The following is a 139,403-nucleotide window of genomic DNA, read 5'->3' as shown; positions in this document are numbered from 1 at the left end:
GATTCTCGAATAGACAGTCCATTCAATATTCGCCTTTGATGGAAGCAATCTGGTATTGCGATGATTCAGCAGCTGCATCAGGCATTATAAAGATTCTTCACGAGCACGGTGCAAATATTGATGGTCCCAGAGATTACAAGGGACGCGCCGGCTTTGTTGTAGCATCTTCAGTACACCTTGCTATCATCAAATGCAGCGTTAAAGTCTTGCAGACTTTACTTGAGTGCAATGCCGACGTGAATCTTCATGGGGAGAACTATGGAATCCCGCTCAAGGAAGCAACTATGAATGGGCAAGTTCACCTTCTGAAACTTCTCGTGTCATACGGAGCAGACGTCAACGCCGTAGTTGAAGGTATCCCAATATTGCACCAAGCCATATTCAATCGAAAACTGGAGGCAGTGGCTGTCTTGCTTGATCTCGGTGCCTACATAAACATTTTAGAATGTGTCCGAGGCACACCATTACAGCTTGCGAAGGATATGCATTATGTAGAAATGGTATTGCTATTACAGAGTCGGGGAGCGTTAGAAGTCTGCAACCTAAAACCACTGGGAACTTCGTATTTTTACCATCAATCTCGTGGTCATACGTCAACAAATTCCTTAGCCTTCTTCAGAAAAGATATTGAAATGCCTGCCCCAGAGGTATCCTCACGGCGCCGAAGTCTTAATCTCCAAACTTGGGGTACGTACACTTTCGATCACCATGGTACGGTGGCTTCTGGCCCTTTCCATGAAGAAGTGAGGAATTATGTGCTATCTGACTTGAGTTTAAGATTCGAGAAAAGGAAAGAAGTAGACAGCGGCAGTGATGATGAAGATAACGATACCTTGAGTGCTATACTGACATAGCTACTCAAGCATAAGTCCTGAGTATAGCTCTTCTGACTTGGGTGTGGGTTCCGGAGCGTCCGCAGAACGGAACAGCATTACTACTAATCAGGGGCCCAATTCTTCTCACGGAGCAGAAATGGAGTGTAGCCCTTGATTGATTTGGAATTCGGACCAAAGCTCTAGGTCTTACTCGTCATCGTCAAGCGGCCCTTTCCCTTTCGTTCGGTCAGAGCGCGATCGTTGTCTACCTCCGAACTCCTTGAAATTTCAATCATATGACCAATTCGGAGCATGAAAGCTTTTGATGAATGTGAGAATGTACATTGATGTTCACTTTGAGCTGTATATCGACGTCATCTTGTCCATATAAGCAAGATCAATTCATTGGCAATAATGGTAAATATTGCTATTTTATTACACGCGTGACTAACACCGTAGTGGGTTCTGTACCCTGTGAGTCATAGCATTCAGATCGTGTGTTCAGAGGGGACACAAGATTTGCTTCGAAAACATCTTTAAATCTTCCTCTTATGAAGTCCGACTCTACTCTTTGGTAGTGATGATTTTGAAATGAAGCATGATACCATTTCCTCTTTGTGTTTCGAAAAGACCAAAGCTATTTTCATATTCAAAAACAACTTCCTCCACACCCACTTTCATGTGTACTTTATCTCTCGGCTCCTTGACAGTCGAGCTAACTTTCATATCCTCTACTAACATTGATTTTTCCTCGCTCTTCGAACTTGACTTCCTGCCCCAGAATCTGCCAAAATTTACTCCTGGACTGGAAACGACCTTCTTGGAATCCTGTTTCGTAACTAGTGGTCTGGATGGTAGCTCCTTTTCGGGTTTCAAAGCCTCAGCTAGTCGTTTTGCCATGTCTTCATCCTCCCAGAACCATGATCCGCCATTGAGGCTCTCCATATCTCCTATCTCCACAAATACGTCATATCCAGGATTCTCTCTATCGAAATCAAGCGGCTGTGCCTTTTCATTTTGAAGACAGTGTGCTGGGATCAACATCAGTGTTCCCTTTATCAAACCCGTGTTCGCAAACTCGGATAGATAGATTTGGATTTGGGCTGTGAGGAGAGAAAGGATTTTCTCTTCTTGTGCGTGCTCTAAAAGAGACTTTTGGGTTTGGATGGAGCTGAATTGGGTTCTGAGGTGGTTTAGCTGGGATTGGATTTGGGTACCATAGGAGGTGGACGTAGATGGGGAAAGGGAAGAGCCCGAAGTCTTCGATACTGCAGGAGACACAGACGACGATGAGACGGATTCCATATATGATGGAGGAGCCGGCTCATCGTCGTGATCGTGTATTGGAATTTTTAAATCCATGCTGACAGCTAGGTACAAAAATGTGATATTTTTGGACGCCGCTGAAATGATCAAGGTTTGGTTATGGAAAGAACGTATAGGTTCCCTCTCTACCGAGGATATGTGAGCGAGCCTTCTGGTACGTCCGATGATGTAAATCCGATTATCGCACTCTCTCTTGCTTTTGCAGCAATTCGCAATCTTGGTAGACTTAAAAGTAGTGTTACTAAGTGCTAGTAGATTTTAGTGGTTCAGTAGTCACGAGACCGGATTCGCTTGGGAGAAAGCCTATCAGCAATCGATGATGTATGTGACTTCTCCATTGATATGACTCAAATTGCCTCGGAATTTCGAAATCCTCATTCGGACTCAAATAAATTGCGATTTCACGGATTGCTTAGGTCGGACAACTCACTCGGCTGTGCTACACCCCGTACCAAGAAACATGTGTTATTTCGCTGCCTAATATGCACCGAAAGGCTTTAAAATATGCGAAAATAAGGTAGCCATTTAAAGTTATCTGCCTCATCGGCCTTGGTCAAGGAATAGCCACTGAAGTGCAATTTGATAGGTAAGAAATGACAATGGCTGTGTGGGGCTGTCGAGATCAGGTGAGACTTTCTAGAAGCTCGCTAGAACTCCTCAGTGGATCCGGGGAAGATCACCCAATTTAGGGGCTCGGCATCCCAGGCTGGAATTCCCAGCAAGCCTTGCCAAGGTGGCAGAATTGCATCTAAATTTGCCGTTTGCCAATTTCGCAGAATTATTCCTGGTTGCGGTAAACAGCTGATAAGCTTATAGTGTTATAGTGTTATCTATCTAAGTATTTGATGGTCTAAATATTAAAGTTTTATGATATCGTGGGGATTGGACTTCTTTAAACACGCTCCTCCCTTCCGATGATTCCCACCACAGCATTCCCAATCCGTAAGCGAGGAGATAGTCAATGTGTAGGTTTACGATAGGTCATAAAGGGCCAAGCTCTTACTCTACACGGTCGAAATGGCGGCAGTGTAACTATTCATTTTCAGTCGACAGGATTGCGCCCTTAACGCTATTGGTTAGACGAGGGCTCCCTTGTTAATCCAATGGGTTTGACATCAAATTGCTCCTCAATTGTTGATGCATCCCATCCCGCTATCGCCCTGCCTTTTGACGAAGTATTCACCACAATACTCATAAAAAATGACTCAGTAAGGTTGTTCTAAATGCCTTGAACATGTCTTGCTTATTGATGGCGCCCTCAGCTTGGCGAGTCGATGTGAATGTATATAAAGTTACTTTAGATCTTCTGTTCGACGTTTCCCGCTCGCTACTTATTTCCGTCATCACTTATCAATTGCCATTTCTATATTGTTCTCGCGTCTCATTACTAGTGTCTTCGCCGTTACAACTTCATTTATTCCCAAGAGAGATCAATTGATCAGCTGATCTACACAATCGTAATTTAGTGTTGGGCAAATAAGAGTCGGACCAGTTTAGAAGGAGCCATCTTAGGTACTGATATATCAGCCCCTCCCTTTCTTCCAATCAAACCACAACATTTCATCGCCTATATCTGCCGATACCTATTAGAGCTCTACAATTTTATCAGTACATTTACCAATATCTACATCATTTCGGCAGGTTATCACGAGCTCACCAATAATTGAGAGTTCACTATCAGCGCATTTGGCAACCTTGGAGAACTTTTAGGAATATTCAGAAGCGTTAAGTACCCCGGACTCAAGTCAGTATTCACGTTTATCGACTGATCCGGTATAGTTCAGTAAAATCAATGTGCTAGTACAGCCACTAATTGTATGACAGGACACATCTCCCCCCCTTCAAAAGTCTATAAAGTCTTTCGATTTCCCCCCGTGATAAGATTTCAATAGTTCAAGGAAAAATCACATATCAATCATCATGTATCAAATTGCTTCCCCCAATGAGGTTTGAACATGCTCCTAATTCGCTTAAAGACGACCTATCTAACTTCTCTTAGTACCTCGCCATCACTGGCGCAAAGATTGCGACTGTCAAAATATGCAAGAGTGCTTTTGTTTGGCCCTTCCAAAAGGCGGGTTCATATCCATTCTCTCGTATTGCACTGCTAATGCTTTCCAGGTCCGAAGATTCAACATTCAACCTCGCGACTATGAGCTGTCACTTCAGGCGATGACAAAGGAGAAACTTCAGTTGGCAATTCCTGTAGTATTCACCATCGGTCCCGATGTCAACCGCAGAGGCGATAATTCTCGTACTGCTGATTCTAACCATGAGAGCGCCGCAGAGGATGGCGACGACGCCCTTTTGAAGTTCGCAATGCTGTTGGCTGAAGGCGAAAGCAATGACGGTGATGCAGGCGCACATCTTAGAAAGATTGTCGTCGGTATCATCGAAGGTGAAACCCGTGTTCTCGTCAGCTCCATGTCGATGGAGAAGATTTTCACAGAGAGAGAAGCATTCAAGAAGGACATCTTCAAGAACATTCAATCTGAGTTGGGACAATTTGGCCTTAGAATCTATAACGCCAACGTGAAAGAACTCAAAGATGCTCCAGGCTCCAACTACTTTGCCTCTCTCAGCAAGAAAGCCCACGAGGGTGCTATTAATCAAGCCCGTATCGATGTAGCAGAGGCTCAACGATTGGGTACTGTTGGAGAGGCTCAGCGTCGGGCAGAACAAGACCGAGAACTCGCCAAGGTTCAAGCCGAGACCGCAGTTCAAAAGACAGAACGTGATAGTGAGAAGGCTCGCGCTGAGGCCACACTTGCGACCCGCAAAACTGTTTACAGCCGTGATGTTAATGTTGCTCAAATCGGTCAGTAATATTTATTTTTATTTTCTGGAGGATCTGTCTCAACGTTTTCCTAATACATTTCTCTAAGAAATCTCCAATACCCTGAAAATTCTGAAGCTTGAAGACCCTGACGCTCGAGTTCTTCCTGAGGATCTCGAAAGAATGGTCATTAAAGTAGCAATTCTAGATATTGAATTACAGATTTTGCAAAGGGAAAAGGAGATCAAGAATCTTCGAGAGAGACTCAATTGGTTTAGGATGAAATAAACTGACGCATTGAACGTTTGAAGAGGCTACACGTGCTACCGAAGTCCGCGACGAGGAACTCCGCCGAGACGTCGAAGTCAAACGTGCTTTCACCGAGCTTGAACGTCTCCGTGCTAGTGATGTTGTCAAGGCGACGATTGCCCGTGAAGCTAAGCAACAAGCTGCTGATGCTAAGAACTACGAAGAGCAAGCCCGCTCAAATGCCGAATACTATAGCCAGCAGAAGATAGCCGAAGCAAAGGCAAACGCTGAACAAAGAGCTGCTGATGCTAAGATGTATAGTGAGAAACAAGCCGCACTTGCAAAGGCCAATACTGAGCAGAAGAGTGCCGATGCCAAAGTCTACAGTGAACAGAAGGCGGCTGATGCCAAGGCATATAAAGAGAAGGCCCGCGCAGAGTTTGAGCTTTACAGCGAGCAGAAAGCTGCCGAAGCAAAGGCCTACAGAATCAAATTGGAAGCTGAAGCTAATTTCATCGCCGAGTCCAGAGCAGCCGAAGCAGCCCTCTTGAGACAGCAAAAGGAGGCAGCTGGTATGAGTGCTATGGCCGTCGCATACGCAGATATGAGCAAGGCTATGGGTGGTCCACAAGGACTCATGCAATACCTCATGATCGAGCGTGGTACTTACCAAGACCTTGCCAAAGCCAACGCCGAGGCCGTTCGTGGTTTGAACCCCAAGATGACGATCTGGAATACAGGTGCACAGGCTGGTGGCAATGGTGAAGGCAGCTCTGCTGAAGCTCAGGGAATCGGTATGGGTGGTATGGATAGCATTCGTAATATGTATCAGATGCTTCCACCACTCATGTCCACTATTCATGAGCAGACTGGGATGACTTTGCCAGAGTGGCAATATGGACGTTTGGGTCCTGTACCTAGAGAGACTCAGGAGGTTGCCAAGGTTAATGGTAAGACCAATGGCGCTAATGGGCATTGATAAGGAAATCACAAGGAGCTTGATATGAGTACTGGGTGTTACAGCGTTGCGAGTAATAAGGCGCCGGTTTGCAGGGACAAGGAGTCATATTTTCATAGCATTGATCGGTAAATCTGTTAGAGATATGTCCATCCTTCAGCGTTTCATTATTCGGAGGTCTCGATCTCCAAGCGTTTTCGTCTATAGTTATAGATTCGGCGGGGTTATCACATGGAGGTACTTGGACAAGCAGTATCCCGGGGGTTCCTTGACACTTCTGGAGTTACCGTGTTTGGAGGATATTTCTGTTTTTGATTCTTGGTTATTCAATGGCCCGTCTTATTAAGATAGTCTTCCCTTAGTCTGTTAATATAATTCGTCACAGTTGGATTCTGAACATGGTTTTCACTCTCGGGTGGGGAGTTCCCATGCTTTTGAAAAGAATGTGAGAAGGAACGACATAATGGATGAAAGCAAGAAAGGGAAGAAGGAGATGGACCACTGTAAATTATTTCATGCAATGTAATGTTGAGTACTTTTATCTTCCTCGTGTCACCCTTCGTATTTGACTTTCTGTGAAAGTCTTGTGATTTGTACTTCGCTCTCAAACTTTATGCGAGAATTCGAAACACTTGGGATAAGTTCATATAACTTTGTGCATTTCCACTCTGAAGCAATCAAAATTCTCCCTACTGCTTAGAAGAATCTTTGATTGCTACCTGTCCCCGACTTCGTCATTGTACAGTGCGCTAGAATATGAAGTTTGCATTTTGCTTCTTGCATCTTTCAATAGAAATTCTCGTCATTCGATGGTACGATTTTTGCATTGTAAATGAACACAGGTGGGCAGAGCTAATTGGACCATCCCCACCTTTGCTGAAAGGGTTCAATTTTTTTTTAGCATCTATATCCATACTAACGCATTCGAAATCACGGGGAAAGGATTTTTCTGCTACTACCATGGGGAAGTTGCCAAGCGTACGGAGTATTGGGGGCTGCTTTCAGTATAGGTCACATCTGATTGGATAAGAGTGATTGGAAGAACCGTTCTTTTTGAGGGAGCTCGTCGTGATTTTCAACATAATCATGCGGTCAGAAAGTATGCAACAATCTACCTAAGTATGGACCACCAATAATCTTGTATCTATCGCCTTCCGGGACGTGCTTGTGAGTAGAGTGTGGCATGCGTTCTGGCCGCACGAGTATAGTTTTGTTTTCTAATGACACGCTGTGTTCCTAGGAGTCTTAAGATATTGTGGTAGCTTTCTTAGAAACCAGGGAATGGTATCGAAGCAGGTGTATCGCTGGTAAAGTGATGTTGTTTAGTGATTTTGGGAAGAGAAGGAGAAGTTCGCAGCATGATTTGCGAGCTTTAATGCAGTAATGTTTCCCCCCTCCAGATTATACCTTTTAGTCTTAGTGTTCTAAACCATGTCATGTTGCAAAAATAGAATTGAGATGAAACTCTTACAGCAGATGGAATCTAAATCAAGACAGGAAAAAGATGTTATAAAGAAAACATGCTTCATAGGCGTCGTTCCACTGGCACCTGCTCAAGAATGGCGTCAACAAAGCTTAATCTACCAGTAAATCATCGTTCTATGATCGCAATCTAACCGCAGTCTGAATCGAGACTGATGTAAGATCTTACAAGACTAGAGCGACTTTTAACCCTATCTTTAGTTGGAAGCAGTATTTCAGCCTCCTTTTACAGTTCGAAGGTTTCAAGTTACTTTTTATCTCGACTCAGTTCTTCAGCTCTTGAACTGTCAACAATGACAGGTAAATTGTTCCACCTGTATCGACATTCCAGAGTTACTCACTGCGTTGTATAATAACGAATCGTCTGTCTTCTCTCTCCGTTTGCTTTTACCCGAATGCACGAAGGGGGGTAAATTGGAAGGGGGTGACTAAGCATATTTTTTCAAATTTACATGGTAAAACTGAATACGAAGTGGAAATATGACGTTTGAAATAGCCGTGAAGCTTGTTGACAGAGCTAAGATGATACCAGCTTTCAATTGGATAACTAACCAACGTATATACCTCATTAGCACGTGATATTACAATGTCTCAAAGAGAAGAGGCTGATACGAGGTATGAGCTCTTATAGCTCCACTTATTAACTGGCTAATAATCCTATAGAAATAACCCCTTCAGTCTACTCTTTCCATCTTTCACCGCTGATTTTCACAGGCAGAACTTCCCCGTCAATGTCCATGCAAGGAAGCGGTGAATATTTAAATTTTAGAGATGTAAATAACTATCGCATACACAGCCCGCTTCGACAGAAATCATTATAGCTAGGAGTAATAAGTGTCCGTTAAAGTCGCAGTCTGTTTTATGAACATATACGAAGCATTGTTCATTAAATGATTTCACATTTAAGAGTCTCAATGCAATGCGGCAGCTTCCTTCATTACCAAAGCACAGTCTTATAGTGCTAAAGCTAAACTGGCTTCGCCACGGCCGGATGTGGATATTCGGTGTTCAGCTAATACTTGCCATGACCTAACCACCAGCGCCGGCAATCCCTTCCGCCCCATATGAATAAAGGTCCATTTTCAACCACATTCCTTCGTGTTCTTCGTATACCACATCACGATTTTTGGTAACAAATAGGCTTAATATTCCCACCTTTTATCCTGCCCAATTCTATGTCCAAACGACGAACTCATACCAAGTCATCAAATGGCTGCACACAATGCAAAAGGAGACGGGTAAAGGTCAGTTTGTCTTGTCTGTTTACTTGCTGAAAATGGTTTCGCTTTTCGCTTTCTGTTCTCCTAAAGCACAATCCCTTCTTGTGTCAGGGTTTCAGTAATCCAGATTGCAGTCCGATAACAAGATGTTTAAGATTTCAGTATTCAAGCAGCACATTCCAGTGGCATAAATTGTTTAAATCATTTGCATAATGAACTGCTTGTAAACATCAAAGTACTTTTGGACATCGAAAGCCGACGTCTAGCCTACCAGTCGGGACTACTGAATATCCTGTTCGGAATCTTCGGATGAAACATTTGACTTGTTGAATTGTTACACCGAGCTGTAGCTGATATACCAATCTCAGTGCGACGAAATACGGCCGACTTGTGCAATTTGTGCAAGACGAGGTGAACCATGCAGTTACCTTTCGCAGCCACCAAACCAGACACAAGGCAGTTTGTCTGCTAGGTTCTCATCTCAGTCTTCACCCACAGCTTCAGAGTTCGAAGATGACAACACTAGAGCTCTAGAGTTAAGATTGATGCATCAGTATTCAACCTCTACATCCATCATTCTTTCTAAAGATTCGAGAGATATAATGTTTTACTGCGATGTTATGGTCCACCACGCAATTGAAAATACTTTTCTGCTTCATGCCATTTTAGCCTCCGCCGCTATTCACATGTCGACTATTGAGACTGACAAATCACAATATTGGGTTGCTACTGCCTTGCAGTATCACAGTCGAGCAATACTTGGTCTCAATGAAGCCTTGCAGAATTATTCATCTGCTTCAGATGCAATATCTCTGTGTTCTCTGACCATGGTTATAAATTCTTTATCGTTGTCGAGAGAGAGGTTGAGGGGGGAAGAAATCGATCCTGTGGCTGAATTAGTCCAAACACGCAAATTACTTCAGGGGCTCTCAGTCTGTTTAGACCAAACAATAGGGGGTAATTTATGGACCGGTTCTTTCGAGGCTTGGAGGGACCAACTGATTCTGAAATCATCCAATCCGAGAAATACGATTCACAGGGATCTTCTCACACATATTGATAACACCAATTCCATTTTTGGACACATGGGCATATTTTTGAGCCAGCACGAGAAATTCCCAGAATATCTATCCAAAATTGAGGAATTCATCCAGTATGTATAGAGGCTATCTAGTCCCAAATATAGGACTTGACTAGGCTTTTTACTGACTTCGAACAACAGGACGATATTGCATAAGACGAACGAAATGACTACGTACATAGCTTCCATTGAAAGTGAACATAAAAATGAATACTTAAACGCTTGTACATCACTTTTCTCGTACATGGAAATTTTTCAGATGGAACAGGGCGCTACCATCATAGCATGGCCACTGGCAGCCAGCGAGTTTTTGGTAACCCTTTTGATAAACGGTGACGACATAGCAATGCTAATATTTATGCATTATGGGGTAGCGCTATATTTATGTAACTTACATAGTTTCTCCAAAGGCGCCGGAAAGCATCTGGTAGAAAAATTATCGCTAGCACTCGAGGCCAAACGTCCAGAATGGATCGAGGTGCTACTTTGGGCAAGGGCCTCTGTTTTACGGGATATGTAGGATTTTAAATCTGTTGCGGAGTCCCTATGTCGCAGGCCTTTCTTACCGTATTTTTGTATTATACCTTTACATTCTTTGGCCATAAGCAAGGCTTAAACTATTCAAAAAGAACTTTCTAGTAACTCGTCGGCCTTCTGCTAAGGTCGAAGATCATGAGCAACAAAGCAATAGAATTTGATGATCGACGTCATCCCTTATTCCCTCGTGCGAACAAACAGCTGCACCCATTTAGCCTCAAGTGTTAATTATGTGCGTTGAAAGTAATTTGATCTTCGTCTCTCAATTATCTCATGTCGATAGCATGTTCACCCCTCTGCCAATGTTAAATCGAGGGATGAAATTTCAATGACAAGTTCTCGTTGAAATCGAGATGATGTTTAGATTAACGGTTCCATAATATGAAATGTATCCTCACAAGTTTTATCCTGAGTCTCATAGCAATCCTTGCCTCTTATTGATGAAATATCCTATTTAATCTTCCAAGTTCAAAATTGCAGAATACGTTATGAGTCAGGACTCGGAACTATCAGCTTCAGGAATCAAAAAGTGAGCAGACGTGTAGATCAAAAAGTTTTTGGTGTACTTGGTTAAATATGATTCTACACTACAGGGTGCATCGTCAGTTTCGACAAGTGGAAAGTTCGCGGGTAGATCGCCAGGAGTGGAGATGATACTTTTTCCAAATTGGGTTTCCTTGTGTTTATATCTTGTAATTGCAAGTTGCATTTTCACACAAGATTAATGCTGTCCAAGTACAATTCAGTAACCAGATGGTTCGGGTTTTTAGATTTGCAAGGTACAAACAAGTGATCTGGTCCGGTTTATAATAAATTCACTCGTAGTCCTGGTTCGTGTCTCGTCGCGTGTCTGTCCTCGAAATTAAACATTGCTAATCTCGTAAAAATAAAAACGAGCCCGTCCCGACACGGTACCAACTCTTAGAATTGGCCATTCAAAGTCTCGAAGAAACTTCCGTTGCATATCTACATTCTCATCTCACAAGCTGTACCCCGACAAGTATGTTCCCGTAATCTAGACCGTCAGAAATGAAGAGTTTGGTTCATGAGCCGGCTCATGTTAAACTCATTGTCTCGAGCATATTTTCACCCGGCACCTAGGATTCAGCCACTCATGGGTTCTTAATGAGTCTGTTGCATATCTGAAAATCCGTGCCACAGATTACATCCTTACAAGTTCATGATTGACGAGGCAGTTCCGAACTCAAGGAATCTGGATTACCAGGAACAATCTAGTTCAAGGGCCAGCTCACATCCAACTCATTAGCTCGAGCACATATTTGACCGGCATCTAGGATTCGACCACTCACAGGTGCCCGAAAGGCTTTTGTTGCATACCTGATATTCCGTGCGTCAGACTATATCCTTACAAGTTTCATAATCGGTTTCCGAACTCAATGAATTTGGCTCATTAGCTAGCTTACTAGCCACAAGTTTGTAGTACAAGTACATCATCAGCCTCTTCGGTACGACCATTCACAGTCTTAGAATCATCATTGTTGTATATCTGATATTCCGTGCGACAGACTATATCCTTACAAGCTTATACTTAACAAGTTAATATTTGAATTTGAGGAATTTAGATTATTAGCTAGTTTGGTAATTTCGAGTATAGAAGTCATTGGTATATTCAATATAGTTACTCATAGTCTTGGACTCGTTATTGTTGTGCATCTTATATCCTATTTTACAAGCTTCATGCCTACAAATTACAGGTGATAGTGTGGAGAACGGGGTTGATGAAAGCGGCAAGCCAGTGATGGAGATCCATCAGTGAAGAGGCAGATTCGAGGTTCTGGTAGTAGAAGAAGGTGCTAGCCTGAACCAGGCATATAATGTATGATTAGATCGATGCCAGAACCTTAAGGGACATGTCTCGTCCAATGGTAACCGTGTTCATTATGATAAAATCCATTTGTCTGTAGTCGCATGTAAATAAGGCTTTCTGTCACATATTGACTACGATCCGGGCTAAGAGAGTGACGAGGAGCGATTTTAATAAGTTGCATTATCAATCCAAAAGCTAATCTTTTTCTATTCACAGAAACCAGATCGAGTAGTGAACAATTTATAAAATCCTGTTTTTGAAGTTTTATGGTCCAATTTCCTAGATCGATGGTAAGTGCAGTCGTCCATTCATAGTTAGGAAGTCACACAATCTCAAGTTTGTAAAGTTAAAATGCTTGCTGTGGTCTCCAGACACTAGAAATAAACTCCCATGCCAATCCCAATCAGAGTTTATTCAGAATTTGAGGTGACTAATTTCATTCCGATAAGATTGAGTATATATTACTAATTTTCCATCGAATAGTCGGGTAGATAGGGTAGAAGTTAAGTAATTAGTCTATTTTAGGGCTGGAATATAGATTACAGAAGAAGGTACTAGCCTGAATAGGCATATAATGTATTATAAGCTCGACGCCAGAGCCCTAAGGGGTATGGCTGGTCCAATGGTAACCATGTTCATTCTTTACAAATACATTTTTCTAGTACCTACGACTGGATTGTGGAATTTAGGGTTTGACTATGGCCTTGATTTTTAGGAAAAGAAACAAAGAATGTGTCAAATTATGAAATTTTAAGTTTCGAAAAAGGTACTTGACTCCTGTCAACTTATTATGACAGTGGCAGAAAGAATACACCAAAATTCGAAGCCAAGTATATTATCGAGCTTTACTATACAACTCATATTCCAGTATCATATATTCAACATAGTGAATTTTATCAATAATCATAGTCTTAAAATCGATGAAATGGAGATCAATTATTCACAATGTAATCTTACACAGAATTACGGTCATCATGAAGAACTTCAGACGATGGAAAATTGGTGACAGGTGGCTATTTTTTTTAATATACCTTACTTGATGTCATTAAATCACTAACGCTAGCGTGATGTGCCAAGTAACTATATCTGTGACATGCCATAGATTAAACGACTTTCGGCACCAGGGCTAAAATCACTTTACCGAGTGAGTTCACCTTACCAAAACGAGTTATATTCTTCCTAAGTATACCTACCTATGGTTGTCGAATCCGCTTGTCACTTATATTCAAAGACACTGATAACTGGCAAAACTTTCCCCAAAATCTCACTAGACTTCTTATCTCTTATCCAGAGATGCAACAATTCTCAAAGGAATTCCCTAGAACCAGACCAAGATTACGCTAATAAAGACGCTCATCATACTAACTCGCTTATCTCTTATCCAGACAAGCAGCAATTCCCAAAATAATCCCTTAGAACCACACCAAGACCATACTAATAGATACACTCATCATACTAGCCCCCTTATCTCTTATCCAGAGAGGCAACAAAATCCCTCTAGATTGAATGTAGAACCATACTAGTCTAACCCTCTGCTCCAATCATAACATCTGTCTCTAGATTCCCCCCTTTACCAATCAAAATTTCTCATTTAATCTTCTCACAGGACTAACTTGATAAGGTAGTATACAAAAATGCAACCAATCTTAAAAGATCCCTCTAGATTGAATCTAGAATCATACTAATCTAGCCCTCCACCTCAATTGTGACTTTTTTCTCTAATTTCCCCTCTCAACTAGTCAAAACCTCCCATTTCCATCTTCTCAGCAGACTAACTTTATGAGGTAGTATCCAGAGATGCAACATATTCACCAAATACTAAGATTCAAGAGTTTCAATATCTCTAGCTTTCTCCTTTTAAGTAATGAAAATCTCCCAAGCCATCTTCTCACGAAGCTAACTTCATGGAGTAATATGCAGAAAAGCAACAAATTCACCAAATATTAAGATTCAAGAGCTTCGATATTTCTAGCTTCCAGCTTCCACCCCTAGCTCATGAACCGGAAGTCCTTGCTCTTAGTCTATTGGATTGAGAGATACTAAGAAGTAATAGATTTATATGCTCTGTTCCTTATAGAGTATTATCCAGATGTGCAACAAAAGTTCGTGGAAATGAGATTCTATGGTGGTGATTTGTAGTCTATTGGTCGCTGAGTGTTCAGCCTATAAAATGTGAGTTCGATGAATAAAGACACGTAATTTTTGAGTTGGACATCATGGAGATACTGTTGGTTAGGAAACCGATTTTTCTACAGCTACTTTTTAGTGGGAAATGAAAAGAAGTAATAACGTAGGAAGACAGAAGGAAGTTTGAATTTCATTTTTTTTTTGGTTGGAGACTCGGGTCGTACTTACTCATCAAGTAATAGGGTTCCTGACATTGATTATCTTCTCCAAAACTCTACCCTCCTCTCCTACCTCATTCTCTCGTTTCCTCCCTTGCTTGATTCCAATTTCTCAGTATCTCCAGTCTATTAATCAATCACCAAGCTGACTAACTCAATCCATCCATCCAATCAATCAACCATACTTCTACATATCTTTCACCCAAAGGAGCAGGAACTCATCTCTCATCTCTCACCAGCCTAAGTGCTATCAGATATGAAAGTATATCTCCTTCTCCATCCCTTCTACCAAGAAACCTTAAACTTAAAAAGATTCCCCCTACTCTGCAGAACAAACTCTACAAACTCGATCTTCAAATAAGCAAGCCGACACGACCACACCAACAATCCCACCAATTCGAAACAGGTTAGGATGCCCCCATGAGATTCCATCCACAGATACGCAATAAAGCGATACTATTCCCTCCCAGATATAAGTTGATTATAACAAAAATACTACTCGCACTTACGCAAACTAGCGAGAGAGAAACCAGTACAGTCTTAGATACTTGGTTCCACACACCGATCACCCACTTATCAGGATACCCTCATAAAAACATAAATATAGATGTGCAACAGAACTTTTGCTCCCCATTTTCCTCCTTTAAGTGGATAAGTTCTGCGTCGTATCAAAGCCCTAAATCTCAAGTGCTGGATGCTGGAACTTAAAATTGAGCATTTTTCTTGAAAGACTCCGGACTCGGAAGTCGATCCCTTGAATTTTTCAGTAGAGGTGGGCTAGTCCAGAGAAACTCGAATTAGGACCGAGGTGATACCTCCATTATGGTTTTCTTGACACGCAGATAGGATAGTAATGATCATCTAAACTCATACCAAACAAATCCAACGTACTTTTCTCCTCTTCCCGTCACCACACTCATCAAGCAATCCCAATCACCATCACCATCCCCATCCAAAAAAATAATCAAATCCACCATCATCATTATCATCATCATACAAACCAACCCTACAATTACGCCATAAAAAGATTTGACAAGATGTAAAAATAATTTCATTCCCCGTACTAGCCACAGTCTCCCAACTAGCAATACCTACCTAGCTAGACACAATTGTATTTTAGCACTGACCCTCACCCATCGAAAATTTACGCTTCAGGATTTGTGGCTGAAATACAGTCATGCAACAGTGAAGAACTTTGATGACTATCAAGCCACACAAGATGAAACAAGCTTGGTTGCCTGCTTCTAGTGCACTAACCTTGGAAGCTCTAGAGGTCAGTGTTCGAACCATGGAGTGCTGGTACTACCTTGGCACCACGAAAGTTTGAAAAGTAAAAATTATAGATACATGGGTAATAAGTAAGCATAATCAAATTAAGAAATGGCATATAGGGGATAAAGAAAAAATATTGCATATTATTATCAACCTAACTTATTTTGTCATCTCAAGCCACTCCATCCTATCCACAATTTCTCCGCCCCCTTTTCGATTCATCTTTTATCCCTCCTTCACTCCACCCCCGGAACCTCCATAACCCCCCTACCAAAAAACTCCGCCACCATCCCAAACTTATCTCCACTTCTACCAAGCATATCCAAAAACAAATCATGCCTTTCAGCCGTCTCATCCTGACCTCTCCTGATCGCCTTAATCGTGTCATTTTCCTTTTTACATGTTGGACAGTCTCCTTCCACATTGCCCTCGTCATCATTTTTAAGACATCTTTGATGGAAACTATGTTTACAAAGAAAATGGACCGTGGGAAGATCTAGTTGTGTGCCACAGAAAGAACAGCGTGTGGCGTTGAAAGTTTGAGGCTTAGTCGAGAGTTCGTTGATTTCTTGACGTTTAGTTTCCGTATCTGTACGATAAGAGGTGATCGTACGACGATTGGTGGCTATTTCTTCGCGTTCACGTTCGATGGTTTGTTGAAGGTAGGATTTCACCATACCCATGGTCGCTACTGCGTTGGTACTCAATGTTTGTATCACTTGCAGAGGTGCCATAAGTCCATCAGTGTCAATCTTTTCCAACACTGCGTCCAGTTCATCTCCGGCTTCTTCGAGAATTCTTGGGTCTGATGTGAAATATGCAAGAGCTGCTGGATATAATTGAGGCTCTTCTGGGCCATACTTTCGTAAAGCTTTGATAGCACCGCGAGTGTCCTTTGCAGCAGCATATGATCGGAAGATATCAAAACGTAAACCAGCTTGCTCACGAACAAGCGTAGTACCATCTTTGAAATCAGAAAGATGGGAAAGCAAAAGTACGTTGGAAATATCAATGGGAATATCTTCACCCTCGATGAGTTTTTTCGCTTTACTTTCCCATTCTTCACGATCACGTCCATTCTTTTCGTTTGATTTATGTAGGTACATCTCAAACAGAGTTGTATACAGATCAATCTTATCACGTTCTTTCAAGCCCGGCTCTTTGAGACATGCTTCCAAGAATACTATAAATTCCTCAGGATGATCCACGAAAGAAGAGAACGCAGTCCTTGGTTGCGGCGGGTTATAAGCCGGCGGCGGTGGTTCCAGATCTTCAATTACTTGACCATCAGCCGGTGGAGCATTAACATTGCTTACAGTGGCAGGTGAGGAAATAGTCGAATTATTCATAAAAGGGAGTGGAATCAAATCCCTCATGTTTGCAACAGCATTGACAGCGGCACCCGCGGCACCAGCCGCATACCCAGCATGCTGCACAGGGGCTTCTGAAGTAATAACAACGTCTTTCATTGGCCTGTAGCTTCCTGTGTAGTAGTCAATAAAGACCTGAGTTGTGTCTTTCGGACAATGCCCCAAAAGAACTCTGGCATATTTCATAAGAATTGGATAAGCCTATCAATGGAGTCAGTATATCTTGTAGTCATGACATGGATGACTTACAGCATCAGGATCTAATCGCCAAATATATTGTAGAGCTTCCGGGTATCGTTTCGAGTCTTCTATCAGAATATCCACTACTAACTCATGTTCACCATGCTTTTTCGCAAGGTAGGCAGCTTGTTCATAGTAACCACCTTGTCTGCACATTGTAATGGCGGTTTCGAGGTCAAATTTCAGATCACCTGGAGATTTGATGAACTTCTCCAATTTATCAATATCTTTTAATTTGGCATAGCAATTCAGAAGTAAAGTAGTATGATCAGCTGTTGCTTTGTGATGTTCATGAAGCTCTTCGAGATATTCAATCAGATTATGGATGCGTTGAGTATCAAGATACTAAGTAAATTAGCCACAGCCTCACAAAAATTCCCAAGTGCGACATACTTTTCGGATAACTTGTGATGGTTCAGTGCTATCAATAGCTTTTAGATATTGTTGCATGGCGCCATCGTAGTCTCCTTTTTGATATAAGAAGTCCCCCGATTTTCTGAAAATCATGTTTTGCTGCTTAGAGTCCATACCAGCCTTTTGAGCCAGATTGATTGCGTGAACGTAGAGATTTCTTTGGTACAGAGTCTCAAGTCTCTGTTGTAACGGCTTCTCATGATAACGATGTATCTATTATATTGTTAGCTTCGATCAAGATATTGACCAATACTACCAACCTTCCCATCTTGTGTCAACGTAAATAAATCGCCCCAAATCATAAACAAGTCTTTGACTTGCGAAACTAATGACTCCGAGTGGGCCACAAATTTTAGATCTGTATCCAATAAGGTGAATGTCGACGTGTTGAATAAATCATCTGCATGAGCCCCACCAAATCGCCGAATGGCACTGGATTTCGTCGCACTTGATGTTGCGGGGGGAGAGACTATCGCAACATAATCCCCATAAACTGCTACCAAGCTTTTTGGGCCATCATAACCATAACACGAATTTCGACCGTCGACTCTATAGTAATAGATAGCATCATCTCGGACGACTAATATATCACTATTCTTTTTATCCACTGTCATGCATCCCACACCACACCCAGAATCTTCGACCGGCCTAGCTGATTGATTTTGCGCTCTTCCTGAAATGACGAGCTTCACAAGACGTGAAGTCGTGGCGATGTACAAATTAACGAGTCGTTCTTCTTCTCGAAATGAAAGTCCAGTAATCGGTTCCTCGGATTCGTGAACTGTTCTTTGCTTCGCTCCCCTATCATGGATCAAATCCCCTCTTATAACGGTCACTGCACCATTCCCGAATCCCACAGCCAATTGTGAAAGATCGTCCATTGCGGTAAATGCAGATATCTGGTTTGAATTAGCGATCGATCCACATCTGCGGAGATGCCACTGACAGGAAATTGTTTCCGGCCATTTTGGATACTCAAACTCGATTGACATGTCGGTAAGCCCGTCTTCTTCACAGGTTTGTCCAATGCCCATACTTTCAGAATCGGTTCGTTTGATAAATCTTCCTAAAATACATCAGTGCCTGATGTTGTATCACCATACGTTGACACGCACAGCTATTGTAACCAGCAACGATGTGCCTTCCACTTGTTTCATATGAGTTATCGACCCAACATCGTGTGCTTGGAATGTTCGCAAGATCTTAAAATTTGAGGATAAGATTCGCACAATGCCATCATAGCTCCCTATGAAGAGGTTCTCGGAACCGGAGCATACGCAGCTTATTTCGTTGTTCTCGAAGAAGGATTTACTCTCGTCATCCGGCGGTTTGACTTGGCTGACCTCGAAGAAATCGAACGTTTTCCACTGCACTTTGTTAGTGTTGTTTGTATCATATGGAAGAATTGAACCTACAGAAGTTAAAGCCATGTTAATATTTCATCGCGTTCATAGCGGATTGTAGCAGTTGAATGTACAGAATAGCTTCGGTGAACACAAGGCTGGCCAGGGTGAGCTCAAGGCTAGTGCAGGCCGCCATCGGTGCACGGACATTTAATGTATGCATGTTTGTTTACATGTGGAAGGGACAACACCTCAATTTGCGTCTCATACCAGCTTTCTTACCAATCACACGGATATTCTTGTCTGCACGATTAGCTAAAGTGAAAAGGGGGGATGATTCAAAAGTCACGTTCTATTAACTATTGGAAGACAAGCTTCCAATTTCTCTCCCCAAAAGGAGAGTCTTGATAGATTAGAAATACATCAAATATACACCGCTACGTCCAGCCTAATGGTCAAGGGGAACCGTACTAAGTCTTCCATTGATTTCGTCTCCTCTCCCTCTCCCACCTTTCTTGCAATTCTATCCTTGCCATATCTTCATCGTCCCTGCAATCTGCACATAGTTGATATCTGGAGGTAGAAGTATAGGTTTGTGGCATGCAGCCATATCTATGGACAAAACCGAGTCCGCCCTCAGAAGTCTCGTCATCAGGATAACCTGTAGCTGCGTTGGCTAGGTCCAACTCCTCTATCCAAAGATCCGCCTCTGCCTTTGCCATTGCTTCAAACTTCGCAATCCTTGCTTCATTTCTCCGAGTTCTCTCCTCTTCGTTCACTTCTCTTTCAGCCTCCTGCTCCAATTTCATATGCGCTTGAATTGTTTCCGAGGATCTACTTCCACGAAAGCATGTCGCAGACCTCAAATTTCTATTCCATTGCTTCTCATTCTCAACTTCTTGTGTCTTTTCAAGTTCTTCTCGAATCCAAGTTCGTATTGCCTCGTCGAAATCCTTTCTCTCCTTATCCCACGGCGTTCCTCGCTTCCTCTCAATCCTCCCACGAGCGCTCTCGCGACTTCGTACTCTGTTCTCCCTATGTCTATTCTCGTTCATTTCGTGTTCCCTCCATGATCTATCTCATTCAGCACTTTCACGATCTTCTTCTTTCTTCTCCAGTCTGTATCTCTCTTTATCCTCCGGTGTTCTACTTAATAACTATCTTTCTAAATTACGCTTCTTTTGAGAGCTTGTCAAAAGTACAATTCGTCGGGTGCATAATCGGGCTGGCTGCTACGTTCCTTCTAACTTGTATGGCATGACGAACTAATATTTGCTGATTCAAGCGTAATGGCACGTAGGACTGACTGTTTGAGTTGGCGTATTCTGTTATTTCTCAACGTGTGTTCGAAGTTTGTGTCTGTCTATTTATGTCGTGTTAACAAGCATATACAAATCGAAACGGCTGATCATTTTTGAATTGAACTATGACTCGCCAAGAAGAACCTAGCGTTCGCGAGGATACTAATTTCTAGAAATAGTTTAGGATCGTCTTGTAGAATCGAGTGGTGGTGGTGCTGTCTAGGGGATCGAACGAACGAATGGATTGGAATAGGATAACTCAAGACTTGTGAGTAAAGATTGCGAACTGCGAAATGCTTGTGGTGAGAACGTTTGATATGTATGTTATCGCTCCAGCTCCGGATATTTCCCCTGGACCAGTGATTGGAAAAAGAGAATTAAGAAGGGATGTGAAGGACTTGAGCAAAAGGTAGTGCGTCCGAATATGTGATTCGACAGGTATTCTCGGAATGAACAGACATCCATGCTATCCACGGGTTCGCTGGTGAATATTGTGCGATCAAGTCTTGTAGTAACATATGCCTCTGTGATTTAAAAAACATCAATGTCTTGTCATATTACTATAATCCCGGTATCTGGTGGTCTAGACTCTATGAACTTCGCTATCTTGCCTCTACACTGTTACATCATTATAGCCATAGGTGCACATCAGATATCTGGAGAGATAAGTGTAGATTGACTGAGGAGCCCCATGCATTCAAGAGACCGAGCGATCATATATTTGGAGTTAATGGAGTATAAGTGCAACCTTCTATCCTAATACTATCTGACTTCATCCAGTACCATACAAGACTAGAATGATCACCTGTGCAGACCTTACATCCTGCCACTGATTCACGATCCCATCACACACTATCTTTCACACCTAGCTCGTGAATTATTCACCCACAAACCTTTCTTATGATTTCGCCACCTAATTATGATCCATACATCACGACTATCATATCATTTTCGCCAATTTTGCTGCCCCTGCATCTGCCATTATAACATACACATGCTCTTCCAAGCTTCCAATCCACCGACCCGCTCATCCTTTCTTCAATAAAACAACCACCCTTTCCTCGTTTCCTTCCATTGCCTTCCCCAACTCATTTCCCCATCCCTCATCCTCAACACAAAACCCCAAGAACCACCATTATCCCTACCCTCCCAATCATACATTCCAGGATCTCACTTTCTATAAAACCAACCACACACCTCGAGCATCACAACTTTCCATCGTCAAAACGCGCGAAAAGAAGGTTCCTATTATATGATATCACGTACCGGAAGCTGTCACGAATCCAGCCTTGCTCCTCTCCTCTTGTGCCATGCACTAACATACCCTCCTCGAATACCACAAAATCCCCTCAACCAACCCCCTCTCCCTAACCTCAACCCCTCAACCTCCATCCAAAATCTCCTTTCCTCCCATAAATCCCCAATCCTCCAAAACTCCCCTCATCAAACCACATATCCCAGCACATCTCAAACCACCTTGGACCCCCAACCCACAAACTCTCTTCCTTCCCTTCTCCTCTCCCACTTCGTCTCTTCCCTCTCCCGCTTCCCCTGCTCCATCCTCCATCCTCCACCCATCTCCCCAAGATCTCAACACACACCACACAGCCTTAAAACTAAAACCAAAACCCCACACTCTCACACAAATCCAAATCCAAACTCAAATCCAAATCCAAACACCAACACCAACTCATCTCTTCAACTCCTACAAAAAACACGTCGAATCAAATTCCCGATTTCCGATCCAAAAATACACTACTTTAGTATAATACAACATCATCTCTTACTCTCAATCCCAGCATCTCTCACCCTTACCACCCTCATCATCTCTCGTCCCCTCTTCCTGTCAAGGCACAAAATCTCCACTTCAATCCCACACACGCCACACACCACAAAACCCATCCCCCTATTCATCGCATGAAATACCGACGTATACCACCTCCATACAGTCACACGTCCACATCAGAGAAGCACACACATACCAACACCTAGTACCTACAGATACGATACGTGAATTTCTTAACCCAGCGCCTCCTACCAAGAATGATCGTCACGGATGAACAATTGGGTGTGCTATAGTCGTATGTAAGATCTTACATACCAGGAACTTACATGTCCAAAACTTAATTTTGGAATTCATTCAAAGTGTTGCACAGTGTTGCAGAAAGGACATAGTCTACGATTCAAAGATATTGTAGTCATGTGTACAGCCAATGTATTGATTTCATCTAGGTAGTTTATAATCTGGATTACACACATTGAAAAAAAAAGCTCCCAAGGCAAGAATGCTGCAAGGAAAAACGTCCATCCTTGTGACGCTATTGCTCAAATACAATTTGAAAGGTGAGCGACCCATCCTCGCTCTCATCATAAAACCATTATTTGTAGAACTCGTTGGTCATCTCTCTACTTCACTCTTATGCCCCAACCACCCCACCCATCTGTAGAAAAGAAACCCCAGCTAGAAAATCGCAGAAAGAAAAGCATGAGGAAGTAGCAATAATACAATCGACGTAAGCGTAAAGAGGGAAGTTGGTGCAGGGTGTGGAAGTATTCTCAATATGGTGCTTCATTCTTGTAAATATCTCTACAGACCGTTGAGAACGTTTTTACTGCAATATGATTAGCATGCATGCTATGATTCAATTGAAGAGACAATGACACCTACCAAGATCTCGTCATCCATGTTTGCGTCTCCATTGGTAGTTGCCTCAACAGCAGCATTTGTAGCTTGAGCATCGGTGCCAGTCTCTGCAGTCGCGGCGTTTCCGCTCTCCCAGTAATCTGCCATCTCCAAATCAAGTTCTTCAGCGGTCTTCTTTTTAGCTGGGCGAGCAGTGGTGGCACCGGCACCACCGCGGGAGCCTCTCTTTCCTCCTCTCTTGCCAGCTTGATCCTTGCTGTTTGCCTTGTTTGGTACAGCAGACTTTGGTTGCGATTTTGGCATGCTAGTAATTCGATCCGTAAGTCTCTTAGCAAGCTTCTCCTCCATAATGCTGGCGGCCTGGGCATCAACGAGAAGTTGAACCTATTGATGGTAAGTGAATGAACTTAAGTGCGATAACGAGTAGTAGAATTTACCCTCAATGATCTGTTGTCAACCTTGACACCATTGAGCTTAGATACAGCAGCGGCAGCATCACCTGGGCGATGGAAGGTGATATTGGCTTCGCCACGGCTAGCTCCGTTTGGACCATAAACTAGTTGAACGATCTTGGTGTGCAATTTTGCTTCGTGAAAGTATTCCTAATCATTGAAAACACATGGTGTTAGTTACTGAGAAAGAGGCACGGCAGGAACTTTCTTCGAAGTCGGCAGTCCACATAGAAAAAGGGCATTCGCGATGTTCCAAAAGGATTTCCGTTCCGAAACCTCCATGGAAAACAGCCAGCGAGCGAGCGATCAGCGTTAGTGATACTATCAGTATGCTTATTTAAAGAACAAATTCAACCAACTCGCACTGATGAACAGTCAACATGCTCAATCGGTAATATTGATCGTCGTATCCAACCGATGCGTCTCTGTGTAAGAGGTGTTCAGGTGCAACACGTCGAAGAATCATAAATTCCATAACTCATAAACACAAGATAGGTGCGACTGCTTCTCCATGAAATGACGAACACGTTCTTGGAACAAAGGCCCAAAAAGATGAATGCTGTGCTGTGCTATGCTGTGTTTGCTCAACCACTCTGCTCGCTGGATCTTTCTGTCTTGGCTTAACCCCTCTGAACTCTCTCCATTATTCTTGCCATGCAATGGCATGCCAGTCATAAAATTTACACCATCGTTCGTCTGCGCCAAGTTCGAAATCAGGAGCTTGCCAGGCAACCTGAAGAATTATTGGTCTTATGCAATCTGACGAGCTTGACTTCAATCCTACCAATGCATCAAGCGATTTGCGAGCAAAGGTATGAAGAAAGACTTTGTGATGGGTAATAGGGATGGGTCCTCGTATAGTCAAGGCCTTAGCCACTTCGACGAATCAAGAAGAGGCGTATAAAAATATCGATAAAAGTTCCTTCAAGGCCATAGACCTCAACGGCAACATACCTTAATCTGTTGTTCTGTCACATCATATGGCTGACGTAAAAGTCGTTAGCAATCGACCCTCGAGTAAGATGTGTCGAGATAGACATACCAAGTTGCTAACCACAATACGAGATGGGGCATTTCCTCCCGAGGGGCCAGCTGGAGCAGGCTTTACTGCACCCTTGACTGGCTTCTTGCTCTTGGATACACCTCCGACTGGAGCTGCAGTGGCGTTGCGACCACCTGGAGCACGTCCACCACGACGACTGCCTCCACGTCCACCACGTCCAGTGCCTGATGCTCTTTGAGTAGCAAGGATCTCATCGAGAGATTGACCGAGTTTATCAGAAGACATTGTGAAGCTTTTTGGGTTGGGAAGTGAGAGATTGGCTGATTATGGTTCGTAACGTTAGGTTCAAGTAATAGAGAGAAAGTATTGACCGAGTATGAATTGATCAATAATTTTCGAAGATGGGAAAGAAGCTAGCTGACTTTGAATTCTGATGCGCTGAAATGCGTTCTACGAGGATCAGGCTTTGGCTGAAGACGCGCCTGAAGGTGTTGTTATTATGGCAAGGGTAATTTGCGATTATCCAAAGCTGGATAGAGTCGCAAATCAATGGAGTTGACTTCTTTGAAGAATTTGTAGATTTTGAAAGTTATGAATAGAAAGGTATTGAAGATCGAGTTGTTGATGGATTATGTCGAAAGTGTCTGAAGTATTTGTTTGTTCTTGAAAGGAGGTGGAAGGAGGGAGAGATGAGTTTACTTTGCGACACGATTTGACGCTAGTACGAGGTTGAGTCATCATTTCTTCCAACACATGACTTATTTAACCCATTTCAGCTTAGATCAAGTAGCGTAGCTTCCAATATGTGCCCAAAGTGAATTCTTTCTACCAGAACCTTTGGATGATTTTCTTGGATCACGATTACACGTATGACTTTGAAGTTTGATTCCATTCGATTCGATACGTCAGGATCACTCATGTACTGGTAGGGCTACTTGGTAATCAATAGACAGATACATTGTTACAGTATAGGTGGGTATGGTATGTGCATCGTAGGAAGTTCTTCATATCTTCATACATCGTACATCAAGATGAATATAGTACAGCGAAATTGGGACTGGTCAAAATGGATTTCGATGCTATTCTCTCAAATATTCTGTCCCTTGTTTATATCGCAATCTCCTCAAATTACTACTCGGCTTCCTACTTGATCGACCAATTCTCCAGTCCAGTCACCAGAACGATCCTTGATTCATAATTGAAATTCATATAATAAATACAGGGCGCAAGATTGCAGCTCAGCACAATCTTGTAATATGTTCGATACATTGACTCTATGAGTAGGAGGATCAAGGTATGAAAAGAAACGCCCAAGAGTTTTCCGCATGGTTTTCCACGTAGCTTTCTAGCAACATCTGTCCAGCGATCCGCCATCAGAACTCCAGAACCCAGAAAGTACAAATGCCCAGAGGATTGTCGAAATATGTCGTACAGTCACCTCTCTGTCCCAGCTTCCCTATGGCCACATATATCCTGCTTCATGGTAAAAGCAGTCATCCTCTCAACTCAAAACTATCCTTTCCAATCATCTTCCTGCCACGTTTGCTTTGCTGTCTTGAGATGTGGAAGTGGAGCTAACTTTGCTGTCTGATTTGGGCTCTTCTACAGAGTTGATTTCGAGAATGTGGTAAAGGACAATTAAAAGCATTGCGGCTGAGCCGAGGAATATGGCGAGGCGGTAAAGTTCATCGTCGGAAATCATCTTGAATAATTGTTATTCGAATTGCGATTTGAAGAGAGTATTGAAGGAGGCCACGTAAGGTCTTTGAGAGAGAGACGATGAGTAGACTAAATAACCATTAGAATTTCTCTCCTTCCAATCAACAAACAGAAGATTTCCAAGGAAACATACCACGAAGCCTCGATATCTATATCAATTGTACTTAATTGTGATTGACTTTGGGTTTGTTGAGTCAACCAAGTCAAATAGATTGTGTCGCAACAGCTTCGCGGCTCCCATGTAATAAGGCCAGCTTGATGGAGCCAAAGTCAAAGCTTCACTCCCCTACTAGCCCCATTCGCTAAAGTAGCCATTAAATTTTAACCCCACCAAGATCAATCAAGTCCTTGATTATGATGGTTTTGATTTGAATTTCATCACCAGTCTAAAAAATACTACTTATTTCTTTAGTCACACATCAGGGGAATACAAACACAGTCTTTTCCGCACATCGAAACCCTTTCATTGAACCTGGTGCGTACCTGACCATCGACTGAATCAGTCATTTATACAATACACAGAGTTTTGATCATCAACAATCCGACAAAATGCCACCAAAGAAGGGAAAAGGCCAACCGGATCAGCCTAAAAAGGCGCCGACCACAGTGGCAGACAAGACTTTTGGAATGAAAAACAAGAAGGGAGCCCAGGCGCAAAAACAAATCGAGCGAATGCAAACTTCGTATAAAGCTGGAGGCACTCCCGATGAAAAGAAACGGCAAGCCGAAAAAGAACAACGAGAACGAGAAAAGATAGCATCAGAAGCAGCGAAGAAAGAGGCAGCTGAATTATTCAAGCCTGTACAAGTTCAAAAAGTCCCCTTTGGCGTCGATCCCAAAACAGTTCTCTGTCAATTTTACAAGAAGGGCCATTGTGAGAAGGGTAGGAAGTGTAAATTCTCGCACGACCTTAACATTGAGCGCAAATCGACAAAAATTGATCTTGCGCAAGATCCCAGAGAGGCAGAAGCAGAGAAGAGAAAGGAAGAAACTTCAGACGATTGGGACGAAGAGAAATTGCGCTCCGTTGTATTATCGAAGAAAGGAAATCAAAAGACTACAACAGAGAAAGTTTGCAAATTCTTCATCGATGCTGTGGAGGAGGGAAAATATGGTTGGTTTTGGACATGTCCAAATGGAGGGGACAAGTGTATGTACCAACATAAATTACCACCAGGGTATGTCACATCACTTCATTCAACTACTTGTGCAGCTACTGACCCCTACACAGATTTGTCCTTAAAACCAAGGAACAACGTGCTGCAGAAAAGGCTCTTATGGATAAATCACCTCTAAAGACACTTACACTTGAGGATTTCCTTGAGTCTGAACGACACAAGCTTACTGGCACATTAACACCAGTTACGCCAGAGACATTTGCTAAATGGAAAGCCGAGCGTTTGGACAAGAAGGCTGGTGAAGAACAAGCTAGACTTGCCAAAGAAGCTACTGGTCGTGCTATGTTCGAGAAGGGAGATTGGGAAGCCAGTGGAGATGAGGATGAAGGCGATGATAATGAGGATGATGCATGGAATATGGAGAGAATGCGACGAGAGACTGAGGCATTGCGTGAGAAGAAGGAGCAAGAGCGATTAGCCAACATGTATGGCGGAGCAGTCCCAAGTAGTAACGAAGTCGCACCTCAGATCGTCGAACCTGTAGCAAACGAGGAGGGGGAAGCCTCCTAATCAATTCAAGATACACGACATAAAAAGTCATTACTTGAAATCAATCTTTGAATTTTAGCGTCATTCGAGATGGGAATGTGCAATTGGATCATGGGATTTACGTTGGGCATTTTGTTTTCGTCGAGAACAGTCTTCAAAATTGAGGTTCATGGGACACCACTGTACACACCGCATCTTACCACCACTACAAGAATCAATTCTTGCAAGGATTGGCATCTGCAGCCACATGAGAGTTCACTCTAAAAGAGAATCAATCATCACTGTTCTAGCTAGTCGTGATATTTCCAGCACCACGTGTGATGGGTAGGTGGAGTCGATACAGGGAGACATTAATTCATGTACACTCAGATTTGCACTCCTTATTCAAAAAAACTTCGCCTCCTGTTCGACTTCTTGCCGACTGTTTCCATTCATCGCCCAATTCCTCCGAGTCCCAATCTCACCAATCACTTCATCATTTCATATTTCCAAGTAACTTATCCAAAGCTTCTTCTTCCCGGCCTAACAACAACTCTCTCCTCTCCCGTCATTCTCACTATATCAATTGTTAATTACATTTCGAATACCCAACGAAGCTATTCATGTTCAAGGATATAAGCTTACCCCTTTTCTACTTGTGTAGCGCCAGAGCCTTCCAGCATATCACGCGTGAACATTCCGAATCCCATTATTGCACCTAGTAGGATGCAGATTATGATATATCCTTCTTCAATTAGTATGCGCTCTGCGAGTAAGGAGTTTCGGTAGAATGAGATTGGATGGATGGAATGGATGAGATAGTTAATAGTCTTACCGTTACTATACATCCACATCATCATCACCGTATAAGAAATCGCAAACTGCACTCCATGAATCCCCGCTCTTAAAACTTGCTCCCAGACCTCGACGGAAATCCGTGGAATGAGCATCAACTTCCACTCTAAGATTCCAGCTCTATCCGCTGGCTTGGAATTCCCATTGTGTCCGAGGAGAAGCTTGTCCTCTCCGTCTTCATCTGCTGTTTCAAGGGACTTCTGCTGTGCACGATGTGTGTTCTTGGAGCGCAGATACCGATCGTAGGTACGTTGATAACGACGGGTTGTTTCGAGAATTATGGGCAGAAGGAAGGAAAAGAGACAGACGAGGAGGAATTGGATGGATGTATGGACTTGGAGGGAAGGGTGCAGGTAACAGGTTGATGTGGTGTGGAAGTTGAGAAGCATCTAGGGTAGACTGGTTTAGTATGGGGGTTGGCCGTTTGGAGTTGGGGAATATATAAATGGTATGGAGATATTAAGGAGATAAGGGGGAACTCACGGACATTTTGCACGGGGCATGGGATAGAGAAGTGTTCGCTGCGCTGGATGACATGTCCATGTCCATACCCATACTCATGTCCATATCCTTATCCATATCCATATTCATATCCATTCCAATTTTCTCAATCGCCTTGATAACCTGACTTAAACCTCTACCTATTCTATTATATCAGAACGCAAAGTATATCAAAGAAATCAGGAGCAGATTTATGCAAGATATGGTATTATACTTCCCCTCTCATTTTCAACCCATCCCTTTCCATGATCGTCAGTCAAGATTTCCTCCATACCTTACTACTTACATACATACTGCTCAAATACGCTCAAACACAGCAAACCCATATATAACTATCAAATAAATCGAGGTCTAGTGTCTCAAATTTCTAGATTTCGATTAATCAGTGCGAGTTGTGTCATGTGGCAACATAGACTGAAATGAAAATCTCATATCCGCTCTAAAACTATCGATTAAGCATTTATTTATTAGTCCTACATACTTACATATCTATTCACAACATCTCAACCCTCAAATGGGAATTCCCCCAATCGATAATAATGCGCGCATATTCGCGCAGGGAAAGTTGCGCTAATGTGCTCACTTTTTGTGGTGTGCTTGGCGGCATATTGGGGTATGGGATGGGTAGCTAGGAGCTGGTAGATTATGTTGGGGGGACACTGGACTTGACTTGTTGGTATGAAGGTGATGGATGAGATGGTTTGGTGAGATGAGGGTAGTTGAGGGAGTTGAGAAGGTTTCTTACTAAGCATGCTGTGGTTTTGGAGAGCAGGTGAGGATGTAGGTATGTGTGTCTATGTTGCTTGGGCTATGTGTGGAATTTTGGATGAGTGTTGTATTTATAGGTTTTCTTATCGGAATTGGTGTTGGTTGAAGTATAGGGAATTGGTGATTGGAGATTTATTAACTGGATTGGCTGCACTTTGTTGTTCTTTCTAGTGACAAATGATACTTGAATCTATCTATTCTCCGCAAAAGATCTCATTTAGCTCACGAACATCGTCCATGACTATCATCACTATTAGCTCCCAATCTATACCTATTAAAACACAACTCCCTATCCTCGAACATTACCGCACCCAATCAACATGCCCATCATCGACTCCAAAAAATACTCCTGGTATCGTGTCCCCATTTCTTCTTTTGCTTCTCTCATTTTGCTCTCCCACCTCTGGCTCCTCTGAAATTATCTCCCTACTCATCCCCCATTTACCTTCCTTCAACTAACCCCAAGAACCCACAGCGAATCATGTATCCGCGGGCACAGAGCAACAACATGTACGCATGCCAATCGACTACTGGTTTTAGTACGGAAGCCAGGACGTCCTATGCAGAATTGTGCGCATGAATTTAGAGGATGTGTTTGTGGGAGATTAGGGGGAGTGGGGGATTGGGGCGTGGATAGTGAGTTATTATTTTTGTTATGGAGGGTGGGAGAAGGGTGGATTGATGAGGTTCTGGGACGGGATATGAAGCTAATGTGTAAGAGTAAGGACCCAGAGATATGTTGAAGTCGACTGGCTGTGATGTGAGAGGAAGTTTTAATGTTAATGGTATTATGGGATCGGAAATGTCTCGAGGAAATGTCTCCAAGACGGAGAGCAAAAAGAAGGGGAGGAAAGTGAAGAAAGGTGGAATAGGTGATGCACAGAAGAACAAAGTCAAGAAAAGAGCCAAATATCCCACAACACCATCACGAGAAGAACCTCATCTCTATCCCCGAAATTCCCAGTGTCGGATCAGCGAGTTGTGCTAGAGAACAGCAGCTAAACTGAACCGGAATTTATCCTCGACCCAACACACACAGAAATATTCATCTCCAGCTCTATATCCATACCCGCTGTATCGAACTTCCTCCCTCCTATCACAACACTGATTCCTCGAGTACAGGATCATGCATTGCTTGCTCCTCAGACGACGTATATCGATCGTTTACCGAGCTGTATCTTCTACAATCAACAACAAAATGATCAGACCAATGTTAAAACATATTTGTGAAGTCCATTCTCGCAACATCACCGAATAAGATTCCCAAGCAATGCTAACTGAACAACATCGATTCCTTTCAAGGATAGTATCACAAAAGAGGAAATGAGGATGAGATACGAAACTTATGTACCGAAGCTAGGAGTATCGTCTGACTGGAAGTTCTCAGGAAAAATGTGAAGGTGCTAGAGTGTTAGTCCATTCGTAGTTAAAGTTGAACTCTTGTCACGCCCCACGACACCACTAGCGAGTGTTTAGGGTTACAAATGTTCTCAGTCTTACAATCAACCTCTACGGTAGAATTTTTGTTGTCAGGGTCATCAGATACCTGATAAAGTTGAAATTACGTTTATATTTCGCTATCTAATTCCGCTGAGTATGCTGTTGGGGCAAAAAAGAATACACAAAACACCCACACGCTTATACAAGTCGATTGACATTCTGAAATGGAGTACCTGACATCTCTGAGTTCTCCTGTAATCTCCTCTCCCATCTAATATCAGCCCTACAATCCTCGCAGACCCATTTCCGTTCATAGGGACGGTAAGACCACGGCTCCCTGTCAACAGGACCAGCCATACACCATCTTTTATGCACATAAGAATTACCGATAGAGGTTTTCAAATATTCTCGCTCTTCTGGCGGGAGATCGATTTTTCTCAGAAGGGTTGGAATCTCCAGCTCCATTTCCCATCTAGTCGCTTCAGCTTCCCATAATCTCTTGGTTTCATAATCTATCTCCCTTTTGAACAAAAATTCTCTGTCTACCTCACACTCAGCATCTCTCGCTTGTAACCTGAGATTATCTTTCACAGCCTCGTAAGCGATTTTTTCTTGCTCTAGAGTCTTTTTAATCGAGTTGCGTCTCTTCTTTCTCGTGACTCTTTTGATCAGCCCCGAATGCTTCTTCAATTCTTCTTCGCAACGTTCCTCACTCTTTACTATTTTCTCATCTTGACGCTTAAGTTCCTCAATAACTTCAATTTCCGTCCTCGTCAGATTCTCTTTCTTCGCTCTGATTACCCTAAGCCTTACATCTTCTGTCGCTAACCGCTTTCTCGCGTATGCATTCAATTGCTCTCTTTCAGTATCCCAAGGTCCCCTTGTCGCTTTCATCGTTTCTCGTACTCTCATACGTCTTTGGCGTCGGCGTTCAAGTGGAATTCGGTTAATGGTACCTACCGTGGCAAGCCCGTCTTCCATTCTTCGGAAAACCTCAGAATTGGATACACTTTGAGATGGGCCATCCTCTGGTATCGATGGCATGCGCGGTGGCTCGTCGAAGTCTACCCCGGCGAATCTCACGCACTTCCTCTTCCTACGTGGAGGTTCCATAACGTAGTTGGCTGTAGTTTGGTGAGGATCTCGTGACTTTCTGGGGCGGCAATTGATCTGAAGGAGAGGTTACGGGTGAAGAATATCAGTCAGGACTCAGGAGAAATGCTTGAAAGCGTATGTAATGATTTGTATGAAATTCTGTGGTTTTGAATATCGTTCGACGGAGTAATGGGCTGTTTTGTGTTGACTGATCCAAGATTAGGAAATCAATGTCCAAGTTTGAAGAATAAGAACTGCGAAGGCGATGGTTAATATAAATGAAATGTCCCAAAATGAGGTCGAACAGTTGAAAATTGATATTATGATAATCTAATGTTGTATAGTTGATGTTCATGTATAAGAGTTTGGTCCGAAGAATATGTAGGAAATAGAGGAGAGTAAAGCAGGAGGAATCCGAAGGAGAAGGTGTGCTGGAGACGGAAAGGGAATTCACGATGAAGACTCGCAACTCGCACTTTCCTCTATCATTTTCTCCTTGAAGATAGATAGGAGATGAGTAGGTTCATCATACGCTTTTCGATTGGGAAAGTTCATCACTAATCTGGGTTTTGATCAACTCTGTTCAAATCTCTGATCCATGTTTCCAGACGGCAGGAAAGAGTACTGCGGGAACGCAGCTATTCCAGTCTGTCATCTGAACTTCTAACTTTCCATGATATCGACGACAACGTTTCTTTAGAACCAACAGGAAGCATGATGGAATATCTCTTTTTATATGCATGACAGTTCGTGCCTCTAAAATCTCTCTACGTCGAGACGCATAAGACAGCGATGGTCGACAAGTAACCTTAATGTATTTTATTTGTCTTGACAGAAACTGTGAATGTATGAATTGAGATTCAATGCGAATAGGGTTGCTTTTGGTAAATATAGACCGTCGATCCCTGGATACTGGAACAAAAGCTCAGGCATTGGGAAGCAATGCCAGCAGATTGGGCTAGAGGTCATGATTATTATCTCAAGCGAGTTCTTCGGATGAGAAATGAGTAGAAGATTGGACGGAGGAGTGTCATAATAGAGTTGATGGTAAGAATACTGAAAAGATTGATTGAGAATCACGTTACTTGCAATAAATATTCGTGTACCGTTCGAAAAGAATTTAATGAGAAGGGGAAATAAAGTCCGAACATGCAACTGGCAACTTTCCTGAGTATAAGAAAGTCCGAGCGATTCATTACACATCTTTCAAGGTAATCAATGGACATCAGGCATAGTTTTCTCAATAATTCACAGGCGACGATACACAGTCACACTTCACAAGACTTATCGATATCAACTATCAATCACAGTCACATCAAGATCATAGTCTTCCCATAGTCAAGAATAATGATAATATTCGTATTTCGTATTACAAAGCTCAAACGAACTCAAATTTTGCAATCCCATAGGTCCAGCCTACAGGAATCTTCATCAATACACCCACCTCTCTAATTTTCATCATACAAAGCCCTAAGTCTACGTTGCGCCTCCTCTTCCTCCAAGTAAGCAAGTATAGAATCATACTGACAGTCCTCGCAACAAGAGCCTCCTCGTTCCAGGAGACTTTCCGATGTCATAAATCACTCAATATGTATCTTGGCATTTGTTGCATTCTGATTCTCTCCTAGTTAGGCTGCGCAACGGGTACCTGCGGGGCGGATAATAGCCTCAACAGATAATCCGCGGATAATCCATCTGCGAAATGGATAATTCAAAAATCTAAATAAGTAATTTACAAAGTAAATACAAATTACTTGTAAATATCCATTTATTTATATATTGTATAATTATTCATAATCTTTTATAATATTAATATAATTTTATAATTAGTATAAAAATTAATATAAAATTACTTTTGAATTAAAATAATTTAAGAATAGCTTTATATTTTAAGCGAAAAAAACAAATATATTTATATAATTCACAAATTATTTATATAAAATAAATAATTTTAAAGCCTCAATAGATAATCCATAGAGTAAATAAAACCTTTGATAGATAACCTATAGAGCGGATTATTTGTAGATAATTTGTGTGCAGCCTATTCCTAATTCCTGCAGCCAACGCTCTTCTTCCGCTTTTCTAGCTATCTCAAAGTTCCTCTCTAAAAACAGGATCTGTTGTTCCGCTTCCGCTTCGATTCGCTCTTGTGTTGCTTTTGAATGGAGTTTAGATGCAATCTTATTTCCCCATTTGTGGAAATGATGGCCTAGCTGTCGTTGAGCTTTGATACAATCAAGTAGAGTCTCTGTGGCTTTATCTGTCGCCATTCGCTCGGCATCCCATCGTGTTCCTCTCTTCTTTTCAATGGCAGCACGATTCTGCATACGTCTAGCGTGTCTAGCAGCTTGTGCATCTTGTTCGTGCTTTTCCTTGGCTTTCTGGGAAGGCGACTTGTTTGCTTCCTCTCTTTGATGTTTTACTGATACCTCTTTCTCGATAGCGCTCCATGAGCGTAAGGGAGCTAGGAGAGGGCCCATATCTAAATTCGGATGGAGGGATTCGGAGGAACCGGAGAACACTTGGAGTCTGTTGGCCATAGTGTATTGTTATATGTAAGGAGGAATTTGATGTTTCGAGGGGCTTTGCAGACTGGAGTTAGTTTGTTAGGAGCGGGGGCTTGAAAGCTTAAGTATTGAATAGTCAAGCAAGTTATGATTGATTTTGAGGTATGAGTAGATCTAGATGTTGATGTGTACATTTATTATTTTGAGTTGGATGTATCGTGATCAGGTATATGAATCAATGTAGTACAATGAATATCTTTTGCATGGGCGACTCTTTTTTACAATGGATCATAATTTTACAAGGAACTTTTGAACATAGAGCTTTTGTTGTGTAAGTAGTTTTCGCACAAACGATCTTTGTTTTGAAGCATCTTTGAACAATCGATCTCTATTGTAGAAAAGTTGATCATACATTACCTAGGTTCTCTGCTGTAAAAATCTCTCTGGTAGGATAGATTCTCATTTTACTGTCCAATTCTATACAATAGAGATCTACCGTACCGACAAGTTCAGTACAACAAACTCTCTCTATGCAGCTTGTCCCCTCTCCTCTGCCAAAAACTAGTTTATCCTGTCATCATCCTCTAAGTTAGTCACTTTGGCGTCACATGTGGCATTATTAATTCTATCTCTTGAATTGAAAATCACGCTTTACTTATTTGGTTATCTACTTCCTCATGGAAGGATTGCTAACAGTACAATATTCCATGCCCTTAAAGTCCAAGCCTATGGACCTCATCCCAGAAAGGACCAACCTCATCTTCATCTTCGCAGTCTTTGCAGTGTGTACCTCTAGAGTCAGGCTTTTGAAGACTTGGCAAGCATTTTGTCAGATGGTCATCGCTAATCTCGTCGTTGATATCTACCAGCTGTTGACGGGTCCAAGTAACACCGTCTTCATCAGGTCCTGCGTATCGAGTGTCGTAGGAGTCTGCAACCGACAGCTCTTCCATCCAGCGACTGAACTCGCTTAACCATGCTTCCTCAAGTGCCTGATCTCTTTCTTTCTTTTTTGCATCATTCTCTGCCTTGAAGGCATTCCATTTTCTCTCCAACTTAGCCACAGCGAAACCTCTGCGTTCACTATCAAAATAGTGTTGACTAATGATCTTTAACTCTCGGGCCATGTCCCCTTCGTCAGAGTCACGTCGCTCTCTGTAATCTTCTTCTGCGATTTTCCAATGTCGAAGTAGTTTCTCCGACTCATCTATTTCAAACCAATATGGTGTACCCTTCTTCTCCTCAACCATTTCTCGAGCCATTTTGAGTCTTTCTTTTCTACTTCTACGCTGCTTCAACTCCTTGCTCAATTTCTCTGGGATTTCCTGGTCACGGCGTTGTTCTTCAGCTCTTGTCGAGTCATTATCGTTATCGTGACAATGGCCTGAATGCCCGTCATGGCGGTGATGTCTTGTCATCGTAAGTGACGCGAATTGGTCGTTTCAGCTGGGTCACCGGGTGTTAAAAGTCTATGGTTTCAGAGACGTAACTACTCTGATGTCTTTGTTAGTATATTCTGTATCAGTAAAGGCAACTAAAAGTATGGAGCATCCACATACCAATGGAGAATTTTGCGAGAGTAGAAAAATGTGTAGGCGTGGAGTGTAATAATTGTTGAGCTCGCTACCCCTGATGTTGTGATGTACTAAGTGATAGTGGATTTCGATGCAACTTGCAATTTAATGTGAAAAGTAAAGAGAACTGGAGGAGAAACGAAAGGTTATATGGTACTTTTTTTTTTCATGGATAGACTCATAAAGAGAAATGATCCCGACACTCATCATCACGAACGAATATATTCATATATATTACTCAGAACCCACCATATGAATATTCTTAAGATTCATTCCAAACCCTTTTCGCGCGGTTGAATCACCACAAACGCAATTCTCATCCGTCAAATTTTCTTCATGTAGTTCATATCCTAGCGTTAAATATTCATATTCGATCATACCTCAGCAGAACAGTCTTGGATTATGTAAATAACATAGTAAAGTTGAGTATTTCCGAACCAAATTGAAATCTGATCCCCATTTACACATCAAAACCCAAACCTTATGATATAAATAATTGTTGAACACCAAAGATACATAATTCAAACTATTAAACCGGTTTGTCAATTCGCTGTGATTCCGCAACTAGCTGCGCTCATTCTTGACCCCTGTGTATATTCATGAGATTGCAAAAAGATTAACATGATTCAGATCATAGAAAAACAAAAAATAGATAATTGAGTCGCGTTTTTCTTAATCCAAGAATCCTCGATCAGGATTTGTATCCTGGTGGCATCAAGTTGTTTGCCCACTTCATAATGATGTCCAAGTGCCATACCAGAGATAGAACAGCGTCTCCAACCCAAAAAGAAAAATCACTGTGACTATAGAAATCTGGATGAAGATATCTAAGCTATCAAAAGCTTCTCATGCCCTACACCAAAGTCTTTTCTTCCCAAATGGCTGTTCAAGCAGGTTCAGCAAACATCCTTAGGTACTAAGATTGTAGACCTTTGAGCCTACACGTTTATGACAGTAGCTGCCAGTCTTGCGAGCCAACTTCCTGTAGCCCTCATTACCGAAAGAGAACCTCCATTGAGAGTCAGAATCTCATCCCAATCATCCGCAGCGGCCAAATCATCTCCATCAAACAATATGGAGTATTCGGTACCGTATGCTATGTCTGTGTCCTCTTTGTTAGCTCGACAAATCACGCGAGAAAGTTGGATGTTTTCCAAAGCCGCCATTATATCAAGATCTGCTATCCATCTTTCACGATCAAATACCTGAGCTATAATTTCAACCAGTCTAACTGGTCGGTCCATGATATAACCGTCTCTGTTCATATCCAGGCTTTGTAGTGGCAATTCGTACCCACTAAATGACAAGTGTATAGAGGTGCCGAGTAGATTGTCTTCGAGAACCCCTCGGGATGGCTTGTAATCAAGATGCTGCCAATTTCCGAGCCCTGGTTTCAAGATCTTAGGATCAGGTGGCGGAATCAGAAGTGAGAGTCCAGGATAACCGATATTTCCAGGGACACGTTGTATCTCGACCCCAGTGGGTTTTTCATATGGATCACACGATAGCGGGCTCGCGACAAAGATTGAGTTTCCCGAAGAAATGGCGAATACTTCTTTTAAGCCTTCGGGATCTAGATTGAAAGTACCCGAATCAAACATAGCAATATAGGCAAAAACTTGTGGTCTCGAAAACGTAAGTCGCAGAGAGGATGTAGAGGTAGATCCTGTTGTTGCTATCCATCGCGCGTTGGTTAAGGATTGCTCAACGATCTTACTTTCGATGGTTGTATCAGGTAACCGTGTATATATCTCAGCAGCAGATGCACAAGCTTGCAAAGATGTAACATATTGTTTGTAACCCTTTGATTTCAAAGTCGAAGCAAGCCATTCCGTCAATTGAATATGATCAAAATCCGCACCTTTGAACATGGTATTCAGTGACCTGGCCGACAAAGACTCACCCATTTGCTTAGTTCCTTGTGTAGGTAGTCCGAGTCGTGTGTCTTCTCTGCCAATTCTCACAATTTCAGCAGTTGTGCGATCTCCAATCCAATACTGAAGATAGACCCTAGTTTTCGATTTTTTACAATCTTGAATTCTAGTTAGCCCAAAGGAAAAGGTGGTCTCGTATATTCTTCTGCAAGCTAGAACGCGTACCTTTGTCTCGGTATGGCTCAATCAATGAAGAGCGAAAATCTGTATCATTTCCAAAATCAAGCGAAGATTCTCTTGCATCGCTGGTATCAGTGGATTTATGGACAGGTCATCACTTCTCGCCTATTGATTGGAAGAATTTAATCCTTTTGGCTAAAAGATCACTATGTAAAGAGCCACAAGTTTCATAAGGCACCTTCTTCCAATCATGACATGCTATCGAGCAGCCTCCTACCTTCCAGCACGGACAGCCTGGCTTGACAGACTTGGCGGATGCAAGCGATGGTTACTCAGGCCGTAAGCATGTACCTCTACATTTTCAAGGTGGCTCACATCGATTGGCAATTGGTATCCGGCGAATGTTCTTTCCAAGACTAGTATTGCCTGATAGTCCGTGTCGACGAACATATCCGAGGCTCTCATCCCCGAGGTCCCTCTTCACAGTTTCAATTGTTGTGTATTCATCAACCGTTATCCCCTCTTCAGTGTGTCGATAGTGGATAACTCCATCAGCGTTAGATATTTGAGCTCTTCGGCAAAGTCCCTTAAATTCGCAATACGAGGCTCGGAAAAGCATAGGCATTTCCGACAGGCCAAAAACAGGCGAAGGGTGATCTGACGGATCACATACAAAATCACCGTGTCGTTGTCCCAATCCGACTAGTTTCCTTGCAATAGCTTGTTCGATATTATCCACAACTTCATATTGCTCAGCCGCGATAAGCATTTGTCTAATCTAGGAGGATCTATCTATTAGCTTTTGTATACATACGAGCGTTGATTGATCGGTCCCTGCATTGTGTTCTGGCAGTCGCAAAGTCTCTAATATCTTCAATATCCATTCCAGGCCTCTTATAACGTTAGGAGCAAATTGGTTCTAGGTCGAGAACACGGATCCAAGAAGAATGTAGCCAAATTGATCCATGGAAATCCTAGTACTTTCGACACCAATTTGCCGAGAGTTACGAACAGGTGTTCCATAATATTGCATGTACGCCAGAGGTAATGACCATGATACACTTCCTTGGGGCTCTCCCACGGTGTGCAAACCCACAGTCAGGATTCCCGTGTCTGCTACCAAATTGTCTCGTTGCTTGATAAGCTCTATACCTTTTTGCAGGACAATCAGATCCGGGTAAAGATGCCACGAGGTCATTCCTAACAATGCAGCTCCAGATTCCACTCGTTGCGGAATACCAGTAACGAGATTATTCATTGCGATCATTGCATCTTTCCATCCCTGCATAACACAGCGATATGTGTTAGACTCATTGTTGACTTCTAGCCCAGAGGCATCTGTCATAAGCATCGCTCTGCTGTGCTCTTTCACCTTGATCAAATCAGCACTCTGTATCCAGGAACGCGCACTGCTATCCCAATCAGCTATTTCTTCCCGTCTGACCTCTTGCTGAGCAGCGCAAGCCGCAGCAATAGCCTTCATTTGATCGGTGGTATTGGCAATTCCTTCTCCGATTTCTTCTTTGCGTTTTTCTATCAATGCCATCCACAGAGATATTGCCTGTGGTCCAGTAAACATCCTTGCGATCATGCAAGCAAGTAAGTGCACTGCTACAGCTCCATCACCAGAAGTCACTGCTGCCCATATACTGGTTGAATCTGCGCCGACATGCTTGGAGAAGAGGGCGTGTCGTGACTTTCCTGTAGGGTTCAACCGTTCGATTTCGCACAATTCCGAAACTCCTGTACCATAATCGCGGAACAGTTCTGGAGCCAGAGGAGCCTTGCCATCGAATAGCGCCCCTAACTTTCGCGCTGTCTTGTGAAGTCCGCCAGCTTCAGCATTGTGCTTACGTGCGCTGGAAATGCTTTCCTCGACGCTCTTATAATCTTTCGGTGCCTCCAATTTGATAATTGTAAAGTCTAGATTGAATTTCGAAAGAGCAAAAGTGGTCTCGTTCTGTAGCGTTGCAACACTGGCAACGACTTTCGAAATTGCGCTTCCGACAAAGGCCATCGCCTAGAAACTCGATGCTCTTATATATTATCTGATGTCTATCGGTTGCCAAATACGCGGTGTATTCTTCCCATCTATGCATGCTATTGCAGTTCGTAAAAGGATCAATCTTTCAGCTTGGTTAAACATTGTGATACGACGGAGTTTAATCCTCCTTCAATGTGACGTTACCCATACTTGACAGGGGAGACGTGGTTAGAATCAACATTGAGCCTCCCACATTAATGAATCTTCCTACGCATAGTGTAAGATTCAAAAAATTAATAACAAATTCAACAAATAATGAAGGAATGATTTCTCCTGAGTCGAAGTGTGTCTACTGGATGTGACTTTCAAATTGTGGCTTGAAACGTTCCTAGAATTCCATGCTATCATTTAACATATGAAGACAATAACTTCCTCCTGTTTGTGCATCTTACCTCGAATTGTTCCTGCACCAAAAGTGTTTGTGGATGGTCCTGGTTCGATTGGCTCCACAAGTGCTACCATCGTCGAATCCGGGAACTTCTTCCTCTCACATGGACCAAAGCCCTTAATTATCCAACCCTTGGTGTGACAGATCTCAGCCCATTGAATCATCTTAAACGTTCTTAATTCCATATTGTGTATATCGAATCCATTCTCGACCATCCTGCATAATTCAGCAAGTACATTGTCTGGCGCGAAGGACGCCTCTGCCTCATCGGGTATTATTTATCTCCTCTCGAGCTGGTATCGATAATCACCTTCTGCTTAACCATAGCTATGATTATACTGGCAGCTATCAAGAAAGACGGAGTAGAATTTCTGACTCTATCGATTCTCTCGCCGCAATCATCGATATCCGGGCATTGTAACTGGTGACAACCAGAATCTCTGCTCAAATAAGGACTAAATGCATCTTGCAATATGAAGCCAGAACTTGTGATTCGTGCAGAAAAAGATGCATTGATTGTGCCGTGTTACCCGCAATCTGCAGCGCAGCTATATGACACCTCAGGATGATGATATCAGTGGATATCGAGCGAATCCTGCAATAGCTTCCGTACTCAAGGCACTGATCCCTTGTCTACTTACCGTATCTTCTATTCTTCTGAGCAACTGTAAATGTTAGATGCAACTTATTATCGGAAGCTCGTACGCTTTCTAGCCTGTATATGATACAACATCAAAAAAGAGAGTGAAAAGTAGACTGCATAATCTATATCATAGAAGAATAACAGAAAGAACAGACCGTGTTAAAAGATCTGATGGTAGGTGTCAGATTCAGAAAACGTCCTGGGTTGAAATATCCGTATGAAGTGCCACATCTGGTATTCGAGCTCCATCATCTAGACTCCGCTTTTAGTTCTGATGCACAAACTTCTTATCCCTCGGAACAATATTCGCACATAAACACCATCCCGAACCCCAGGAATCATCATGAAACCCTACCTGTACAGCAACCTCACAGTACACCATCAAACAAACAACATCCATCTCTTGAGTAAGATGTCTCGAGCGAATCGAATATCAAAACAAATCACTGCGTACAACGAAGAATACATACAAAAATGTTGAAAGAGTCAGGACACAATACCATCCGCAGCATCAAAACCGAAGGTTTGATCGAGACAGACCCAAATCACGTGGAATATCTGTTTTCAAGCTAAGCCGATTGGTTGTAAGGTGAAAGATTAATCACATGATTAGAATAGATATCTACCAACCGAGGAGGAAATCACAAGACATATTCTAAGTAAACCAATCCCGATTCCCACAACACTCACCCCTCCCAAACTATTTTTAGCCCATCCTCTTCCCCTCCCGTCCAACGCACGTGACATCACCCCGAAATGACTCATAATCACTCACCCTAACTCATACCAACTCATCATGAATCTTTATTCCTCAGTACACCACAGCCAATGCCAACCAATCAAATCGGTGTATTTTCTCGAGGAATGTCATTGCAATATGCAGTCTGCTGGAAAAGGGGGGAATGAAGAGGATAGAGAGAGGGAAGATGAGGTGGGAGGATTGGGGGGAGTTTGGTGAGTTTAGGTGAGGGAAAAGAAAGATGGAATTTGAAAAGAGAGTTCATTTTGTTACAGCTTACAGTGTATGGTTTTCTGAGTACTGGCTGTATGGAGTACTGGAGGGTTCATGAATAGGGAATTATTATTGATTAAGGACGGTATGTATGATTAGTACTAGGTATACATACCTAGGTACACACTGCCTAGGTTCACACTGCCCAGGTGCACACTGCCCAGGTACATAGACAAGAAGAAGAATATCAGATCCGCGAGAGCCGTGATGAGTTGCAAATATTCATTTCGACTCATGGTGAGGGATAGTGATGGGATATTTCTCATGAGTGTTTTTCTAGTTGTAGATATGAGTTATTGTGTGGAAGATGATATATGTATGTGAGATGAATGTCGTATATAAGGAAGCGTAGAGAATATAATTGTGATCTAATACTCAGAAAATGCGAGTGTGAATATCCAAATAGATCGCATTGAAAAGCCATGAGAACTGATGAAAAAGAAGATGTAAGTACTCCTAAATTACTTCAACCCCCAATACATTTGAGACTGTGATTCAAATCCTTTTTGCCGATATGATTGATCAATCTGCTGGTCCATGAACTATCGAACCGACATCGTCTGAACGTCTCACTTCACATATCTTTCATCTATCACACTTTTCATCACGAATAGCAAACTAATAATGGTGTATGATAATTCAATTCAAGTCTCGATAATCGCGCCCATTGCAGCAAATAGCACGTCAGAAATCTATCCATCCTCTCCAAACCTGATCCTAATTCTTCTTACTCAACAAACTCTTCAAGATATCCGTCTCGCCCTCCAATTTCGCAACACGAACTTTCAAGGCGTCTCGTTCTCGTTCGACTTCTTTGAGTGCAGCCTCGAGACTACTCATTTGATCGACGCGTTTTTGTCGATATCGACGAGCGGCTAAAGTATTTAGCTTGCGTTTTTCAACTCGTGATATGGTGGACGAAGAACTGGTTGGAGTCTGAGTTTTGGGAGAGGGAGAGGGAGGTGAAGGTGGAGATGAGTGAGTTGGTGAGGAAGTTGATTTGGGGTTTGAAGAGGTAGGGGAGGATTGTTCGGTGGATATTGCTATTGAAGGTATGTTAGTAGTGTTATAGAATGTCAGAAGTAGGAATCCAAAGTTACCTCGATGAGTTTGATTATCAAGAAATGAATGGGATTGAGACATATTGTCAATGGATCCAACATCCGATTGACCCAGGAGATTATCATTACTAAGAGAGACACTAGCAGCGATGGGGAGAGAGGAACCAAGTGATAAATCCTCTCCTATTGACGGATCATTCCATGTAAGAAATTCGAAAGAATCGGTTTGTGGCAAGTACCAATCAGGGGAATTCTGGAAAGGTACTTGTTGAACTGGGGCAGTGAATGCATCAAGAGGAAACAATGAATCTGCTGCCGAAGAAACAGAACATTGAGCATGTACATCGAAACCGAAATCATATTCATGAAATGATGGAGTAGAGTTATGATCCCAAAGTGAAGAACTCTGGAGATCAAGGAGACTACTGGTAGAACTAGACTGAAAGCTGTGGTGCGTAGAACCTGATGGTGGATTGACGTCCGGCTCCTGCTGTTGTTGTAGCGGTGACCGGCATTGTTGTATAGTTTTCTAACGGGCCTTTTGACCCGTGGGTGAAATTCTTGATTATCGAAAGATAATAATGTCGTGGTTGAATTAAGAAAGAAGAATTCTAGGAATGGAGAGTGAAGTTGAGTGTTTTTGTAGTCAGTCAAGATAAGCGCCAATTTCGTTCTCCACTATTTTGATTGAAAAGAGCCATTTTGATTGGTCACAATGTGGTGTAACAATTTCTTTGATCTGATTCGACATTCACGACTTTTCATCCAAAGCATGTTCCTTGATGCAGCAACCTGCCGAGCCTGCCGAGCCTGCCCGCGTGCTGACTCTTTCTCCAACAAGACAAAAGAACCAAAAATATGTACTCTTTCGATACTTATTTGATATCAAGTTAAACAATCATCATTTAGATTTGAATATGAAATATGAATATGGACATTCCACAAGCTCTTGATTTCTGACCTCGATAATTCTCTATATTGAAAGGTACATTGACTATATTATCTAAAATCTATTTATCGATGTTGAAACGTGTGGTCTTTGTTGCAAGATAATGTTTTTCTACCTGGGAAAAACACTCACATCTCACAAACCTTTGACTCAACAAAACGGTAGCTGCATCCAACCATTCCATCACAAGTCTTGAAGAATGAACCTCGAGAGAATCAATCAAACCAGAATCTGATCTAAGCTTGTTTTGAAGCAATCACTGTTAAATCTACGTTTATGGAACTGATTGCAAAGAATCTTCAAACTCGGCCAAGATGACCATTCCACGTTTGCAGACAAAAAATCGTTTATCTCGGCCTACCTGTTTGATCAGTAGAATCGGTCCCTTCGCGAGAGAATATCGGCAAGAATCTAAATGTCTCATAGGGCCCGACTGATATTTGAATGCCGATTGAAAAGCAACTTGGCCGATCCAACAACACTATTCATGCGATAATCCGGGGAAGAAATAGGTCTAATGGATCTTGAGAGAGAAAAAAGATCTAAGAACCCCTTCTTGAACTCTAATTCATCACCTCTGTCCTCCATCTGCCTTGCTACTGGCCTCACGCCGGACCCAAATTGAATGGATGTAAGGAACTGGGGCCGGAAGATTGAAGTACGGCCTTGCAAACGATCAGGGAACAAAATTGCACCTAGACAAGCAGCTTTGCTTAGATCAAACAGATACCAACACACCAACTCCCACTACTCTGGAACCTTGTCCGAGATGGTACCTGTGGAGCAGGATTGTCTTTCAGCAGTAATCGTTATTTCGTTCTGACTATTGAATTTCCGGAATGTCCGAACGGCCAACAAGAAAAGAAAATCGGGTCTTATAGTTCATCTCGGCCATTGCTGAAAATTAACAGAGGCAACTTGCAAATACAGCTCATCTGGCGTAAGAAATCGAATCGGAATCCCCAAAAACAGTGAAATATCCAGATCTTATGAGACCCCTGATCTTATTCGCCTCGAAGAAAGATGGTTCCTACTAGTTTGAGACTACCGAAGAATTGACTCCCGCCACCAAGAAACCAATAATGAACTCGTACTGTTATCCACTCGCATCTTCAATTGACGCCCGCTACGTACCGGCATACCTATGTATGAACCTAGTCTCGGGAAGTCTTATGCATTTTACGGTGAAGATCCTTCTTGTTAAGGAATTATGCAATAAAGGAATAACCCCAGATGTGCTCGTACGTACACCGTTCGGAAAAAGTGTGAGATGCAATATTTTGTCCGAAAAACTAAGCAGATTCCGGCCAGAATCGATTCCTGGTCAGGGAGCCGAAGTAACGGGCAGATCACGAATCAGAAACTTGAAACTAAATTAGTCAGCAACCGAGGCAATCTTGCATTCATAACTTCGTAATCTGACCAACCAAATATCAAAGAATCTTACATCCCACTTCGTAACTTCGTAACTTGGTACACAATCAACGTGAAAGAATCACCTTGATGGCGCCAGCTTATGATCAATGCATGATGTCTCTCACTATTACGGATAGCAGATACGCAGATACGTCCGCCTCAATCAAGCCAACGTGGAGATGGGATTACTACCCGATAACCAAAATGGGATGAAACGAAATCTTAACGACACCAATGGGAAGAATGGGAAACATGTACGTGAGATCTAAGATGGTCGTACAATGCAGATACCGGTAAGCCAGCTAGGATAATAAATGAGATCTGATACACAAAATGAATGGTTGGGATTCTTCAATGCTACCCTGATCCCCTTCCAAGCGATTGAGGCAAATCACTCTTCCTCGATGCATCGTTTATGACATTCCATCAAAACAAGGATCCCTTCGACCCATGATCAGATCATGATTCACTCGTTATTGAACGAATGAGTGACCATGACATATGAAAGACAACGTCTTGTGGGTCGTCGAGCAAAATGAAAAGAAAAAAATCAAGCGTTGGTTGCGTAATCAATCCTTTCAATTCTTTCAATATCTTCAAATCTCAAATTTCAGTCTTCAGACTTGGACGCAAACGCTTGGGTGAATGGTCCGAATCCGTAAAATAAATTCCAATCACAATCAGCCCCCTCCACAATCTCAGCTGTTCTAGGAACTCAGCCTTTTCAATGCTTATGTTATTGTCCATTCAACAAGCCTTGACCTCTTCACTCTCTTCATCTAAATACCGAGAAATCTCTCCAAATATATCTTCTTGCTTCATCGTCTTAAGCCTCATCTCATCTTTTCAATCACCCCTTCGCTTCTTCCTTCAATGGCCTTCCATGGCCTCATCTTCGTTTTCGTCATTGCAGCTTTTCTTTTCAACAGAATCACAAAGTATATTTCTGCAAGACGATTTCAAAAATCACATGGCTGCAAGCCAGTTCACAGAGTACCTCAACGCGAACGTATTATAGGATGGGACATGTACAAGATTCAAGTCAATTCAGCCAAGCAGAAAATAAGGCTGAAAACCGGATTCGAAAGATACAGGGACAATGGAAATACTTTCGTGCTATCAATGATGGGATTCCATTTCTACAATACCATCGAACCGGAAAATATCAAGACACTACTTTCAATCAAGTTCAAGGACTATGACTTAGGAGGAAGACGGGTAGCTTTCGCACCCCTTCTTGGTGAAGGGATTTTTACCACAGGTTTGTCATGTGATGATCATAATTTCCGTATCATAACTAACCTCTCTATAGATGGGGCACAGTGGGAACATTCAAGGGTATAATATGGAAGTATTCATCCAGATAATCCAAATACTGATTTGCTATTAGACTTTAGTGCGACCGAATTTCAACAAGTCTCAAGTAGCAGATCTTAACATCTTTGAAAAACACGTTCAAATCCTCTTCTCGCAGATACCTCTAGATGGAGCAACATTCGATCTTCAGACATTGTTCTTCAAATTAACTCTTGATACAGCCACAGACTTCCTTTTCGGCCAATCAGTTCATTCACTCACCAGTATCAAAGGCTCCGAACAACAAAATTTTGGATCATCGTTTGACCTGTGTCAAATGAAAGTAGAGGGAAGATTTTCAATGGGAAAGCTGTCAAGTTTCATGCGAGATTCTGAATTTGACAAAGCATGCAAAACCGTACATTCATTTGTCGACAAAATCGTCCACGATGCTCTATCCAAGATTGATGCGAAAGAAGAAAAGGCCGTAGAGGGGGATGGGGCTGGTAGATACGTTTTTCTTACAGAAATGGTAAAGGTAACAAGAGATCCTAAACAATTGAGAGATGAATTACTTAATATACTTCTCGCTGGTCGAGACACAACTGCAAGTTTACTCAGCAATACTTTCCATGTTCTCGCGCGCAGACCGGATATTTGGGAGAGGCTACAGGCAGAGGTTGACCAACTGGGTGGCGAGAAACCGGATTACGAGACAATGAAGGGATTGAAGTATTTGAAATATATTTTAAACGAATGTAGGTTTCTATTTCCTAACTCTCTATACAAATGTATCTAATTCTCACTAATAGCCCTCCGTCTCTACCCCGTCGTCCCAGCCAACGCCCGTTTTGCTGCCCGCGACACCGTTCTCCCCGTCGGCGGCGGTCCAGACCGTAAATCCCCAATCTACATTCCCAAAGGATCAGCCGTCGCATGGTCAACCTACACTATGCATCGTCGAACCGATATCTATGGTCCCGACGCAGAGGAATTCCGACCAGAGCGTTGGGCCCCAGAAGAAGGATTACGACCCGGTTGGGGATATCTCCCATTCAATGGCGGACCGAGAATCTGTGTAGGACAACAATTTGCGCTGGCGGAAGCGAGTTATACGATTGTGAGACTGTTGCAGGAGTTTGGGGGCATAGAAGATAGAGATGGGACGGTGTGGGCGGAACAGCTTGCGTTGACGCTTTGTAGTGCGAAGGGAGTGCAGATTGGGTTGATTCCGAGGTAGGGTTGAGGTGGAATTGTGAAGGGAGAAGGTTGTATGTGATGGGTGAGCATATTAGGATACTGGATACTGGATGCATATACCGGTTGGTGGGACTTTTTGCATTATGGACTGGGTAAAATAAAGGGAGTGGCGCACGCCAAATAATGACTTGGGGGTTAATGAATGGAATGAACTTAAATTTCTTCTCGAGTACTTGAATCTTTTTTTGTTTGTTTTCTTGAATTGTCTTTTTGTCATGCATAGTAGACCGGCTGGCTATTCACCACTAGTATTTTTCAAGTGAGAAAGAATCGAATGGTAGATGATATCGATTCGCATCGAAGTGGGAAATATTACATAATCATAATTCACCTCATCACCCATCTACCTACCTACCAAACCTTTTTCCACCCTCTCACTCTTCATAGAGTATAAATACCACCCCAGCCCACCCATCTCTTTCTACCTTTCTCGATTACTCGCTCCTCACAAGGATACCGTTTGGCATTATCAAGAATTGGGACGATCGGGGATGTGCCCATTGATTGGGAGGCTGGCGAGTGTTTTGGTCTTTATGGTTTGGGTTTTCTGGGGGTTTGGGATTTAGATTTTTGGTTCCTCTTGGTTCTCTTGGTATCGAGTTTGTTTTCGGTGGTGGTACATTCGGTGGTAATGGTGGTGATGATGATAACGTTAAGGAGTGGGTTGATAATGAAAGAGATTTTATCATTATTATTGTCATTGCCATCTGATCTTACCCCAATTATCGTACTGCCATTTCTCCATTATCGTCATCACGCGACTCTAAACCATACCCTAGACTACAGTGTCTTTTCCTCTCTTCTTTTGCGAGAACGCACCAGTTGGGATATTTAGTTACGTATACTTGGATATGGCTGGGATAGTATAGCATAGTGAAGTGTGGTGTAGCGATCTTGCTTGTGGTGAAGCTTTCTGGAATTCTCCTTTCTGGAAAAAAGCTCTATTTTTTCCAATGATGGGATTTAGGAAGAGTATAGATAAATTTCTGGGCGGGGAGTACAAGGATGTTTTATAGCAAGATGAATACTCCAATCTGCTACATCAAACTCAATGAAGGCCCCATTTGCCATCCAACCCTCCATCATTTTTCAATCATCTATATACCCTTTTCCAGGTATGTATGTAAGATTACATACCCCCGGAAAAAATCCAGCTCCCCGACCTCTGCACTTCATATCCCGCTTCCGTCTACTTCTCACATCTATAACGAGATCCCTCTCGTGAGTTTCGAAGATTCTCTTCTATATGCATGCCTTTACCAACAGGAATGTATGCGGAAACAGGAATCTTCTCGACGACTGAGTTTTGAGGGTGAGATGTGAGTTGGATTCGTAGGTGATTTGGGATGGGATCGGATGTTGGCTGAGGTTAGGTTGGGTGGTGCTTTTGTCAATGGCGTGTTAAATGATATTTATGAGCACCACCAACAACAACCAAACCCCATTCAAGAATCAAGAATCAAGTAACAACAATTAATACCCACTCTAAGCTAACTCCAAAATTCCATACTTCGAGACTGTACATATTCCATACCAATCCCTTGTGGCATAAGTCGACCACCCTACTTTCAGGCCACTAGGCTGCGCACAAATTATCTGTACCCGTGGATTATCTGCAGATAATCCGCTTCGCAGATTATTCATTAGAGGTTCTATTTGCTTTACGGATTATCTATCGAGGCTTTAAAATTATCTACTTTATATAAATAATTTACAAATTATTTGCAAATAATCTACAGGTATATAAATAAACAAATTATCTACAAATATATAGGTTATTTAAAAATGATTTGCAGATTATCTATAAATAATTCATGAATATATAGAATCTCTGTTTTTTTCGCTTAAAATAGAAAGCTATTTTTAGATTATTTTTCAGCTTAAAAGTGATCTAAGCTTAGATTTATACTAATTTTTATATTAATTATAAAATTATATTAATATTATAAATAATTATATAATATACAGGTAGATAAATATTCATGGGTAATTTATACTCGCCCTGCAGGTTATTCATTCAGATTTTTGAATTATCTGCTTTGTAGACGAATTATCCGCGAATTATCTATCAAGGTTATTATCCGCCCCGCGGGTACCCGTTGCGCAGCCTACAGGCCACTCCTGTTTGGGCCACTCTTTTATATCAAAAATCGCTTTTTTAGCCTATTAATATTTCTATCAATATATAATCTAATTTAATAAAAATCTGAATATATATAATTTAAGTCATTTTAAGCTTATTTTGAAAATTTGAAAATTTTGGGAATTTTCTATATTGAGATCTAGAGCTTTAAAATATTGATTTTTAAATTTGTATAGGAATCACATACAAATTTGAAACTTTTATAAAATCTTTAATAACTTTTTAATAACAATCATTAAAAGAAAACTATATATCTTTTTGAAAGTTTTGAACTTAAATTTATATAGAAATTAAAAAAAAATTAAAAAAAATTAATAGATATAGAGATATAGTATATAGTATGTTTAAAATAATATTAATAATCCCTGTAATTTTGAGGGTATTCTTTTAAATATCTATTTATAGGAAATTTTCTTTTTTTTCTAAATCCTTCAAAATAAATATATTATAAATTTATAATAAAACTTTATAGTTTATTTTTAATAATTTTTATTAAAAAGTTATTAAAGATTTTATAAAAGTTTCAAATTTGTATGTGATTCCTATACAAATTTAAAAATCGATATTTTAAAGCTCTAGATCTCAATACAGAAAATTTCTAAAAATCTGAAATTTTCAAGGTAAGCTAAAAATGATCTAAATTATATATATATAAATTTTCAATAAATTCTATTCATAAATAAGAAAGTTAAAAATTCCATTTTTGGTGTAAAAAGTGGCCCAAAAGGGGGGTGGCCCGAAAGTAGGGTACCCGACTTACAAGAGTCATGAAATCCTGACCAAGGTATGTATTTTCCCTGTATAAGATTTCCATTTGTCTCTTTATTGCTTGGTTTCTCTGGAAGGAAGATAGTAATGTTTTCATAGGGAGAAAGAAAATTTATTAGACAATTGGATTAGAGAGTGGAAGATTTGAAGTGTGGGGATGTGAATAATCTGCTTGAATCGGGGGGGAAAATTGCTCGGGAATCCTATGATTCGAAATACCTAGGTAAGGATATAAAAGTGTAAGATTGGATATCCAATCACCTCTCACTATCCACAACCGAGTCGAACTTTTCTGCATCTATTCCATGGTCTCTGAGAAATCAAGATTGATTTTGCTTCAATCGCGTTGGGTTTTTGTCTGGTGGTTTGTTGGTTTTTTAGCTCGATTCTTTGATTTTGGGTAGTATTCGCTCATAATTTTTCGTTGTGTTGATGATGATGAAAATGACAGTGATAGGTATATATAATGACAATAACTAATTGCTATTTCCCAACGAGAATATCTCCAAATTTTAGCAGTTAGATTGATAATACGCAGCGGCGGGTGCGGCTTACTTCTTATCCTTCAAAATACAAGATTACTTCGAAATCTGGACTGGGGGGATTACTTCACCCTACCACGGTCTTCTGTTTCTTTGCTGAGCGTTGATCTTTTTATGGAAAGGGAGGAGAGCTACTTATAGATGGAGAAATAGTATTTGCGGTGAGACTTCGAGGGGTGTTCGGATATGGGAGGAAATGCGGTGGTGAATTCGAGTTAAGGAACACTTAGCAGAGTGTGGACATGTAAGGTGAGGGAAATAAAAAGATATAAATCGAATGAATTGGTGAATCTTTGGTGGATCTGTATTCTGTTGAATATGAGTCTGGATAGATTTCGTGCCGATTAAAAACGTCTCTGCTAGAGATCAATATGATTTATAATCTAAAATTAAAAGAATTGTTTTAGATAACTTATATTTATATTTAAAGTAATTTGTTGAAGTATTAAAATTATTATTTCTTTGTTATAATTCTCACATATAATTATTGTTTTGATTTGAGTGATGTATTTTATACTTTTATTTCAAATTGCAAATTTAACAAAATCCTGAAAAATGATAATAAAATATATGTTATTATTTCAAAAACTTTAGAATTCAAATTGTACAATGTTCCCCCGAAAAGCATTATTTCCGTGATCTTTCGTTCGTTGAGGAAGTCATGATTGTTGTCCTAGTAAGCTCAAAGTTGAAAACCGACATGTTTCATCAAGTTTTTCATTTTCGAGTTGTCTATGGATATTAGTAGGAGAAGGTCGAGCTCTTTTATAAGAGTGAGAGGAGGTTTGGTAGATATCAAGGTGGATCTAAAGGAAAAGTGATTGAGAGAATGCAGGGTTCTATGAGAGGGGAGAGACTTTGCAAGTGAACCGCACACTTGATATGATGAATATGCTTAAGTATATGTGCAGATGTTCCTCCAAAAATGTTGGGGAGTGAATAGATCTCAAAGTGGGCTTGGATACTGAATGGATGGTTATAAATAAGCAGATAGCCCATAGTTTGCAAGTGCATATGCATCAGTCAAAGAACCCGGGAATGTTGCTATGTGTTCTGAATGATGATGTTGACTCTATGGGCGTTGCAAACCATCTATATAGGTCAAATTTGGCGGCAATTAGGTTACAAATTATCAAAGTCTACAGCCTGACAGATAGTAACGGGCAAACGAGATGATAACAAGATTAGCACTTCTTCATTATCGTTAGGAATATTCTATTGTACGAGAATTCTATTTTCAATGATGGTCGCAGAGCATTCAGCATTATCACTGTTAAACTGGGAATTCACCTATTCGAAATCTTGAGCTACAGAGAGAGAGAATTTCCGCATCCTGGAGCAGATTTGACGTTCTCAAAATTGACATATCGGAAAAGACGCGTAGAGCTTGTCTATGTTAGAATATTCAGAATATTCAGGACTGGCATAGATCTGGTGAAGTATAAATAGGCGATTGAACTCTGAATTTTCTACACCACAGATTATGGACTGAATGAGGTGAATGTCAGACTTTTCGTAACGTTATTATTTAAGATTTGGAGACTTCCAAGGACATGGGTAGACTAAACTGATAATGCTGTGGAATTTGTTGCAATGCCTTCAGAATTATGCACATATCGATTCTTCAATTCATGATACATACACGAATTATTTCCAAACTCAGTGCTAGAGAGAGCGATGGGGATAGCTATCGTCGCTACACTCTCATCTCCGACATACGAAATCAATGCAAGATCGGTAGCAAACAAGCCTCAGATGGCAACGAAAATAGGGTCCAAATAATACCTCGATTGGAAATTTACCTCATTTCGATAGCAGCAGTCCTCGCGACTGTAACAAAGGTAAAAGCCAGCTTGCCGTATTGAAGGATTTCAGTACTATTTCTTAAGATCTAGATGACATCGAACTTTCTCAATTTTTCTCCTATATAGCTTGGAGTCGAAGACTTCTTAAATACTCGTATATCATTTGACAATGTCTCGCTTATATGTTGGTTTATTTAAGAATCCGAGTATATCCACTAGATGTCCATTCGCCTTCGTTTCCCCTCTTGAAGTTTAGGTCATAGGGCGACACAAGTGCGTGCAATTTTCACGATATATCGAACCCGCTGTTGTATCTTCAGGCGAGGTGGTTAGCCAAATGAAAATGATGGATTTTGTAACATTATTTCTTATTGTCAATCTGGCATGCAATCACAATAATTAACGATGAAAAAGCAAATTCTCATGAGAAGATGATAATCAAAGAAAATGAGTCTAGATTCTCTGACAGTGAGATAGTTTCATTCCTCGTCCTCGAGAATGAGACATTAGATTGCCTTGAAAAATCTCAATGCCAAGCTGTAACACCAAATCGTGGTCAATCGTCAAGAGTATTTCCAGAATTCTGGCCTCATATAAGGACCTGAAGGCCATTTTTACACTCCAAATTTGAGAATCTACGCTTCGTTCAAAGTCACTAGAATTATTTAAATAGCCATGGAGATAGAGAAAGAGAATGCGTTTGGAAATTTGGAAATCGTCGTTGCGATACAGGTGAATGTGCGCACGAACGTTTTGCATATAGCTCTGGTAGCTCAAATTTTAGAGAGCAGACAAGACACAATATCAATCAATGCATTAAATCTATTAAGACATCATAACTGCCACCAAAGTGATACGAGCAATTACTCTGTCGACTCTTGACCAGCAAAAAACTAGAATTTTGTGGTTTTATGGTTGCCACCAGTCGCTAAATTTAACTTCAAAATGACATCCAACTTCACAAATGTGAGCTAAACTGTTTGGGTATGTTTATTTGGATTCCTATAACATCCAACTGATCTGATGAAGTTCCATTGAATATCGCGTGTCATTCGGTTATATAAGAGAACTAGATTCCTGCAGTCATACCGAGGCCGATTTGGTCGATATGATCAAAACCCTAAAAATAGATTTCTACTTGAAGCAAAAACATATTTAATATTCAGGAGTATATGAATAAGAATTAATATTATCTGTTATTACATTACTTTTATAATTTAATATCCCCTTTTCTCTTTTTGAACTTTATAGAAGTTAATATATTATTTCTTTATAAATATTCAACTTTTTTCAACTTTTTCTTATTCATTTTATACAATCTTATTTATATAATTTTAATAACTCAACCTCAATCAAATCCAAACCAGATAGTCTAAAAAGATTAATATTGTAATTTAAGCATTCATTTAATTTTTTAATTAAGAGAGAATTTGTTGATGATTGTAAAATCAAGATTGAATTAATAAAAGAACATTTAAATAAAAGGGTTAAAGCAATCTCTTTAAAAAGGAATGTGCTCAAAGTATATAACACTTAAGTAATTAAAGATTTATCTGAATCTATATCTGAATCTATATTTAATATATCTAATATTAATATTCCAAAAAGTACACTTTCAAACTCATCAATCTTATTAATAAGCTGTACACTATTGTTTAATTAATTAAATTTATTAATATAAAAAAAGAATATATAAACTATCAACATTCTACTTATTAATAATGAAATCCCTTTTTTTAATAAAATCAAACTCTCTCAATTACTTTCTTAAAGTGATCTAATTAATATTACAAACACTAGCTCAATACTCTAAATATTACAAAAAACTAGGTCGAAAAATAATTCATTTAGATACAAATTCTATAAAAATTTGATTGATGGAAAAACTAATAAGGAAAGACAGATATAAACAGAACAAGATTTTGAAGCTCTATTTTTTTATTAATTGAAAGCTATTTATTGTAATTCTTTTACTTTCTTTTTTATATAATTATTATTTTATATATATATATAATTTTTGAGATTAAAATCTATTGTTTATTGAATAAATGTAAAGAAAAAGATCTACATTCTATACTCTTTTATTTATACCGGTTGTAATCTAATTTGAAAAATAGACTTTCATTTTCCCTACTAAACATATATAATAAATGTATAAATGAAATACAAATATATAAAGATTGAAACAGAAATTATTAATATTATAAATAAAAGCTAGGTTGTGAATATATAATATTTACTTCTATTCTTAATATATTATATTATCTCTTAATTTCTATCTCAATTATTTGTCTTTTTCGGTTATCAATAAGTTGATATAATTAAAAGCAAGTTATACATTTTCTAGAATATATTCATATATTCATTTTAGGTATTTCAAATAATACTACGAATTCTTCGGGATTTGCATCATGAATAATACATACTCTGCTTTTATCCTGTCTCTTACAATTCGCATATATATCTCGAAACCATCCCTTTAGCTTTATACAACCTACAAAAATACCCTCCCCTTTCATACACTTCTAACAAGACTATTGTTTTATAATGTTTTTGAAAAAGAGAGATTAATAAATAATCAATAAAAGCTTTGAAGTTATATACATATCAAGATTGAATAATTAAAGCTTTAATAATATATATATCATATAGGGGATCATTTAAAGCATTATCATATTGAAATTGAACCTTATATAGAATCTTCTTTTCAAGAAGCTTTAAATAATTTATATATATAGAATAATATTTTAATTAATAAAATATTAGTAAATACTAAATGTAAGGTATATAAGGGAGGATGTATAAGCTGAAGAAAGTAATTAATACATTGATTTTTATTAACTTTTAATGGTTCAAAAAATATAGACTTTAATAAATCATTTGAATTCCTTAAATCTAATATATTAGGAATTGATGAGAAGGAAGGAGGGTTATTAACTATAGTAAAATTAAATACTATTTTATTATAATAATTGTACAACTTGATATTATAAGCTTTAAATTGATTGAAAGATTTTTAATTGAAGAATTAATAGATTTAATTTTTTATTTATTATAAGGTTATATATACTAAAGTAATTATATAAGTTTTATATAGTTAATAAAAAGCAATATCTATTATTAAAATAAGTATTATAATTCAACAATATTGTTGTCGCTATTATATTATTTGAAAAATTGAAGATATATTATATATAATTTTTATAATAATATACGATAAGATTGTACTTTATATAGTACAAATATTTTTTCTAAGTTTTCTATGGCTATATTATACAAATTTTAGAATTTTTTTTTGCTTCAGGTAGAAATCTATTTTTGGGGTTTTGGTCATATCGACCAAATCGGCCTTGGTAAGTCATGAAGCTTCAAGATTGCATACGTCATAATTATTCAAAATGTATCCAAGGATCACAGCACACTGGCCTCACTAACTTTCATAAAAGCATAAATCTGTTTGAAAAACCGCGTTTCAAGAGACTTAGTGAAGGATTGAAAAGCGTTACTTTACCTGTGTGTATTGAAATACGAATGTGGTAGTGACGACAGGATTTCTAACAACATGAAGTGAAATAACAGTGATCAGGCATGATCTCAAGAACTTTCAAACCTCATTTTGTGTCTCTCTAAGCCACAATCGATTCCCGGAGAGTTTGACAAGTGCTCTGAAGTCTGGTGATGCAAAATTTCTTGTGGTGATAAACGGGCTTAGAGTACCTCGGTGGTATATCCCCTCAATGTACGGTTATGGGAAGCTGAAAAGATCCAAGACATGTACTAGTATATTCGAAGGTGTGCCCAACTGAAAGGCCAATTGATCATTCATACAAGCCTTACTCCTGTGACCACAAATATCCAGTTTTAAAAGGCCAATTCGTGAATAAGCTGTTCATGTATTTTTAGCATATTTAATAGGAATTATGGCCAAGCTGTATCTTGAGATAAAACGAGAAACGAATCAACAAGCAAGGGATATTTTCCAGTACGTCACGGTGTATCCGAAAAGAACTTTGAAAACAAACCTACTCCGAGGAATGCCACGGTTCGTGAGTTGAAACAGCAATCTTATAGATTTATCTTCATGACAATGATCGATTCACAAAGCCAAAAACTGAATAATGAAACAAATGGCAGTGAAAATTCGAAAGTGCAAGATTTTATCTGAAATTTCGGATCCTCAAAAAGTTTCTCCTATCAAGAGAAAGTCTTTCGCGAATCGCCTTGATCTAGTTCAATGAGCTGAGCGGAATTAATATCGACCAAATACCTCATTCTTAAGGAGTGCTGCTAGTAAGCATCTTCCGATCTAACCCATTTATACACCCAAATAATTTCAACCCCTGAACTGAAGAAACCGATGTCACATGGTTTCGCTTAAATTAAGCACTTCGTGCAGAATGATTTCTGATTACCTCTTTGTAGTTACTATATAAGAGAGGGAATTGACTACTAATTATAACCGCAGCCACAATTTCTATCTCACAAGCTTGGCAAAAGGTGCTGGTAGTTTTCAAGACAGAAGAGCTTGTGCCATTAAAGCTTTTTTCGTATCATTAAGGAAAATTCCCCTCAATTGCGTCATGTTTGGTCATACATATCGACAAGATAGTATGTACGGGACAGCGATGGTGCTAGATATGAGCAACAATGACTTATATAGATGACAAATGCAACAAATAAAAGTCAAGAAATGAATATTTGCGTCGCTCATGATTGACATACTGTGGGAATGGTAAGTCAATACGAGATGATTATCATCGCAAACAACTTTAACCTCCTCCCCCTCTAATGCCCTCATTGTATCCTTGTGTCGATTTCTGATATTCGCCATTGAACCTTTGAATAAGCACTCTTATTTATACAGTTATACTACAACAAAGAACCTCGGTATAACCATATTAGACTTAGTTTCTCTCCCGTCAGTCATTTTTGCAACCGACCTCAGGTCAATTTTGATTATCGGCAGGTATAAGAATCATGAGATTCTCAATCCTAAGAACAACAAAAGAAGTAGAGTTCAAGGATCATGCAGTAACTATGTCGAATCTCGCTTATAATCCTACCCACTGAGCCTATCACTGTGTTCCTCTCATAAAGAAATGAAACCTCCGGCCACTGGAATCAAGATACAGTGAACTTGAAGTGACAAAAATCATGCCGCCGACAACAAAAATAAGATAGAAACAATGAAAACAAACAATTCAATTCATCCTAACAAGAAGATTACTGTTCAAGTACAGATCTATCTTAATACAAGAATCAGAAATCTCAACCCAGGAAGAGGTCATGTTTTCAGTCGCAATATCGCCAAAAGCAAGCAGAGCACCTGAAGCCGAATGTTTGTCATAAAAAGATGAAACTGAAGGATCAACTCAGATGATTTTAGGCATGGTATTTAAACCATTAAAAAGATCATAGGATGTGCTCACTGCGATATTCTCGAAGACATTCACTCATATTCTTGAAAGACTGAATTACAGTTCCGCTAATTTGAGATCAAGCTATCTCTTTCGAGAAGAAGTTTTCTAGTCAGTTGATTACTGATTCACCCAGAAATCAAGAGCAATTTTGACTCAGAAGTTCAGCAGGTTCTAGAAGTCCCAAGATACGGATATGAAAAGAATAGAAAAGCTTGCTTTCCATTATCACTGACAGCTTGAGACGGTTTAAGCCAAAGGCCAAGAAGGGATCTTTACATATGAATTTTTCCACAAAACTGTTGGAATTGCGTGGATGTTGACATAATTACATGGAATCTCTCCAATTTCATTATTCATATTGAACAGACTCCGATAAACCTTGTCAAATCGATAGTAAAAGAGTATTTTGACAACGTTCATGGACGAGTACACTTAATAATACCTAGGGATCCAAAGAACGATTAGATTTAAGACTTTTGAGACACATATATAGAAAGACCGAGGAGTCTCCATCTCTCAAAATCACAGAGATTGGCCCATGTTGGTGGAGAATACAGCACGAGGTGGGGAGTACGAAGAATCCTGTTTGAAGGACTGGAAACTTTTATATCCATGGGAGGTATTTCAAGCCTCATATTACGCCAAAGCTGTGCCCTGAACTTATTAGTGGATCTAACCATCTAATGATCGTAGCTAATGAGAAGCCTCATTTTAGTATCCAAAGAATGTGAGAAGTTCCAAGGTCCGTCATTCATTCCCCATGTTATCTTGAAGTCCATTATATATTTATAGGCCCCTTCTGACCTTGTCAAAGATGATTAGACACCTGAACTCTGTAGAAGCAAAAGATATGGCGTGAAGATTTGTCAGATAATGTAAGCGATTGATCTGTGTCGAGTTCCCGCCAGACTTGCATGATTTTCAAGTATTCCGATTAAATCAGACCGTCAAAAGACTCAGAGACGACATTCTCACCTGGTGTTCAACAAATGATATCAATTACTCTTCAAACTACAACACTAATTGAATCCAACAACAATCATCTCTTTCTTATTGCTTCCCATCTTACATGGATCGATTCTCTGCTAGCTGCCTCAAATTACCTTTCTAATATCATTAAAGCCGATTACGCAGCACTCAACTCCCTTGAGTCACAGATCCAGCCCATGGTCGGTTTCCTTTGGTGTTTCTCTTGTGCTCCCAACTATTGACAAGTTATAGTTTTCATATTCTTCATGTTTTTACTCGTTTTGAGAGAAACCTGCAAGCGAGATGCTAGATTTTAAACTAAAAAGATTCACGGGAGAGTATTATGTTATGCACTTAATACTCAACACTTGTAGAGTCAGAAGACAATAAGGTTGAGTAGGTATCTTTTAGGCTATACAACGAGTACCCGCAGGGCGGATAATGGCCTTGATAGATAATCCACAGATAATCCGTTTACAAAGCAAATAATTCAGAATCTGAATAGGTAACCTATAGAACAGATATAAATTACTCACAAATATTTATTTACTTATATGTTATATAATTATTCATAATCTTTTATAATATTAATATAATTTTATAATTAATTTAAAAATTAATATAAATTTAAACTTGGATCACTTTTGGGCTGGAAAATAATCTAGGAATAGCTTCATATTTTAAGCAAAAAAAACAGAGATTCTTCACTTTTTTTAAAGAATTTATATATCCATAGATTATTCACAAATAACCTATATATTCGTAGATAATCTATCTATTTATAAATAAATAAATTATTTACAAATAATCTATAGATTATCTATACAAAGCAAGTAATTTTAAAGCCTCAACAGATAATTCACGAGTACAGATAATTTGTGCGCAGCCTAATATCTTTACAAAAGACATTCACAAACTACCCCGCACTCGAATTCGGAGTACAAGGGAGACTGAATTTTAGATCTAGAGACAGAACCTTGGATATACAATCATCTAAGTAATCTTGAGGCAGAAATCAATAAAGCTCCACAGCATATAAGGACAAATAGCACAGGGTTTTTCGCGCTAAAATGACATGAAACGGTTGACATATGCTTTCTTTATAAATTAAAGACGTCACTGACTCTGATGAAATCAATCAAAATACTTCCTTGAGCAAGTGCGTCCTATGACACGACATGGTCTCTTGTGTCTCCCGATTGGTATTTGATAAGCCAGAATCTCTTTACAATACGTTGAGGCTTTTATACAAATGAATGGTGCTATTAATGCTGCGTGCAGACTTCTCAATGTGGCTTTGTAAGATTACATGTAAGTGGAAGTATAAATAAGGGGCGCGAAGTGAGGAGTAAATGCAAACTCCCAATCCCTACGATCTCTCCGAGTAAAGTCAATGTACAGCGAGTCTTCGTAAATTTACTCACCCGCCATCCAAAAGTAATCATGCCTACCTAGTCCTTACTGTTCATTCATCCTGCCTAGCCTTGTATATAAACACTCATAAAACAGACACGAGATACCCAACTGCGCAGCACCGAAACTCCATCAATCGATCCATGGAATTCCCAGTCTAATAAATTCAGACTTTGGGAAAGCTTACTAACTCCTATATCGATAGGTTTGAAGGAGATTCTTAAGTATCAAATGTGAGATAATCATCGCTGTCATTTCATTTCACATTTTTCATTTCCTCTATTTTCTGATGGCTTAGCGAACTTCAGTGGGGGGAGGGGTGGATGACAACAAGACAACGAAAATCAATATAACAAAAAATCAATTTCCATCTAAGTACCAAACAAATCTCCAAGGCAAAGAGAATCCGATAATATCTTCGTTACTAATGTCTCTCACGCCAAGCAGCCGTCTCGCCTCACATTTGGTAATTTCTTTATACTTTTATCTTTATCTTCCTCAAGTGGTAGAAAGTAGATCTTTATATACCCCAACTATACAAATCCCTGGAATATAGTATTGAATGTTCAAAATCAGTAACTTGACCTATCTTATTTCTTGTCCATCTCCCCATCCCCATCACTTGCTATCCCCTCTTACGCAACCAATTACCATTAACAAATATAAAAGCACCTCTTCTCACACCACCAACACATCAAACCATACTTCCGCAGAGCAGAAGATCTCGACGGGTCTGTGTACTCTCTTTCTTTTTCTTCTAAGAGTTACAGATAACATATTAATAGTGCTGGGCGTGAGACCTTGATTCCTCATTCTTTCATTTCAAGGAAAGATGATAAGATACGAATGTAAGATCTTATAATCTGGATGCCAGTGAGCGTAAAATACAACAATGAAGAGATCGATCATGATAGAACAGTAAAGATTGTCAATAAGATCTTCACAATAACGCATAATCAATTTTAGAATTTCGACAACAACACAACGACAACGATAAAAACCATAAGTCCACAAAGAATATAATATATCGAACTCGTATCGAGTCACGAAAACAACAAAAATCGGAAACTCCGAAATTCGCTGAAATGAAAAACAAAGATTTGCCATGTCCTTGCAGGTCATTTTTATTCTCTCCTGTAGCACACTGTCTGGATTTGGAAAGTTGGGCTGAGAAGTTCATATGGCTAACTATCTGGGTAGCTAGTGATACTTGCAGGGAAGAGCTGCCTGGTATGATGGGTGAATACGGATAACAGAAAATTAAATATTATGATTCATACTGCATCATCTAGATGGGTTATGTAGATATAAGCTTTAGAATATAAGATCGTAAGATTAAGTTTGTGGTATGTTCCTTGCTCCACTCCATGTCCTTCTGTATTATCTGCATAATAAAACGCCGATGCTATGTATATCCCTTACCCCCAATCTTAAGAAAATTCTTTCCATGAATTCCTCCAACCCGTCAAAGCCAAAGCATTCATCACCAGCTCAAGCCTCTTCACTATCCCCAGGCTTAACCACATTCCTCTTCGTCGTACACGCGCAATTACACGCACAACCCGAACCCGTCGCATTCTCACTCTCCTTGATCTCCAACTTCTCTCTCATACTCTTATCCACACCATCATCCTTCTTTCCCTCCCTCCAATCATCTTTCTCCACTTTTTTCACCCCCTCTCTCCCTATCCCCACATGTCCTCTCCCCCCCATCAAACCCTCTCTATACCCCCCTCACCCCCTCTCATCCATATCCCCCTCATTCTCCAATATCCCCAATAAACCACCCCACTCCTCAATATCGCCAAAGCAGTCACCGGATCCGCATAACAAGGAAACCTTTCATCTCCCTTCTCCTCCGCCGGTTTAATCCATGGTAAAATCAACAGCAAACAATTACTCAGCATAAAAACCACAATATAAACTTTCTTTGCCTTAAAAGGCGGTTGATAATTCTCAGCTGGGGTAAGTTGCAAATACAACAACCCCCCACTAATCGCAACCGAGATGATCGAAACAGGATGTCCACCAATATCCACGAGGAAGTCATATGTTTCTCCCGGTGGAGGCACGACAATAACCAAAACACTGACAAACCAACGAAGAAATAATCCCGGAATCGGGGTTTCCCCTTCTTTTCCCGAGAAAAACTTAGAAAAAGGTAGAAGTCTATCTCGTCCCAGTTCCTGATTAACTCTCGCCTGTGCAAAACTCGTTGCGGCGATATTTCCAAAAGCTGATACGACCACAGCGACAGGTAACACATTTTCGCCGACTACTTTGCCGAAAATGTTTCGGAAGAAATGTCCTGCAACTACTACTCCCGCAGAACGAAAATCGTCGAGTTCGACGACGAGGAAATATGCAATGTTGGCGAGAATGTAGGCTGCCAAGACGAGAGAAAGCGCAATAGGGGCTGCGGTACGGAGAGTAGGAATGGGATTTCGAATGGAGGAGAGAACTTGGTTTGCGGTTGAGTAGCCGCGGAAACAGTAGAGAATTTTGAGAAGCGCGGTGGCGTAGTCGTGGAATTGAGTGGAGGAGTTTGCAAAGAGGTGGGAGAAGTTTCTCTGGGCGGTGGAGAGATGTTGTAGGGCACCGGGGATGTATTCTGGGGAGAGGAGATTGAGACGACGGGGAATGATGGAGGAAGATGATCCGATGCGCATGAGAAGACCAGCAAGTCCGGAGAGAATTACGATGAGGACGAAGAACATTTTTCCCACGCCTAGAATATTGATTATGCGGAGACCGGTTCGTTAATAGCGAGCATGGATGAAACATATGAGTGTAATGACTGCTACTGCAATACTACGGACATTCCATCTATTGGCGTCGATTTCAAGGGCATACATTATATATTCTCCCAAAACGATACAATTGGGCGTGAAAATCCGAGAAGCACAACATAACTCATGAACGCACATGTCGCCAACATTTTCGGTTGTCGAAATATCCTCTCGAGATATATGCGTTCGCCGCCGGATCGTGGTAGCGCGGTCCCCAAGTCAAGATATACTGCAAGACCGCAGAAGGAGATAAGAGATCCGATAACCCATAATGCAATACTGGCCCCTACGCTTCCTACAGATTGGAGAATCGAGCTGGGTGTTGAGTAGATTCCTACTCCGACGGTTTTGCCGACTATCATCTTGATGGTGGGAAAGGTACCGGGTTCGGCGATTTCGGACGTGCTTGAATCTATATTGTATAATGGAGTTCGTGAGAGAAAGGTTGATGATTCGGCTGGTGATACTAAATTAGTACCTGAATATGAATCGAAATTTTCATCCTCATCATCGGATTCTTTTGATTTTATGTTTTCCCGACCGTTTGGTGTCGACAGATGACTCCGCGGTGTTTGAAGAAATTTCGATTCACCATATATTGGGCTTCCTCTCGATCGATCGACATCGTCATATAATCCTTTATCTCCATCTTTGTTATTTGAATATGGTCGTCGTGGTGTAGCAGGAGATCGACAATTCATTTCGAAACTATTCCGTAAAGGTGTTGATGCAATCGATATAGCATCGCCGAGAAACAATCTCGACTGAGAGAATCCTCCCATATAGATGGCTTATCTGGAATGAGAGTATGGGGAATTATCGTAGGATTCGTAAACAAACGAACTTCATTGTGTTATTGGAGTCGAAGTGTAGAATCAATTAGGATCGCGACTACGGAGAAACTCAAGTATGAGATAATGAGCCAGTGTCTCAAAATAAGACAGAATAGAAATATAAATTCATGAACGAAAGCTTTGAAATTAATGGAAGACGAGTAAATATGAGAATCGAAGAGTTCTTTTCTTAGATCAACTATGATAACTTTACATGAACACACTTCTTGGCTTTTTCAAACAGCAAGTAGTGCCAACTTCCCAGAATTAAAGATCAGCATAAATATCAGCATATGCCCATTTGATCTCTAAGAATATTTCCCATTCTTCACAAGAACAATACATGTATATCCCTCACCAGCAATTCGATGTCCAAACCAACGACAAATCCACTAGGATTTTCATTCGCTGAAACGACATGGAATTCTTGACCTCATGTTTTGACATCTATCCCATTCTTTTCCGTTCATCATGTCGATATATATCAAGGAAGAATCCAACCGTGGTTGATCAGACACCAGACGTCGAATGCTGAAACAACGTTAGTAATCCAATGGAGATGATGAAACATCAAGGATGAACACCAGAACAAGCATTTTGGATTTCATCAACCAAGGAATCGCCAAGTATGATATATTATCAATGAAAGCTTCGCTCTGATTCAAGAAACTTTGGGTATTGCTTGGTTCAAACTTCGAAGGGATTATCTATCGGATGGATGTCGTCAATGCCAAGTATTGATCTGGAAAGTAAGTGAAGCCGATATTTCTGTTTGCTTTTGTCTGATGGATACTAGATACCTATATAGACGTTGCGTTTTTCGTCATTGGGTTTCATCTTGAATCCATTTTGATCTTTTGGCTGCGTGGTCACTCTCATGATTGATCTTTCCTTCCAGAAACCAAACATCATTAATGAGAAGATAACCATTGAGAAACAAAATTCCCAAGAGCCACCACAATGGTGGTATGGCATTCTCAAAAAGTTGCGAATACTCAAAAGCTTTTCATGTGGAGGAAAGTTACAAGCTCGTTTGACGGCCCGAACACGGTAATCTTGGAGCTCCCGCTCCCCTTGCATACAGTGGTTCCTTGCCGATTTTCCGTTTTTGATAGTATTGTGACTCTGTGCTGATATTGGCATTGTAAGGGGATAAAGACCTTTTGAAGTAATAGCTATTAGTTGAGGTCTTTTAATTTCATTGTTTTGATTCGGAAGAAGTATGTGATGGAATCAGGAGGGAAACGTCTTTGAAAATTTCTGATTCATTTCACCAAGAAATATAATTTCATATAAATGCGTAAACAAGCACTCGAGTATTTCCGTTTCAACAACATGTAGTAAAAGTGATAATTTCACCAAGACAAATGACAAGCTCCATGCCAAGAAGAGATCGGATCTATTAAGCCTTATTGTTATTAGTTCTAAAGGACATACTAAGAGGTGACAGGTATCTTGCATGTCAAAAAATGTGTTCATTAACTTTGTAGTAATATATCAACCCGGCAAGGCCCTGAAAAGAAAACCCTATAACTCCATACTTGTGTCCTTTCCAATATGAAATGAGTTTTTTTTGGCCCTATAGCCATCCATCCTAAATAATACCTCTTTTCTCGAAATCGCGAGTGAGGAGATTATTGTAAAGAAGAACGAGTCCAAGTGCCATCTCCAAATTGTTTGCGAGACCGATCCCTATCCGTCTTCATTGCTAGTGACAACACAATCAACATCCCTAAACCTTCAAATTGAAATATCATATCAGTCATAATTCATACCCACCTCACTACTCACAATCTCATACCTCACGCTTTTCTCCTCTCCCTCATCCATCCAATCCCATCTTAATTCCCCCTATCAAACATCTACCAATCCATTAGCACAACTCCTACTTCCCACTCCCATCCCCAGAAGTCCCACCAGTCTTCGTACTTCCATACCCCCCCTCTGGCAACCAACTTCTCTCCAACACCCACTTTCCCTCATTTCCTTTATATCGTTCTCTCTCCTCAAGAAAAGGTCTAAAAACCCCATCCACAATACGATCTGGAGACATTTTCCCCTCCTTCACTACTTCGCCTCCAACAATTGGTGCACCAACTAGAATCCCCTTTGGTACCATAACTTGTTCGAACATTTTAACAAGACATTGGCTTGCGCTTTTAGTGGCGCAAAGAACGGAGATATTGGGATCTGGGTATTTATCGAGCAGACCGCCAGGAACAAGGAAAAGAGGATGTTCGCCTTGGGGAATATGGGAAGTGTTGGCGTGATTCATGTACCATTATCTATTGAGTTGTAATTAATGCTTCTCCTCCCAGAATCCAATTCTGATATAATCATATATGTGAAATAAACATACCCAGCAACCAAAGTTCCCATGGCCGTAATATTAAAATCTTGTGTTAAAACTTCCGGTTTCAATTCCAGAATAGGACTCGGAGCCACGTGTGCAGCATTATAGCAAAGGACATCTACTTTTCCACCTACTTGTTCGGCAGCCCAATCTAGAGCTTTGTGGAGAGAAGATGGGATACTGGCATCGCCTGGGTGGACGAGGACTTGAGGTGCTTTGGGGTTGAGATCATTGATTTCTGAGGCGAGAGAAAGGAGAGAGGAGTGATTGCGAGAGATGAGAATGATTTGCCAGTTGTGAGAAGCGAGGTAGAGAGAGAGACTGCGGGACATGAGGGGGCCGGCGCCGATGATTATGATGGTGCGAGGTTTGAGAGATGTCATGTTGATGATTTGTTATGAGGTTTAAATGATTTATGAGTTAATACTCAACCTAATTTGTAGGATGAAAAGAATCACGAATGATAGAAAATGCCGGGTCTGTTTCTATGCTGAGAAACATATTACATAGGAAAGTAAGAACAATAGCTAGAACATGAGATTGTGCTATAAAAGACATAAATGAGGGGTGAGTGCGGGGTAAATTCCAAAGAGAATTCCAAAGAAAAGACATTGGAACGAAAGTTTTATCGAATAGTAAGAATAAATGAAAGAGCTCTCTAATGCATATTCGGTGCAAATGCACCCATCTGATTCATCAATCCGCAGCTTCATCCTGCCAATCGAAAGCCGCAGAATACTCAAGTAGCATGACCTGTGTAACTTCTATCTAGGAATAGAAACTATAACATTCGAGGTAGCACAAAAGTGTGCAGACTCCAGAATGGTACTGAGAAACAAATGGGATGTAGAACAAGAAGTAAGATGCAACTTTGCCCAGACTCTACTACATAATCAAATAAACGAATGGCAGCTCGCCAACATTGAACGTAGTTGATCTCCAGTAAATCAAATCACTATATCCTAACAGAATACTCGATATCGAACGACTCCAATCAACAGCATGAAGCTCCCAATCGAAAGAAAATCCCCATATTCCTTTTCGCAACAATGAGAACAATAGAACTAACATTGCTACCACCCCACTCTCTAATTCCAATTCCAATTTCTCCACCTTCCACCATCCCACCAAATTCAAATAAACAAACTCAACAAACCGACTGCAAATTCAAGAAGAAGAAGAAGAAGAAAACCATCTCATCGCCTCTCTAAACCTCAGACGAAGAATGCGATTAACCTATAAATCAATTCCCCATACATCTCCGAGGCCGCGACGAACAAACAAACACACAACAACCAAATACCTACTCAGCAGTAACCTCAAGACAGACCATCAATTGCAACCAACCGCAATCGAAAAACATCACACATATCAAGTACGTACAACTCCCAATCCCCATCTCCATTCCCCAAACTCAGAAAATCCACTTCAGCTGGCCCAGGTTCCTCCCACTTCAGAATCCAGATATGCAACCAAAGTTACAAACTCACACTCCTTCCATTTTCCCTTTTTCATTCTCGTGTTCTCAGGTCATTCAATCATATCCCATCCCATCACATTCCATTATCTTACATCCCATCATCGCAAAAAGTACTAGGTAAGAAAGCGCAAGAAGAATGAATAACTCAATACTCCGCTGAAAGTTTGACGACATGACCTTTTTTTTTTCTTTCCTTCTCTAGCCTACGTAGCATAGGTACCTTTTATCTCATCTCATCTTGTCTTATCAAGGATAGTTCGACGGTAGTATTAAGATCTCGAGATCTCTGTGAGATAAAATAAAGTACTAGGACTAGAAACATACTAGATAATCTTACAAGAATGACATCTATAATTGAATATGATATGATATGATATGATATAATACTCTTAGACATATCCTTAACTTAACTTGCTAAACATATCTATATAGATAAATAGATAGATAAGCATTTATAATTAGCTGATGTAGTTCATTAGTTTGTGAACTATATCATCATATGAGTTACTTTAAAAATACATTATAATTAAGGTTTTCTTAATATTTATATTTTAATAATTAATCATTATTTTCAAAAGAAAAATTATAAGAAATTATAATAAAAATGAATTATTTATAATATTTAGGCTTTTTTCTAAATAATTCATTTAAACTCGAAATTAATATACTTTGTGTTATAAAAGCTCTTTTTCTTTTATAACTTTAATAATAAATAAAATTTTTGAAATAATTGAAAAATGAGGTTTTATATAGGAAATTTTTGAGCAATTTTATCGGCTAATAAAGAAAGAATACAGTTATACACAAATGAATTTTATATAGAAAATAAAGTAACCGATTTGATTATATAACCTACATACTAATAAATCATATTAAACTATATAACAAACCCTCTCTTCTCTCTTCTCTTCTCTTTTCCCTCCCTGCTTTTCTCTATATACAGAACACAGGAATGAATATTCGAATGATTCCTAGCGATTATAGATTTGTTCATTAATTCACTTTAAGCTTTAGTATTTTATCTCTAATCGAGTGTACAAGGAAGCTATTTGTGAGATGCGAGATTGCAATCCTATAAATTCAAACGGTTAATTTACGGATATATCAACCTAAGATTACAAGTAGGAAGCAATCAAGTAATCAAGCAAGCATCCTCTCCATCATATCGTATACAGATCTACAGAAAAACTGTATCTTCATCCATTCAATCATTCATCCATCCATCCAGGAATGAATAACATACAATATCACAAAGTAAACCCGTAAAGATGAGTAATTAATTATTTGTATTTGATAAAGTAAGTGAGAGTTTGATGTAATTTTATATCTGAATCTTCTTTCTTTCCTTCTTTCCACATAATCCACCTTTCATTTCTAAAACCATTGTCATGATATCTATCATTCAATCTAATCAATCCCATCGAACATACATGCATAAATATATGCGTGCAATACATCAAGCTAGAATCAAATACACACACACATACATGAAACATGAGACATCAAGCTCATCACATAGATACCTACCTAACATTTAGCACCTTCACCCCCACCCCCACCCTCAAACTACAACCCACTCACAAAATCTAACCCCCTACATAAAAGCCAAAGCCGACGCACCCATCGCACCCATAAACACCCACCCGACAACCCTCAATCCACTCGCATCACCCTTCTTCGTGCTGGACGCACTAGCTGCGCTACCTGTTGCCGTTGCCGTGCTGGTTGCTGTACCCGCACTAGCATCTTCATCGAATCCACAAACGCCCGTTCCATTCATTTGGTAGGTAGGGAAGAGGACTCTTGGTTCTCCTTTATCCATTTCGATAAAGAGAGTTCCGTTTTCACTGGCAATGTATGATGTGCATGTGATGACTTCTGTCATGTTGGTTCCAGCGTCGGCAGCGCTGTTGATGGCGATGGTGTAAGCTCCTCCTTTGGAACCTTGGTTGGAAAGTACCGAGACGATTTGAACACCATTTGGTCCTTTACGTGCAGCGTATGTGGAGTCGTCGCTGTGGAGGAGAATGGATGAGTTGGTGATGTAGTTTGAGTTGATGGAGATAGCGTGGTTACGGAGGGTGTTGAGAGTAGCTGTCATGGTGTAGAGAGGAGTAGTTGTGCTTGGTTTACTTTCCCAGAGAGCTTGACGGTTGTATGGAGAATAGTTGCCTTGGAGATGTTGTTCTTGTCCATAGTAGTACTTGGGGATACCATCTGCGAGAATTGTGAATGCCATTGCGTTGGCGGCGAGCTGTTTTATATTAGTATACCAGTATGAGATGATGATGAGGGGAAGAAACTTACAGTCTCATCATCATTGTAAGATGCAAAACGTGGTTGATCTTGATTCTCAATGAAATTGGCAAGATATTGTGGGGATTTACATAAAGCTCCCACACTCTTGACCATATCGACCAAGCCCGACATCTTACCAGCGGTAAAGGCCTGAATGATTGTGAAATAAACTGGGTAGTTCTCCAATCCCTCAGTATACTGTTGATACTTGCAAGTGAAAGCAGCATCACCATCATCTACTTCTCCCAAAGGATAAACACCCGCCGCATCGACGAAATCTTGAAAGAAATCATATGTGATTTGTTTAGCACCGTCAACTCGAATTCCATCGATAGAGTAATTGGCGACAAGCTCCTTGATCCATGTTCCTAATGCAGCTGCAATGTCTTTATTCTCTGTTTTGATATCTGGAGTTGCGACTCCGGTGTATCCCAGCCAACAATTTTGATACTCTGTGACATTTTGCCAATCGACAATTGGACAGTAGGAATTGTAAGATGCTTCGTCGTTGAATGGAGCGGGGGAGAAAGCAGAATAATCGATCTTGGTTCCTGCGGTCATGTTGTGATCTCCAATGTCAACAGCCATCTCACTAGCGACGACATCAACGAGGAGGTACATTTTTCTCTTGTGAAGTTCTGCGCTGAGCTTCAACAAGTCATCTGCTGAGCCGAAGTTTGGATTGAGATCGTAGAGAGACTAGAATATCGATGTTAGAATTTTCTATGCTATCCCAATAGCAAGGCAATTGCATGCAAACAGAGAGAAGCTCTGCCAAGAGAAAACCTACAGTTTGCCAATATCCATGGAAAGCTTGTCCATAAATCGTCGTACTGTTGATGTTCAGATTGACTGGACTGATTTGAATGGCCGTGAATCCCATGTTCTGGATATAATCCAGATTCTCCGTGATGCCATTCCAAGTACCTCCACAATAATTTGTGATATTACATGGAGCATCTAAATCCGAGGATCGATGATATCTATCCGTGATAACCTGATAGATAGATCTCCCCGCCCAATCATCACTGCTTGCTGCTTGAGATAAACCCGCGAAAAGGGGAACGAATGGAATAAGTGAGTACTTCATCGTGATGTTGTGTAAAGCCGAGGACAAAAGACTGTAACGAATGGAGGTATGGAATAAGAGTAAACTACTCAAAATACAAGTGCAATGCGTACGATACAGACAGAACGAGAGACTGAATGTATGTATGAATCAAAAGATGTCGAAACAATCACCAACTCTTCAATTATTTTTTCAAAACACAGACGCAAGACAGAAAGAGTGTAAACAATTTCAAAATCAACAGAAATCAAAACACAAGGAAGAGTCAATATAAACCGAAATCAAACCCGATCTTTACCCCAAACCACATCCTACCCCAATTAAGATATCCATACTTTTCATGGTCCCCAAGTGTAAGTGTAAGGGTTGTGATATGGAATACGAGAAGTTAGGGTGAGCCACCCTGAGCCACCAGTCAGGAACAAGTCTCCTGATGGTATCCGGACAGCATCAAGGCGTATGTATGAATTTTGGTGTTATTGATGCGTAAGGTTACATGCATGTAATGAGGATCTTTGACTAAAAGGGCAGACTTAGAACTTTACACTTGCCCATTTACTACGCATACATTTACTATACTTTGCACGAACATCCGAGGGGGTAACCATATGGGAAAGGAACACCGGTGAAGGGCAATTTCTTTCCCCTGTCGAGATGAAAACAATTGCTGTGAACAAGATGAAGATATTAAATGTACAATCATCACAAGACTGCGAAACCAAACAATGCAATGCCCGATAAGAAATTGAGTTTGCCCGTTAAAATTTAAACAAAATAACCATAATATACCAAGTTAAAGTGACACCCACAATGCGTACCAAAAAGCTCTATCTATCATCCGTGTTTTCGATAGCCAAGCCATCAACAAATATCACTAAGTGTAGATCAACCATTGCTGCATTAACTGTCCAGCCCGTCCACCTCCCTCACATCACCCCTCTGAACTTCTCTCCTCCACTCAATACCAGGAACAGCAATGGAACACGAGAACGTCTTCAAAGCAGCACTCCCACGTCTCGTACCGGATGGGTCAAAATAAAGTTAGGATTTAATGAAATGAACTCCTGGACAAAAGACCCCGTATAAAGATTCTGCTTTTCCAAGCCGGACCAAAGAAGTCTGATGTTATCTTTCGACATGTTTGTTTCTGATACCGTTGTCAGGGATAAACACGAGAGCTGCGAGTTGGATGGGATTGATCGATGTGTAGCTTGATAGCGATACCGTATTCAGATAATATCAGAAACTCGGCACCCTTTCTCATCGTGGGCGTTGATGTCCTCGAGTATAAGGCCTAGCATCGCCAATCTATCAATATTCGAAAATTCTATCTGAATCAAAAATTGGACAAACATCCGCGAAATCCTAGACGCAAATGTTCCAAATAGACGAATAAGCAATGCTTAGCGGAAAAGCTTGACTAACGCCACCATCCCCGGACAATTTTAAAATTGCAATGGGAAGGGAGGGAAAATGGGAAATGACGGTGTGCTTATGAGATACCGTTTGTGAGATCTGGGGAAGATGAGATGGGATGGTATGGAAGGAATGAAGTAAGGCTTCAAGGGGATGGGGAGATTAGATTGTTGGTTGGTGACGCGTGGAAGGTTATATCTTGTCTATCTGTATCTTGGGTACCGGCAGACGGGATGGACTTGTGTCTACTATCGATATAGAATTCGAACTTTTTGAGCTACATCTTTGTGTAAGATCACCAGAGTATCTAATCATATTTACGACCTTCAACTTGGGCTTCAGAAAAACATCGAAACCAACAAAAAGGAAAGTGTAGCGACTTTCTTCCCTCAGAGCTCAACTTCTAAATGATTTCTCCCCGTCAAATTCCCCATCATCTCTCTAACCTCAGTTACCCTCCCTACTACACTTTGAAGTCCTCCCTCCTTGCCCCAAACCCCCATTAGCAACGCCATAAAGAATCCCACGAACACCCCCAAGATCACTCCTCTCCATTCTCCCTTCACAATTCTCTTTCCCCAAAACATTACCTCATCAACCTTGACTCTCATAACACTATTCCCCAATTTCTGTTTGCGTGCACTCTTCAATCCAGGTAACGCATCATGTGAATAACTATTCCACGCCGACTGGTAATTCTGCATTTCATTTTTCTCTACTTTTTGACCAGCCCAGTGGCCCAGAGTCTTATGATCAGTCCAGGGACCAACGGAAGGGTTGTCAATTTGAACAGAAAGCGGTGTGAGGATGGGGACGCCGTAGCCGCAAGATGTTTGGACCTGATGTTCTTGTCAATAATCTTTCTTTTGGATGTCTCCCATGTCTCGAACATTCTATCTCTTGAAGTCCAAAGCAGAATCCTACTGCGCTAAATCATAGAATGCATTCATGAGGATCGGTGGAAGAAAAAGAAAAGATACCTTCCAAACATCCAATAAGATCACAGCTCTCGCACCATCCACATTCGACTTTCCCATTTTCGCCAATAGGGGTGCGAAGTCAGGTGTATTCCATTCGACGACATGTCCTGTGCAGAAAAATCGCATTATGCGGGGAGTGGAAGTGAAAGAACAGAACATTATTGTTACGCGACTGTTTTCTTTGGAGGAAGTTAGTGTGGAGATGGAGAAGTAAGAATGTTGGTTCTTATGGGCGGAAGAGAGGAGGAGGGAAGGAATATAGATGGACGAACCATAGATATGGCTGATAGTCTCGACGCCAGAACCCGTTGCATCAATACTGAGAGTGTATTAGATTCATCGTCCATAAACTTGGAGTCTCCCAATAGAACCAGTGATGATATCAAAGGTACATGAAATCGACGAATAGCAAAACACTACAATACAAATCTCAGACCGCAAAAGGAAGCACAACCACCGTGTGTATAACCTAAATCAATTGACGACGAAAGTCACACATGATGGCAGCCATCTAGTATTCGCATCTTCCACTTCCCTAACACAGACTCCAAATTATCATCCCATATCTCCTTTCAACACGTCCTTGATCAACACATCACACCCAAGCCCCAACAACATCGAAAAATACAAGAAAGAAACAAACAAACAGGAAAAGGAACAACAACTCACTAAGCACAACTATTCGGTCCCAAGATCTTGAATGTCGCATCGCTAATCACCAAACATCAGTAACTGCTTTTTCTCTCCTTCCTCTCATCTTTACTTTCCCACTCCCCTTTTTCCTCCTCCACATAGCCCCCCCTCACCCCCTCTATCCCTCCTCTCCCCCATCACCCCCTGCGGAACCAGAACAAACAAACAAACAAACAAACAAACAAAAAACCCAAAAAATCACTCACGGCAACCCCTTCGGACTAATATTAACATGCCTCCCAAACGTCGGCGCCGACCCCGTAAAGAACACCGATTGAGCCATTGCCCACTCCGCCAATTCCGGAGAGATAGATGTATAGAATTTACCCATTTCTTTTATCCTTTTACTCTTCAAAACAGAGAAAAATCGAAACAACAAACGAGTAATCGAATATTTGAAAATTCGAGGGTTCGATCAGAGGGATAAGGGATATATATATGTATATATATGTATGTATACCTATATGTAGGTGAGATGAGGGGTACTAGATATACACAATGAATATACCCAGCCAGAGAGAGAATCCAATGATAGAGAGGTAAGAACAATTTCAACATCCAAGTAACAAAGAAAACTCGATCTTATAAATAATAATAAAATTCCACAATCATCTATTCATCAACCTGAGTCACCAAGTGAGAATAATCACAGTCGTGCGGGGTAGGTAGGTATTAGCACCACGCATAGACACATCAAAAGTCCCCGAATTTCCTCGATTTTCAATTGGAAGCCCTTTACTCTACATGCTTGGCGATGAACTGGACTGATCTATTCTCGTAATTTCACACGTGGATATATAAGCTGTGACTATGATCATTTCAAAATGCAACGATTCGAATTCGTATCATCATCTTGTATGCTATATGCTACGCTTGATATACCATGCCATGTATTTCTTGACCCATCTCTCATCACTCATCACTCATAAGGTCTAAGATCCATAGATACCTTTCATTCCACACCTATTCCGTGTCAAATCGCCAGATTAGGCCAAGCCAACCCATCATCTCGATTCAGATTAAAAAACAAAAGACAGAAACCAGATTCAACTAATGTTGTACAGGGGTAATGTGACCAAACAGACGCCTTCATAAAATGCCGACCTTTAAAAAAACAAACGCCCAAGTGGATATCCAGTATACATCTCCTGAAATTGGAGAATGTATCGACAGTAAAGAACGTGTGGTATAATTAAAGGAAGTAGTCCCCAGCGCCTCTCCGACCAGCTGGAACTGCACGTTGATCTTCTGGTACGGCACTGAAAATGCTGAATTTAGGATTTAGATCCTCTCCAACGTTCATAATCGAAGCGACGTTACCACAACGGTAACAGTAGTTGGGAGCTGACCAGACAGTAACGACAGATTTTTGTGCAAAATGATACTGAAAAATGTTAGCATATTTCCCATTCTCATCTGAGCAGGTGAGATAGCATACCTTGTATCCTTCGTTGACAAGTTGATGAGCACGAGCAATAAGTTTTAACCCATTGACATGATTAAACTCATTGGCAACCTTGTCTCCAAATAGCCATCCAGCACCACGAGGAGAAACGGCCCAAGTATCAACATCCTCAGGATCACTCCATACCAGATCACAGAAAGCACCCTCATGAGGAATTTCTTGAGCACGTGCAACAACTCTGATTTGATCAACGGTTCGAATTTCTGGACTCAAACCACCGTGAACGCAGAGAACTTCTCCATCAACAACTGCTGCAAGAACGAGGAAGTCGAAAACTTGACAGCAAGATTTCCAAACTGAAGCATTGCCGTATTTTTGTTGACATTCTTCGTAGAACCCATATACTTGCGTGATTTGACGAGATTCGTGATTTCCTCGAACGAGTGTGATTTTATCAGGATACCTGGTATTGTTAGAGATCGGTCTGACCAAACAAAGTGATTCACTTACGTAGCTTTTAAGCACATCAGTAATGTGAAAGTTTCCAAACTGAAATATCCTCTATCGACGAAATCACCTAAGAAGATAAAATTTTGGTTCCCATTTCCAGAGACTTGATTGTTGTTGACATTAATCCCGGAATCTGCTCCAGAACTCGCACTGCGATTTGATCCACCTGCAGTACGTGGACGTCCTCGAGGTTCATCATCGTCATCATCATCTCCTCCACTTGCGCTTTCCACACCACTGTCACTACTTCGTATCTTCTTCTTCAATTTTGGATCTGTAATCTCAGTAGGCGGTTCGAGCGCATCTGTGTTGATCACAGTGGTGGGGGCTTGAACATTTGTCTCACCCGGCATACCACCAGCGATACGGAAGAGTTCGAGTAAATCGTAAAATTGTCCATGAATATCACCACAAATGGTAACAGGAGTTGCGACAGGTTGTATATTGGACTCTGTTGAGGGAAGGATCAGTACAAGAAGATACAAAGCAATGATTCAGAAGGGCATTACCTTCCATTAAGCACTCCTTTACCATCTCGCAAAGTTGTTTCATTGCCCATTCTGGTAGATAATGGCATTGTTTCGCCTCTGCTAGCCACTCCTCCAGACCGGAACGAGGTCTCAATTTCGCAGCTCCAGGGCGGGGTACTGTGGGACTCATGTTGTATATTCTGATAAGGTGATGGCGAAGTCTTGAGCTTCTTTTTGAATGCGTGAACAAGTGGGATTGTATTGTGACTTGAGATTTCTCGACTTTAGGAGAGTTGAGTCCGTTCCTAAATCCTCTCTGAGTTCTGCCGGGTTTTCTGAAATCGTCTCGAGCTTGCAGGTATATCTTGTTGGTATGGATGCTTTTCCAACAATTATCACTCTGCAATTGTTGTCGCAATTGGTTTGTTCAACGCCCTCTTCAAAGCTGATATTGGCGGCTTCTTGGGAGTTATCGTAATCGTCTTAATGTGATTGTTCGTAATCCTCCTAATGAAATACTTCTTCAACTGCCTCATGTGAGAGTGTACTTGGAATCATGTTGCGCTATGCCCGATATCGTAGTATAACCGAAGAAGTTGACATAGAATATGTGAATGGTGACCGTATTCTCGGTGGCAAGGCTTTCCGACCCAAGCTCGCCAAGGACATTCATTCCCTTAGTAGTGATGCCCCACGTCTAACCTTATCAGCAGTCACATAATTCGAGTACAATACCTAATGCTGTTTCCTACTTGCACAAACACAATACAAACAAACCAGCAGGCGATTTCTCTGATAGATGGCCGTCGCAATTCTTTATATCAATGTGCTTTTCATGAATTTGCAAGCTCGTATAGATTAAGGAACGTGAACATCAATCATTCGGTTCCACGCGCCCCAAATCATTTGGCGCAATAATCCGATAGAAAGTCGACCTCAAGGTTTCATCTGTTATTACAACTGCCATTCAGAATGGCTACCACCGCAGGATCTCGCAATAATACCAATGGTGTTCTTTCTGTTTCAACTACCCAGACATCGGGAAATACCTCCAAACAAACTGCTTGCAAGCCAGCAAGTTCAAAAATGAAACTTATTGTCCGTAGACTGGCTCCTGGATTGACGGAGACAGAATTCTGCTCATTGCTTGGTGACGAATGGAAAGTAGGACAAGGAAAGGTTGATTGGTTTCAATACAAGCCGGGAAAAGACTCTAAAGAGTATGTACTTTCGCAAAGAATGCGCCGACATTACTTACAAATAAACGCAGCCCTTCCAAACCATCCCGTCCTTCTCGAGCATATCTTCACTTGACCAATAGTGACCATCTGTTACCATTCTCCGACGTCGTGCGAAAGTCTAGTTTTGAAGATGCAAAAAATACATACACAAATTTTTGTCTTATTGGACCGCCCACTGTCGAATTTGCGCCATACAGCAGAGTCCCCGCAGGTCTCAAACGTCGTACAGATGCCCGGGCTGGAACAATCGATCAAGATCCAGAATTCATGGCATTTCTGGAAGGTTTGGCTAATCCAGTTACTACAAAGGAAGTTGGCGCAGAGGGCGAAGATCCCCCAACAGGAAAGGCCGAGAAGGTCACAGTAACTCCCTTGGTTCAATTTTTGAAAGACAAGAAGGCCAATAAGACGAAGGAATCAGCAGCCAAAGCAGCAAAGAAACAGGAAACTTCAAAGTCCAAGACAAGTGAAGGATCGAATTCTGCGGGTGATGGCAAGAAGTCTAATAAAGATTCCAAATCCGACAAAGGTGCGGCCCCACAAGAAGCTGTCAAGATTTTGAACAGAGAAACTGGCAAGAGAACAGCAGCTACGTCAAGCTCATCGGCAGCCTCTGTCTCAGCTCCAAGTAGCATCGAAAAGAATGTACCTAAGCTTGATACTTCTAAAATTCCGGCAAATGAAAGACAAGCTGTGGTCGCTGCTCATGTTCGTATGCTTCGGCGTGATCTCGGACTCAATCCCTCACAGGCGCATCGTCGTATCAAACGCGATACAGCTAGTGCAGTAAAGGCGGAGTCTACTGAAAAGCCTACCACAACTTCTAACAATAGCGCATCTTCCCCAGCTACTCCTACAACGCCTACAGGACCAAAAGTTCCTCCTGCCCAGCCAAGCGCTCAATCGGGTAGCCGAAGATCCAGGAGAGGTAATCAAAATCACAACACCGAGTCGTCTACCAATAAGCCATCAACTACCACTACTTCTGCCCCAACTACACCTATGGTTTTGCTAAGAAAGCCCGATAATCAGAGACCCCAGCAACGACCAAGTACCGCCACTTCTCAGCTTTCATCTACTCCCCAAGTTCAACCAAAATCAACTCCAAAAGTTACTCCAGCTGCTTCAGCTACGATACCACCTCAACAGGCTACTTCAAATCGAGGGTCAAAAGCTCAGGTGGATGTTTCATCCAAAGTTTCCCGACAAGCTTTCATCAAACATGCCAATCCGTCTCAAGGTGTGACAGAACCATTGTTAAAAGAAGCACTAGAGAAATTCGGCAAAGTCTCTATGGTTGAAATAGATAAAAAGAAAGGCTTTGCATATGCCGATTTTGAAGATGCAGAAGGTTTAAAGAAGGCAATGGCTGCGAATCCAGTCTCCGTGGCTCAAGGCACCGTTCACGTTATGCCACGAAAGGGGAATACTGCAAATCCTGTACCACGTGCTGGTCCTGCCCCAAGAGCACCTGCTCCGTCACCTGCTAATCCCGCTCCGCGCGGTGGTAGAGGCGGAACAATGGGAAGGAGGGGTGGTAGAAACGGAGGTGGGAGAGTTCGCGTGGATATTCCAGTCGCGGACTCTCCAAAATCTTCTACAGCCGCTGATTCTTCGAAATCAACTCCAGTCACACCTGCAGGAACAACCCCTAAGTGAGATTCTCTTGATTTAAAATGATGGTTCAGCAAATTCTCGAAAAGTAATTAGCAATGGTTCGGCAATCTGTCAAGAATATGAGCCATTATCAGAAGTACCAGAATTCCATGCGTCATTGAAAGTTTCATTCAAAGTGCCTTGAAAGGATACAAAAGCCCAAGGATAACATCCAAAATAGCACTTGGGTCTATCCTCGGCTTGTCCAATTTCGGTCTGAAGCTCATAGGGATGATATTATGTGTAGGGGAAACATAAATTACGAGCGTGAGTGCAAGCCCATACGTCGTGGCGAGAGGGGCGAGCTAGGAAGGATTGGTTCTTCAGTGGTAGGAGGTTTTGAACTGAATACAATTACACGGCCTCCCAACCGGGGTGTTATGTCTGATCTAGTATTACGTAGCAAAATCTCGAGATCATCCATTGATCCTTTTCTTAGTGATGCATTCATTGATATGCTTAACCCTTATGCTCAACGAAGCGAACTCTCTCGTCTGCAGTGGCTACCATCCGATGTATAGCATGCTCTTATCTGCTCGGGGTCATTGCCAAAGTTCCGCACACTTATTCCCGCTCTTAGTTTCCACTCCCGGAACTAGGATATTCGAATACTACACAAATTCCCTCGTCTCTATAAATATTTATAGCTTCTTCTGTAGGTTGAAAAATGAACGGAAAACAGTCGCGCACCATACGTCACATGGCCTGTCCCATAATTGTAGGATGGTGCAAAGTTTTGCACTGGTTCTGGTACGTAGGTCCGGAGATCACTCGACCATCGGATGTCCGAGGATTGTTGCTGCCATGTGCTTGTATCGTTGTTATTTTGTTATTCTTATTGCTGTTTTCCCCCATACTGCCGTCTGGCAATTTTTGAACAACACTAAGCAGAGTTTCCCCTGAGACCAAAAAGCGGCTAAACCACTACGTTCATGGTGATAAAGCGAAACGGAGATCGTTAGTCACATTCCATGATCTGGAGCAATTTGTGTTGTTTGGGAAATGTTCGTGTCTTGATTGAGGATCTTATGAGCCTATTTAAAAAAAAGCATAGAGAACACAAGATCACTCAAGTGTAGATACTAGCAGTGGATTCACTAGCTTGCATGGTTTTGCTGGTTATGAGGGTATGTAGTTGGTGTGGAGGGGTTGTTGAGTGGGAAAGATGGAGTGAGGTGGATTTGTATATGGTCTGCAAAATGGTCGGTAAAAAGTATTTTGAAAGAGTTTCTACAGGTACAAAAGAGTGGTGTAATCGGGACGTCAACAAAGCATACAGATCCTACGGGGTAGATGACGCATGGGCTCTAAGGAGTTCATCTTTCTTTCGGTTAGAACCATATTTCGCAGCCCTGATTGACATTGCTTGACTGAGAAGTATCAGGATTCTTGGTGAAGAATAGAAAATTAAGTGACGCTGTAGACTGTTCAATATTATCGTCTTTCCCTATGAGTCGCTACTGGCGATGAGTTGTTGTCATTTTCAGCTTAACGTAAGTCATGGCGTAATGCGTCTAATTGCGGGGAACCACTCTATTAAAATCTCAATTACTCAACAATCAACTATAATACAATCTCCAGTATCACTTTCAGATTCATCTTCAACTTCTTCTCCAATATCCTCTTCAGTTTCAGTTTCATATTCAATTACTTTCCCTTTCCCTTTTCCTTTTTTCATTGTCTGTACCTTAGTAGCTTTTTCGACTTCCACTACTGCATCACATAATTCTTGCGTAGAAATATGAAAATGACCCTTCAAAACTAGTCTCTTTCCTTTCTTACGTATCGTACGTTTCTTCATAATAGCTCGTAAATTATTCGCATCGTGTTGGTGAACAATACTTTGAGCTCGAAGTTGCTCACTCCCAATCGTCAATTTTCGAATGTATTGACGAACCGGGGTTGAAAGAGTCGTATCATTTTCAATTGTTGAATTTAAAAGGTTATTTGCTGTTTGTAAGATTGCTACATCCGGGGGTGAGCTATTGACGAAGACTTGGTTAAAAATATCAAATTGGGTTGGTTCTTTGGATATTTCGACTTCGGGGGTAAACTCTCGACCCAGTGTACGGAACACTCTCTGTGGATTAAATGGATGTAACCCAGCTCCCCGCCATGCCGATTCGATATTTTGATGATGGCATACGTCGGCTCGAGCTTTAATATATGCCTCCATCCATTCAATCTTTTGTATTCGTACAAGTTGAGCTTGATTCAAATCAGAAAGTGCTGCGGTGAGCCGTTTTTTCAATGGACCGAAAACCGCAACATCAAGTGGCTGAAGCAAATGCGAGGTATGAGGAGGAAGTATAAGAAGTACAATTCGATTTTGAAGGCAGTGAGCTATAAAGCTTCCACTAATATGAGAATCGTGGCCATCGCAGATGAGAAGCCGATATTTGCCACCTGCTTTTGCACGAGTTGCAGGTTCGAAAACGCGTTTTAGCCATTCTAATCCATGAAGATTGCTTGTCCAGCCCTTTGTATTTGCTGAAAAGAACCAGCTACCAAGAACTTCCTTCGGAATCCAATTTTGAAGGACATTTTTACCTTTAAAAATCCCGAGTGGTGGAAGAATGGATCCATCCGCACAAATACACTCTACCATTGAAATCCACTCTTGACGGCCTGGATGTGCTTGATGTTTTGTACGAAGTGTAGAATCGATAATAATTCGAGTTGATTCCATTGTCCCAATTGAATGTCCAGATTCATCCATATTATATTCGTCTTTCTTCTCAATTCCATAATCCTGAATCGCTTTTTGATACGCGTCAAACCAAGTACTACATGTTTCCCTGGTTGCACCATCCATTCTTACAGATTCAATTCGACGGCCAATAACAACTGTAAGATGAGGATGTCGTTTGATAAATCGTGGAACCCATTCATGACCAAGAAGGTGTTGTGGTGGGAGTTCAAGGGAGTCAAATGAGGGGCAATCCAAATTATAAGTCCGTTTTGAACGTAACTCCTCAGCCAATTCTTTTAACAACTAATGGCCTGGTGAATAGCCGCTAATTGTCAATTGCTTTATCCACTTAAGAAGTACATTCTCTTGTACAGCAGAAAGTTTCTGTTGCGATTGACGTGCTTCAGAACGCGACGAACCCCCTTTGACGCGTCGCATCACAGTATCTTTAGAAAGCCCTAGTTCTTTTGCAGCTTCATATGAAGACTTATACTTTCCATTTTGAACTCCTAATACTGCTTCAGAAAGTCGAGATTCCATTTCCTGCACTTTTAAACTTTTTCGACGGACCATTGTTGAATTGTTGCTTTTTTGATGGGGTGGTCCCCCACAATTAGACGCATTACGCCATTAGACGCATTACGCCATGACTTACGTTACTCATTGTCGTGTCAGGTATTGGAGTATGTACATTTATCATGAGAAAGCGAGTGTTTTGGGAAGTATTTCGAAGGAAGTGGATCTAATCTACAGATTTGCAAAAGTAGAATACCGGAACCATTTCTCCATCTCTGTTGCTGAATTGAAGGTTCATTGGCCGAGTATGAGAGGAGAAAAGCTGTCATATACAGATGTGAGAATGGAGATTGTTGATGATTATGCATGAAGTTTTGACTAGGTGAGAAGTGAATCATTCTCAAAGACTTTTAGAGTGAAGTGGGATTTATGGGACCCATTCATTACAAGTCGATGCGAGGGTACTCTTAAATCATCTCTACGGAACTAGTAAATATATCTTCCGGGCGCTATATAAGGACTTTGCATTGAGAGGTTGAATCAAGTAGTATACGTTTCATAGACACCATGGAAACTGATGATGGGAAGCGAATTTGCATGTGGCTACTCTATCAGCTGTGAGATTCGAAATGAGATATCTACCAGCTGATGAACTTATCATCATCCTGTCACTTGTACTTTTTAACCCCTAGATGAACTACCATGGCTGCCATTATGTGGCTTCCACTGTCAATTAGGTTACTGTCGTCAAATTTCAGGATTTCCCAACTCTACATTAGCAACATCATGATTGGCATAAAAGGTAAAGGAAGAACCAATTTCGCCTCCGAATGGCTATATGAGTATACGGCGTCAGGAAGAGAATACTCGGTCTAGTCATGGAGACTTCTTGCCTTGTGATTGCTTTACGTGACGAATCTTCTCAGCCTTGCTCCTTTTAAGACCTGAGGAGCAATCTTTTCATACTTTTGGTACTTTAACATTGTTGATCTGTGGAGAGTGATTTGTACTAGTTTTCGGGGGCAGATGTTCACTGTATTCATATCTGTAAGGATAATCATATGAGTCTCTACAGACAATAAGATCGAGTGTCGAGATCAAAGAGGGAATCTCTGGTTATCTGTTTGTTATTGTCCAAGGCGAAAAAGGAACGACGGGATAATGCATAGGAGAATTAGAACTCACTGTCACTATCATGAGATGAGATGGCAGCTATCTACCCTGAGAGGAACGAGGTGAGAGTGCCTAGAAGCCAGTAGGAGAAATCGGTTTCTTACTTGATGTGGCTCTTTGGAGATGAATTAAGCGATGGTTTCTGGTGGACCGGATGAAAATTTGTGGCAATTGCTTGTTGTGAGAACTGCAATCAACATTGTCATCATCGCATTTCTTTCAGTACCATATTCAAGCTGATCAAGCATGACGCATACTAAGCTATACATTAGTATCTTCTGTATAGTAGCGACTATGGTAAGTTTTTGATCTCGTCTTCAGTCAATCTGAAATTTTGACGTTGTTCATTGCGCGAATGTGCCCTTTCGAGGGGTGTCCTCAGATGCAGCTTTGCCCTCAGCGACCCAGCATTTTCCTCAATGCCTAGCTAAATTGATTGTCGGTATTTTCACCATCCTTGTCATCTCTCAAAATACAAAGGGATAGTACTACGACGAAGGTTCTGAACATCCAGCACCTCGCTAGCTAGTACAGCTCCTTGATGGTTCCATCATCGCCATGAGATATTCTTAATATATAATGATAATACTAAAGTTATACTTTGCGGTTTGGAGTTCATCAATTTTTTATATGCGAAATTTATCATCCTGCAAATCATGTCCTCTTACATTCCACAATCATCTTTCATCATATCCATCATCTTACTCGCCACTTTCATCTACTTCATTGTACAATTTTGTGGGATTCTTATCAGACTGGGTTTGGCCCATCTGCGATCTGGGTGAAGAAGTGGCAGTTCTTGATTGCATTTAAAACACTTTCTTCCAGCCATTCAAGAATCAGAAGAGCTTTGTAAATCGAAGTTTCCTCTTTGCTTGGCCAAAAAAAAGATCGCATTTTATCGGCTCCCAAATTCCAAGATCGAGAGAAATCCGCCTCCTACTGGAGAGAAAGAACCATGTGACATACATCTACCCCTCTAGTCATCCCAATCTTGGGGTGCGTCTTTGACTCCAATAGTTTCACCCAGACATGTGATCCCAAAACTCTCCAGAATCTCATTAACGCCAGCTTCTGCGTTACAAACAAGCGGAAAGAGACGAGAAATAGAAATCTGGGCGTTTCAATACCACAGACGTTACAAGGATATAAAATAGTAATCTTACAGGAGGGTTGTATCGTATACTTTTGCTCTATCTGAGGCATTATCGTCCATCATTGTGTATTCACGGATATGACAGGATATCGAGCCTCGATTAAAGTCCCGGTACCCCTTATAGATCTTCCTCGTTTGAACTATCTGCTGTTCTGTACGCCGTTCATCATTGTGCCATTGTGAGCAGCTTTTCACTTCCGTTAAAGGGATCATATGATACGACTCGGACTAAAATTGAGAGATGGTGGGGGGATTTGACAGGTTTGTTTTTGGACTCCCAAGATATTAGAGGGGCCATTTGCTTAAAAGAATAGAGATATAATCAACAATTTCTACCCCAGAGGAAGCGTGAGTTCATCCTGATTGTTCTACCGTTGAAAGTTGGCTTGACGGTGCAATGGTCGTGAAATTGGAGCCTAGCTTATGTAAGCTACAGAAATTTCCCCTATTCCGTGCCAAAAAATTCAAAATGTCGAGATGTACTTGACATCGCTTGATGATTCTCCATCATTATCGAGAGAACCTACCTAGTCTTCTACTTAGTCTCGATAATTGCCTGTTTAATATCTCCAGGTCTAGCTTCCGAGGTATGCCTTATGCCAGGGGAAAGCTTCAATGACCCCGTGGCTATATTCAGGATGATCAAGCGTCGACTAGAAGGATCGAATGAGGCTTTCGTGATCATCTCATTATCAGCGTCGATGTCAGCGTGGACGTTGATGAGCTTTTGTATCATTTTCTTGCCAAACCGAACCACGGACCTCGGTATGACAAGAAAAGACCCGCTTTCGAGCCGGTGATACGTACGTATCGGGAGTGTCACCAAACTGGGGCAAACCCGTTGCTCAACAAATTCTAGATTCTTCAACATGAGGATCCTTTCATTAAGACTGCCGCGTTGGCAGTCCTGATCGGACTGGATTCGGAAGTTTTTTTGTGCATAATTGCCCAGTCAACGGATTCGCGGAATGATATAAAATGTTAGTGAAAGATTTATCATCCTGCGAATTTCATCCTCTTTCGTTTCTTTTCTTCGTTCAAATTTCTCTGATATATTAGGTATTCCAATTGCGATGGCAAGTGCAACAAAAATGGTGCAACCAAAACCCCTCTCTGCCTTCAATAGACTATCACCCTGCGTCTATCTCTACACACCCTCCACCACTACCGCACCACCTCTATCAGATCCATCAACTATCCTCCTTTGCAGCTGGAACAATGCCGCTCCAAAGCATATCTCCTACTACACCAGCTACTATACCAAACTCTTCCCTCTCTCCCGTATCGTCCTCTGCACTATGAAGACTTCTCAATTCCTCCTCCAATCCGAAGCTCAACGACGCAGAGACGCCGCTCCTGCTATTGATGCTCTATTCTCCGAATCATCTGATCAAGGAGCGAGATTATTAGTCCATTGCATTAGCAACGGAGGTGGTAAACGATTTTACGGAATCGCTGGGCTGTATCAATCTCAGAAAGGAAAACCTCTGCCTATATCCAGCATCGTATATGATTCCTGTCCATCCCTCCCGTGGTTTAAGCGAGATTTGCATGCGCTCCTCCATGTGCCGGGAGCTAAACTTCCTTGGTTGTTATATATACCCCTAGCGGTCATTGCGATTATAGTTGCGTCGATAGTTTATGTTATCGTGCATTATTGTCCACATTGGGTATGGAGAGATTTGGTGAGGGGACCATTGGAAGGTTTAAATGATGAGAGGTTGGTAAGGAAGGAAGCTGCTAGAGGGTATATTTATAGCGAGGAAGATGAAGTCATTGAGTGGAAAGATGTGGAGGAGCACGGAGAAGTAGGTACTTTGAAGGGGTATAGGGTTGAGAGGATTAAGATGGTTGGAGGAAAGCATGCACAGATGTTTAGAGGTGAAGGAGGTGAGGAGGCTTACTGGGGGTTTGTGATGAAGCTGTGGGTGGGTGCATCAAAAGAGATTTGAGAGATACATTTGGTAGAGCTTACCAATTCTTGCTAGTATGGTTGTTACAGGTGGATTGTAGAATTTACACTTTCCGGAGATTTCCTAAAAGCATAGTTTTGTGGAGTGATCAATGCCCGCAAATTTTCAGTTGAAAAAATCGAGAAATGTTATGGAGCATTGGACTGGGGGAATTACTTGGTTTTCAAGGTACTGCTTAGGTAGCTCTTAAAGGCTGCTCAATGCTCGAGGACAATCACTCAAGCTTCTAATATCTCGGATCGAAAAGTCCTTAGCCAATGCCCGCGTAGCCCCTTTGTATGGTTTGCCCAATCAATAAAATCATTGTTCAAAGTTACACGTGAACCCGGGTAAAAAGACAGCTTGCCATTCGGACTTTAGATGGAAACTCCATGGGGCGAACAGGATACACAGATTCACCGCCTCAAGATATGCAAAACTGCTGCGAACTCACATTGTAAATATTTGTGACATTTCCATCAGCGCGAAGTGCATGCGGTTTATGATCCGCCCGCTCTTAGTCTGCATCAATATGCCGGTATTATTAATGTGGAATAGCGGTAACAAGGTCGACTTTGATGACTTTTAGCTGGCTTCCCCGGATTGTTACACGAGCCTCTTCAAGAAGCTTCAGTCTAGATGATGACTGCATCCGGCCGCATCTCCTACAATCCTATAGTATATAAGATTTCAGGATATCGCCACAACGCGCAATCATTAATAATCTGCATAGCATAGGATAGAGAATCACCGCATCTCGTCCGATACTCAGTGTTTGTTTTGCATAACTAGCCGCTTGACCACTAGACATATAAAAGCTCCAAGTGGGATAGATCTTCACACTGAGAAGCCGATGGGTGATCTGAAAGGAGTATTGGATGTATGTCAGATTCAAATTCTCGTGTCTGTGTTGTTGTGCTGTCGGTGCACTGAGGGATTTATGCAATCGTTGCGTGTGCCTTGCGCTTGCATAATAATTATTGTTCAATCACGTGCGACTTGTGCCATCATCTTCAGGTTTTCGAATGGGCGTCTGATGCGCTGAGAAAAAAGTACAGCCTCGTCCATCCATCCATCTCCCATCCTAGAACAAGCATATCAAGATGTTCTCCATCCAGCAACCTATTGCAATAATCTGCTGGCTTGATTGAATCGGTTGGTGCCCAATGCAATAAGTTCCCAGCAAATAATGATTCTCACGCTCACTCCACGCAGAATGAAAGCTCCTCTCTAGCAAAGGAAACGTCATCACGTATTGCAAAACATTGCAATTCTTTTCATCATTACATGCGAGTACCACATTCATCTAGCCTTCACGAACTCTGCCTTGCAGAGATTTCCCCTCCATCACACCAAGTTTTCCATGTCTTGTCCGGTTTACCGGTTCCGACTACTGAGTTCATTATGAGCGAGAGGGTCTGGATGACTTCGCCGCATTTTCAGCCATATCTGCAGGCCATCAAATCATAAAATGGTTCTCCAATAACGTTACGATGGCATCGTGACGATATACCAATATGTGACTGAAAGATTTAGGATTTCTTCTCGTGAAGTGGCTGGTTTGGAAAGTTCCGAATGTGGAATGATGCTATGGAAAATCTGACATCAGCATTTGCACTTTGAGAAGCCAAGCTTCCCTGGGAAATTGTTTTGCAAGACATTGCTCAAATGATATCGGGTCTCTTCGAAAATGATTACGCCTCAGCCTTATATTTGGGGGCCGCACAGCCACTCCACATTCTTGTGATTTAGAGGCTCGAAAGTTGGTCACACAACAGGTCATGCTCTGACACTTTTCGTTTTGAGTCAAAGTTATCGAAAAAGTGTTATTGGATATGGTATAGCTTTAGTTTCCGCAAGTGTACGGGAGGGGTAAAATCCTTTGAGCGAACAATCTATCCTTGGACAGCTGAGTGGCTGGTACTTTTAGGGGAGCTTTGTACGACAGGAGTTGTGTTTCTGTATGGGGGAGGGGCCGCTTGTTGGGTCTGCATCATTTTTTTGACATGGAGGGGGAGTGAAGAAATGGACAAGAGTATAGGCATTGCAAGGCAAGTGAGACTTTTTTTCCTTTAACATGTTCCTTGCCCCCGGTTTTAGACGTTTCAATGAAGATGTGGCGAGAAGTTTCTCTTCAAACGGACTTACATATGACACACGGACGGATAAACTGCTTTGTCAAGCATGAATCAGATCGGATGAGATGCGAAATGAAGTAATCTAAACGAGGTGTTTCTGCATGTCGGTCCTTACAATCCATGGAAAAGAATTGACGCAGAAGCCGCGAATTTCTTATACGATATTCCGAAATCCTCTGTCGTGTATTCGTAGCCTTGTTAATATTGTTCTGAAGTTTCGTTCGGATTTTCGGATTTAGATTATGTCCAAATTATTACCATCTTGCCACATGATGTTTGAGAGGGCTGTGCGAAAATTCGATATTCGTGAAATGTGCCAGAGAAATTCTGCGATTTGCCTATGCCTGGTCCATTACGCGCGTGAGCTCTCTTGATGTAGGCAACTATACATATACTGTAAACTTCTCCCTTCTTATTGAACAATCCGAGAAGTGCATTATCTAATACTGTTTCTACACATACATACATACGCGCTTCTGAAGCTGCAGGCGATACTTGCTTGCATAATCAGCCATTCCAATCAATTGTCAATCTATCTTCAAGTAAATCTTCGTTAAGAGCATCTAGATCTATTGATTGTCCAATATAGTCAATCTTACATCGCATCTTCCACCAATCTACTTGGATACGTAAAAAGTCCTTCATCTTCTATTTGATCCCAAAATTTCCAATTCACAAACACAAATTCACAATATAAATGTCCTCCGATCGTCCTCGCTCTCGCGGATTCTTTGAACGCGATCGTCACGGCCACGAGCGTATCATTTTCCGCTCAAACTCGAACTCTCATCGTCGCTCTCCCTCTCAATCTCGCACCATGGTTCATGAACTAGCAAGTGACCTAGAAGACCGCAATGCCGAACTACAAGCTGTTGCTGAATCACTCAAAATAGAACTGGCAGTTGCAGAGAGCAGGAACTGGCAATTGATTTCTGACAATAGTGCTTTACGAGATATTGTCCATGTACTCAAGGGAGATAAAGAGATTTTGAGAAGGGAAAGTGAGCAAAAGAGTGAGGATATCGAGTATCTTGAAGAAAGGGTTGCAAAGTTAGAGGGGAAGAGGGAAAGAGCTGAGTCTAGGGGTGAAAAGGCGGAGGAGAGAGTTAGGTTCATGAGAAGGGGGTTAACTGGGAGGGGGATTCTCAGTGAAGGGGGGTTGAAAGAAAGACTTGAGGATAAAGTTGCCGAGATTGAGAGGTTGAAAGAGTTAATCAGAATTATGGATGACAAGCTCAGTGAGAGGAACAGATGGTTGGCAGAGAAAGATAATAAGTTGGGTCAGTTGAAAAGGTGGATTGTGGGTAACGGATTTCGTGTTGAGGGAGTTTGAGGGGGTTTGCTAGTTGCGATATTGGATTATAGTTGCGATTTCTATTTCACGATTCATGAATTCAAATTCGACATCCAAGATGAAGTCGATGTTCTACATTTCACCGACAAGGACAAAGAGATGAATATCCACGAATTTTTCTCAGCATCATTTATACCAAGACTCGGGAATGGCAGTACCAAAGAGGGCCACAGAACATTTTGGCGCGGCGAATGATATGTACGTACTACACGCCACACTTGTACACCAACACTCATAGGCTAATAATCCTTAGAAAAACTGAAAAAGAGAGGAGAATTTCTTTACAATACAGTTCAATGCTTTTGATTTTTGATACCTTGTAGCTGCTTAGAGTCAGTCTGCTTGTTTTCTATTTTTTTTTCAAAATGGATTCATTCAGTTGAGTTTCTTGCACTTGCACTTGCTCTTATAAATTGGTCTGGTTTTCGGTCGCCAGATTTTGGTCTACTTCTGATGGTTTAATCTCTTGAATGATGGAGTTGATTTTTTTTGGAACGTTCTCAAATGATATCGGCGCTTATTCATTGGTGCCTTTTATCCGGCTTTGTATTGTATACATGGGTGCTTTATGTATGTACAACCCAATGCAAAAAATGATGCCTTTTCTTCTCGCTTATTGGCATATGCGAATGTACTCTCTACCCATTTCATGGTATGAGATATGTGAGTAGCCGTACCCCACCCAACATAGTTGCCTCGAAAGGAAAGCGAAAAAAAGGATGATCATTGAGGTTCAGGTGACGGGTTAAGAGGAGTTACATATTTCTGCCTTCGGGCTTATGTACATTGACGGCATGGACAGACGGGTTAGTTAGAGTTAATTTGGGTTCTTGCTTGAAGCTGCTGGTTGTGTAATATAATAGTTTGATATATGGTTTATAGATGTACAAGCAAAGGACTTTGGAGACGTACATGCAAAAAGAAAAGAATCGATATCGCGGGGTCAATTCCTAGTTTGCACATAAACTAATTCTCATTGACACAACAATATTCCAGTCACCAGTCTTCCAGTGTTCCTCAAGAAATAAAATGAACCACAGACCGAGTACAAACAATAGCTTTGAAGCATATCATTGATCCTCCATCTAATTCTTATAAACGATAAACGATAAGAAATGCAGTTTACTTATCACACTGCCATTAATCGATGCATGCTTGACGTCAAACTCGCGTCTCGGCAGTTTATTAGTTTGCAGTCTAGGTCTCTTAGCGTAGGTTACAATGCCAGAGCCTATTGATTCGTGAAATCCAAAAGGACAATTGAGAAATTTGACACGTGAAGAATAGGCAGGACGGGGGTGCGAGAGGAGAAAGGGAGGTGGAAGAGTCATAAAAACTGTACGTGCTTTTGTGTAGAGTCCCGTGCTATGGATGGATGGTAGATTATCTGCAGAGAATGAGGAAATGGGAATCCAAAGATTGATCGAGAAAGAAAAATGATTAAACGTATACCGTGTGAGTAATCTCGAAAGTATTGCAGGGAGGGCTTTTGCATGTACAAACAAAAACAATGAATTGTTCAATCGAGATTGTACCCCTTCATGCAGCCACCCCGCATCACTACCTTACGCATCAACATGTTGTCTAATTCGCATGCCATTTTCTAATATTCTTCTTTGATATTTTGTGCGTACATAACCGTAATCTTTCTCATTTCCTATTGTTGTCCCGTCTTTCAACAAGTAAGAAAAGAAAGTTTCCATTCTTTGAGGCTCAAGCCTTCGTAACTTTGTATTCCAACTTCAAACCGTCCTACCCACATTACTAGCATCTGTAAGTACAACGTCGACCCGACGGACAACACCTTAAATCTTATCCATGACACCCATCTTCTACACCCTAGATGAAATAATTCCGATCTTTGCCGAATTGGGCTTTTCTAACCGAATCCGTATAGAGTACTCGAGGTACCCAATGAAATGTGCTTAAAAATCTAACTCATTGATTAACAATCGAGGAATTTTATGTCATGTCATAGGCACAGCCTAAATTTTATCCCTGAAAGAACCTCTTAGCGGTCTGCCCTGGCGTTTTTTGACTAATTGCGAACGATTCTTGCGAATTCACAATCCCGAAAGAAGAAAACGATATAGACAAGGCTAGAGAAACATTCAAACACTGCCCCTTTCCTGGGGTCAAATGGGTTGTGAGAACAAGGACTTAATTTTCTCGATCGTTCGCTAACCAATCAACGTGATTAGACGTGGGAAAGCCACGAGGAGGTAGCTGAAGAAAGGGATGTTTGAGACTGAGTCATCATCATTTGATAGTTTACGAAAGTTTCGGACATGGAATTGGGATGTTTGGATTTTAGAAGGGTTGCAAGTACAGTAAGTTTGGGGGCCCAAAAAGTAATTTCCTTCTCCATCCCTTTTACATCATCATTTCGAGACATCGGAAATGGCAAATGGGTCTTCTCCGAATAATTAGATGCTTAGAAGATGATAGAATGAGGAAGGAATAAACAAAATATCATCTGGCGATTGGATTTACGCCAGAAATATGCACAACGGGATGTTCAGCCAGGGTCCACTTCGGTGAGATCATTAGGAAACCATCCCTCTTCCACCCCGGTTACGCCATGAGCCGCGAAGGAAAGTTGCGAAATGTCAAGATACCCCAGCAGGACTGAGGCTGTGATTGGAAGCTCGAATTGAGTCAAGGCAGAAAAGGTACATGATTATTTCGAAACCCGGATGCTTTGTAGGCAGGTACTAGGCTAAGCACAAGAACGATAGATAATAGACACCGGTTTTCGAAGAAGAGTCATATGTTTATTGATCCTTCTTGTGTTCATTTTCATGGGGCAAGTTGGCTATGGTATGAGAGTGATATGGCTATGTATCGGATGGCTTGGAGATTGGTGTAGAGTAGGAGTATATATCTGATAAATTTCCGGCCAGGAATGAGGAATCAAAAAGAGGTGTTTCTTGTTCAGCCTTGTATTTATTGACTCGATTCCCATCGCACCTACATTTATCTTACCTGCAAAGAAGAATTCTCGAATGGAATTCGTCTTATTTATCCATTCAATTCACATCAGCGACGAATAGATTACCTTCTACTGCATCAATACCCATACCCGTCATCCAATTATTCTCCCGCGCTCATTTGATTTATCAATCGCAATCAGATATCGTCGGGTCAGAAACACAACGTACGATTGGTACGAGTTGCTTCGGAGCAAACTTTTCAAGTTACACAAATAGTTACAGTGGTACATAAACGTACCTTTGTACACAAACACAGCATCCTCAGCATGTCTTCCAAGCCCGTCAAGAAAGTGCACTACACTTCTTCCACCAAAGGATCTTCAGTCCACGGCGGAACTCCCTCATCACCACCCATTACATCTAAACCCACATCCACACCCCGTCGTCCCTCATTCTCTCACCAACGTCACCCCTCTGATTCTGGAGTTGGTTCCTCTTCTTCCAATTCTGCTACTGCGTCAGTAAATTCGGCATCTTTCTATACCGACGCCGACCGCGCAGAGCAGAGACAAAATATCCATGCCCTCAATGAAGTACTCAGTACACTCAAAGAACGCGTCAAATCTCTCGAATCGAAGAATCGCACTCTAGAAGAAACATTAGTAGAAAGCAACCGGGAGAAACGAGAGCTCCGTCGTGAAAGGGATGATTCTCTCCGTATAATTGAAGATTTGAAAAAAGAGAAATCTCGAGCCAAAGATGGACGAGAGGCGAAAGAGAGTGATGGGATCCGAGTCCGTGGATCCGATGTCAATGTTAAGATTACACCTGAGAAGAAAGAAAGAGGAGAAAGAATTCCAGTGACAGTGGAGAGAAACACACCACCGATGACACGCCGCGAAAAAGAACGCGATTCGGAAGCTAGGAGGAAAGAAGAAGAAAGACTTCGAGCGCAACATCAGGCGAGAGAGCGGAGAACAAGCTATAGAGATGCGCCTTCTTCGCCACTTTATCGCGACGATGAAAGGGATGTTAATCCTATGAGTCCCGGCTCTCGATTCAGAGACGAAGATCTTCCTTCTCGCGAAAAACGTAACTCGGGTTCTCCGCCCACGGCTAAAATGCAAAATCCATTTACACCATTGAGTTCCATGGCAGCGAACGCAGTTCCGGGACGTGCAAGAAGAGCAAGTGTTAGTTATGGTACTTCCCCAAGTGGATATACGAGTGCGCCACAAGGATATCCGGGGATGACGATGGGGAGTAGCTATGCGAGGAGGGAAAGAGATGAGGTGCCTTATGTTAGAGGAGAGGTACCGGTCAATGTTAACGTTGGGGTTGCGGGAACGAGAGGATCGAGGTTGAGTGGTGGGAGTGTAGGGAGTGCGAATGATGATATGTATCCTAATGATGGGAAGTATCATCCTTATCCTTTGAATCATTGATGGATGGTGGTTTTATTTGTCGGATTCTTTTCTTTTCCTTGGACTTCGCGATTCGAGCGATTGATTGTTTGATGGTTGGGAATTAAAAGCTTCGGTTGACGAACTGGGCTTTTTATCGTTTGTACTTTATTTTTGGTCTTGTGTGCGACACGTGTGGATTGGTTTGCGGTTTCTTATGGATGGATGAAAACAATACCCCTTATAAAATAAAGAGAAATGAACGAATGGAAGGAATAGGATGGAATGGGATGGGATAGGACACATGGTACATACAAGAATGGCGCAAGCCTGGAAGGATAGGAATGGAAACGGTCGGATGGTTTGGGTGGATAATGAGTCTAGATTAGAACAACCCACTAGATAGCTATTATTTTTACATTAGATACTCAATATTTAGATATTGGAATGAAAACTTTTCAGGAAACTTTGATGAATATTTGACTCTGAACTGTGGACTTTTTGTATGTCACATCGAGCTTGCGACCGGATAGAATAAGTGATTGCATTTCCCACTCAGGTCACTCTTTCTGGGCATAGTGAGTACGAAAGCTGTTCGAAATGACTATTTCCAATGTCCTATCCTTACAAAGATATAGATAGATGCCTTGAGAAGATGATTGAACTGTATATTTTCATCTGTCAGGTGTTTTCCTTTGCTTGATAGCCTGTCCGCTACTCTTCCACAGGTCTCGTCGCACCAGTCATAAACCCTATCGCAGCCTCCAAGATATCTCTCACAATCTTCAATTCCGACTCTGTTCTCGGAGTATATATCAACAGATATTCCGCAGGCATTTTCAATGTGCCAGCCAAGGTCATTCTTTCACCCCATCCCTTCTCGATCACATCTTTGCAATCCTTAGGCGATAGTACAGCATGCATTGAATAGTCCACATTCTTTCCTTCCGTATGAACATGTGCTATTTCTCGTTTCGTTTTCCGTGCTGGGAGATGAGGTGTCGGAACTTTGTTTGCGATTAAGAGGGCATCGCCGTGTTTTTCAAGGGCAGATGTAGTCAGAATTACGTGGTCAGGGTAAGTTTTGGCTAGGTCGATAACAGTTTGATCGATTGATTTATGCATTTCTTTTTCACCGAATTGATTGATCTGCCTGTGGGGCACTACCTGTTTTGGCCTGTTAGTAGTTCGTGCAGGTTTGGGGGTTAACCTCAAGGTACCCATTTGCCCTTCTCAGGTCTGAGACCTTCTCGGATTGGTAATGGTTGTTTCAAGAAGCTCTGTTGGCCAAGTGCCCCGCATTTTGCGATCTCCTTGGGATCATCGTAGCATGCAGTATCGAAAGGTTTGCTTTTGAAATACCGGAGGAAGTATTGGACGAGTAGGTAGCCGAGTATATTGCTAGGTAGGGCATTTTCTTTGAACTCTAACCAGCCATGATAATCTGCGCGAGATGATTCAAACATCACGAGAGCATTCGACGGACGGTTGAACTCCAGAAAGATGTCGTAGGAGTCACCTTAAGAATGAACGATTTTGAGTTTGATGATCGGTGGATTAGTTGGCCTGTGCTTACAGCTTGATGCCCCTGTAATGCAGGCTCCATTGGGACGTGAAATGTGGCACACCATCACTCAAACGGAACCAGACATTGAAAGCTTTGATAGTTCAATATTAGATAATGATAGCAATATGATCTCAAATGCAGAATGATTAAATTGTACGATGAATCCAAGCTTCCGAAGCAACCTCAAATTCAAAGCCTTGGTTCTTTGATTTATTATCGAATATTTGAAAAAAGGTATATCTTGCATGAACCTTTTGTCGCTTTCGCCTGAAGCAACACCTAAACGATACCCAGATTTGCAATTCCAGAAACCGACACGGGCGCCAGCAAGCCGTTTCTCGATATTTTGATGGTTTGAGTACTCTAATTGGCCGGTTTTGTAGCCTTTACAAGTAGAAATGGAGGACGATCCCTTGCTCGAGCCCAGTCTGGATATTCCTTTATCTGCTCCGGTGTTGGTCCCCACTCATCAATCGCAGATAATATGAAGCCAGCATCAAGAAGAATCGTGATGTATGTAGCAATCGAACGGTGTTGTTTGACTACCCCTTTTGCCAACCAGTCTGTCGTTCGAGGGCCCTCAAACAAATAACCATCTAGTGGCCAGACGTCTCGACCTTGCGCATCTTTAATCCAGTCAGGGTTCCGTGGGGCAGTCCAGATGGGGTGCTCTACAGAAAAAATAAAAGCTCCTTCAGGCTTCAGTGACTCATAGACTTGATGGACAAGAGATGGTAGATTCTCGATGTAATGAAGAGCCAGAGAGCTGTAGGCAACATGAAACTCATTTGGAGATATCTGTAAAATCTCGAGATCGGCTTCTCGATAAATGATAGAAGGATCTTCTGGGTACTCTCTTGCTCGAGCTAACATGTTCTCAGATACGTCTGTACCATGAACGAATTTTGCACCATTTTCTCGCGCCCATCTACACATCCAGCCAAACCCGCATCCAAGATCTAGGAAGTTTGATCCCTCAAGGTTTGGTAACCAAGAACGTAGTACTTCGAATTCAGGAGCCTTTTCCAATCCATGAACAGAGCGTGGAAGCTGAGCATATGCTTGGAAAAAGTCCTCTTGATCGTAGAGATTTTGTGCCATGGTGTGATTCTGTGATTGGAAGTCCAAGCAATCTGGGTGTTTTTGGTAGTTCTGTTTCGAACGGTAGGTGTGTGATCATCTATAGAAACCCAATAATCACGAAATATGCAACTTATCTGGCAGATGGGCGATTAGGGAGGAAAGTCAACTCTTCCCGCAGTCTCCATACTTGAGATACAGTACTTTATCGTTCTCCAATGTGATACAAAATGTGCGAATTTGGACCCTTCTTTAAAAGAAGCCAGAGTCTTCATCTGATCTCATCATAACGGATTGTCAAACAAAACATTGATGTAGACTGTCGATCGGGACCAAGGTGACTTACCGTAAATGTTGAAAAAATTCCCCTGGGCAGCGGGGTTACTGTATGGAGGATACGCTAGATGGCGGGGTTTCCGCATAGAAACCGACATCGGAGCGGATCTTTGCATTGATCAAAAACATTGTTTCAATTGAAGTTATTCGTATCTATTCACAATAAACTGAGCATCATGACTGACCATACCCCTTCACAAAGATATCTGTCGACCAGAGGTGGCGACTACGGATTATCATTCGAAGAAGTCGTCTTGAAAGGTCTCGCTGCTGATGGAGGATTATTTATTCCTGAACAGATTCCATCTGTACCTGAGAACTGGGAGTCAAAATGGAAAGACTTGTCATTCTCTGACCTCGCCTTCGAAATCCTTTCCCTCTACATCTCTTCTTCCGAAATCCCACCTTCAGACTTGAAGGATATCATCAATCGAAGTTACTCGACATTTCGCGCTCCGGACACTACACCTTTGGTTCCTCTCAGCGAAAAGGATAATCTATACCTTTTAGAGTTATTCCACGGTCCTACATTTGCATTCAAAGATGTTGCATTACAATTACTTGGAAATCTCTTCGAATACTTCCTCGTCAGACGGAACAAAGGCAAGGAGGGAAAAGATAGACACCATCTTACAGTTGTTGGGGCTACAAGTGGTGATACTGGATCTGCAGCTATCTACGGTCTTCGAGGCAAGAAAGATGTCTCAGTCTTCATCTTACATCCAAAGGGTAGAGTAAGCCCTGTGCAAGAGGCTCAAATGACGACAGTTTTGGATGCCAATGTGCATAACTTGGCTGTTGAAGGCACTTTTGATGATTGCCAGGTGAGTCATACATCTACATATAGTCGAAATATCTAATATTTCTCAGGATACCGTAAAAGCCTTATTCGCCGACCCGCAGATCAACGAGACAATGAACCTTGGAGCTGTCAATTCTATCAATTGGGCAAGAATTTTGGCACAAACCACCTACTACTTCCATGCATACTTCTCTCTACAAAAGTCGTCGGGATACAAACCCGAAAACAAAGTCCGCTTTGTGGTGCCTACTGGCAATTTTGGTGACATCCTAGCTGGATATTTCGCGAAGCGCATGGGTCTACCAGCTGAAAAGCTTGTGATTGCGACAAACGAGAATGATATTTTATACCGCTTCTGGAAGACAGGACACTACGAGAAGAAGGCGGTCCATGGTGTCGAAGCTGAAGGTGGACTCGTTGAAGATGGCGTAAAAGCACACGAGGATGGTGTCAAGGAGACTCTTAGCCCAGCTATGGACATTCTTGTCTCAAGTAATTTTGAGCGATTGCTGTGGTTTTTGGCCTACGAGTATGCTTCTGCCGCCGGTATGGATGATGAGTGGAATAAAAAGCAAGCTGGTCAGGAAGTCGAAGTCTGGCTTAAACAATTGAAAACAAACGGTGGATTCAATGTCCAAGACGAAATCCTCAAGGCTGCGAACAGAGATTTCGACAGCGAAAGAGTCAGCGACAAGCAAACCATTGGCACAATTAAGGATTTCTATACTAGTGGTTCCTACATTTTGGATCCACATTCAGCCATTGGTGTAGCTGCTTCATTACGATCTGTCTCCCGCTCACCAAATGCATATCACATTTCTCTTTCAACAGCACACCCAGCCAAATTTGCAAATGCTGTTGATCTTGCGCTAAAGGATGAAAAGAGCTTCAGTTTCGATGCAGTACTTCCCAAAGAATTTGTTGGTTTAGAGGAAAAAGAGAAACGGGTCAGAGTTGTACCCAGTACTTCTTGGGAAGATGTTCGAGCAATTGTTGTCGAGGAGGTCGAGGCAGAATTAAAAGGAACTTCATAATATCCATATTACTGTAGTATAACAGGGTAAATCACCTACAATAACTATTCGCGACTTAAATCCCAGTCAAACTGTGAAATCTGCAGCCAAAAGCCCCTGTCATGCAGCAGTGCCTCACTTTAATGATTGGCTTGCTAATTGGGGTTGTGTGAGGCTTATCTCTTTTCAAAGCTGAGTGCAGCACACCACTTCAAACGTACGTTATTGCAGCTCACTCCTTTCCTCGCAGCAAAACACGATCTGTTCATCGTTTGTTGTTATCAGACAACTCGTCTTGGCTGATATTGTACATTATCATGGATCTTGTCGGCCTCACAGCAAGCATCATTAGTATTGCAACACTCGCGGTCCAACTAGGAGATGCCCTGAGAAAAGCAGCTGAATTCTGGGAAGCCGTTCAGGATGCTCCATCAGATATACGTCGATTGTCTAAAGAGCTCAGACTTGTGGCTAACGTCTTTCATGCGATTCAAGTTGAATATGAAGCTGGTAGCACGCCTAAATTTTTCGAAAGCATGGTCAAAGAGGCCTTGGAATTGGCAAAGGATGATATCGATCAGCTCTCCGAGTTTATCTCAGGGTTATCCCGAAATCTATCTTTTGCTAATGAGAGTCTCGGTAAACGATGGAGGAAAGTCCATATGGCCCTCAAAGAGAGTAAAATAGAAAGATTCAGGGATAACCTGGAGGGTGTCAAGACCACCATGGCCTTACTACAGGGCTGCAGACAACAGTAATATGAAATTCTACTATTAATCTAATTATTTGATTGACTCGATGCTTTACAGGGTTTCATTGATTCAAGTTAATAGCAAGATTGATGTCCTAAGCACGAAGATCAGCTCTGTAGCTGGAACAAGCGCATCCCACCAGGTTGCGCTTCAGACATCACCGGAAATGACACAGAGTAACTTTGTTCCCTCAGGTGAATGGAAAAGTTCTGCCGGTAGTGTTTCTAGGTCTATGAATCAATATAATACGAATTTCTTACTAGGCACTCTTAATTTCCGAACTATTTCCACCACTCACCGATATAGCGATGTCGATGGGACAGACGACGCTGACAATTCAACAACCACCAAGACTTTCCTGGTGAAATTTCATATGGGATTCACGACGTGTCGGAAAGGTTTCAGATTCATGATGACAAGCACCTTTGATCGTTATGCACTTGATGTTGTGCGGCGCCGACCAAATGATTCAGAAATTTTTGAACTTTGTATAGATGGCAATGTTCAAGCTGTTAAGAGGTTCCTTGATCGCGGCGAAGCATCTATTCATGATGTGGACGAGGACGGCGAGTCTCTTTTACATGTAAGTATTCCAGCGCAGGAAAATCCATAAAGTGACACTTCTCATTGTTTTACAGAAAGCTGTCATTCGTGATAACAAGCAGCTTTGCACAATGCTTCTTGATTTTGGAGCAGATGTATACTGGAAGGATGACTATGGCATGTAGGTTATTCTAAATGTAATCTATTCACAAGGAAACGTACTCATATATCATTGCAGTTTTCCAATCTCGAGAGCATCGTCATTGACCTGTTTTGCTGCTATATCTGAAGCTGGGTTTGATTTCTGGTCGTTATATGCATCGCGCCCACCTCGACCGTTTTTCCCAAATTTAAGTATTTCCGTATGGCGTTATGTATTCCAGCATAAATCAGCCCAATCAATCGAAGGAAATTTTATACTAGTGATGCCATGCAACATCATAGGAGGACAAAATGTCGAAGTTGTCGACTTTTTAGTTGCCAGGTTTGCGAAAGAGTTGTTCCAACTCGGGACTTTCGAATCATATCATTCCAGGAATCTTGTGAAAAACATTATATTTACTCTTTTCAAAATGTGGCTCGGATCTTTGATGCTTCATTGGTTTAGTGGAAAGGACGAATTTAAAGTGTTCTTATTCGAGCACAAGCTCACTCTTATTTTGAGGCAAGCACTGATGCCCTCGTTTTCACGCGAATCAAATAAAGAGCTCCTTCTGCGTGCTATCACTGGCATATACATAGATGGGGTTTTAGGGATCATAAAAAGATGCCTTTGGAGCGTGGAAATCACCAATGCCATGTTTCGAATATGGTCGAAACCATTCTTTGAGTTAGGAATTGATCTCTTTTCTCATCATCCAAGTACCGAGAGTGACGGTCAAGAGAACAACGACGAGGGGAGTATCGGCGAAAATAAAATTGCAAAACGATATTTCAAAGGCCACTTTATCCATTGTTGCAAGGACATAAATTATTCGATTGTTCGTGAGCATCAACAAGACACTCTTTCGCTTGACATAGATGTTACAATTTTACCGGAGTACTCACATCTTGATCCCCTATTTTTATGCGAAGCGGGTCGGCAACGTTGCGATCGAACTGGTGTGGGTAGATGCCTCTCACGTATCGATGAAACTTTCATCAAAGATGGAAAGTTCTCCATGGATATTCCAGGACAATGGGAAGAGCCAATAGTTCCAAACACGACAATGGAGCTTGTTCTAGACTCACCATTTTCGATGCACCCTCAGATTTGTTACAGCATGATTCATGGCTCGGAACGTAAATTTTATAAACCTGTCACCGAGGAAGACATCCAATGGATTGAGGAAGATTTGCGAAATGGCACTTTGTATGGCTTAAGTGAGGATTCACCTGAAATGCCGGGAAGAGTCTTGTGAGAGAAGTACCGATTTGAACATGACATCTCCTACAACTTTACAATCAATCAATAACGGATCAGAATCAAAATTCGGAATACTCGATCAAGCGTCTTATCCAGATGAACTCATATCGAGTTTGATATGTTACCAAATCCAGATTTCCATTAGAGGCTGAGGGGCTTATCTCCAAAGATATGGATGATAAATAATATATGAAAATTTCAATGAAAATGAGAAAGTCTCCCACCTTTCTATAGCGTGCCGTTAAGGCTTGACTAAATCATACATAAGAAATCATCCCGAGGGTAAGCAACGGATTTCTTTTGGGGGGGGAGTGGGGGCGTGATCCACCCATCTTTACCTTTAATTTGGTGCTCAGGCGGTGTTATTTAGGACGTTTGATTTTCAATTGACTTGGATTTGATAATTTCCCGAAGCTTGATGATATTTACATTTCTCGGGTTTCTAGGTTATAATTCTCTATCTGTTATGTTAGTATTGCGTATCAGGCTCGATAAAAACTTTCATTGGCCAGGTAAAATCGAATAAAGACTTTCACATCTAAGTTCGCACTCAACTATTTTTTCATTACTCCAATTATGATTCAACAATCAGTATAGCTACTTATCTACTCATCTACTCATACTCAACAAATCCCCAATGTGTCCCATCTGTTACCAAATAAATTGAATAACCGCTGTAAAGTTTCGTATGCTCCCATCTGATCGCGAAACACCATATATCTGAACATTCCTCCGATACCCAGGGTTGCAATTCCCCATGTCATAAATTCCTCTCTGAACCATTCCTATACAATAACCAACACCCCAGAAAACTTAAAACTATCATATACACAGCATTTACCTCAGTCTTCTCAACACACGATACGAATCTAACTTCCACAATACTCTTCCCTATAGGACGCGAGCACTTCCTCTACTTTCCACGCAGAATGCGTAAGGTGACCACTAAACGCCCTATATTCGATGATATTATTATCCAACTTTTACATTACAATTTACTACGCGTTCAATAACTATCCTAATAATCAATCATATCACATGTTATGACTCGATTCTACTGTGCCTCATGCTCGCTTGTTGAAGGCGGCGTGTGAATCACATATATTTACATCTATACACCTCATTAAATATACGAACCATATTTACCCTCAGAGAAGTGAGGAAAACAAAAGATTGTTGAACCTCAGAATCACAAAAACCCTATAGATCCCCGCAATTAATCTTTCCCAGATATACATGTACATATTTCTCTATATAACAACAATGTCCGCGCCCACAATCACATCCACATCCACATCCACATCTCCATCTCCACCAACCGAACCCCCTCACTATCACCCTCCCCCTCACCCCTCCCTCCTCCTCCTCGAAATGCTCACTCATATCCTCATCGATCTCGATGTGCCTACTCTCCTCCTTTCTCAACGCGTTTCCTCCTTGGTTGCACGTAATTACTACCTCTCTTGATCTGCAGGAATATTGATCTTTCCTTTCCCCTTTTTCTTCTGATGGAGATGAAAATACAAAAATACAAAAATAGAAAGAGAGAGAAATACAGACAAACCCCAAAATAAAGACCACAAGCCGCTACTCAACCCGCCACTAATCTCCACACTCCCCGCTTAGTTCACGAATCACCTCCAGAAAACAACAATTTCAGTTCTTCTCCTCTTGCTTTTTTTTATAGATTCCAACAGCAATATAGAGATCGTCAAACCTCCACTCCCCATAACCCCCTTGCCAGCTAGCGCGAAATGCTGATCACTTAATTATTTGTGTTATTTATTCTTCTGGAATCAAGTGAATACGCTATGCTGTGTATGGGACTTGTATGGGGAGACGGTTGTTATGGTGTCTGGACTCTGGAGGGGTGAGAATGGGGATGCTGTTTGATTGTGTGTGGGGAGTGGTATGGGGGGTTGGGGTTGATTGGAGAGAGTATGGTGGGGGGGAATTGAAGAGGGGGAAGGGGAAGGGAATAGAAAAGTGAGGATTCAAATGATGGTTACGCTTCGGTGTTGTGAGGAGGAGGAGGATGAGATGAGGAGGAGGGTGGGGTGTTAGGAGTGTAGGAAGTAGAGTGTTGAGTGGAAGGGTAAGGAGGAGAGAGGGGAGGGGGAGGGGAGGGATGGAAAGTGGAGGACATTGAGTAGTTTTGTAATTCATTTTAATATAATGATTACTATTATACATATATTTCAAATTTGACTCTTACGGGGCGCAGCAGGAAGCGTAGGCTAGAGATTGAAGGCTTTCAATATATATACTTTAATATATCAATTAACTATAACGTAGTTTATTAGTGAGCAGGTTATATTAGTAAATGAGTTACTTTATTTTATATATAAAATTCATTTATATGTAATCGTACACTTTATTTATATAATAATATAATTTAAAGAAATCTGAAAATATTAAAATTTAATTATATAGATATTATAAAAAACTAATTTATTATTATTATTGAAAATTCTTTTCTTTTTTCAAAATAATGATTAATTATTAAAATAAGAATATTGAAAAAGACCTAATTTTGATATATTTTCAAATGACTTATTTACTAATATAACCCGCTCACTAATAAATAGGCTGTACAACGGGTATCTGTAGGTGTTACAACGGATTAGTAACAGGCTGTAGAATCACTGACTTATAGGCTATAATGGTATTATAGGCCTTAGTAATTCAGCTGCAATATACCGGAGGACACTAGGCACCCAAGAGATATCTCAGGCATATATATAGTATTAGTTATAGGATACCCTAGAAACCTAAAACATAGTTCCCAGGATAATAGATCCTAGGAAAGACAGAATATAGTAAGCAAGAAGGCTTTACTAAGATTAGTAATACCTTAGGGAATTAGTTCTAAAACAAAAGGACAAGCTAGGATAATAGGAATCACAGGATAAGTGTTATATGATCAAAAGCCGATCGACTTGTTGGTCGACTTCAGTACAAAGGTCTATATAAGGAAGGGGTTTCATTACAATATAGAGCTTTATGTTTAAGAACAATCATTAGTTTTATTACTATAATTATGAGAATTGTAATTAGTTACAACCTTATTGAATTCCTACTTGAAGTTTAGTTTAAACCACTTCGAGAGAACTCTAGACACTTCCACATGACTCTAGAGGCAGCTCCCGTAACAGTAGGGCGGATAATGATCTCGACAGATAATCTACGGATAATTTGTTTATAAAACGAATAATTTAAAAATTTAAATAAGTAATTTACAGGGCGAATATAAATTACTTACAAATATTTACTTACTTGTATATTATATAATTATTTATAATCTTTTATAATATTAGTATAATTTTATAATTAATATAAAAATTAATATAAATCTAAGCTTGAATTACTTTTGAACTAAAAAATAATCTAGGAATAGCTTTATATTTTAAACAAATCTCTACTTTTTTGGAGAATTTATATATCCATGAATTATTTACAGATAATCTGTAGATAATCTGTTTATTTATATACCTGTAGATTATTTGTAGATAATTCATAGGTTACCTGTACAGAATGGATAATTTTAAAGCCTTAACAGATAATCCATGGAGCGAGTAGAACCTCTAACGGATAACCTGTGGAGCGGATTATCTGTAGATAATTCATAGGTATAGATAATTTATGCGCAGCCTACTAATAAACTATATCATAGATAAAAGCTCTAGTATATACATTGAAGCTTTGATTAAAATATATTAAAATTAGTTCGTTTATTTTAGTATCATATAGATTATATTAATTTAACATATAACCTTAATTTCTAGATAAAATAGATTCCGTTCAATGGAAAAGTACAAGAACTCAGCTCGTAGAGAATTCAAGAGAAAACAAATACAAGAAAAGTTCCTCCTCTCTCCTACATCTACTCCCTCCTCCTCCCTCCTCTACCCATCCCCGCGCACCCAGGGGGAGTAAAAATCTTCAAAATAAGATTTCAAAATCTGTATTATATTTTGATGGAATGAATATTCCCTATTTCAGAATCCAATCTCCAAATAGAAGATATATAGGCTGCGTACAAATTATCTATACCTATAAATTATCTACAAATAATCCGCTTTATAAATTATCTATCAAGGATTCTATTTACTCTACAAATTATCTATTGAGATTTTAAAATTATTTACTTTATATAAATAATTTATAAATCATTTATAAATAATTCATGAATATATAGATTTTCTAAAAAAAACAAAGATTCGCTTAAAATATAAAGCTATTTTCAAATTATTTTCCAGTCCAAAAGTAATTCAAATTTAGATTTATATTAATTTTTATATTAATTTTTATATTAATTTTTATATTAATTATAAAATTATATTAATATTATAAAAGATTATAAATAATTATATAATATATAAGTAGATGGATATTTATAGATAATTTGTATCCGTTTTATAGATTATCTGTTCAGATTTTGAATTATTCACTTTGTAGACGAATTATCCACGGATTATCTGTTGAGGTGTTACAGGAGCTGCCTCTAGGGTCACGTGGAAGTGTCTAGAGTTCTCTCGAGGTGGTTTAGACTAAACTTCAAGTAGGAATTCAATAAGGTTGTAACTGGTTGCAATTCTCGTAACTATAGTAATGAAACTAGTGATTGTTCTTGAGCACGAAGCTCTACATTGTAATGAAACCCATTCCCTTATATAGACCTTCGTTCTCGTCTGGATAGCTTGGGTAGACTGTCTATCCATCACGTGACACTTGCCCCGTGACCTACATGATACTACTGCTTATCTAACCTGTGCTTACTAGATAACCTGTACCGCTATCCCTCCTGTGCCTACTGTAGGGTAGGTGCCAACAAAAGATAGGTACCTATCTTTTAATCATTGCTTATTGATTCGGTTACCGCTATCTTTCGTTACCCTTTAATCCAACTGTCCCTACAGTGCTGTTTTCGTAGGTTCCAACACCAAGGCCTTAGGTTTATCTTATAATCCATGTTGCGGTGCGGGTACCTCCGTAACATGAGGTTATTATCCGTCCCGCGGGTACCCGTTGTACAGCCTAAAGATACATATTGTGATTATTTTCAATACTATAGTTGAGAAAAAGATCCCACATTTCCAAATACAAACACAAGAGAAATTTGAGGAAGTGGACGTCGAGAAGAGGAGTAAGTAGAGAGATAAAGAAGGATTCGAAAAGGACTGGGATCATTCTATCGATCTAGGTAGGTAGTGCCATCTCCGTTATGAGAATATATAGATAAATCCATAAATCAAAATTATCAGAGATATCAACAATTAAAAATTACAATTTCCCTATAACGTGGTTTATCATCGAGTGAACCATATCATCGAGTGGGCCACTTCAAAATACACTAAAATTAGCCTTTTCCTAATATTTATATTTTAATAATTAATCAATATTTTTTAAAAAAGAAAAAAGATTTATTAATAAGAAAAGATTTCTTTCATAAATATTTAGTTTTTATATGAAAATTGATATTATATTTTATAAAAATCATAAATTATCACGATTTTCGTTACAAAAATATTATTTTAATAATAACTTCTATATTAATTAGAATTTTAAAAAGCAAATTAGATTTCTATAATATTAATATAATTAGATTTCATAATTTCAAATTTTATAAAATAATATTATTAAATGAAGAAAGTGCACGGTTATACACAAACGAATTTTGTATGTATTTATAATGGCCCACTCGATGATATGGTCCACTCGATGATAAACTACGTTACACACTCCTCCAAACCCCATACCATTAATACCCATATCCCCCACCCAGCCAGCGAACCAAATATCCCGACCTCAAAACAAACACAAGTACAAGCGCCCGAGAAAAGCCCTCAGGTTTCCAAATCATCATTTGAGAAGTGTTTGAGAAGTTAATGAGTGGAAGGTCCTATGATATAATGCGATATATTTTCTTTTGGGAAACATCGCATTTTCTCTTCCTCCCAATTCTGTTCATGACTTATCCACGAACGAAAAAGATTCCTCAAAGTGAGTTTCCGATGCGCAGTGTAAGAAATGATCTTGAGGTGGAAGACTTTAGAGATCTTGAACGAGTGTGATGATGATGATTATGGATGAATTGAGATTGGAGAGAGGTAGAAACTGAAAAAGGGAAGATATAAGTCGACCACCCTACTTTCGGGCCACTTCTGTTTTGGGCCACCTTTTTATACCAAAAATTGCTTTTTTAGTCTATTAATATCTTTATCAATATATAATTTAATATAATAAAAATTTGAATATATATAATTTAAGCTATTTTAAGCTTATTTTGAAAATTTGAAAATTTTAGGAATTTTCTGTATTGAGATCTAGAGCTTTAAAATATCGATTTTTAAATTTGTATGAGAATTACATATAAATTTGAAATTTTTATAAAATCTTTAATAATTTTTTAATAATAATTATTAAAAGAAAACTATATATCTTTTTGAAAGTTTTGAATTTAAATTTTTATAGAAATCAAAAAAAAAATTAAAAAAAATTAATAAATATAGAGATATAGTATATAATGAGTTTAGAATAGTATAAATAATCCCTATAATTTTAAGGGTATTCTTTTAAGTATTTATTTATAGGAAATTTTCTTTTTTTTCTGAATCCTTTAAAATAAATATGTTATAAATTTATAATAAAGTTTTATAGTTTATTTTTAATAATTTTTATTAAAAGTTATTAAAGATTTTATAAAAGTTTCAAATTTGTATGTGATTCCTATATAAATTTAAAAATCAATATTTTAAAGCTTTAGATCTCAATACAGAAAATTCCTAAAAATCTGAAATTTTCAAGGTAAGCTAAAAATGATCTAAATTATATATATATATAAATTTTCAATGGATTCTATTCATAAATAAGAAAGTTAAAAATTCCATTTTTGGTGTAAAAAGTGGCCCAAAAGGGGGGTGGCCCGAAAGTAGGGTACCCGACTTAGTTTGCTAAAGGGGCATTTGGTGGTACTACTTTCATGCGTGTATAGCGTGAATATACGCAATCGAATATGTATTTACGAGACATCTGACTTGAGTTTCTGATTTGTTGCTTAAAAATACCACAGGCATTGCCGAAGGAATCCCTCGTCGCGTTGATATGGAAAAAATCTCGATAGATAGATAGGTTTGCAATCTGGAAGTACCAAGTAATCAACATCATATTGAGATGAAGTACTGCTGAATAGATCGATTTACCATCTCTCGAAGTTTCCGAAAGTGGTCAAAGCCTAGGATGATATCTCGTATTCAGGGACGATGTATTCGTATATCAAAACATGTAATTCTACAGCAATTTCGGGAAAGTGGAGATATAGGTAATGGTTGTAGCATGTCAATGTATCGACTCTGCAGTTTGGAGCACTTCACACTTGAAAGTGTCCAGATATGCACGTGCATCTTCCTCCACCGATGAATAAATTCTTGTCCCAAGGTTGAGTAGATTTCTTTCACCCTGGTCGAATGGATCTTGTCGTACGTCGATTTATGTCGTCAGATTCAATAATCCTGATATTCCTCGAAAAGGTTCCAAGTAAGATTCCAAAAGACTGCCTAGAATATGTGAAGGAGCTGCGGAGGGAGGAAGTCGTATTGGTGTTCGCATTGAGAAGCGTATGTGAAGTTGTGTGAGGTTACCATGTTCAGCCAAAAGGTTTCCAAATTCTGTCCCAAATGTAGACATCTGTGGTCTCCCTGATTTTAACGCCGATGATATATCATCATCTTCAGTAAAAATATCGATGCGAAGCGACGTCATAAATCTCAGTAAGTAAGGTAAATGGCACGGTAGAATTGTTCCTTTGTAGAATTCGTTTACTCCGCTTATTAGCCAGAGATGAAAATGATCGGCCCCATACCACAGTGGCATGGCCTCATGATAAATATGGCGATTCAAACGTAATATTTCAGGGTAGCAACGGCTAGCATCTTCCTTTGAACACCTTTGTATAGTATATGTCACTTGCTCGAGATCTCCTCTTAAACGACCCCGTGTGATTCTTATGAAATTTTTGGCATTAGATTCCGAATTCGCAATTCTGCAGGAAGTTGCGGAAATGGAAATGGATTGGCAACAGGCGATTTATCATCTGAATTTTTCGAAGCAGCTTCAGAAGTAAATACTTTCCTGACTCTTAAGGGAAGAAGTTTGAGAATCTTGGACCTTCGACTTGGTGCCATATCGCATGAAAATATGGTATGTAGAGATTTGAGATTAGAAGGAAGAGATTGGATGAAACTTGTAGTTGCGACTGCTGAATTGAACCACGAGAGGAGGACGATAAATGTATGAGCAATCGTCTGATATCAAATGGGCTTTTCAGAAGTCAGGTAGCGTGATCACTCTTTGTGGGTAACACTATCGATCGAAGCTGGAGGTGGATTGTGAAAGAAAATATTGATATTTGTAAAAGTATTGATGTGTAGTAAAAGTATTTTTGGTAGAAACCTCACAATTTGAGAATGGAAAGTTAGAAGTCTTTTATAGTTGATAGTCAGGCTAGCCAACTCACTAGAGCAGGGCTAAGCAAGAGGACAAGTATTTGTTCATTGAAGATCAATTCGATTTGAATTCGAGGAAACATAATATGTTGATCGACAGTCAAGCAACGAATATATTGAGCCAATGCCAGTGATGTTCCAGTTCAAAAATTGTGAGAGGTGTATAGAACCAATGATAACATCCTCGAATTCGAAGTTCACGATCTTAAGCCATCGAGTAAGCGACGACGAGACTCGAATAGCGATTACGAAATCAAACCTACCTATCTTATCGTCGCCTTCCAAAATGATCCTGAGCTTCGGTATTGAGCGTATTCTTCTGCTAAGAATCGGAACGTATATCCTGAGCAACGGAAGTGATTTGCTCAGCGTACACGAGGGTAAACATTCTCAAGACTTTCAGAGCTCACAGCAGTGCTGACAGCCTCGCAATGCCTGGGTCCATTCCCCAAGCCATAATCTCACAATTCACATGCATTGGTTAAGCACCTGCATCTCGAGATCATGGGAGTGAAGAATGAAGAAAGACTGAACTTTGAAGTTCACTTGGAGCAGAAAAGGCCTTTCACCAAGTACCTACATCTACCAATCCAGCCACACAGCCAGCATACAACCGTACAGCCACATGCACACAGCCACACATCCCTGATCCCCGGCCAGCCTCACAACAAAGCCACAACAAAGCCACCATACATAATCCGTCCCCCTCCCCAAAACTCATCCTCAAAAAAACTTCCCAAAACCCATATAAATCCGCCCCACCCACCAACAGATTTTTCCACCCTAATCCCAATCCATCCCTCTCATCCCCCGCGCACAAACCACTCCCAAACATCTATAAATTCCCCTCCTCCCCAGACCCTCAGGGAAAAAAAGTATCGACAATACTTCAAAGAATCATTTCTTTAGTAAACGTCCTTCTTCTGTGTTCTCTACCAGAGCCACAGACTCCAACTGGGACGATGAGTCGATCCTCGATGCCTCAGAGTGAAACCGTTTGCTTTCGTTCTTTTCATATCTAGGTGTGGAAAGCGATGGAGTTGCTGGAAACAGTGGCGAGATTGTAGAGAAAGTGGTGATGATCTCGACCCTTTTTCTGTTCTTTTAGGAGACGGAATTGGGGTGGGTGTTGATGGATGTCTGACCAGTTTTTGGATTACTTTTTTTTTCATTGCAGATTTGGCTTTAGGCTGAGTTGTGAAGAAGGATGTTTAGTGGTTGGGGGGATTCTTGGGTGGGGTGTGGTGGGATGTATGAGTTGAAGGTGATATTTCAAGGAAGAGGATACGAGGAATGAAAAGGGCAAGGTAGATATGAAAGGGAGGTAGTCAATGGTAACCAGCACGATCAAGGGAACGAACGACATTATAAAATTTGTGGGCTTGCCGCTTGTGTCAAATTTCTCGTTGTGTTTACCGCAAAGACCGGATTAAGTGGTTTCAATGCACGAATTTGTATCAGTTTACTCAAAATATCTGGATATTTGTCTGGTCTACCAATACTGACGTTGATAGATGTTAGAGTTCCGAGGCGTTGAATGCTTGAAACTGCGCACATAAAGGGGTGAACACCTGTAGGAGAAACCTTCACGTCAACGAGCACGAATCATGATGATTTCATGTGATTCCTCTTCATTCTGGCTACGATTGCATATTTTTGTCTGTCGCTTTCTAGATCTGCACAGATCCCCGAAAGTAGAAGCACTTTCCTCAGAATCCCGCCCTTCATTCCCCATTCTGTTAATTCCCTCTCACGTATATGAAATACCCTTCATCCCGCAATTTACGACATCCTGCAGATATCATAATTGCTACTGTTTCAATTTTCTCCTTTCTCATTGTCTAATTTGCTTGCTCTTTCCTTGAACCATACGATCGTCGGTTCTGCTATATCAAGCTTATCTCTTTTCATGAGTTTTCTGGGCTCGGGGTTATCGACTGAAGGCTCTGCTGCAGAGGCGGCGTCCTCGACCCCAAAGACTTCACACACTTCCAGAGTTTTTACTGTCTTGAGTTTTGGAAGTTCTCCTTCGAGGAGGGAGGTTATGTGCTGTTGGTGAGCACTCCCGCCCGAGTCCGAAAACCCCAAGGCGAGTAGTAACGGCCAGTCTGAATGGGTGTCTTTTTGCACTTCAATTACCAGCCTCTCCAAACCAGTACAGAACCTGTTGATGATTGGAATATACAAACGAAGGGTATCAATCAGGTCCTTAGAGCACAACGAGTTTTACGAACCATTAGCGACATGCGTAGAGCCGCTGCCGTCACATAAGTGTAAGACCACTGTTCCACTAAATTATAAGGTCTTTAGCATCTTGGCCTTCTCTTTTCGAATCATTTGAAGGAAGCGGAAAAAGTGGTCGTGGTAGCTGTAAGCAACCTGACAGTCCTCGAGCATTGGGGTTCCAGAGCTTTCGATCAAGCGAACGGCATCATTGACGGCAAAGGAATCGGGCTCGGAGCTACCAAATGGCCATGCATTGTGGAATTGTGTTAGCAGTAGTGGCATTTCATCTAACGGACGCTGAGTGAAACCCGAACCATTTTTAATCCTTTTGCGTGCATTCTCGCAATTGATCCAAGAAATCGGACTACCGGTTTCACTTCAATCCATGGTTGTAAAATGGAGCACGTTTTCCTTATATAAAAACTTGGTTGCATTGTCTCTGAACCTTTTGTACACTCGTAATAGAGTTGCGTCTATCCTGGGGCGAAATAGCTTTCGAAGCTCAAAGTATATTCCTTCTTGATCTTTGCAAGGGTGTATGATGACAGTATTAAAGCTGAGCTCTGACTTGAGACTCCTCTCACCATCTAGAGAATAGGTCTTGTGCGACTTGAAAACCTGTTTCCAATCTGATGTTGTGACATCCGGCGTGACTGTATGATCCTCGATTGTTAAAACGAAGCGGGAGATCGTATCAATGGTTTCTTTTAAAGAAAATTAGCGGTTGAGAATAAAACAGCATTCATCAATAAATGTATGGACGATGATACCATGACAGATTTTGCCGCGATTATGCTCCTGAGATCTTCTTTTGAACTCTCTTAAGTCTTTTGGGGGAAATCAAAAGAAAGATGGATTAAGTATGACCTTTGGGAGTTGAAGAGGGTTCACGCTCCATGCACCAATTACAAAATAAATAAGTTACCTTGAGGAAATTTCAGCAAGTGTCGGTCATGATCCCGAGGCAATGCCCATTCGCTTTCACTCTGATGTGCGATCAACTTCTGGAGTCCTTTCTTCTTTGGTCGATCAATCATGGCCAATATTGGAGTATTTTCAGCAATATGATATATTCTCTTTCAAATGCCATGGCTAGTCTTTCTTTCATATCTAAGAATCCTAACTGTAAAGTATTGAATATCTGCGATCGACCAAATGAGTTTATTGCACCTTCAAAAAATCCAAGGTATTTTGTCAACTTGGATTGAAAAGTTACCATACCAGAGCCGCAGACATGACGAAAGCCATCCTTCCAAAAGTAACGATCTTCAATCCAATGCTTCTTCGCATACTTTTCTAGGGCTCTTCATGCGAGCTTTTCATCGGGAAACTCTTTACGCGCGGCATCAAGATCTTCTTGAGTCATTGGCGGAAGATTGTGGATATGTTCGCGCAGACCGCAGGGAGGAAATCGTGGTGGCATCTTTATTCTGAAAATGTGCAATTTTGAGAGAGAATGAAGAAGTTATTGAAGAGGAATGGAAGAACAGAGAAGAAATCCCTCTCAATATATAGTACCAATCTATTCAGGACATCTTGTTTGAGTGATTGATGCTGCATTTGTTATTGAAGGAAACTGATCTTAAGTTTGAATATGCATGAGACTGAAAATGAGGCACGTGCCAGACTTCAGTTCTCGTTTTGACCAGACCTTTCATATTCACTTCTTTCCTGCTTCACTCAATTCATGCATCTCACCCAATGAAGCCAAATATGAGAAGAATACAAAGTAAAATCATATGCTAACTTTGGAAAACGAAAACTTAGGAAATGATCTATGGCTAAGTAGTCACAACACAGTACCATTTCCTAATGATCAACTTACTGCTCTTAAGCGGGCATCTTACATAACACAAATGCTTTATTCATGCGATATAGGTAAAAAAATAATAATTATACAATATAGCAAGGAAAAACAATGAGATGAAAAAAAAAACACTTGGATGGCCGAGGGAATCGAGGGAGATTGAAGTCAGAGACATGCATGGCAGGGAGTACCTGATTTGCATCTTGTCAAGACTTACTTGTGGAATGTTAGTCAGGACTTATGAATAGTACAAATCGATAGTTTTCTAGTTGAGAAAAGAGTCATTGGCAGCAGATTATTATTTTAAAGTAGATGTGTTATGTTCGTCACAGTTTTTCAAATTCAAGCACCTAGAATCTGAGTCTAGTGTGATGGTTCAATTACTAAAAGATATGTTTGCTATAAACTCAGCATCTTGGATCCATCAATGATGCTTGTTCTCCCCTCAACGTCAATATCTCTGTGGTCTAATCTCATGACTTGTCGGAGGAAAGTTGCAGGACACCGATTGTGCTTCTGAAACATCAGACAGAAGGTTCGACAGAGCTACTGGCATTGTCGTCACCGACAGTCAAAGCCTGCATCCTACTCTCCAGTTTCGCTTTCCCAAGCGCCTCAAGTCCCCGCAGGCGAGTTCTCTCAGAAAACCATGTTTCGGTTTCTTTCGCACACTCTACTTCATCCCGGTCATCCTCGTAGACCTGAAGATCTTGAACCGTGTCCAACTCTCTCATCTGGTTTTCCAGCAAAGATTGCAGACGTGCATAACACTGGCGTTCTCGTTCTTCATGGTCATATTGTGTGCGAGATCCCCTGTAGTTATCGCTTGTCTCGTAGTCTTTCCACATGGCGATCACCAACTTTTGCAAGTTCGTGCAAAATCTCTTGATGAGAGTAATGTATAAGAGGAGACTCTCGATCAGGTCATCTAAGCACCACTTGTAACCTTTTGTGCAGCTGGAATCCTGAGAGCAATAGTGTGACTTGATGTGCCCGCGAAAATGTAGGGTCTTGATCATAGCGGCCTTACTTGGACCAATGACACGAAGGAACTGACAAAGAGATCGTGGTACATGTCAAAGTCTAGGTCTAGTACCGGTGTTCTATTCTCGATGATTTTGATAGCATCATCGGCCATTCTTTGTCGTAATTCTATGGCTTGTGGCTCATCTCTTCCTTGACAAAACGATCTATTCGACCCAGAGCTTGGATACAATATGCCATCAAAAAGGCTAGTTGGGGCACCTAGTTTGCCAGTCTTTGTAGTTTTGAACTCGAATTCGTTTCCTGCATATAACAGTTTTGTTCCCTGATTGCAGATGCTCTTGCAAACTCGTAGAAGTGTTGCATCGATCAGATGGCGGCAAACCCTGCGAAGAACAAAATATTTGCCCTGGGAGTCGTATCGTTGCTCGTGAATTACTGTGCTTACAACGAGAGAATCAACATGAGGCCCACGTGGTAGACTCATCACATCACCCGTTTGGGCTAATGTGTAAGTTTGATGGAATTTGCAGTATTCATACTTTTGCACTTTGTTCGAGGTGGAGACATCTGGCAAAATAGTGTATTTCCGAGTACTCAATATGAACCCAAAAATTGCATCTAGAGTTTCTGCGTCTAGATGATTAGTGTTCAGTTTGCAACCGGCAGTTTAAAGTTAATATACCTTGTGGAAAATTCAAAAGATGACGGGGGTGATCACGAGGCAAATCCCATTCCTTTTCGCTCTTGTGCGCGATTAGCTTCGAAAGCCTCTGTGGCTTTAGTATGTCAATTTGTGACAGCTTTGGGGGACCACCCAATGGAACCAAGTACTTCTTATAGTCGTAAGGACAACGAACTTCTTTGGTTCTGGGCATCCAGATTTGATTATAATTGATATCTGAAATGATCAGTGAGCAAGAAGTCTTAAGAACACTAGATTGTTTGTGTGATTTCAACATACCATTACCGCAAGTATAGCGGCAGTTATCTTTCCAGAACCATCTGTTGCTACTGAATCCCTCCCAATTATCGCGGGCATAATTTTCTAGAGCCCTGGATGCCAGCTTCTCTTCTGGAAACTGGCGGCGTGCTACCTCTAGGTCCTCTGGAGTATAAGGTCCAAAGGCACCAGGGCGGCCATAAATTTGTGGTGCTGGCATTTTGATGTAGTTATGGGGGTTGCTTAGATGTTGGACTTGAAGTTGGAGTTGATACTACTATTGATGTTCAGGTTGAAGTTGAAGTCGAAGTTAAAGTTGAAGTTCAAGTTGATGTTGAGAGAAAGTTTGTAGGAATGGATGTTGGAGCGAAGGGAGCTTATAAAGCCACTGGAAAGAGTTCGGCTCGCTTGTTTAAACGCTAGTCTATACAGCAGACGTTAAGCGACACATTGGCTTATCATTATTCAAATTAAGTATGGTATAATTCATTGGGAATTTATATGAATATTCCTATTCACTCTGCTCAATGTTTGCTTCCGCATTCATGAACTGCAATAACGGCGACTGCATGATTTTATGCCCTTGTGTTCTAATTTTTCAATCTGATTCAAGGGAGAGTTATGAATGTCACATTTTTGAATGATGGGAAGTGACTGTTTAGGCGGTGCATGCAGGGTACTTATGCATTCCGGATGAAGTGTTCATTGGCAAATAGGGATACAATTCAAGCAAACTTTTCAACGTCACCTGTCACTGACTTGGAATTGGCCTTTAACTGGGAATGGAATCACCCGTGGACTGGGTAGGTAAACTATAAAGGGTCATCAAATCACGATTGTAAGACTCAAATAATATTAGACAATTTTATGATATTCTATTACTTGAGCTCATTCATTACTAGCTAAAACAAAATAACCCCCGAGATCTACAGGTCAGAAGACCGAACCAAACTCCCAGCATCTTAGCCCGATGAAACCAAATCTTTTAGACTTGAGTCTCCCAATCCTATACCCACAAAGAATTTATTGAGCATGCTCTAATGATCTTAAGATTTCGATGCCCAACCTTTTGCCCTATCCTCAAACCATTTACATGTTTCTACAGCAAGAGGAAACTTCATTGGTTCATAAAGATGATTTTTCTCAGTTGGTTTCTCTTCGTTTCGCGTGCAAATAACCAAAGTTTTGACTGTCTCTAACTTTCTAAGTTGAACTTTCAGGAGCGGAATAAGATTATCCTGGAAGCTAGACCATCTCAACCATTCTTTATTGTCGTAACGACGATGAACATCCGGAGAGATGTTCAAGACAAGATTTTCTAAGTGCGGACAAAGCTCACGGATAAATTGTAGATAGATGAGGAAGTTCAGCATAAAGCCCTCGCCACAAGTCTTATGGTGATCTCTTTGTGAATCGCAGCGATGAGTTTTCATGGTTCCAGAAAACTGCAGAGATTTGATAAGCTTCGCATTTTCCGGGCCAATGTTATAAAGGAATCGAACGAAGGGATCTTGGTAAGCCCAACCTGCTAAATCTTTGTCGCTAACCGATTGTTTTACTTGAGATACTACGCCTTTAACTTCGACTAGCCATTCATTGTACGGCTGTAGTACTCCAACATTCTCTGTGTGTCTATCTGGTTTGAGGACGGTCGAGCTTGAACGAGGTCCATCTTGATCGTATATCATATATTTTCTCGAATTCCTATAAGTCGAAATGTCAAACGTAAAAGTGTTATGTCTGTATAGCATCTCGGTACCATAATTGTGGAAAGCTCTACATGCTCTGAGACAGCTTGCATCAATCATTGGACGTAAAATGTTTTGCAGCTGAATGTAAGGTCCGACTTCGTCGCTCAATTCAGATTTCTTGATGGATTGCTGTCCTCTCTCGAAAAAAGTATCTCCAAAAATTCCAATGGATGGATGATATTTCTCAGCAAAGGCATACACACGGTAACCATTACGCGGAAGATCTTGGTGAACAGGTCCAGGGTAAGGAGGGCGACCGATTTGGTAATGGGCTTCTTGGTAGTCGCTTTTTTTGTTACTAGTCATCGCTCTAGGGGCTATCGAGCCCACGTCCTCGCCAACAATGAGATTATACCCAATAATTTTATCCAGAATCTCTATAAATTGAACAAGAGTTAGCCATCATCTACATGTGAAGTCATTAAATTTGAATGATGGCAAACTTACCTTGTGGGAAATTGAGCAAGTGTCTAGGGTGAGATCTCGGAAGATTCCAACCTCCCTCACTTGAATGATTTCCAATTGCTTCACGAGCTGCAAGTGTCTCCTTAGTTACGCGGTCCACATCCTTTAATGAAACTGGACTGTCCCAATAATCGACATAAGTCTGAGTCTCTGTCGTTGATCTCCAACGTGAAAGATTTTTCCAAAGTTGAGGTTGGGCTTTATAATGGTAATATTCAATATCTACAAAGATGATAAAGTTAGTGTGTATTGAATGATTAAATTTACTCAGTGATAAACATACCTCTACAAATGATATGACGGATCCCATCTTTCACGAACCATTGATTATGGATCCAGCGAGCAAGGACTCGTTTCTGAAGGGCCTCCCCAGGAGTAAGATCTGGGTATTCGGTAGATGCGCGGAGCTGCTCTTTCGGAGAGTTTTGCTTATCAATGTAATATTCTTTCGCAGACATCTTTGGTCTGGATGGAAGACTGAAATGGCTGGATATTGAATTTAATAAATTCATCTCAAGCTTTGAATGGGAGATGAAGTTCTCGATGAATAAGTTCTCGGTGGATGAATTATTTGATGAAGGGAGTCCCTAATCAAAGAAGTTCTTGATGAAAGATAAGCAGGAGAGCAAGAAAGCTTATTTGGAAAGGGAATCTATTTCCCTGATAAGCACTCGTGGAAGGCTTCTTGGTAAAATCAGCAACCGTAGCAAAAGAGTCTAACAAAGATTACCTTTACAGTCAACACCGTACTCTAGATCTATTCCATAACGATGGACAGGATACTAACGATATTTCAGCAATACTAACTATTACGGTCAGATTTCTAGCTTTTAACAGATACTTCGTTCTGTGTATACATGTCGTACTAGAATCCGCATCGCGATTCATACCGTATCGCATATTGTGATTAATGAATATAACTTGAGCGTGAATCATCAAATAGCACTGGTATCTTGTATGGCTGGACGACCAAGTCTTAACATGCACTTCATGTTGTCCTTTGTTATGTTCATGAATATTGGCACGATTTTCGTTATCTTATTGTCTTTCGCTAGCTTTGACGAGCGCGGTGAGCGGTGATGGTTTAGGCACGGTTAATTAACCATAGCTACGGCAGTGTATGATAATAGTTGCGTAATCCAAATCAGCATTTGCATGATACTTTGCGCCCTGATTCAATCTTGGATCTGTTAATAGTTGATAAGAATTTGACCGTAATTGTATTGTAATCATGCGATGCGGAACCATTTTTTAGGTAGAAACTCAAACCCCCTTATGAAAAACCCCACGCTCGCTTAAAGAATCCTAGCCTAGATTTTGTATTCTACACCATCAATATATTATGTATCATTCAGATGGCGAGTTTTATTAGATTTGAAAAATGCGGAAATTTACAAATTGCTTAAGATTATAAACTAAGAAGTCATGTTTAGAGGCTGTGAATCCTTACAGAGCTGTGAACTTGCATGTAGAATTAACGGCGTGAATGGCTACAACATATTGATGATTGCTAATTTCCAGAGAAGAACAATCTATTTCTTTGATACTCAACCACATTTGTGAATTCTTGAACTCATTTGTTGGTGAAGAACGTTCAGTAGCATCCGAAGAGGGTTGAACCTCACTTCCACTCTCATGACGTGCCATTCGTCACTTTTTCGTGAATCACCTACGGTATATCACAGGAAATCACTGCATCTTTTACGAACTATTATCATAAAAATATTTCCGTAACTAGATGGGAAAAATAAAATCCTAACACCGCTCCCAGAAAGTATCTGCTCCTAATGTAAATCTTACCGCAAAAACTCTAAAACATAAATCCTTTTAGTCTCCGATCCTCAGCTGCTATTCTCGCTGTTCTGTCCGCAAACCATTGCATTGTCTCTTTTGCAAGGGCAAATTTAATTGGGAACGTACTTCTCAGATTTACTACTGTCAGCAGTACGTAATATCAAAGTCTTGACGGTCTTCAACTTCCTGATGTGATCTCCCAAGAGTGGAGATAGGTCCAATCCGAAACTATCATCTCTACCTTTTTCTGGTTGAATGTTCAAGGTGATTTGTTGTACATTTGGACAAAATTGGTTGATAAATTTGACGTAAATTTGTAAGTTAAGTCGTATGTCATCTGACGGCAGGGAGGGAGTTTGACCTCCAGGTAATTGGTTTGCAGTCGTCCTGACTTCCCCAGTAAATTGAAGCGTTTTCAAAAACGCTGCATTTTTCAAACCTATGGTATGAAGAAATCGAAGAAATGGGTCGTAGTACAGCCAACTCATTCGGTCTACCGTGGAAGAATCCTGAATTTGAGAAATGCCGTTACCAATTTCATAGTTCCAATCACTCAGAGATAAGAGACTTGGATCAGGCTTCCCAGATTTTGCATCCTCGTATCGTTCTTTGGGTTTATTTTCATCCACCATGCACAAGCTTCCAACTCCCCAAGATCGCAGGCTGAGTCCATATGTGGTGAGAGTGAAACTGTTGTCTCGGTAAAGTAAGGCTGAACAAAGATTGTAAAATTCTTTACAGACACGTAAACAACTTGCGTCGATGTAGCGTTCTTGAACGAGATAACTCTGACTGATTCCTTACTTCGTACTTCCGAGCAATGTGAGCCTTTATCCGGAATTTGAACGACCATTCTGAGTGATTCCAGGGATCAGATTGGCATCTGGGACCAACATATTCGGAACAATGAACACTGTAGTCTGCCTCTCGATAGACAAGCAGGTTGTCGATGTTACAAGTAATCGTTTCTGGGACCAAGGAACCTTGTTCTTCGCCTACAATGAGAATGAAACTAAGGATTTTGTTGATAATTTCTATGCGCAACACATAAGTCAGCCATGAACAATCACAAATGAAAAGTAAAAGTTGGATATACATTATCGCTAATGTAGATTTTAAGTTCTTTTTACGTACCTTTAGGAAACTTCAGAATATGATGAGGATGCGATGCGGGATGATTCCAAGAATCTCCAGGGTCTAGACGTAGTAACTTGCGCGAACGCAACAACCGCTTAGACTTCCTTGAGCCGAGGTGCTTTGAAATAATCCGAGATGAACCAGAAAGGGACTAATAACTCGCCACGAGGCTGTCGTTTATCGTAATAGAGTTTTATATCTATAGGGGACATTTTAGCACAGATAGTTGTATGAATCATATGTCAATATGAGGCAGAAATCTACATACTAGGGCGAAAAATATATCGTGTACCACCTTCCTGGAACTCCACACCTCTGATCACGTTTTCGATAATGTACGTCGCAAAAGCTCTATCAAAACTGTCATCTGGGTATTCTTTTTGAGCTGCTCTCTTGATCTCATCGAGATCTGGCAGATTGATTGATGCTTCTTCATCAGACTCAGACTCAGACTCAGAATCATCATATAGTATGGCGCTCATTCGGTAAAGAAATGAATTCATACTCGATCTTGAGAAGGGGAACATTTTGGTCGTTGATAATGTATGAAAAAGTAGAATTGCATCTCTTATCTCAAAGAAAAATTCAATCTTATATCTCTAAGATCTGCTCGCCTGTTTTTTATTGCCGTACTCAGCAGCATATCTACTGTTTTGCCTTAGAGTTGACTATGAATTTTATCCAGGTCCTTCTGATGGAATTTCCTGATACCTCACAATCCTTAGTACTACACATTCACGAACGCATCAGGTACATTTGATGTTGCGAAACGCCAGTGATTGTGTTGTGATGCAAGTTAACATGCACACTTGAGCACGCGGTAGCGCATAAGTGTATTGCATATAGCTCTCTTAGCTCTGAACCTAGAGGAAATCCCAAAATATCAATAAACACACTACCTCCTATTATAAAAACCTTATAATCGCTACCTCCGACCTAATCACCACCAGGACAACACCAAAAAATCAAATCCACAATCTGACAACAAAATTTACAAGTCTGTGAGAAAATGGTATGCGGGTTCCGAAAAATACAGACTGCATTTGAGTTGTAAAGACATGAAAGGGGATGTATAATTATTGAAATAATTCTAGAGGGTCACTATCATGACCATGGGACATAGTTAATTTACCAGAATGGCTTTGTTGCTGAACTTTATGCCTAACGAATAAAGCGGGTTGTCAACGTATTCATCAACATAAATTGTCCAAGACGAAAGGGACGAAAAGAGAGAACTTTAGATGAAACAAGAATAGAGAGAGTGTGGATGGAACAACGCTTTACACTGACTTGAGTTAAGATCACAAGTTTACGAGAAGATATCAACTTCACGAGAATTCACATTTATCAAACACTTCTTTATTGTAAGCCAATAACTTTTGCGCTTGAATTATTTAAGTCTTATCATGAATAGCAAATCTTGTATTTGATCGACTGTTCAATCTAGATAATTTCTCCTTGATCGCCTAGAAGAAGCTTAACAAGAACCACAATGGTCCTCTTGTACATGAATCGCCACAGTTGCTTACACTGGTTGTTGATCAACTTCTATCTGTGACGGTTCTCTCACTTTGGAAGTAGCTGGCTGACCTGCTCCAGGTAGAATCCTTGAGTCCTTCACCATATATCTCCTCCAGTTTTAATCTTCACTCCATGAGTCAGTTCTTTCCACCTCGATATAATTTGCCTAGGATATATGAAAGCTGAAGATTCCTGTGCTAGGTGCAGCTTGGGCAAAGAAGACCGATGACATTGCAGAGTACCATAAACTTCCATATTTCCCGATATTTCCCATATCCACACTTTCCAAACTTTAAACATGATGCCAAGTCGGTACAGAAAACTTTAATCCCTTTCACTTCTTTGACGTCGCCCAGATTGCTGATTTTGTCGCGGTGCTTCAACCCCTACATTGTTATTTTCTGCGTACTTCGCCGGAGTATGTGCAGCAGTTCCAGTCAGAATCTTGGTATTATAAGTTTTGGCCATCGGCGTGCTCTTCGACTTCGTCTTCCAATAATCTCAGGCTCCCTGCCGGACGACTCGGCCTCTGATCTAACAAGTGAACTGACTTGATCTTCCATAGCTATCTGAGGCTGTTTCGATGCCGATTTTTGTTGCCGAGCCGTGTCCTCTGGAGCACCACTATCACTTTGATACTCGTTTGGGAAAGATACAGCTATCCTAGCCAAGCTCATGTCATTGTATGTTGTGACCTTTTTGCGTACTCGCTGACTTCGTCTACCTGTACTCTCAGGCGTCTCCTCCGTTGAATCAGGCGCAGGTATACTCATTGCCTTTCGCTTTCTCATAGTAGTTTTCTTTTTCACCTCTGTATTCTCCGTTTCCCTAACTTCCTTCGGAAGAAGCCTCCACATCTTTTTCTCAACACTTTGCGAGACTGCACTTTCTCCCCAACCGATCTCATTCGCAAATAACAATTGCTCATCAGTAGGTCTCCAATCTAAGTCACACTCTTTGACTGGTGGCTCAATCCAAATTCCATGATGAAAACGCTTTGTCGCATTAGATATTGCGGCTTTCATGCCTGAAATGCCTCTCTTAGAAGCTGTTCCACTCGGTTGATTTGATTCTTCATCGCTCGAAAAAACGTCTGGGCTCTGTGCTGTGTGGTCTGAGATCTCATCGATGTCTTGCGACTTTGAAAGGTCAAAAAGTCGCACCATCGTACTATAAGTTGAATTCGATAGATGCTTCAGACAAGCTCGACTTTCCGCAGTGGAAAAGGATTAAGGTTCGCTGAAAATATATTAGATATATGGATTGGAATTTGCATCCTATGTGGATTACTTGTAATTGTGGTGTCAAAACTTACCAAGAGGCAGAGTAAAAAGAGGTTAACAACAGAAAATTATCATGTGTGATGATTGAATTTGCATCCATTTCCTTCTGGTTCCCCCGAATAGAAACACAACACTTAACGCGACTTAACGTGATAGTTTAATCTGGTAACCTGGCTGTAACTTTCGACTCTCAATTTGTGAAGATTGCTTAGCAAATAATTTGGCAATGATGTTGTCCAAAGAAATATTTATCAAAACTTAAAATAACAGAGAAAGCAGCGGCGTCGACCTCAACCTTGAAAAGTCAACCTTGAAAAGGAAGCTACTTTCTGTTGTTAAAAGAGACTTCAGGTCCGAGAACCTTCTATTTCAGGTCAAAACACGTGTGACACCCATTAGCGAGATAAATGAGCCTTGGCAGTTTATTTGTACTTCTTGCTCGGGACTGGATATCTTTTTCTATTGGTGAAATTCCATACCATATATCGTCTCGAGAACGATCAGATGTCAATACACAACTTAAAAATCTTTCCTCCTTGTTTACATTCATTGACCTGGTTATAACAGGGCAAACTCAGATGAAATCCTTCAAGACATTTTGAGATATGAGGATGAGATATATATGTGATAGAATAAAGAAAAGTATGCCGTGATAGATAGTTCTAGAAATTGTAACCACAAAGTCAAATTTTGTTCATGTTTCTATCACAGAGTCACGGCCATGAATATTTCATTGAAGAATAATCCTGTAGGAAGGCCAACGCCATCTACGACAATAAAGTATTCAATATTATCTACTCTGTATCCCCTATAATTAGGAATAGAATCCTCTGAATTCCACTAATCTAATATTGAACCCACTCCTTTGCTTTCCACAAAGCTTTTGCACAAAGGATACCTATTAAAGTCCTGAATACCCACTAGAGATTGGAGTAACACAATTCAGAGCATCCATGTTGAAATCCTAACAACGGAAATTCAATGCATTGATTACTCTTCTCTTTGGTTGTGGTGTCTCCAAAGCCATAAGAGTCTTTTCCCTCTGAATCTCTTCATGCTCCCACTTATCGGTTCTCTCTTTGAACTACCTAGTAACCTTCCTTTCTAGTTCTACCACTCTTCTACGATGAAGTTCGGGAAAAGTGTGAGTTACTTTGATCGGCCCAGGCTCAACAATATTGTAAATCGGTTGAGCTTCTTTCAATTGATAGATCTCAAGACAACGAACCGTCTTCAGTGTTCTCAACAGCTTTTCGAGAGCTTCAAATCTCATAATGGCCCTTGATTGTGTGTGAACCAGTGGAAAGTACATTTTATCCTCTCCAATGCCAATCACCATTGTTTGGAGACTGGTACAGAACTTGTTGATTAACGGGATGTATAAGTGAAGGCTCTCATACAAATCTTCCTCGCAACTTAGTAGACGTTTAGGACGTCTACACCTATGTGTAACAATCCTTCCGTAAAAATATAACTTTCTGATCATAGCAGCTTTAGCTGGACCAATGATGTGTAAGAATCGGATGAAGTGATCGTGGTAGAGATAGTCTTCAAGATCATATGTTGATACCTGGGTTTTGATTGCATGAATTGCCATCAAAAAGTATCCATCAGGATTATAATTCCATTATCTTCGAGTATAGTGTTTCAGTGTCACATTACCCTTGTGTACTTTCCCAAAGGCCAGATATCCTGGACTACCAGCACTGTGAAGCTGCGTCATGGAGAACTGAAATACATTCTTCGCATACAACATCCTTGTCCCTTGAATCGAAATGGTCTTACAGACTCGAAGTATTGTTGCATCGATCATTGGACGGTAAACTTTGTGAATCATGAAGTATGCGCCATTTGAATCATGATGTTTTTTGGTGATGGTGGTGCTCAATGGAAACAGGTGGTCCGAATCTTCGCTGTTGTAGAAATCTGGTGGTTCATATCTCTTGCCGTCTAATGTGTACGATTGTGAGACTTTATATGAACTTCTTTTATTGCTCAAAGTAACATCAGGTGTGATGGTATGATCTTTGATGACCAACTTGAAGCCCAGAATGAGATCGAGAATATCTGTAAACAGAAAGATTAGTATTCAAAGTATCTATCTTTTGAATGATAACATACCTTGAGAGAAGTTTACTAGGTGATGTGGATGACTTCGAGGTAGATGCCATTGTCTTTCACTTATGTGTGAGACAAAAGCTGAGTTTGATTTCGGTCTATCAATGTAAGATAGAGATTTGGTTTTCATGGTTGAGACATAATAGCAATCATGATTATTCCATTCTTCCTTGTACTCAGGGACTTTTGTGTCGTAGTAGCCAATGTCTAAAGAAATTTTAGTAAGTGTGGCCATCAAATTTAAACTCTAGACTAGGTTATAAAACATACCTGGGCTATAAACATATCTCTCGCCATTTTTCCAGAAAAATTCAAAGTCATGAATTATACCCAATCTCCCTTGCGCTACTTTCATGAGTTTTGATGCAATGTCGTTCTCAATATCTTTGATATCTTTTTCGGTAAAAGGTTTAGTCTTGGATTGGACATTAACCTGAGTCTGGGGTATTTCCGACATTTCGCTTCTTCAAATATACAAAGCGTTGATATATAGTAGATCAAGAATGATTAGGTCTCGGTTCAATGTCCTTGTGGATATGTATTGAAGTTGAGAATTTGGTTGATTGAGATCTGAGATAAAGAAGATAGACAGACAGATGAAAGAATGGTTATGAAGGTACTGATGAAGTAACACAAGAGAGAGAGAGAGAGTGGGAGAAAAGCTTTATACTTAACTAGCTTCCTTAGTTTGACAGTAGTACAGCCTCCTACTAGTAGAATAGATCATACAGTACCTATAACTGAGTATTCCAAGGATCCTGTCTAGCGAATAGTAAGAAAGTAGCATATGCTGAGAAATTCTAGTCTTAGAAATCCCTATAATTATTCACTTACCTCGACTATTATTCAAACGAAATTTCTAGACCAAGGCTCTTATTTGACTAGCTAGGTGAACAACATTATCCTGCTAGAACTGATTCTAGTTATCCATGGAAAATGTAGAAATAGAGAAGCAAGTTAAAAGAATACCTAGCACCGGTCCGAATGGGTTTACTCTTCTGGGGAGCTGAGCCGCATGCCCTTCACTGGGTAACCAGGACTTTTAGTCAAAAATGCTAATACTAACCCAAGAATCCTGATATACTGTTCATTGTAATCTATCTATTTGTAATGTTTACAAGAATATGTAGAAAGAATTATAAAATACTAATATCAAAGACCTTAATAGGCTATCCATTAATTTACAATTTATTTCTTATTAATATCTACCCAAAAACCTTCATACACATTCCCCCATCTGCTCATAAATCAGAACAGCAATCAAGATCCCTCTAATCTCCTACTTAAACCACGTACTCACATCTACTTATACACAAAACCGACCCCCCTCTCAAAAAAACAATCCCAATCTCTCACCACCTCCCAAATCCCAAACTCACCTAAGTATCAATACAAACTCCTATTAATTCCACGCCTATTCTCTTCATATCATAAATTTCATGATTATACACTCCTACTCGTACGATCATTTCTCATTTTACATCTTACTTTCAAGACAAGTGAGATCTTTTTTTAGTTAGTTAGACAGATATAATGCTAGATAACTTTTAGGGTGTATGAGCAGGTAGGTATTGGTAGACTTGTAGATGGCTGGGTATGTGTTCATGGGAGGGTGTTTTGACGAAATGGTTCTTTTAGTTACAACAACACCACAAGCAAATTTATGAACGTCCACATCCACATGCACACTCACACTCACTCACACTCCTAACAAATCACCAAACGAAATCACCACCCCCACAAAACCAATCCTAATAAAAGCAAGCAAGCAAGCAACTATCGATTTCAAATCTCTCAAGTGACTATCTATCTATCTACTTGGTAAGCGAAATAAGTGCGTAAGTGCGTAAATTCGTAAATCAAGCACTCACCTAGACTTCTCGCAAACTTCCACTATCTAGCTAAGCCTCATCATATACTTGTATTTACTTATCCATCCATTCATGCATGTATCAAATCCTCCATTCGTTCCTTCAAAACAATAGCACTCATCTCAATAAACACATATAGCTATTGCTGTCCGCCCTATCCTCCCATTCATTCATTCATCCACAGCAAACAAACAACCCCCTAGCAAAATGAACACTATCCACCCTGCAATGCACCTGATTGTCCATCCTCCCACTATACTGTAAAACCACTCCGCATTCGTAACACATTAGGACAAGCACTAGACACTCAACTCAAGAACCTAAGCATCATCATCATCCTCGACCCTTCTGAACTCTTCTTCCCATTCAAATTTCGGCAAGACCATGGATTGACGATGACTTCTTCTTCGTTGAGTTTCTATCGCCCCCAAACAAACAAAACATTAGCAACATTCCCAAACTCTAATCCTGTATGCAAAGCACATCCCCCATAATGTGACAAACCAAGATCAAAAAAAAATAAAGAAAAGAAAAAAAAAGAATACATACCCGCCTCCACAACTCTCTCCCGTGCAACAGCCATAGCTTCATCCCCCGCATATCCAGCTACACCTCTATATTCCGATTGCATGGTGACTGGTCTCGCGATTCCCGAATTTCCCGTATTTCCACTTCCACTTCCAGCTTCACGCGTATGATCCATACTCATACCTATTCTATCCGCAGCACCACTAACAGTACCCGCCGCAGTGCCACCACTCGTACTCCTCAAGAAACCCTGCATACCCAATCCCATCCCCTTAAAACTAACACTTGCTCTGCGTAGGAAACTTCCTCGTCTAGAACCCATTCCCTCGCTGCTATTCCCGGAATATCTGTCTCGTGCACTACCTCTCTGATTCATAGCCATTCCCATTCCAATACCCATCCCGGTATCGCCAAGTCCTCCATGCATATTTGCATTTGGATCTTGGTTTGAGTTTCCAAATCCCATAACGCCGATTCCACCTAGACTGGTGAAATTAAAGCCATTAATGGGGGTGGTCCATGAGCGACGGAAACCCCGACGTTTGGAACTTAGAGAGGTAGAAGCGATGTAGGTTGGAGAGACGGTGGGTGGGGTACCGGTGGCAATAGTGGTGGGTTCGACGGGATGGGAGAGGAGGGGGTTTTCGTGAAGGCTGGGGGGGGGGGGGTGTTAGTTTGGGAGTTTTGGAGGGGAGTGAAATGTATTTGGAGGGCTAGATGGGTAAGTTGAAGAGGATAGCTTCAGAAAATGTAGAAAAACTTGAAAAAGAACAAAGGAAAAATAACTCACAGATCCATCTTTTCTCTCTCCTTTCTCTCCTTCTCCAATCGTTCTTTTCTCTCCTCCTCACTCTCACCAACTTCCTCTTCTTCTCCCTCGCCACCTTCACCTTCATTATTTCCTTCCTCTCCACCTTGTACTCGTCCTGGTCCCTCGAATTGGTCCTTCCAATCCATGCATTCTTGTCGATTAACAATGCAAGCACCAGTTCCGATGTCCTCAATCGCGCGTCCATAAGGAACAACTTCCAGACCTGCATCACCAGCTCTAATTGTCATTGGAACCGGCTTTCTCGGAATAGTAAAAGCGCGTTCTCTTCCATGCGTAATTCCTCCTTGCGTACCCAGTCCCACAGCACTCAATCTTGGAGTAGTAAAACCCGAGCCCGAACCCGATCGTGATCCCGAGCCCGGAATCGCAACAGGACCATGATCCATACCTCGATAATTGTGAACGCGAGATCCGGAGGCTGTGACGGTGGGAGTTGGCATATTGATACTTCCAGGGTGTTCGGTTCGCTCGTGTGCAGTGACGCCGATACTTCCTGCACTCGCTGCAGCAGATCCAGATCCAGGTCGGGGACCAAACATACCTAGTCCATCGACGGGACTAATCTCCTCACTTGTACTTCCTGCTGCACTTTCTGTACTTCCCTCTCCACCACCAATACCACCAGCGCCAGCACCACCAGCAACCACATCCGCAAACCTCCCCACCTCATCCACGGCCTTCAAATTCGGCGTCGGCGGCAAATTCTCACTGGGGTTGGTGTAAGTCGAACTTGTAGTCACCAGCGGATTATAACTATTTGCACTCTTGGTTGTGCTAGTGGTTGTTTCCTTGCTAGTTGCGCTCTTTTGGGTGGTCTTGCTGAGGGTCTTTGTGAGAGGTGTGGTAGGGGTTGTGCTTGTGCTTGTGGGAGTTGGAGTTGTGTGAAGTGTTGCGGCTGAGTTTGAACTTGTGTTTGGAATTTGATTTTCAACTTCGCGAGGAATGCTAGATTGATCATGATTGTGTTCGTGTTCATGATTACCCAGCTCCATACCAAGACCTAAACCAAGACCGATAGATTGACCTGCAGTAGGAGTAGCAGTAGCAGGAACAGGCGCTGGTCTTACAGCGGGGAACAAGCGTCTTGGTTGAACTTGTTGACCTTGTTGAACTTGTTGAACTTGTTGACCTTGTTGACCTTGCGGACCTTGCTGAGTCTGCTGGCCTTGCTGAACTTGTAAAAGACTCTGACGAACCGTCAAACTACGCTCGCGATTGCGCTTGGGACTATTCGAAAGATTGTTCGCCGCGCTTTCCCAGACATTTTCGGCTACGCCGGCGGCGGATTTGAAGAAGGAGGAGAGGTGGTGGGACATTTTGATTGTGACTGTGGTGATTTGTGGTGATTTCTGTGATTGAGGTGAAAGAGATTGATGTTTGAGATGAGGGAGTGTTGATGAGAAGTTGATGATTGATTGATAATTGTCTTCCTTCCAACAATGAAGTGAAGTTTCCCGACCCGACTCGACTCAACCCACCACCGACTGAAGACCGATTGATTGATAGATGTTATTCAAAGCTCACTTCAAGCCCAGTCGTAGTTTTTCTCTCTTTATTTCTTTCTTTCTCTGCTTTCCTTAACTCTCTAAGAAATCTCTCAGTTCCACAAATCTGATTAACAGAGTAGTGATCAAATAAACCAGACTCCTTTCATCCAGTTCTTCAAACTATTCTTTCATCCAATTCTTGATCTTCTTGGTCACAGTCTCTCAATTCTCAGGTTCTCGAGCTTTATTCGAATTAGATCAATTCAATCCAATCCAATCCACCAATCCCTCAATGATACAGATTGCGATTGTACAGGAAGAACTTGAAGTCTCTTTCATACAATACACCCTGGAGGTGAAAAGACTATCAGGCGGTCGGTCCAAATTTAAGAAAGCGTTTGTGTGTGTAAAGTTGAATTCGAGATTGAAGTTGAAGTGAGTTGAGTTGGGTTAAATTGTGTAAAAGAGTAGAAGTCAAATCAAGTCGGTTGAAACAAGTCAGATGAATCGAATCGAATCAACTGCACACTCTCCTAATCCTGCAGTTTGCAAGAAAACAAAACTGTAAAGTAAAGGTTGATCAAACAGTCGAACAAAGTCGAATTCGATTTCAAAGATGAGAAGTCAAAGTTGAGTCGAAATTATATCAAGAATTTTAGCATTCAACTCCAAAGAAGTGAATACAATCCGACTTGAATCAATCCCACCCACTGTAACTATTGAAAACCTCTTTTCTTATTTCTCAGTTCTGAGAAAAACAAAAAAGATGAAAGTGTAAAGAAAGATCAGTCAGATTGTCTTGTCTTGATCGTGAATTCGGATGGATTAGATAGAAAGTAGAAATTTAGAAGAAGTATTTTCGTTCACAGTACACGTCAATCTTTTATCAAGAAGAAGAAGAATGAGTGAAGATTTCCAATTTCCAATTTCCAAATCCAATCAATATTCTTTAATCTTTTCAATTTTCCCAATATTCCCAATATTCCCAATATTCCCAGTATTCCCAATATTTACTAATCAATTCATGAATTAATTTTTTCCCAAAACTAAGAAAATTGCCATTGTGCGACTCGGAAAGTCGAAAGTGAATAAGAGGGTTAACTCAATACTCAACCCCCTTTAGAGCAGCGAGCAAGCTGGTCGAGAGACAGTCAACAGACAGTTGAGAGAAAGTCGGAATTACTCTAGCTCCGAGTTTCATTGACTTTTCTTTGGGAGAGAAGAAAGAAATAGTAATGATAGTATGTTATAACATATGTGTATACTATGTTGAACAATCATAATCAGATTTAAGTAGGTAGGTAGGTACATACATACATACATACATACGTACATACACACACACGCACACAAACAGACAAAAGATACCAAAACAAACACTTCATTCACAACCCAACAAACTAATAACTCAAATCAACAAACCAAATCAACCTCTCAATCCCCCATAGCATCCTCAAATAGCCCTCTCAACTGTTCCCTCTCCTCCCCCACCTCCTCCGCCAAATTCGGCGCCAACATCAAAACTCTCTTCTGCGGCAACGTCCCCTCGACCAACCCATCAATATGTTCCCTTTTGAATCCCAAATCCTTCAATCCCCTCGGCTGATCTCCCAATTCCTCAAGGAACTTCTCCAACGCTTCCGCTAAAACCGCACCCGCGCTTTCCTTCTTCACATTCGAGATATCCACCCCGAAGCATTCTGCTGCTTGGAGATGACGCTCCGGGTTCGACGCACCGGTGAAGCGGAAGACGGCGGGGGCAGAAACAGCTACAGATACACCGTGCGGAATGATGGGGGTCTTGGTTACGTAGCCTGGATGCGTGTATCCGGGATTTTGACCGGAGATTGGGTAGGACATTCCTGAGTGTATTAGTATATGTTTTGGAAGATGAATACCATAATGCTAGTCGATCTGGTATTGGTAGTCGCTGATATAACTCAACAGTTATATAGTATGCCCAATATTCCAGACCGCAGTCAGAGCCGAAACCTTTTAAGCTTGAAGTCTTGAAAATGCTTCGATCATCCCATCAAGTCTATTCTTCTGAATAAACTCAACAATCGACACAACTTCAATATTCAAAACTCTTTCCCTCTAGACTGCAGTCTACCATATTCAACACAACAGAAAAACCAACATCGCTACCAAACACCCAATCAAGCAAAAGAAAATACTGAACATACCATGACACAGATGCACTCCTGCATTACCAAATCCCACACCCGCCAACGTAGCCGCCAACAACATCTGACTCTGGGCCTCATAATCCTCCGGATCTTTCGTCGCCCTCGGCAAATACTTCGCCGTACTCTTCAACGCCTGCAGGGAAAAAATGTCACTAATGGGATTTGCCCCCTGATACGCCGGTCTCATGATTGGATTTTGGGGTCGAGGAGTCCTCTCATAATATGGAATTGCGGTCCAACTTTCCAAACTATGACAGAGAACATCTAAACCCGAGCTAGCGTGTACAGCAGATGGCATGGTGCGTGTATTGAGAGGATCGCATATACCGAGGAGGGGTTTGAGGTTTCGATGGGCGATGCCTGTTTTGGCTTTATGGGATACGAGATCGAAAATAGCGGTACCAGTTGTTTCAGAGCCGGTTCCGGCGGTGGTGGGAACGGCTATGAGAGGTAAGAGAGTTTTATCTACAGGTCTACCTTTGCCAAGTGGTGCATTTACAAAGTCCATGAAATCGGCATCTGGATAACAGGTATAAAGATTCATGAGCTTTGCAGTATCGATAACTGAACCACCACCAACTGCTAGAAAAGCATCTGGTTGATAGTTCTTGGCGAATTGGATTGCTTCTTTGATACTATTTGTCTGTTAGAAATGTGGTCGTTTGGAAAAACGCAAGACACAGGAGTCCCATCACGTTTCTGAGATTAGCACGCTTGCTCCACTTGAAGCTGCATATCTCTCTCTTACTATTCAACGACACCAACCAAAGAGCGCAAAGACCATCCATTGAAAGAAAGGCAAAAGAGAAAAGCCTCCAATGAATCTCAGCATCATCGAACCTCTCAAGAAACACCCCTCAACACCCCCCCTCAAACAAGAAAACAAAAGAAAAAACCCACCTCGTATCCTTTGGCTCCACCCTCGTCCCCTCGAAAACCTCAAACTCAACCCCCTCCCTCCCCAACCCCTCCCTAACCTGCTTCATCGCCTCTAGCCCCTGCACCACCTTATCCGTCACCACCAACACCCTCTTACTCCCCAAATTCTTAAAATCCATACCCACCTCCCTCGTGACCCCCGGTCCAAACCGTATCGATGAAGCCGCCATCTCAAACGCGTATTCTTTTTCGCGGGTAGGATCCATAGGGGTAGCGTAGTTACGCTGGAGGTTTCGTTTGGTTTGCGAGAGGAGAGAGGATGTGGGGTGGTGGTGGTGATGTGAGGGGTTGTTGTGGCAGGGACAGGAAGGGGGGTGAGTGTATTGGATTGTGCGGAGGAGGTTCATGGCTCGAGCCGCTTTCTGGAGAGGGGAATGTTAGTGATCCGTTTGTTTGTAGATGAAATGTAATGCAAATGAGAAATTTCCTCCTTGCCCCCTTGATCAGTTCACTCCCTCCACTAATCACATATGGGGGCAAGCCCCCAAACCCCCAGACCTCGCTGCGCTCGAACTTTCTCATCTCCTATCTGCCAATCGGCCTATCTACCCATTTCCTCTATATATCTACCCTACACCAGCATCCCCTCTCATCCCCTCACCCCTCGCCCCATCAAAACAACTTCCTCTCACCCCATATGAACCCCCTCATTCTCCCACTTCACACAACCCTCTGACCCCATAAAAATCACCCCCTCTCACTCCTACCCTCCTCACTATCACCACTCTCTACGAAACGAGACCCAGACTAAATCACCTCAAACTCAAACCTAAACCAGACCAAAACTCTCTCAACTCCTTTACTCCAAAACCAAATCAAATCAAACTACAAAGAAGAGGAGAAAGGAAAAAAACCACTAACCGTAGGAGCAACCCGTATCGCCGACATCTTTGCAATTTCTGTCCTTTTGTCCTTTTGTCCTTCTGTCCTTCTGTTTATATATCTCTGTCCTATCCTTACTCTTGTTCCTTATTCTCCTTTGTTTTCCTCCCGTTGTTTCTCTTTCGTTTTCCTCTCGTTTGTTTTCTCTCGTTTATTTCCCTTAGTCTAATCTCCTCCCTTCCTTCCTCGTTCGTTATTCGTTATTCGTTTCCTTCCCTCTTATACCTTTCCTCCGTATCTTTACTCTCTTTTATGATTCTTATTCCTATTCGATTCGATTCGATCCTTTCCTTCCCTCGTTCGTTCTTCGTTTCCTCCTTCCCTCTTGTACCTTTCCTCCGTATCTTTACTCTCCTTTAAAATTCTTATTCCTCTTCGATTCTCTCCTTTAAAATCCTTATTCCTATTCGATTCGTTCCTTTCGTTCGATGACTCGCGTTTCTTCCTCCCTCTGTATTCTCCCTTCTCAAACTATCCTCTCTTCCAAACCAACTTTCTGAGTCCCTATGTCTCTCTACCTTTCTAAATCCCTTACAAATCCGTTCCTTATTCGTTCTAAAGTATCCAGTCCCTCTCGAATCAATCCTCTCCAATTAATCCTCCCTTAAACAATATTATCCTCCCACTCCCACTCACAACCAAACCACAAACCAACAAAAAGCCCTTCACAATCAACAATCAACAATCAACAATTCATAAACTATAAAGTAACCTCATAAACTATAAAGTAATCTCATACTCTCATCTCATCTCAAAAAATCTCAAAACATCTCGTCTCATCTCAAAACAAAACAACAAAAACACACCACGTATCCATCCATACATATACCCAACTATCCACCACTATCCACCACTGTCCACCACCAACCAAGTCATGACGTTCTCACCCCCAACTCAACTACTTCATACGTAACATCTCATCCCAAGATGCGGGGAAAGCTCACCCATCCAATCCAACTCCGTCCAAGGACCCACCTATCCATATTTGCCGAGCCGAACCGACCGACCGACCTCGGATATTCTTTTGTTGCAGTTAGACAGTTAGACAGTTATTAATGAGCTAACTACATCTAGTAAGTAAAGGTAAGTAAGTAACCTTCTAGAAGAGTTCCTTATCCCCTAGACTGTCATCTTAGGACACCTTTTATGGCCTGTACACTCTCACAACCATCAATAATTTAATAAATAATATTAATTTTAAAGAAAACACTAAATACATTACATATAATTATTTAATCAATATAATTTCAATTAATATAAAACCGAATCCTACTAATATAGGAACATTATGCTCAGATATTCTCTTTATTTTAAAAGTAGGGATTTATTTCAAACTCATAGAATATATGAATTTCAATCGAAAGCTTCTTTTTAAAATCAATCCTTAAGATTATAATATACTCATTTTATTTTATCTTTACGTTCTTATTAAAATATTAAAATCGATTATGAAATAAATGAATTTATAAATATCGAAAGATAAAGAACTTTTAAATTCGTAAGTATTTTTATAGTATCCTATAATAATAAATAAGGTTTATTTATATTTAAACATATATATATATATATATATCGATTTATATCGAATTTAAGCTTGAGATTTATTGAGAGTATAAGAAAGATATACTCGATAAAATAATTAAAGACGTATAAGTCAATTCGCGAAATACCTTAATTTATACTTAAATTTATAAAGCCTCTTAACTTTAATCTATTATTGTCGGAACATGTAACTAAGGGCGTGATATGTAATGTTACACTTTACCTTATATATATATGAAGTATGTAAATAAGGATAGTATATGTATATAGATATAGCAATTCCCTTTTTATATAAAAAGAATAGATAGAAATAAACAATTCTTTTACTTATACATATTATGTAAGTTTAATTATATAAATAAATAAAATAAATATTAATATTTATAGATTCTTTTAATAATTTAATGAAGAGTATTAATTACTTGAAGTTAATAATATTTTCGATATAATTATATAAATAAATATTTCAATAAAATATAATAGAAAGTTTATAAATTGGATTAAGAAAAAAATCATTTTATCTGAGTCTCTATTTTATTAATAAAAAATTGAAATATTAAAGGTCGAATTATAATAAGAAAGAGAAAGTTATAAATTAAAAAGAAAAGAATTAATTATATAGATTTAATTTGTATTTAATTAATGAAT

The 139,403-nt window shown here is 40.8% G+C and overlaps 40 protein-coding genes across 40 annotated transcripts in view; 13 read left to right on the top strand and 27 right to left on the bottom strand.

The window, feature by feature from the left end:
- EAF01_011894 (uncharacterized protein) overlaps positions 1-868 on the top strand; it is a gene marked incomplete at both ends in the record, with an annotated part of 5,355 nt that extends 4,487 nt beyond the window's left edge. The window contains 2 exons of the mRNA XM_038920152.1: positions 1-810; positions 864-868. The exon at positions 1-810 is cut by the window's left edge and continues 1,078 nt beyond it. Coding sequence (XP_038764406.1) covers positions 1-810; positions 864-868 — 815 coding nt within the window. The remainder of the gene's footprint in view (positions 811-863) is intronic.
- A 511-nt stretch (positions 869-1,379) lies between these two features.
- EAF01_011893 (uncharacterized protein) lies at positions 1,380-2,177 on the bottom strand (the record flags this gene model as incomplete). Its single annotated transcript, XM_038920151.1, has 1 exon — positions 1,380-2,177. The coding sequence occupies one exon, from the start codon at positions 2,175-2,177 to the stop codon at positions 1,380-1,382; it is 798 nt and encodes a 265-aa protein (XP_038764405.1).
- Positions 2,178-4,061: 1,884 nt separating this feature from the next.
- EAF01_011892 (uncharacterized protein) lies at positions 4,062-6,145 on the top strand (the record flags this gene model as incomplete). Its single annotated transcript, XM_038920150.1, has 4 exons — positions 4,062-4,088; positions 4,141-4,215; positions 4,263-4,959; positions 5,229-6,145. 4 exons carry the CDS (start codon positions 4,062-4,064, stop codon positions 6,143-6,145), a joined length of 1,716 nt encoding a protein of 571 aa, XP_038764404.1.
- Positions 6,146-8,781: 2,636 nt separating this feature from the next.
- On the top strand, positions 8,782-10,427 carry EAF01_011891 (uncharacterized protein; the record flags this gene model as incomplete). The annotated part of the gene is made up of 3 exons (XM_038920149.1): positions 8,782-8,850; positions 9,195-9,979; positions 10,049-10,427. 3 exons carry the CDS (start codon positions 8,782-8,784, stop codon positions 10,425-10,427), a joined length of 1,233 nt encoding a protein of 410 aa, XP_038764403.1.
- Positions 10,428-16,125: 5,698 nt separating this feature from the next.
- On the bottom strand, positions 16,126-19,343 carry EAF01_011890 (uncharacterized protein; the record flags this gene model as incomplete). Its single annotated transcript, XM_038920148.1, has 7 exons — positions 16,126-17,460; positions 17,509-17,844; positions 17,893-18,126; positions 18,174-18,812; positions 18,860-18,979; positions 19,029-19,280; positions 19,329-19,343. The coding sequence occupies 7 exons, from the start codon at positions 19,341-19,343 to the stop codon at positions 16,126-16,128; spliced, it is 2,931 nt and encodes a 976-aa protein (XP_038764402.1).
- Positions 19,344-19,726: 383 nt separating this feature from the next.
- On the bottom strand, positions 19,727-20,311 carry EAF01_011889 (uncharacterized protein; the record flags this gene model as incomplete). Its single annotated transcript, XM_038920147.1, has 1 exon — positions 19,727-20,311. One exon carries the CDS (start codon positions 20,309-20,311, stop codon positions 19,727-19,729), a length of 585 nt encoding a protein of 194 aa, XP_038764401.1.
- A 2,855-nt stretch (positions 20,312-23,166) lies between these two features.
- Positions 23,167-24,941, bottom strand: EAF01_011888 (uncharacterized protein; the record flags this gene model as incomplete). Its single annotated transcript, XM_038920146.1, has 5 exons — positions 23,167-23,169; positions 23,226-23,585; positions 23,639-23,803; positions 24,608-24,637; positions 24,696-24,941. The coding sequence occupies 5 exons, from the start codon at positions 24,939-24,941 to the stop codon at positions 23,167-23,169; spliced, it is 804 nt and encodes a 267-aa protein (XP_038764400.1).
- Positions 24,942-26,084: 1,143 nt separating this feature from the next.
- EAF01_011887 (uncharacterized protein) lies at positions 26,085-26,648 on the bottom strand. Its single transcript, XM_038920145.1, has 2 exons — positions 26,509-26,648; positions 26,085-26,444 (listed from the first exon to the last, which is right to left on the bottom strand). Exon 2 carries the CDS (start codon positions 26,356-26,358, stop codon positions 26,182-26,184), a length of 177 nt encoding a protein of 58 aa, XP_038764399.1. The 5' UTR covers positions 26,359-26,444; positions 26,509-26,648; the 3' UTR covers positions 26,085-26,181.
- A 276-nt stretch (positions 26,649-26,924) lies between these two features.
- Positions 26,925-28,063, top strand: EAF01_011886 (uncharacterized protein; the record flags this gene model as incomplete). Its single annotated transcript, XM_038920144.1, has 2 exons — positions 26,925-27,553; positions 27,607-28,063. The coding sequence occupies 2 exons, from the start codon at positions 26,925-26,927 to the stop codon at positions 28,061-28,063; spliced, it is 1,086 nt and encodes a 361-aa protein (XP_038764398.1).
- A 501-nt stretch (positions 28,064-28,564) lies between these two features.
- Positions 28,565-29,649, bottom strand: EAF01_011885 (uncharacterized protein; the record flags this gene model as incomplete). The annotated part of the gene is made up of 5 exons (XM_038920143.1): positions 28,565-28,598; positions 28,667-28,766; positions 28,857-29,265; positions 29,360-29,517; positions 29,592-29,649. The coding sequence occupies 5 exons, from the start codon at positions 29,647-29,649 to the stop codon at positions 28,565-28,567; spliced, it is 759 nt and encodes a 252-aa protein (XP_038764397.1).
- Positions 29,650-30,273: 624 nt separating this feature from the next.
- On the top strand, positions 30,274-31,397 carry EAF01_011884 (uncharacterized protein). The gene is made up of 3 exons (XM_038920142.1): positions 30,274-30,497; positions 30,621-30,781; positions 30,871-31,397. The coding sequence occupies exons 1-3, from the start codon at positions 30,466-30,468 to the stop codon at positions 31,131-31,133; spliced, it is 456 nt and encodes a 151-aa protein (XP_038764396.1). The 5' UTR covers positions 30,274-30,465; the 3' UTR covers positions 31,134-31,397.
- A 386-nt stretch (positions 31,398-31,783) lies between these two features.
- On the bottom strand, positions 31,784-32,698 carry EAF01_011883 (uncharacterized protein; the record flags this gene model as incomplete). Its single annotated transcript, XM_038920141.1, has 1 exon — positions 31,784-32,698. One exon carries the CDS (start codon positions 32,696-32,698, stop codon positions 31,784-31,786), a length of 915 nt encoding a protein of 304 aa, XP_038764395.1.
- A 1,430-nt stretch (positions 32,699-34,128) lies between these two features.
- On the bottom strand, positions 34,129-35,220 carry EAF01_011882 (uncharacterized protein; the record flags this gene model as incomplete). The annotated part of the gene is made up of 2 exons (XM_038920140.1): positions 34,129-34,243; positions 34,793-35,220. The coding sequence occupies 2 exons, from the start codon at positions 35,218-35,220 to the stop codon at positions 34,129-34,131; spliced, it is 543 nt and encodes a 180-aa protein (XP_038764394.1).
- Positions 35,221-35,900: 680 nt separating this feature from the next.
- Positions 35,901-36,605, bottom strand: EAF01_011881 (uncharacterized protein; the record flags this gene model as incomplete). The annotated part of the gene is made up of 1 exon (XM_038920139.1): positions 35,901-36,605. One exon carries the CDS (start codon positions 36,603-36,605, stop codon positions 35,901-35,903), a length of 705 nt encoding a protein of 234 aa, XP_038764393.1.
- Positions 36,606-37,699: 1,094 nt separating this feature from the next.
- Positions 37,700-40,832, bottom strand: EAF01_011880 (uncharacterized protein; the record flags this gene model as incomplete). Its single annotated transcript, XM_038920138.1, has 4 exons — positions 37,700-38,793; positions 38,861-38,899; positions 39,191-39,593; positions 39,828-40,832. The coding sequence occupies 4 exons, from the start codon at positions 40,830-40,832 to the stop codon at positions 37,700-37,702; spliced, it is 2,541 nt and encodes an 846-aa protein (XP_038764392.1).
- A 332-nt stretch (positions 40,833-41,164) lies between these two features.
- Positions 41,165-41,432, bottom strand: EAF01_011879 (uncharacterized protein; the record flags this gene model as incomplete). Its single annotated transcript, XM_038920137.1, has 2 exons — positions 41,165-41,187; positions 41,252-41,432. 2 exons carry the CDS (start codon positions 41,430-41,432, stop codon positions 41,165-41,167), a joined length of 204 nt encoding a protein of 67 aa, XP_038764391.1.
- Positions 41,433-43,477: 2,045 nt separating this feature from the next.
- Positions 43,478-44,478, bottom strand: EAF01_011878 (uncharacterized protein; the record flags this gene model as incomplete). Its single annotated transcript, XM_038920136.1, has 3 exons — positions 43,478-43,945; positions 44,003-44,397; positions 44,426-44,478. 3 exons carry the CDS (start codon positions 44,476-44,478, stop codon positions 43,620-43,622), a joined length of 774 nt encoding a protein of 257 aa, XP_038764390.1. The 3' UTR covers positions 43,478-43,619.
- A 2,723-nt stretch (positions 44,479-47,201) lies between these two features.
- Positions 47,202-48,864, top strand: EAF01_011877 (uncharacterized protein; the record flags this gene model as incomplete). The annotated part of the gene is made up of 4 exons (XM_038920135.1): positions 47,202-47,589; positions 47,641-47,666; positions 47,719-48,382; positions 48,437-48,864. The coding sequence occupies 4 exons, from the start codon at positions 47,202-47,204 to the stop codon at positions 48,862-48,864; spliced, it is 1,506 nt and encodes a 501-aa protein (XP_038764389.1).
- Positions 48,865-63,435: 14,571 nt separating this feature from the next.
- Positions 63,436-65,515, bottom strand: EAF01_011876 (uncharacterized protein; the record flags this gene model as incomplete). Its single annotated transcript, XM_038920134.1, has 3 exons — positions 63,436-63,629; positions 63,683-64,672; positions 64,870-65,515. The coding sequence occupies 3 exons, from the start codon at positions 65,513-65,515 to the stop codon at positions 63,436-63,438; spliced, it is 1,830 nt and encodes a 609-aa protein (XP_038764388.1).
- A 1,936-nt stretch (positions 65,516-67,451) lies between these two features.
- EAF01_011875 (uncharacterized protein) lies at positions 67,452-68,491 on the bottom strand (the record flags this gene model as incomplete). Its single annotated transcript, XM_038920133.1, has 2 exons — positions 67,926-68,491; positions 67,452-67,716 (listed from the first exon to the last, which is right to left on the bottom strand). Exons 1-2 carry the CDS (start codon positions 68,300-68,302, stop codon positions 67,452-67,454), a joined length of 642 nt encoding a protein of 213 aa, XP_038764387.1. The 5' UTR covers positions 68,303-68,491.
- A 2,479-nt stretch (positions 68,492-70,970) lies between these two features.
- Positions 70,971-73,253, bottom strand: EAF01_011874 (uncharacterized protein). The gene is made up of 3 exons (XM_038920132.1): positions 72,488-73,253; positions 71,707-72,396; positions 70,971-71,653 (listed from the first exon to the last, which is right to left on the bottom strand). Exons 1-3 carry the CDS (start codon positions 72,785-72,787, stop codon positions 70,994-70,996), a joined length of 1,650 nt encoding a protein of 549 aa, XP_038764386.1. The 5' UTR covers positions 72,788-73,253; the 3' UTR covers positions 70,971-70,993.
- A 1,318-nt stretch (positions 73,254-74,571) lies between these two features.
- EAF01_011873 (uncharacterized protein) lies at positions 74,572-76,186 on the bottom strand (the record flags this gene model as incomplete). Its single annotated transcript, XM_038920131.1, has 5 exons — positions 74,572-75,021; positions 75,163-75,341; positions 75,435-75,481; positions 75,832-75,873; positions 76,062-76,186. 5 exons carry the CDS (start codon positions 76,184-76,186, stop codon positions 74,572-74,574), a joined length of 843 nt encoding a protein of 280 aa, XP_038764385.1.
- Positions 76,187-77,047: 861 nt separating this feature from the next.
- Positions 77,048-78,430, bottom strand: EAF01_011872 (uncharacterized protein; the record flags this gene model as incomplete). The annotated part of the gene is made up of 4 exons (XM_038920130.1): positions 77,048-77,239; positions 77,294-77,723; positions 77,771-78,221; positions 78,280-78,430. 4 exons carry the CDS (start codon positions 78,428-78,430, stop codon positions 77,048-77,050), a joined length of 1,224 nt encoding a protein of 407 aa, XP_038764384.1.
- Positions 78,431-79,212: 782 nt separating this feature from the next.
- Positions 79,213-81,140, top strand: EAF01_011871 (uncharacterized protein; the record flags this gene model as incomplete). Its single annotated transcript, XM_038920129.1, has 2 exons — positions 79,213-79,460; positions 79,511-81,140. 2 exons carry the CDS (start codon positions 79,213-79,215, stop codon positions 81,138-81,140), a joined length of 1,878 nt encoding a protein of 625 aa, XP_038764383.1.
- A 6,625-nt stretch (positions 81,141-87,765) lies between these two features.
- On the top strand, positions 87,766-88,626 carry EAF01_011870 (uncharacterized protein; the record flags this gene model as incomplete). Its single annotated transcript, XM_038920128.1, has 1 exon — positions 87,766-88,626. The coding sequence occupies one exon, from the start codon at positions 87,766-87,768 to the stop codon at positions 88,624-88,626; it is 861 nt and encodes a 286-aa protein (XP_038764382.1).
- Positions 88,627-91,461: 2,835 nt separating this feature from the next.
- Positions 91,462-92,097, top strand: EAF01_011869 (uncharacterized protein; the record flags this gene model as incomplete). The annotated part of the gene is made up of 1 exon (XM_038920127.1): positions 91,462-92,097. The coding sequence occupies one exon, from the start codon at positions 91,462-91,464 to the stop codon at positions 92,095-92,097; it is 636 nt and encodes a 211-aa protein (XP_038764381.1).
- A 3,280-nt stretch (positions 92,098-95,377) lies between these two features.
- EAF01_011868 (uncharacterized protein) lies at positions 95,378-96,496 on the top strand (the record flags this gene model as incomplete). The annotated part of the gene is made up of 1 exon (XM_038920126.1): positions 95,378-96,496. One exon carries the CDS (start codon positions 95,378-95,380, stop codon positions 96,494-96,496), a length of 1,119 nt encoding a protein of 372 aa, XP_038764380.1.
- A 672-nt stretch (positions 96,497-97,168) lies between these two features.
- Positions 97,169-97,920, bottom strand: EAF01_011867 (uncharacterized protein; the record flags this gene model as incomplete). Its single annotated transcript, XM_038920125.1, has 2 exons — positions 97,169-97,621; positions 97,675-97,920. The coding sequence occupies 2 exons, from the start codon at positions 97,918-97,920 to the stop codon at positions 97,169-97,171; spliced, it is 699 nt and encodes a 232-aa protein (XP_038764379.1).
- A 464-nt stretch (positions 97,921-98,384) lies between these two features.
- EAF01_011866 (uncharacterized protein) lies at positions 98,385-99,122 on the bottom strand (the record flags this gene model as incomplete). Its single annotated transcript, XM_038920124.1, has 1 exon — positions 98,385-99,122. One exon carries the CDS (start codon positions 99,120-99,122, stop codon positions 98,385-98,387), a length of 738 nt encoding a protein of 245 aa, XP_038764378.1.
- A 482-nt stretch (positions 99,123-99,604) lies between these two features.
- On the top strand, positions 99,605-101,355 carry EAF01_011865 (uncharacterized protein; the record flags this gene model as incomplete). Its single annotated transcript, XM_038920123.1, has 2 exons — positions 99,605-100,261; positions 100,308-101,355. 2 exons carry the CDS (start codon positions 99,605-99,607, stop codon positions 101,271-101,273), a joined length of 1,623 nt encoding a protein of 540 aa, XP_038764377.1. The 3' UTR covers positions 101,274-101,355.
- An 815-nt stretch (positions 101,356-102,170) lies between these two features.
- Positions 102,171-103,947, top strand: EAF01_011864 (uncharacterized protein; the record flags this gene model as incomplete). The annotated part of the gene is made up of 3 exons (XM_038920122.1): positions 102,171-102,587; positions 102,643-102,728; positions 102,786-103,947. 3 exons carry the CDS (start codon positions 102,171-102,173, stop codon positions 103,945-103,947), a joined length of 1,665 nt encoding a protein of 554 aa, XP_038764376.1.
- A 1,268-nt stretch (positions 103,948-105,215) lies between these two features.
- EAF01_011863 (uncharacterized protein) lies at positions 105,216-105,713 on the top strand (the record flags this gene model as incomplete). Its single annotated transcript, XM_038920121.1, has 2 exons — positions 105,216-105,399; positions 105,658-105,713. The coding sequence occupies 2 exons, from the start codon at positions 105,216-105,218 to the stop codon at positions 105,711-105,713; spliced, it is 240 nt and encodes a 79-aa protein (XP_038764375.1).
- Positions 105,714-115,060: 9,347 nt separating this feature from the next.
- On the bottom strand, positions 115,061-115,972 carry EAF01_011862 (uncharacterized protein; the record flags this gene model as incomplete). Its single annotated transcript, XM_038920120.1, has 3 exons — positions 115,061-115,386; positions 115,608-115,758; positions 115,904-115,972. 3 exons carry the CDS (start codon positions 115,970-115,972, stop codon positions 115,061-115,063), a joined length of 546 nt encoding a protein of 181 aa, XP_038764374.1.
- Positions 115,973-117,013: 1,041 nt separating this feature from the next.
- EAF01_011861 (uncharacterized protein) lies at positions 117,014-118,636 on the bottom strand (the record flags this gene model as incomplete). The annotated part of the gene is made up of 4 exons (XM_038920119.1): positions 117,014-117,454; positions 117,520-118,109; positions 118,159-118,374; positions 118,438-118,636. The coding sequence occupies 4 exons, from the start codon at positions 118,634-118,636 to the stop codon at positions 117,014-117,016; spliced, it is 1,446 nt and encodes a 481-aa protein (XP_038764373.1).
- Positions 118,637-119,462: 826 nt separating this feature from the next.
- On the bottom strand, positions 119,463-121,090 carry EAF01_011860 (uncharacterized protein; the record flags this gene model as incomplete). Its single annotated transcript, XM_038920118.1, has 3 exons — positions 119,463-120,544; positions 120,615-120,854; positions 120,916-121,090. 3 exons carry the CDS (start codon positions 121,088-121,090, stop codon positions 119,463-119,465), a joined length of 1,497 nt encoding a protein of 498 aa, XP_038764372.1.
- A 1,446-nt stretch (positions 121,091-122,536) lies between these two features.
- Positions 122,537-123,279, bottom strand: EAF01_011859 (uncharacterized protein; the record flags this gene model as incomplete). The annotated part of the gene is made up of 2 exons (XM_038920117.1): positions 122,537-123,116; positions 123,170-123,279. 2 exons carry the CDS (start codon positions 123,277-123,279, stop codon positions 122,537-122,539), a joined length of 690 nt encoding a protein of 229 aa, XP_038764371.1.
- A 2,242-nt stretch (positions 123,280-125,521) lies between these two features.
- EAF01_011858 (uncharacterized protein) lies at positions 125,522-126,250 on the bottom strand (the record flags this gene model as incomplete). The annotated part of the gene is made up of 1 exon (XM_038920116.1): positions 125,522-126,250. The coding sequence occupies one exon, from the start codon at positions 126,248-126,250 to the stop codon at positions 125,522-125,524; it is 729 nt and encodes a 242-aa protein (XP_038764370.1).
- A 1,744-nt stretch (positions 126,251-127,994) lies between these two features.
- On the bottom strand, positions 127,995-128,942 carry EAF01_011857 (uncharacterized protein; the record flags this gene model as incomplete). The annotated part of the gene is made up of 3 exons (XM_038920115.1): positions 127,995-128,434; positions 128,489-128,692; positions 128,756-128,942. 3 exons carry the CDS (start codon positions 128,940-128,942, stop codon positions 127,995-127,997), a joined length of 831 nt encoding a protein of 276 aa, XP_038764369.1.
- A 1,734-nt stretch (positions 128,943-130,676) lies between these two features.
- Positions 130,677-133,032, bottom strand: EAF01_011856 (uncharacterized protein; the record flags this gene model as incomplete). Its single annotated transcript, XM_038920114.1, has 3 exons — positions 130,677-130,774; positions 130,906-131,537; positions 131,675-133,032. The coding sequence occupies 3 exons, from the start codon at positions 133,030-133,032 to the stop codon at positions 130,677-130,679; spliced, it is 2,088 nt and encodes a 695-aa protein (XP_038764368.1).
- A 1,605-nt stretch (positions 133,033-134,637) lies between these two features.
- EAF01_011855 (uncharacterized protein) lies at positions 134,638-137,219 on the bottom strand (the record flags this gene model as incomplete). Its single annotated transcript, XM_038920113.1, has 4 exons — positions 134,638-135,065; positions 135,390-136,027; positions 136,293-136,693; positions 137,193-137,219. 4 exons carry the CDS (start codon positions 137,217-137,219, stop codon positions 134,638-134,640), a joined length of 1,494 nt encoding a protein of 497 aa, XP_038764367.1.
- Between the last annotated feature and the right edge of the window lie 2,184 nt (positions 137,220-139,403).

The sequence above is a fragment of the Botrytis porri genome (genome assembly GCF_014898465.1).
Source record: "Botrytis porri strain MUCL 3234 chromosome Unknown BPOR_026, whole genome shotgun sequence".
In the NCBI taxonomy this organism is placed as follows: domain Eukaryota; kingdom Fungi; phylum Ascomycota; class Leotiomycetes; order Helotiales; family Sclerotiniaceae; genus Botrytis; species Botrytis porri.
Note: the sequence above shows the minus strand (reverse complement) of the source record. Positions and strands in the feature narration are given on the sequence as shown.

Excerpts from the sequence above, each read along its gene's own strand:
- EAF01_011874 (XM_038920132.1), bottom strand. The coding sequence starts at position 72,787 with ATGAAGTACTCACTTATTCCATTCGTTCCCCTTTTCGCGGGTTTATCT. Across the intron at positions 72,397-72,487 it reads TCCATGGATATTGGCAAACT|TCTCTCTACGATCTCAATCC; the intron begins GTAGGTTTTCTC and ends TCGATATTCTAG. Across the intron at positions 71,654-71,706 it reads CTTACAATGATGATGAGACT|CTCGCCGCCAACGCAATGGC; the intron begins GTAAGTTTCTTC and ends AATATAAAACAG.
- EAF01_011887 (XM_038920145.1), bottom strand. The coding sequence starts at position 26,358 with ATGATTTCCGACGATGAACTTTACCGCCTCGCCATATTCCTCGGCTCA.
- EAF01_011884 (XM_038920142.1), top strand. The coding sequence starts at position 30,466 with ATGCCCATCATCGACTCCAAAAAATACTCCTG. Across the intron at positions 30,498-30,620 it reads GACTCCAAAAAATACTCCTG|CGAATCATGTATCCGCGGGC; the intron begins GTATCGTGTCCC and ends AAGAACCCACAG. Across the intron at positions 30,782-30,870 it reads GGGGGATTGGGGCGTGGATA|GACCCAGAGATATGTTGAAG; the intron begins GTGAGTTATTAT and ends TGTAAGAGTAAG.